We start from the raw sequence: 144,179 nt of genomic DNA, 5'->3' as shown, positions 1-144,179 counted from the left end.
TGAAAACTTTTTTTTACTGCTGGATTTCGCTATATTTCGTTATCGAACATCAAAATTTTGTGCAGGGTCGGTTGTTGGAGCTTCGAAATTTTGTGAAAAGCATGTAAATTAACCCAATTGGATTCTATATGAACCAGTCAATTTTTTGTATTTTTGACAGATTTAGATTAATGTTGCACATCTATGTTGTAATTATGAGTATAAGACATTGCTGTTGGCATTTAACATTGCCAAGATAGACATACCACAACTGTACTTGCCGATATAATTAGGTTGTACATCCCAATCTTGGCGCAAAGTTTTTTACCAACACAAGAGTCATTAGGGGGCATAACATATCATCTGTTCCAAATAAGTGCTATATTTAAAATGATTTCTTGAATAGCCTAGTTTAAATATATAAATATATATATTAGGTTTAGAAAACAAGATTTAATTTGGTTCTTGAATCAAGGAGGTAAATGAGAAAACACTATTGAATGACACGAAATAAACCTATGAATTTTAATAAAAAGGTTTAAAGAAACAAGCATACTTTTAGCTTCTACCACCATACTGGATTGAAGCTAAATGGGTTCATTGATAATATCACATGCCTTTGAGACTATGATCCAAACCAATTCGTTTCTAAATAAATTAGTGATTAGTATGAACAGTTTACATGACACTTATGTAAACTTCATCACAAATGCACCATTTACATTTAAAAAAATCTTAGGATAATTTTCAAAAAATGTTCTGTATAAATAAAAAGTAATCAAAATACAAATATAGAATTCATAATATACAAATTACAGTTATACTTATGTGACAATAAGTTTTTAATTAAAACTTACTGATATTTAGGTATTCAAACCTTTGATATTAGCTGTAATTCAAAGTTATTAAAAAGTGCTTAGCACTACAGTAATTGACAACGTTTCACACAATGTATAAAACTTTGTTATTGCCATTACATGGTTATATTGCAAACATTGATTAATTTAGGACAAAACTTCCAATTAGATTAATTCATAGGCAAAGTAAAAAAAAAAAAAAACACCAGTAGATAAAATTGTCATGATATGAGGTGCTATGAAATTGAAAATGTTTTATAGAAGTATTTCTCAAAAATATCGGAAATTTTAACGTAAAAATTGCTTTCAAGTTTTTTTTTTCCTCAAATTAATACATTGATTTTTAAGGATTTGGCTTACTTTTTATTTGTTATTCATTAAACCATATCAAAACCACTAAATATTGAAATTAATAGCAAACACTTGAATACTCAACGTCCTACCAATATTATATAGGCACCAACTTGCTGGATAACTATTTCAATTTAATGATTTATCAATAACTGTATAACAATCATTAGCTCACATAACAATTATTACAAATAATGAATTACACAATTAAAAGATTGAAATTAAATTTCCGGACATTAGAACAAAAATATATTGGCTTTAAGCAGGAGTCTGCTTAGCTTAATTTGTATGTCAAACAAATATTTAACAAAAATCATAATGCTAAAACAATTTTTTTGTTTTAGCATTATGATTTTTCATAATGCTAAAACAAAATTCAGCTCATAAGAAATCAGCCTAATTTGAAGAATTTTCAAATCTTTACATTACTTCGTCACATTCTCACATATTAAACTTTTTGGATTTCAAATTTATTGTAATGAATATACTTAAGGGGGAGGGGAGAGAACATCTTGAGAAATGAAGTATCCTATAAGTATATATCCAGACTTAGATAAAATGAAAAGCTTTCTGCGAACACAAATCCTAACTGGAAAATTTTCTGCAAATAACTATTTTGCCTTATTCACGCTTTTATACAAAAATATAAAAAAGGGGGGGGGAGGGAACTTTATTTTTATTTATTTATTTATTTATTTTAAAACAGCATATAGTTTATGCTTACTTTTCACTAACTGAAGAAAACTGCTTAAACTATTATTTTTTGCTCAATATCAATCACATGATCATTATTATTAATTTCATTTTAAAGTGAAAAAGTTCATGTAGATCTGATAAAACATGAGCTACCTGCTTTTTACTTGAAAATTTTATGAAGATATTTGATTTTGTACACAAATCAACAAAACTACTTATTTGTTTGAAATTAAGTATTTCTGCAAAAATAAATACTGTATTTTCTGCATGTTATCTGTTAAAAAAGTTTTAAATTAGTGCTCCCCCCAAAAAGTTTTAAATTAGTGCTCCCCCCCCCCTCTTTCTACGCCAACGTATTTGAACTCAATTTACAGCGGGAGTGATCGTTCCGTAGTCTGTAAAGTTGTTTATTTTATGTACTTGAATTTTCCCCTTACGCGATCCAGGCTGTGTAAAATAAAAAACTATACAGTCATAGTAGGAGCGGTCTCGACTTGATTTACAACTGTTGACTCCTTTGTCTTTTAAGTAATTAGCGTACTATAATCGCGATTTCAAGAAGAAATAATTATTTTTTAGATTAATTTTGCATAAGATTTAGAAGAAACAGAAATAAAATGTGGGTTTTTTAAAAAAAAAAATTCATTTTTTTTTTTAAATTAACGTTAGTAGTGAAAAATAAAATTTCTGCAGAGCCAAAAATTTTCTGCGAACGCCGTTCGCGCGTTCGTCTATATTATGCAAGACTGTATATATCCTAAGTATCCTATAGAAAATTAACTAATTGAATTTTTATTAATTGATTTACCAAATTAAAACAATGGTTTTAAATACTTTATTAGTTCCAAAGAACTGTCATATTTTATACCTAAGTGTAGGCTTGCCAGATGTCCCGGTTTTCAGGCAAAATCCTGGTGTCTCGACCAGTATACTTCAGGTCTCGGAACAAGATAAATTTGATTAGATGACCAAAAAAGTCTAAAAACAATTATTTGTGAAGGGTTATTTTGGATGATTACTGCGTCCTTTGAAACGTAGACTTGTAAAATTAATATCGAATCAGCTTGTGAGTATTTTTACAGCATCATTAAAACCAAAAAAGACTTTCTAAAAAAAGTCCTTGCAACTGAAAAATGCATCTAAATATATTGTCACAAATTCTGTAAATAGTAATTATTGTAGTAACGTAACCTGTAAATAGTCTCCCGTAATGAATATACAGCCCCTATACATTCGGCTGAAGTATACGGTCCCCTATTTTTCATTGATAAAATTTGTGAATGAAAAGAAATAAGAAAGTGTAGCACGGTGTAGCATTTTCTGGAATAGCCGAGAGGTCTCTTTTCCGTGTGTATAAAAAGCCGTTACGCATGATAAAAAGGAGAGTTTCGATTGAGAATTTGTACTGAGAGTGTATTAGCTCTGTTTATTGCGAGGCATTTCGCTGTGTTGTTTTTCGTATTTGGAAGTAAATACTTGTGTAACCGTTGAGTTTACGGTGTTGTGTGATATTTGCTTAATTGCTGATGATTAATTTAGCAGTTGTTGACGATCTTTCCTGTACATAGTGTAAATAAATTTCCTGTGTTTTTAATCAAGAACTGTGTTGTCCTTTCAAAAAAGTTCGAAGTCGCGCTGGATCCGTTACAATATTGTTCAAGTTTTTGTTCCTTATTCAAAGTATTTCCTCTTACTAAAGTAACTAATTAATATTTGCATGTAAGAAATAAAATGTTTACTAACCCCCTGGCATTGAGAATGAACTACCCTTTAAAACACGCTAAAAACCAGCCAAGGGTGTTTGTGATCCAACATTAAGCGAACAACACATTCTGAAACTGATGAATTCAATTAAATAAATAGTTTTATTTTTCAGAAAATTTTGGTTTGCATATTTTAAAACTTTTTACTGGGGGGGGGGAGGGTCGAGCCTTCTCCTAGTTTCTGAAAGTTTAACAATCTTCAGAAAATTTTACTTGAGTCCACTACTACCCCAGGTTCTTTTTTGAATACTCATGAAGGGGGGGGGGGGGGGGTCCGAGCATTCCGTGTCTTGGTTGAACATTTCAGAAATCTGGCAAGCCTACCTAAGTGCATACGTATAGATTTTGTTGCGTAATTTTAAATATGAATTAAACTTTTAAGAGTTCAGAAGCATATCATAATATTAAAAAAAAAAATGTGAAGAATATAATAGTTAACAATATTTTGAAATGAACTAATTTTTCATGAAATTTTTTGTGTTTCATGGAAATTTTGCAAAATTATGCATTGCATATATATATGGGGGAATATATGCTATTTGAATTCCAATGGCACATAGAAAATTTCTAGGTAGAACTAATTGCATTATTGTTATTGTATGCTAAATTAATGAAGAATATTGTCTTTTATTTGGCCCACACAGTCAATTCTTGGCAACTGTTTCATTTTAGCATTAATAGCTGAAAATAGTTATACATGTTCTCCAGTCTGGCCATACCTTTTAGAACACTAAAATTATTTATTAACATATAAAAAACCATTTTCATGTGACATAATAATTACGTCATCCTCACCTGGCAAAATTAAAAGTCAAATTCAGCATTAAAATTACTAAAAGATGTCTTTAACTATGAATAACCAGCGTAATACAGACTAAAGTTAAAAGCAAGCTAATGGGAATGAGCAAAACTCAAATAATACTGCATCAATACCCTCTACACTGTTACAAAGCGTACTTGTGCCGTTTCAGTATTTCCATTGGTAAGTACAGTAAAACCTGTAAAGTTGATCATCCTTGTAAGTTGACAATCTGTCTAAGTTGACCACTAAAGTAGTGCACCGCAAGTGATCAACTACACAGGTTTCACTGTATATATTTTTTAATTTCATCGTTATTTAAAAGTATGTTTGTACAATACAAAGTTTGTGTGTAGGCATTGCAGTTTGTTTAAGTTCTAGTAAAAATAACGTGTGATGTTTTCATAGATTATGTGTGAATTTGTTGCTCCTCTGGCCCTTTCAAAGCCAATAGTGCAGCCCCTTGAAGACATATTTTCCCCTGGTGCCTATTAAACTCATCATTTGACCTTCATCTTAGTAAATACAAAAATAACGACAACTAGTGAAATAATGAATGTTAAACTAAACAGAAAATTTTTCTTCGGGAACACAAAAAAATTAATTTACAGTATATTCACCCACATGTGACTTTCACCGTTGCAGTTTATTTTAGACAATTTCAGAAAGTTGAAAAGCATTAGTGAAGTTTTAGAGACAAAAGCTCAAACTGATATTCAAAGAATAATCTAATAGTGTTTCCATTATGATAAGCAATTTTCCAATATCAAAATTATTCTTTCAATACTTTTAAAGTGCCATAAATTCAACACAATTATATAATTACTATTTAACCGCTTTAATGTTATTAGCACATCTACCATCTCATATCTACAAAAATATGAGCATTTTTCCGGTAGAATTCTGCGAATCATTTTGAAAAATTTATATCTTGTTAAATTTCCTTCACTCAATTTTTAAATAGCCTCATTCTTAGTTTCAAAGCCGATTTTAAATTTTTTTAATGTTTGTGAAAAGAAAATTTTCTTAAAATGGATAAATCATGTAGCAACTACATGCAATTACAAATGCTTGTATTTGACATTAATCTCCATACAATGTAAATTTATCTAGTTTTACCAGCAATATGCAAACTTTTTCCATTTATCCCTAATGATTTTCTAAGTCGAATTGAAATCAGGAATCTCATACTCTGTTAAACTATAACATATTAAAAGGCTTAGATTTCTACAACAAAAATATTCTTAAATCACTTTTACCCTTGATTCAACACAGAATTATGTATAGATTAAATATACCTTATGATGCTAATTATAAGGAAACAAATTCAAATATTTTGATAGTTGCTTAGTTATGCAAGATTTATCAACTAACTTAAGCTGTATTTTATAGGGCATCTTAGCCTATTTATAATTTTTACCTATTCAAAGATGAACAAATAATTTCAAGCTTTAAAAAAAAAAAAAGAAAGCCTTAACACCATAGAAAATATATTTACAAAAGCAAGTAATATGCAAATTATAAGGAGAGACAGTATTCATCATCTTAAGTTGACAAGTAATTCGAGAAAATGGCTAATCGAAAGAATGAATCAATACATCAATTTTTGGGAAAAATCGTTCATCTACAGATTTTTATGCAAAGCTTTATAAAATAAGCAAAAATGAAAACTTTCAAGAGATATCCTAAAACTTGATTACTTAAGATTTCTAAGGAAAATAAGAAGACAATACACAAGTCGAATTAAATGCTTATGAAAAATATTAACATTAATGAGACATGCATTCAATTTTGTACTGCTTGAATGTTCATGGGTGCCAAATATGAATATATAAGAAAATATAAATAAATTGCAACTCCTCCAAATATTGGTCATTGGTCTGACCCATAGATTGACGAATGTAAGGTATTAAGGTCTTATCCCTGGCTGGTTTGGTTCTGTTTAATGACATTTAAGCACACAGTTTCGAAATATTTCCGTATCCAAAACCAAAGGCTTCTTTCATGGAGGGGAGGTGGGTAATCATCAGCATGACCCCCCTAAAATGATTATCTGTATCTGCCACCAGGGCAGCCAGAAATATCTTCTGGAGGAGTTTTATGATCAAAAATGCCTTTTGGAAGAGGTTTTTTTTTTGATAAAAAATACCTTCTGGAGAGTTTTTTTTTTCAACTCAAAAATATCTTCTAGAAGGGGGTTTTATGATCAAAAATACTTTCTGAAGGGGATGTTTTGATCAAAACAACCCTTTTATATGCATAAACTACTGTATCAGAATTTGCATTCATGTTAAAACCAATGGCTCTATTGGGTGTGTGTTTTCACCCCAAATCCCTTCCCCCCTCGCCACTGGTATCAGCCTTTGGACCCATAGAGCTACTTCAAGCTTCATCTGTTGAACTAATGTTTTTGCTTAGATCAAAAAAGGGGTATATGATTCCGGATTTAAAAAAAGGGAGGGGGACGGCACTTCAAAAGAATTTTGTACAGTATGAGACATCAAATCCAGAATATTCGGGACCGCAAACTTCATTGGCGGACTGGATAACCACCTATCTCGATTTCGGAATTTTGGATTCCAACTAAAAAATCTCTCGTCTAACTACAAGTTAACAAAAGCAGATAATGCACTGTTTTGTGAACAGAGTTAAAGTTGTAGTCACGCTATTCAATGTTCCTAAATAATTATAGCAAAAATGAATTCGGCTGTAATCGGTGGAGAGGCAGATTAAAAAGCATGAAAACCGTATTATTTATTAAAATTAAACACTTTTATGAACCATTTTGCATTTTACACTTACCTAATTACTTCTTACAGAATATTAAGATATAATTAATTAAAATATGAAGGAATTATGTAGGAAAAATACTGGTTTTGGTCGTTTTTTGTGGAAAATCTGAAACTTCAAAGTGGGCATGGACCACCTAAAATTGTAAGGAAAAAAAACTGATATGGAGAAGTTTTAAAGGTAATGGAAAATTTTTAGACTAGGTACAAAGCAATTTGTTTCTGGAGGGGGTTTGATGCACCGTAGCGGATATTTCTTTTAATTATAAGGGTCATTCTCCAGAAAACGTAACTTTCGAATGGAAATAATTTTCAGTTTTGAAACCTTTTGTTTTTTTTTTCTTTTTCATTCTTTCATGAAAGTGTTATCTATTGGAAGTAACCATAAACAATGGCCCAACTAAGTTCCAATTATTTTACTAATAAATAAAAAAAATGCTTTGTTCATGTAAATAAAAAAAAGAAAAAACTTTTAATATTTAAAAATTAAGGCCAATTTAATATCAAAGTAGTAATTATGTTAATTCTGCAAATAATCAGCTATTTTAATGATTGGTGTGAATATAATATTAAGCTCTCTTTTAAAGTATGATTTAATTAGTGGTTTCAAATGCATGTTAAAAATTAGTATTCAGTAAATTTGAGGACATACTGGCAAATCATAATTTGGGTAGAATACCTATTATTGATGTGTTTCCCCTTCATCAGTTATTTTCACCTCAGAAATAATGACATCGATAAGATCCGTTACGGAGGTGGAATCACAGAGGTGAGGATGTTCCCATTAATATAGGCCCAGGAGATACATTTTCCATGGATTTTTTTTTCATTATTGCTACAATCTGCACATGTTAAGCATATGAAAACATGTTCACTTCCTTTTTAACATCCCTGAAATTCAAGTTCACGGAGGTGAAAAGTCAGAATAACCACACTAAGTTTTTATTGCAAAATCGATCCTTCTTGTTCTTCGACAAAAACCTCGCAACTTCAACTATAGCTGAGCTATCTTGTATCATGGAAAATAAAATTCGATGTCATTACTGCCACGTGTTAGTGAGGAATGGCATTTTGTGTTTAGGTAACGGAGGTTAGAAATTATTGTGTGACACAACTCCTTGTCTTTCTAAAACGAACTAAAAGACAATATTAAAAAATTAAATATACTTAAACAATTAGTATTTGAGACACTTGTGAAAGGAATAATAAATAAGTACAGTTGGTTCTCTGTTTAACGACTTTCAAGGGACCACAAAAAATCGTCCTTAAGTAGAAAGCGTCCTTAAATAGAATGCTTTTAACACTGTAGTGGACCATCTGTGTCAGTAAAAAGCCGTCGTTAAATAGAGATAGTAGTAGTTAAATACAGCGTCGTTAAACAGAGAGCCCACTGCATCTACTTTGAATTAAGCAAGTTATTAAGCAACGAAAAGAATCACACAAGGTGTGTGACATGCCACGGAGGTGAGAATTCAAATGTTGTGAACCAAAAATATACTAAAATAAAAATTGTTGGCACGTTTAAATATAGATATATCTTTGATGAAATTCAAAATAATTGTTAAATGAATTGTTCCTTTAAGTTTTTACTGTAAAAGGCGTGTGATAGAAAAGTTACTTTTTGAAGAAGGACCCATATGCAATCGATAGATCAGATAAATCACATTTTTACTAAAAGTAATTTAGTACTTTTGTTCAATGGGCTTTGTATTGCATACTTAAGGGGGAAAAAGCATAATTATTGTGAACGGAAAATGAATGCTAAACAATTGCTGCAATTACAGCAAAAAGCTTATTCAAGCATTACACGTGACATCAAAAAGAGTTTTTAAAAAAACTAACTGAAAGCCCTGTGTTTTCAATAAGTAACGGCCAAATGTTAACTTTTTTGAACTTTTGAAATTTTATTTTTATTTTAAACCAATGATACCTTCGTACCTGCCATTTCTAGCTTAACCGGTGAAAGGTACCATGGTGGTTGAGGGGGAGGGAAAGAAACTGAAGGGAAAACTTGAAATACATATCGCATATACGCACATACCTATACACACACATACATATATATATATATATATATATATATATATATATATGAACTTTTGAAATGCTGAAGCAAATGAAAAATTATACATGTCCCTCGTTTGGAAGAGTGCCACAATACAAAAATTTTAATTTTTTTTTGCTTAAAGGCCTTCAAGGGACATTATTTTCTTTCAAAAAGAATGACTGAGTTTTTGTTCTAATATTAACCACTGGAGAGCACAGCAAACTTTTTTCCTTAATGCAAATTGCTTGAAGAGTTCAACTTCAAACACTTCGAGTAAAATTTCATTTTTTTCTATTGTGGCATATTCATCCAAATTAGCAATGTACATTTTTTAATTTTGATTTTTTAAGGGAAAAATGACGGGTTTGCCTTAAAATATTCGCACTATTACTAGTGGTAGCCGAGGACATTATCTGTTTTGATCAATAAATAATTCAAACCTTACATTCAAATTATGTAGGCCTGAAATACAATGACGACCTGTAAATGAAACCATTTTCCCATTTTATTATTTTGTGAAAGATTTTAGATAAATATAGAAATTTACTGAAGAAAATATAGAAATGTATAAAACTACATAATTTGTAGCAGGCAAACAAATTTAGGAGCTAAACTACAAACATGTTAACACAAAATTATCAAGTTCTTTTAATTTTTTTCTCTACCACGATTAACTCATAAACTTTACATAATATAGATAAAAAAATTTATCATTAACTAGAATGAACACCAATATTATCATTCTAGGAAAAAAATTCTTTCACAAGCACTAAATACTCTGAGTGTAATACCTAACAAGGAACTTTTCCTTATACAGAGTACTTTGAAAGAAAAATAACAAATTTTATCAACTGGTTTAATTGACTACATTTTCATAGCATGTCAAAGAAATAACTTACATACATGTTTAAAATGCTGTCTGTGACAAATTAAACTCAATAAGGTAGATAAAAGTTAAAGTCGAAAATTATTTAAGAAAAACTTGACATTAAAATATTTTAGATGACTTTAATGCTCATGAAATGACTATGATTGTTTTACAGAAAAATGTCACCCAAGTCCTTTAAAAATGATAATGTGAATGTTGTTGAATTAAAAAAAAAAAAAAATGAATGCAACAATAAAATCTCAACACTAACAAAGCTGCAAAAAATGACATCCTATTGATAGTATTTATAGAGTGTATAAATCTGAACAGATTTTAACAATCTTCTAATATTTTATATTCTATTTATTTAACATGTATAAATTGAAACATTCATGCTAACTACAGCAAATTGCTATGTCAAATAAAAATAAATCCTAATCTGATCACAAGACTGTTTAAAACATTTTGCTTTTCACACTTTTGAGTGCTAAGTTTTAGGAACATGAACCATTTATGCATTTTTTGTCGTTTATGACACGTCTTGCTTAGTAATTTTTATAAAATGAAAATCTGAAATTAACATTGTTAAAACAAAGCGTCAGACTTTCAGAGAAAAAAAAGCAATAAAATATCAACACAAATTGTTATCTGCTGTGCAGTACCAAACATATCAAAACAAGTGGCCTATCTTAATATGTCTGAGGTAGAAGAAAAAGTTATAACATGGCATGATAAAAACTATCACACAACTTAAAAACAATAATAAAAAAAGGAACCAATGAAAAGTAAACATATATAAAACCATCTTCTGCCTTAGAGACTTCTTCTGAGCTAACTCATGCTGCAGAGGTCAACATCCAAACGTCTAGAAAAACTCAAATAAGTTAAAAGACTTGAACTCTATTATTACCAAAATCAACTATAATGATATAACCTTCAGGAGAGATGCAAACACCAGAAGGACGATCCATTTGACCGGGGCCAGTTCCAGGAGTTCCAAACTTGCATAGAAAATGACCATTGGGATGAAAAATCTGGATGCGATGATTTCTGGAGTCGGCAACAATTATATGACCTTCTGGATCAACTGCAACACCTTGAGGTCTTAAAAATTGACCATTATTGGATCCTTCTTGCCCAAGGAATCTAGCCGACTGAAAATTAGGATGCACAACAAGAATTCGATGATTATTAAAATCTGTAACTACCATGTGACCATCAGATGTGAAGGTAACACCTCTGGGAGAGTCGAACTGTTTCCACAATCCACCGTCAAAACCGTATTTGTTGATAAATGTTCCATCAGAAGCAAATAACTGCAACCTATGATTTCTTGTGTCAGAAACTAGAATTTGCCCTTCTGCATTAACAGCAACATCCCAGGGATAATTGAACTGTCCATTTTTGCTTCCTCTTTCTCCAAATTTTAAAAGGAAATTCCCTTCAGAATCAAAAATCTGAATGCGATGATTATCTTTGTCTGCAACAATTATACGACCTAAATGATCTGTTGTTACACCGGCAGGTCTGTCAAATTGTCCGGGCCTCGAACCGGGAGATCCAAACTTGAGCTTGAATGTACCATCCATACTAAAAATTTGTACTCTGTTATTGCTACGATCTGCGACAATGATATTTCCACTTCGGTCGGAACAAACTCCCCAAGGACGGCAAAGCTTGCCATCGCTATCTCCTTCACCACCGAAACTGAACAACATTTTACCAACCTGGCTATAATTACGACCCATTCGAACATTAACATGAAATGGACTCTGTTGGACATGCATTCCACGAAGAAGAACCGATATTGTATGCTGACCAACAACTTCTGGTATGTAACAAACAGCATAAGTTCCATTTTGTCTGTCTATGACATGTGCATTAACACTCGTGCCATCTGGGGCTTGGACTCCGGCACACAATGCATCACCACCGACTACTTGCAATTCACCTAAATAATCTTTGATTTGAACGAGGAACGTTGATTGATGGCCACATAGAGCCTGTTGTAAACCTTCACCAGCGGCAACAGAATTGGGCCCAAAACCAGAAGTGCTAAGAAAACCCAAGGAACTAATTGCACTTAAAAGTGCACTATCAGGTTGAGTAAAAATTATGTTATCGTCTTCGTTAGGCTGCATCTTGTTACGACGTTGTCTCAGCTCATTCATTTCTTGGATACATTTTTCTTCTGCTTTGAGGATATCAATATCATTTCCCGTATCCAAAACACGTTGAATGAATTCAATTATTTGTGATACATCCTTCAGAAGCAATTTCAAATCCTTTATTTGCATTAGCAAAGATCTACCTTTCACCTGCCGTATTTTTTCCAACTGACGCAGAAGGTCCCTTTCTCTTTCCTCAAGAGCAGACATATGTCTTCTCACAGTTGTTCTTATTTCTGCAGCGACATTTTGTATCTTAAGTTCTACATCGTCAGCTAAGCTTTGATTCGTTTGAATACTTTCTTCTATTGTACGCAGATTATTTTTTGCTTCTTCTAAAATACAGATATAATTTTGTCTCGAATCCCCAACAGCATCTTGTAAATAGCTCACCGAATGCCCCGTATGTTTCGACTCGACAGTGCAGTCATTACACATGGGTTCTCTGCACATCTCGCAATACAACCTGAGAACTTTCGAAGGATGAATATCACAAAAGCTTGATGGTTTGCAAGGAAGCTGTAAAGAATTTGTGGGAAGTTGAAAATAATCTACATAATCAACTGGGAGTGTATCGATTAAATGATCTTTTGTCAAGCGTACCCTTTGATGAGCTCTAACGCAATTTTCACAAAGAACTTCATTACAATCTTTACATTTTGCCACAGTTTTATTGCCTTCATCACATGAAGTACACAATGCATTAGACTCATTACTAATTTTGGGAGCATAGGCACTGAAATCGTCAACTAACCCAAGTATAGTACTAAGCAGAACACTTTGTGACATTGTTTCAAGACCACAATCCTTAGGTAAAAATCCATTTTTATGGCAAACTGGACAAACTACGCATTCTGTTAAAAAAGTTCGGTTCCAAACACGATTATTTGATAGCTGAGCTAAACAATGCTTGCAAAAAGCATGAAGGCATGGGACCAAGCTCGAATCGATAGTATTTTCATTACATCGAGGACATAATTCACTATTCTTTTGAGAGTCACTAAAAGGAAATGACATGTCGCTTGCAGAGCACCACATGCTGGATAGAATAACTGTTTTAAAATAAATTTATATATATCTTTGTGCTAAGAACACATTTAACAGCAACTCAAGGAAACAAGTTCTTCGAAAACTCAAAACAGGAAATTTCTTATACTTCAATAATAAAATAAGTGTATCAAAATATTTAGTCAGATACCGATATATTTAAACTTTTGCTTTGGGACAAACCTGTATTTTTCACACATTGAACCGATGTATAGAAATCTTTTGGCACTTTTCAGAAAACAACATAGAAAAAGGTCTTAACAAAGATAGGAACTCGAAGTAATATTTGTCGCATTTTAGAACAACGTTTCAAATAAAAGCCTCGTGGAAAAGTGGACAACACCAAGGAAATATTGCTACTGAATTTTGGAATTCTTTGCATAGACAATACGATTCATTAACTAAAAAGTAATGGTAATTTTCAAGCTGGGTGACGTCATTCTTTGCGATCATAGCGTCATCTACCTACCTTTTGTAGTTTCTTTTTCTTGTGCAATATTTGTTTTTGGAATACAAAACGGAGCTTTTTTTTATGTTGTACTATTACGCGAAATTGATAATTTTATGAAACGAGAGAACAGAAGTACAAAACGACGAATAAAGTAGAAAAAATAATTACAATGATTTCTCTTTTTGTATCTTAAACCGGTTATGTATTACAATTTTAGCTTACGTTCGACGAGCTCGACCGGTAGCGCCCGGTTAGTCAATCACATGACAGCTAATGATCACGTGCTTCAATCCACCAATCAACAGCTTAAAATGGTAACCGGTGTGGTAACCGATAGATGATAGAACGTTGCGGTTTGTAACCGGTTACTTATCGGTCGACCGGTGAGGTTCGTCGAACGCAACCTTAAAAATAGCGGGGAGGACATAGTTTATGAAATTTGTCCCCATTCAAGCACTTTTGTAAGAATCTGGAATTTTTTTCAAAGTGCCGATTTACACGGTTCCCGCTTTCGGACATGTGACGTCATTTTGAGCTCGAAAACCAGTTTTCGCGCCTCCAAAACCTGCCTGACTTCGTCGGGAATGGGTTGTGGATCGTCCACAACTCCAAGTCAGAAAAGCGAAGTCCGACGTGAAGTGATTGGCTATTGATGTCACATGCTTTCGTTTCTATGGTAACAATAAACCTTCCAAAATCAGGGGAAAGGTAGCCATCTTTGTGTCTTGTCTACGGCACTGATTTCGATGAAGTAAATTTCAAAGTGCAACTTCGAAATTGAACAACTACGTAAATCGTTGATAATCGCTAGAAACAAATGAGCCTCTTTTTTTATGAAGGACCATCATGCACTGGAAAAAAAAAGCGATTTTACACATGCTAGGAACTGCAGCGAGCATCTATACGAATTAGCTGGGTAATTCTTATCGGCAGGATCATTTCTGTATATTCTGTCATAAAAATTATCTTGCTGGCAAAAAGAAGATATTATAATTTTATTCTTGCTTATGGAGGCAATGAGAAGATTTACTAGATTTTCAATGTTACACCTAAAACCTTTTCAAGTAAGTATCATTGTGATTGTTTATCATACAAATACTTTGTGATATTACTTACACCTAGTATGTAATAAAAATTAAGACATTATTGTTTTCATTAGTAGCTAAAAGTGTTTAAACAATGTTTTATGCAATATTGTAATAGGTTCATTTCATAACAAATGAAATCTTTAAATAATAATCAACAAAAAATGTTGTAAAGTTTGTTTCTTAGCAACTTCCAAGTATAGTACGTATTCTCAATTATGAGACTGCTTATAGTTCAACGGATTCTTATATATTTACTGTGTTTTATTCTTGGGCATAATTGTGCGTAACTTATTATGGGACATAATATTATGTGCTAGTTATTGTAAAAAAAAATATTCACGACAAATTGTTATGTGCTGAAACAGTTCATGATTTGGCTGGGCTGAAGCTCTGTTCCACTCCTATTTTTAATCATTGCTCAATTGTACTTAATGTTGAAACAACAACAAATTTTGGCAAAATATTCAGTATTCAGCTGAAGATGAGAATAGAATTTTAACTGAATGTTCGGTATTCAGTGCATCCATAGTTTTCGGTTTATGCGGTCTTCTATTAAAAATCAGAGTTTACGGAAAAAAAAGACAGGTATAAATTTTACATTTAATGATAATGATAAAACTAAATACAATGTGTACAAGTTAATTACAACTTTTTTATTTAATTTCCTGATAAATGTTTTTCATGAGCATTCAACAGGAATTGAAAAGAAAGTTATTATTCATTAGTTGGCTACATAATAAGAATATTAAATGCAAAAATTTTGTTCGATATCTTTCTTTTCAAAGTTACATCAACATTGGAAATGGATAGGCATTACTTGCGAGTGCCAAACTAGAGTGAAAGGTGGGTGGAAGAAAGGAAAACAATCTCAATGCAAGTTACGCATGTTCATTTTAAGCTATATTTATCTGATATTTTTCTGTTTATATACGGGAGTATATAAACAGAATTATATACAGTATTATAAACAGTATTATATACTTATATCTTCAAGGGTTTTTTTCCCTTGCCATCATTGAATAAAAACTAACCATAAACATCTTTCATCTGACTAAAATTTCAATGTTTAAAATACTTTTCTCTCACATCCTTCACAATTAAACCTCTGGTTTTGCTAATCAACTTTAGCTGAGGGTAAAATATTTATCTTCATGTTTGTTGTTTCTATATTCAATTCCTTTGGTCTTGCAAGTAGCGAGAGTCGAAAAAAAAAAAAATAATAATTTGAATTTTGACATTTTGAATTCAAATTATGTTTTTCGCAATCACGAGTGTGTATGTAGGGGTGTGTGTTTGTGTCCAGGCATGAGTGTGGGTATGTATGTGTGTGAATGTGTGCAAGTGTGTATATGTCTGTGTGCAGGCATGAGTGTATGGGTGTGTGTATAGTCTGTCTGTGTGTGCGTGGTGTCTGTGTGCAGGCATGAGTGTGTGGGTATTTATGTGTGCGTGTAGTTGTGTATGTATGACATGGATGCAACCTGGAGACGGTTTTCGCTAGGGGAGCAGCATCGTGAAGAGCCGGTCGACTGTGATGCTGCAGAGGGTGCTGGTGGGAAAATAAAATCATAGGACATCAAAACAGTCAAATGAAAGCAATAAGCAATCATGATTGCTCAAAAAAAACCGTAAAGATACACTTCTGAACATTTCTATGGTGCAGACTGCGTCATGACCCCCCAGTAACTTCCTATCCATAGTCACTTCTTTGACCACCAGACAAGGCGGTTGGTAAAACTAGCATTTGTAAAAACCCCAACTGGATTTTTAAAGGAGCACCTGGATTTTTTCAGGTAACTTTTAAATTTTGGTTTCTTTCAAAATTTAAACTGATTATTTTTCAATTAAATCATGGAAAAAGTTAAATAAACAATAAAAGTAAAATCTATATATCTAAACAAAATATGATGTATGTTAGTGATTGTGTGTACTATGTCCTTATACAAATCCACAATTAGGGCCAGATTTTTGCCAAATTTGTCACAAAGGTCCTGAGAATTTACATGAGGGGTTTCACCCCACGGTGGACAACTATGGGAGGGGGGTTCCTTACACAAATACAGTTTATCAAATCTTGTGCAGAGGCAGTGGCATAGCTACATTTTCTGCCGCCCGGGGCAATTCCTCAATTTGCCGCCCTTTGGTTGAGAAACAGTCAAAAGTATTTAAAGGAAAAATAAGAACTTAATTACAAAGAAAAATAAAAATATGCTCTATTCAGAAAAAATTTCTAAATTAGCCCTAAGAATGCATTTTAACCTTTTGGTGACACCAGGCAGGAGCTTAGAGGCCGACGCTCTGCACAGGAAATTTTCCTAATTTAAAGATCTAGGTATGCAATTTTATGGTTTCTTTGGTCTTGTCAAAGGGGATAATGACATCCTTTTGGATCCGTGCTGGGGTGCTGCCTTAATGTTGAAAAACTCGGAAATTGCCGCTTTCCTAAATCCAATACTGCTATATTACAGAATTTGAGTGGTTTTCTTTTTCACTGATACAGGGTGATAAGATTAATGAGCCCTATAAGTTCGATTAACCATACTGATTCATGAGAAGGAAAAGTTGTGCATCGAAAATCATTACTTTCCATTTGAATGTGAAAGGTTTACTTAGAAATCAATTCACTAATTAAAAACCTTCTGCTTTAATGAATGTCTCAGTTTGAAATTCGCTGTTTATAGGAATTTTACTGATATAAAGCAGTAAGATTAGTCGCAGTTATTATTTGAGTTGTGAGTAAGTACTTTTATAAGATAAACATAAAACTAATTCTGGTCTGAATAAAAGTTTTGTAATAAGTGACCAATTAAAGCAATTTCTGAAACAGATAATGCTACCCCAAAGATGAGCAATTAATTGCCCACCATTTCAGTCCTCTCTTTTCTTACTCTTGTTGTAACTTTCCTCAAAAAATAGTTTTTTTTTTTTTTAATAAGGTAGTTTTCGAGTAACTTTTTTAAAATCAAGTACTAGTTTCATATTATAACGATTTTTTTTTTTACCTCCAGTAATTGATCAGAAGCATGATTTCCCTATTGGCAAATGTTGAACTTTTTTCACATCAAGAGCATGCCACCCCCCCCCCCCCCAACAAAATGCTGCCCTGGGCGGACCAACCCCTCCGCCCCACCTTAGTTACGCCGCTGTGCATAGCTCGTGCAATGCTTAGGAATAGTATTCGTCTACCTATGGGGAGAAAGCCTCATAAGGAGTTTTCCTTATACAGCTCCATAATTTACAACAGATCTTTGCAAAATTTGGCGTTTTTTTTGCGATTTTTAATTTGTGGTAATTCCTCTGCTTCATGTTATCATACATAAAAAATAGTTTGCTCATTTGTATATTATTTAGATGTGCGTAACATTTACTGTGAAAGACAAACATCTTTTTTACAGCCAGAAATGGACGAATCTATTATTTTTTTTATCGATGTCGGCTTTTACAGAAGCAGATTCTCATTCAAATGAGTGGAATACGGGCATCAAATTTTTACTTTTCCCCCTTATTCACATAGATTCGTCTTATCTGGAAGTATAAAAATTCCATGCAATCCATGGTTGGACAGTATGTACTTCGGAAAATAATTTAGGTTAACTTTTTAGTTCCGAAAAGTAATGACTTGACCATAATTATTCAATTCCCCTCCCCCTCCCTTTATTTCTTTTACTAGTTGTGTATTAAAAAAAAACTTTGGAAGGACTACATATTTGTTATTTGTTTTAGATATTAAATTCAATGCCTCTTGTAACGGTTCCGTATTCTTGTAACGGCTGCATATTAGCCATTTCCCATTTTTCAAAAAAGTACTTATCAGACTAAAGTAAGCAATAATAATTTCAAACAAATTCCAAGATGTTTTTTTTTTTTTAATTGTTGGGGGGAAATGCTTTGATTAACTGAAAATGGCCATCTTTTTTTTATCAACAGCTCAATGCAAGGTTTCCAAGAGAAAAAGTCATAATTCAAAAGTCAATTCCGATCACCCCTCCCTTACATCACCCTTACTCGAAACAACTTCGAGATGAAGAGATAACTCCTGCTCAAAGGTAAAAACGTACACCGTGTTCCAAAATGAAATATATATACATTGCTTTCCTTTTGATACATCAAATAAATGCCAAACGCATTTTTTCAATACTGCATTTGTCTATAAAACCTCACCCCAGGAGTTAACTAGAATTTTCTCGAACGTTAATGCATAAAGGCGCTCAAAAGACATTTGCATGATGGCGCCGATCAGGCTTGGTGCGGGCCTGCATACACGTAGATTTGCACATGGGTTAAATGTAGCCTCCCCCCCCCCCCCCGAAAAAATATTTCAACACCAGTTAGTATTATTCCACAATAACATGCAAAGCAGTTTCTAAAAAAATATACATTTTGATACATCACTACAAGCATTTTATTATACAATGAAACCTCTCCCAGAAGCCACCCCTTTGTTCAGTGAAAACGTGGACACAGAAGGGGTGGCCATACTTAAGAGTTTTCATTATTGAACTCGAGCTGTACTATGAATTATATAATTCAACATTTTTTAATGATGTTTCAAGAAAATAAAGGGGTCAACATACACAGGTTTCACTGTATCACTAAATGAAAAAATGCTCCTCATCAAATTCTGAAAATGTAATAGCAATAACACAGCAAAAATTATCAACTGTTGTTTTCCGAGCGGCTAACAGAAAGAAAAACTTTTGCACTGAGAACAGTGGTGTTCCCATAGGGTATATTCCATGTATGCCGTATATTCTCAAATATTTTTTAGACATGTAGGATATACCTTCAAGTTTCAAAAATTTCCATATAAAGACATATTATGTATATCGTTGCCTCAGAGCAACACTAAGACATCTAATCCCCGAAATAACACTAAGATATCCTACTGTTGCTCTGAGGCAACGATTTGATCGCATACAAATATTGTGCGTAATGGAATACTGGGAGTATACCCTCAGAAAAATAGATGGGAACATCACTGTATGAGAATAATTTGCACAAGCCAAAAACCTCATTTTTGAAATTGATTAAATAAGCAAATAAATAAATATATGTTTCAGTATTCTAAAAATTATTTTATTTATGAAATCGTTGTGCAATTTTATTTTTTCATGCATACAACAGCAGCATGATGTGATAAGATCCTAGAACATACACCATTCTATTTTTTAATTTAATCTTTGAATTTCGGGGGGGGGGGGAGGGAATGCTTGTTCGATGAACCCAGAATTATCTTCTATTATTTTTTTAGCCTGGCTTAATTGTGCACATGTTATGTATTGAATATGCACACAGATTTGAAAAAAAAAACAGCGGTAAACCATTACCGCGAAACACGGGAAAGCACTGTTTGGTAAATTTAGAATTTTTTACTTCTATTTTTTAGCGTGGCTCAAAAAAAGATTAAAAAATAAATCAGCGCTATCCAAGACATGTTTTCTAAAAAATAAACCTTCAACATTTACGGAAAACACTTCAATTCTTTAACAATTAAAAAAAAATAGTAGGAAATAACAGAAGATTCAACGGAAACGAATATAAACAAACAGGAGCAGACGCCCTGTCAAAACACCGAACCGGTTACGAAATTTGCAATTGCATACGCTTCCCGCTTTCCGCCTTCGTGTAAATGAGCAACGATTTTCCTCTGACTTGTGACGTCACATGTCTGCCGTCCGATGTCCGAAAGCGGGAATCGTGTAAAAGGGGTCAAAGAGCCATAACTGGATGAACAGAAGCAGAAAAATATATAAAAAAAAAAAAACCCTCTCATTATTATTATTTAGCTTCAAATGAACGAATAAATCATTTTTGGGTATATTCAATCATCAACTTAGGGCATACAGTCGACTCTCGCTACAACGCGATTCAACTTACGCGAAATGGCTATAACGACGAGTAACGAATTTTAGAGCGAACACAAATTCTTCGTTCACAACACGAATATTTTTGGAAGGAAGTATCGGCTTCATTATTTGAATACTAATTATTGCTTTCGTGAATGTTATTACATCCCTTCAGCATCACTGACAGCGTGACAGCAAAAGTTCCCACATCAAACTAGTCGACGCATCGCGTTGTTAATGCATCAAATGACCACTTAGCATCTTTCTTTCTTTTTTTTTTCATTCAAAATATTAAAGTTTATGAAATATAATGGCATCTTAGTTTGCTGTTTCATCAAAAGTTTATGGAGATGGGAGGAAAAAAAGTTTCCCACAAAAAAGGGGGGGGGGGGGGGTTAAGATTCTCGATATGCTTAACGAAACGTCGACAGTAGTATGAGTGAAACTTCCATATGTACCATTAAAAGTCAAAACAAAAAGATGTCCGTATAAGTTCAGAACTTAGTTTCAATATTGAAGCTTGCTGAGTAAATATTATGAAAATGGCAGCTGCTCCCCAGACAACCACAAATATCTCAAAGACATCTAAACAGGTCTATAACATGTCCAGACGTCTTTTAGATTTCCTAGACATCTGAACAATGTCCAAAAATGTCTAAATCATTGATATAGATATGTGGACATCCTAAGGATATCAAGGTATCTCCAAATCATGGACATAGATATTTGGACATCCTAAGGATATCCAGGTATCTCCAAATCATGGATATGGATTTGTGCATGTATTCCAGAGATCTAGGCAGTAACATGTTTTAGATATAGATATTAGGATATCTTATAGATAACTACTCAATATCCCGTACGTTGCATTATAAATATCCACGAATGTCTACTTCCAGGATGACTTCAAGATATTTGACTTTTAGATCTGACCGGATTTGTTTGTATTCTGAATTCTGCGGCGAAATTATTTTATTTTGAAATTTTATAGAAGAAAAGTGATTTTTTTCCCCCTTCTTCTATTTCTAAACTTTGTTGATTTTTTTCAAGATCGCTTGTGACGATGCGGAGATTCAAGTCTGCTGACTTTTTTTTCTTTACGCAAGATTAAATTGATAGTGAAGATGATATTCATTTCTTGATTTCCACAGGTGTTAATTTGTTTTTCAACGGAAGTTTGTAATGAAAGGTTAGTGATATGAGGAGTCAAAACTACAAGTTTAACCCTAACAAACTTTGATTCTGTGCGTGTACGGTTGGTCTGCATTTCTTCAATCTTTCATTCGTTGCTATTTGTTAAATGTTAAAAATCTATGTACAACTAGGCTAGGTACTTTGTTTTCTATGCTTGTGTTGCTTTGTTGTGTTACTTTGCTAGTAAATTATATTTAAACTCTTATAACTGTGATGAAAAATGGGATGCTAAATTAAAATTGAGTTTAATTTAATAAGTGTCATCGTATCCGAATGTCCAATTTAATGATTTGTATTATGCTCAAATTTCTCCAAAAAAAAAAAAAAAAGTATATCCTTTTAATTAAATTGTTCAAATGCATACATTGCTCAAAATTAGGTTTGCATTAAAAAGATAAAGCAAACTCAATTTCCACAAATTCGAGTTTTCTCTCAATGTGTATTCAAATATCAAAGAGTCTGAATCTTTTCTTTAAATTGTATCAATTCTTTTGATTTGTAAAAATTGAAAATTTTGTCGTTGTGTTGTGATAAAAACCGAAAAACCCTTCGTCTTGCCATTCATATTATGTCTGATATCCTACGTATCATCATTTACACTAGTCCGATGTGTACTTTTATTGGTTTCTTCCTGTAGTTATGTTATCAAATATGTTAGAATTTTTTGTTTTATATACTTTACCTATAATAACTAATGTATTTATTTCATACTTCTAATTAAACCTCTCTGTATTAATCATGATTTTGTTTGATTTTCTGATTGTTGCACTTTATTGATATTACAGTAGAATCCAGAAAACTCTGCGGGACCAAGAAGTGGTGTAGCTCTAAAATGCTGGGTTATTGATTTAGTCCAGTCAATAGGTAGAAAAAAACGGGCTTACCTTACAAAGAATGGGGTCAAAGATTTTATTTTTTCAATTTGTGCATACTAGTGCCAATATGAAAAAACCAAGTTATCCAACACGAAAGACCTCGGGAGAAGTTTTGGGGGCCGAAAACTCCCCAAAATTTGTGACTTTTTGTGGTATTTTCAAAATATTTAAAAAATGGTTAAAATTACAAAAAAACTTCCAATGCAAAAGTTAAAGGGGATTAAATTTCCTTCAACTTTTGTCATTACAACATTTTTGTAGCATGAAAAGCAAGCGAGTTACAGCTTCTTGAAAGTCACACTTTTTATGAACGCCCCAGCGAAGTGCGTGAAAGCGCATCGGATAACGGAGGAAAAAATTAGAAACGCCGGCAGTCTGACCTTGGAAATCATTTGTCTTTCACAGTTGAGGGTAAATGCCTCCGTTCCCTTTAACTTAAACAAAACACCCCCATTCCATCCCCCCCTTTTTTTTTCTCCAAATGAGATGAATCGACTCAATAGCTACTCATGTTGCTCAGAGTTGAGCGAGAGTATGTTTTATCAATTTGCGTATTCTGTATTATAATTTTTTTCCTAGAAATGATTACGCCTGACCAAGATGGTTTTTTAAAATTATTATTATTATTATTTGCGAAATAAGTTTGCATGAATGCGAAATAAAGATTGTGAAGGAGAAGGGAATAGAAAATCTTCAAAGATGCAGCGCAAAACGGCAAAATGAAGAACATCAGCGTTTTTTGAAATTCTTAAAAGAAGTGACAATTCACACTGCCTGTCACAAATGCTATATCAATGAGCAATCAATCTCTTCCCTTGAAGTAATGGTTGAACCTAACATGTTAACTAAATTCCTCAAGAAAGATTACTGGCAAATTATAACAACAAGAATTGTCTTATTCAACTTCTTGAGACATATTTCGAAGAGTAGCATTGAAGTCAGGCTGACTCAAGATGATGCCGACTTACTTACTGCTCTTTCAAAGGCAAAAGAAATTGAAAAGGTTGTTATAGTTTGCGAGAGGATATAAATCTGTTGGTGCTGATGACAGCTTTAGGACAGCCTTTCAGCAACTTGTTCTTTTTAAAACCTGGAAGAGAGAATGATTGTGATTTGTTTTTTTCCCACTATATCTTTTTAGTTTGACCCCAGCAATATTCTTTTAATCCATGCGTTTAGTGGGTATGATACAATTTCGGCAATCTTTGGCCAAGGCAAAATTAAGTAGTGCAAAATAGTCAAAAAAAAAAAAAAAAAAAAAAAACTCCTGAAATTAAGGAAGCTATGATAAGCATAAGTATTTATGAACCCAATCTGTCATCATGATGCCTTAGCTGCAGCTGGAGAAAACATTTTGCAAATATTATACATAGGTGACGTAAAGTATTTTAACCTATCTTTGGATACTTTGCAATTTAATCTTTTTATGAAACTAGTATACAGGGCTAAGATAAATCTTGCAGGGCTACCTCCAACGTGCGGGGAGGGGGGGGAGGATGCTGGACGTTATCACTCATATCGGTTCTACCACCAAATTCAAGGTTAGTTGGGCAACATAATTGAACCAGAGAAATGGGGTTGGAAACGCAGAAAGCAAGGTCTAGGCATGTTGACACGAAAAGAAATTCAGTTACTCAGAATCTTTTGAAGATTGTGCCTTGTACCTGCAAGAAAAATTGTACTGGAGCCTGTTCTTGTCACAAGGCAGGTTTAAAATGCTCCAGCACGTGCAAACACTGCAGTGGCACAAATTGTGAAAATGTTGCAGAAATTTCATCTTTGGATGAGACTGCTGAAGAAGATGATTTGTTCCAGGAGCTTTTGGAATTACCGCAACAAGGAGATGAACAATTAAAGGACCACAACTTCTTTCTACCCCCTACAGATTCAGAACCGAGAGAACCTGGACCTTCAAAACGGCTTCGAAGAAGATACACAGCGTATTCTGTTGTCCTTTCTCTATTTGCTTTAAGGTCGAATGAATCTCTCTGTAATTTAGATCTGTATTATTCTGTCTGCAATTAATCTGTATTAAGCTTCTACAGTTTGATTTTCATTTTGAAAGGTAATTCTTTTGGGTTTTTCATGCCTCAAAAAGTCAGTTTCTGCAGAATTTTTTCAAAGTGTTCATTACGTATTACTATTGTACCTTTATTTACGCTTTATTATGTCTATTGTTTGCTTATTATCACCATAATATTTATTCATTCACATTTATATTCGAATATTGCATTTTCGCTTGTAATAGAATAGATGATACGAATTACGTGCTTTAAATGAATGAGAAGATTATGTAATTCAATTACAAACTGCAATATAAATCATATGTTTTTGGAGTCTGACTGAAGACTACCTCTGTCAGACTAGAAATATTATTTCGTGAGCGGTGGGAGAGGCTTTATTATTATTGTATCAGAGCATAGGATGCATGACTGTGTAGATTGTTTGCTTATTAGCTGCCTAATATTCATTCCTTAACATTAATATTTAAAAATCGCATCTCTGTTTGCAATAATTAGACTAGAATGTACGAATTATATCCCTCAAATGAATGTATATATTGTGTAATCCAGTTACAAACAACAATATATCATCTATTATTGGAGTCTGATGAAGACAACCTCTGTCAGATCAGAAAAGTTAGTACGTGAGCAGTGGGGAAGGTTTTTTTTTATTATTATTGCATCGTCGTATGTGTTTTAAATGAATGTGTATATATGTATTTCAGTTTCATAATACATCGTTTGTTTTTGGAGTCTAGTGGGAACTAATCTGTCAGCCAGAATTGCTACTCTGTGTCCAGCGGGGGGGGGGGGGGGGGGGGGGGGAGCAAGAAACTCAAACTACTCGAACTGTCAATAAACTCTCTGAAACTAAAGTTTCTATTCAAGTTCTAATAGTTATGACGCCTTGCTTTCGGTGTGAAAACTTTTTTTTTTTCGGAGTGGAGGAAAACTGCCTATTTTCAAAGAGCTATAGCAAGCTTGTTATTAGTGCTACAAAAAAGTTGTAAATACAAAAGGTGTAGGAAATTTTATGTTCTTTAAACTTTATATTTAAAACTTTTTTCTAAGTTGAACCATTTCGGAGATATTTTGGATAAAACAAAAAAAGTCATACATTTTTGTGGTTTTTCGGCCCCCAAAATTTCTCCCGGGGTCTTTCGTGTTGGATAACTTGGTTTTTCCATGTCGGCACCAATATGTACAAATTAAAAAAATAAAATCTTTGACCCCATTTTTTGCAAGGTAAAATGTATCTATTGACTGGACTAATTAGGCATTAAAAGTTTTTCATGCAAGTAGGGGAGCCCTGATGGGAAGTTATGCGTTTTTTCAGCATATGTTTGGTTATTTGGCAAATATAACGACATTATTTCCATTATTGATTGCCTGAATCTGAATAAAGATTTTCATTATTAATGTATGCATGTGTGTATACCATATGTTATAAGTCAGCAAAGTTTGAAATTCCTTTTTGGCAAATTAAGAATTTCACTTATCCAAAAGTTTAACGGGGCGTCCAAGTTTTTTCATCTTGCTGGAATGTGGTCCAGTTTTCCTTTCTTTTTTTTTTTTGTTGGCTTACCAAGTACCACAGTGTTAAAAATAAGCAGTCATCAGTCACATTTTGCGGCTGAAAATTTTTGATTCAATGCCTAGTTTTCAAACTCTTAGGTGGCGAATTTGACTCCATTTTGGATTTCAATAAAGCTTTTCTTTCCTGACTCTGATTAGGACCAGTGATTGAAGGAGTAAATTTGTAGAAGTAACTTTCAAATGCTACGAATTTTGTTTTTAAAAAACCATTTTTTTCTGTGCATGTTAGAAATATGCTAGTGGTTAGTGATGGGCATAATATAGTTCTCATAATCAAATCACTCCATTATTCAAGATCCCTTGAGAACTCAATTATCACAGCTCAAGTTCTCGATTGACACATCTTGACTTCTCGATTCCAAAAGCTCTCGTATCAATCACTCGAGTTATCGATTTTAAAAGGTTTCTTATCAATTGCTCGAGTTCTCGATTTGGAAAGGTCTCAATTATCAATCACATCGATTATCAGAAGTACTCGATTACCGAGATCTCGATTATCAAAAGTTCTTGATTATGCCCATCACTACTATTGGTAGTGTGTAGTATACAGGAGAAGTTATTGACAGTGAGCTTTCTATTTGGGACATATAGTTGATTCATTAAAAATGGCTGAGGTTGTTTGTTTTGATGACTAGAAACATATACTAGGCGCCATTATAATACCTAGATTTCATTTCTTGTTTCTATGGCTGGTGCCAGGTTTTCAGGATGCTATTGTATTGAAATTAGAATTGTTTAAAAACATCTGAATGCTGTAAATTTTATAAAGTTGGAATATGAATTATCATAACAGTGGTGCTTTCAAGTTTTCAAAATTCACGTTTTGCGTAATTGATGTTCCTAATTGATTTCACAAGTGCTGTACCAAATAGCGCTTTAGGTGAGTACTCAACTTAGCAGTGTACTGAAAGTCAGACACGCTTCAAACCATTGCCTCATGAACACCATGCCGAGTATGCGCTAAGTACTCGGTATAGTGATATTTTTGAAGCTATTACTAATGCTATGCAATTGATTCACATAAAAATATTTGTCTGTTTTAGTTTAGGAAAGAAAGGAAGGAAGGCCCCGGCAAAACACACAGGGAAGAACATGTAAGAGGCACTAGTTTAATTGACGTAGTATCTCTTTCATGTTTCATTTCTGTGAAGTCTATATTTTAAGAGCTGTATCCTGCTCAAGCACGTAAGGTAAGTATATCTCATAATTTAATCATTATAAATAGCAAAACACATGCTTTGTACATTATCATCCATCATTATACTATTTAATCTTATTTTCTGAATTGAAAAGTTTACTTGACTGTTCTTAAGAACAATATAATCAGAAAAAAGGGATGTGTTCAGAGAAAATAGGTAAGTTCCAAGCATTATATTTATTTTTAATATGTATTTTTTAAAATTACTTATATTTTTCTTAGTTTTTGCTCAAAATAGGAATAATCAAGTATTAGGCTCCTCGCAACAGATTCTGCTATGGAAGTTGCAGTTGAAAATTAGTTATGGTACATCGAAGCTTGAAATGATGAGAAAAAAAGGAATGGAGATGTTTTGTCCTCATCACTTTTAGAAGAATTGTGATGTTTTTTTTTATACTGTATATTTTAAAAATATTTGTCAATAAAAATATTTTATAGTGTAATTTTGTTGACATTACATCTTTTTTAATTACATAGAATGTTGTTTTGAAATGTAGAAGCTGCTGCGTACTACTTAAAGGAGCATATAAAGGTAGATCTGCATCGGAATGTCAACATTTAATTCAAGTTAAGTTTTCACGTACGAAATTCAACATTGAAGCAATACAGTATAACTTTGATTTAACAATTTCCTAATTCTATTTATACATTTCACTGGTCCGGATCTGATTGCATTGAACGTCTATGCTCTTCGATTTAATGATAACTTTTTCCAGTCCTTGACAATAGTTAATATGAGGTTATACTGTATTTCATTGGAGATAAAAATGAATACATGTTTTCACCATTTGCCTGATATATAATTTCTAGATGATGAGATGCAGAAATGACAGAATATGAGAACAAAAATAGTTCACAGATATTTTAAAGTAACAGGGAATTATGTACTCTGGGGGGATTTTTTTCATTTATACATGTTATATTAGTTTCTTTTAGCATGTGAACTTATAAACATTTATTCAAACATTGTTTTGTTGAGAAGATTGTAGTAACAGATTTGGAAAAACACCAATATGTAAATCAAAAGGAATGTTTCGTAAAAAACCCATAAATTACTTCATTAAAGCAATTTAGTTACATTCATATTAACCAGAACTGATATTTTAAAAAGTTGAAGGAAAGCTAACTATTTCAAACAATGATTACATGGATGAGCTTGAGCTACATAATTTCACCAGAGTTCTTCAATATGCAAAAAATCAAAATTTGTTATTTTACAAAAAGTAAAACTTGGTTTCTTGTGTATGGTATTTGTTTGTAGTAAAGGAATATAGAAAAAAATATCTTACAGGTTTGACAGAGGAACTTTAATATTTAAAACTGCTAATAAACTTAGTTGTACTAAAATGTATTCTTTTAAAAATGTAAACAACTTTATGGGTTTAAAAAATGGTTACTCATGGTGTCACAAATAAATTACTTAAAGTGTTAAAACTTTTGCACTTAACTGCAGTTATTAACATTTATCCTAATTATTATTTGCAAAAATGTTGTTTTTAATAGATTATTTATTCATTGACACCAAAGAGTTACCACTTTTTAAATTGTAATTTTTTTAAAACATAAATCATTAAAAAAAAAATACTACTAAATCCAGCAGTCACAAAACTGAGACTTGAATTTAAAACAAGGAAGAAAAAAGCATCTTGCTTCTTTGTTTTTTAGCAAGGAGGGGGGGGGGGCGGAGTTAATTGGGGGAAAATCTGGAACAGTATGCAAAAAAAAAAAAAAATATTTCATAGGTACACATAGAATGAAAACCCATCTGTTGAAGATTTTTGAAAAAAGAAAAGTATAAATAACTAATGAATGCCGACTTTATAACTTATTAATTTTTGTGGAATATATTTTAAAGCTGTAAACAAATTTACTGGTTTCAAAATCACAACTTTTTTTTCATATATCAATAAATAAGTTATTTACAAATATCAACACTTTTATTCATAATTATCAGTAAAATGGATCTTATAACTGCATTGAGAATGTAAAACTAAGATATTTACAATAACTTATTTATTAATATACAATAAGTTGCTTGTTTTAAACCTGTAAATTTGTTTACAGCTTTAAAATATATTTAAAAACATTAAATCTATGAAACATCGTTTCTTATGTCTCCTATACATCTACAGGATCAAAAATCGATATCAATAACCAGTTATTAAGACATCCAAAAGCTATCTGGACATGACATCCTATGAATATGCAAGAAACATCCTCCGGATGTCTATGAGATATCCAGAATATCCCCTGGATATCTCTGAGATCGCCGCGGAACGTCTAGATATTTTCGACGTCAGATGGAGTCCAAAAAGTGCAACCTTTCGACCACTGGTAGATATTCATTTAGACATTCGGACATCTTATAGTCATCTTCTGGACTTGCCTCATCTCTAGTTCTATATCTAGTGGATCTCTTATAGATGACTTTTAAAGATAGGTGGTTGTCTGGGATCTTGTATTAAAAAATTAAACAGATCAGGAAGAGGGGTTGTCGCCATAAATGGAAACGTTATAAAAGAAAAAGCGGAGCAACTGTATTTAAAACTGTATTAGACAAGAATAGCAATCTGATCATGGAGCATAAATCATCATCATCTTCATTTTTTAAATTGCAAATAGGTATTATTACTGTACCTACTGTACAGTACTATTATAGTGCAGCATTTTTATTATTACTACATACTGTGCGTACCGTATTGTTTTATTTTATATCTTTCCCTCTCATCGATCATTCATTTTGTGCATCGTCAAGTATTTTATGTTAAATAAAACAGCTTTTTATATTTCTTCAATACATTAAAAGTTCAGTTCTTTATGTAAGAAACTAATGTATAGTTGAGGAATGCTTTAGAGCAGTTTGAGGGGGGTTTACAAATTTCTAAGCGAATTTAGTATGTGTCTGAAAAATTTGTATGCATACATTTTTCCACAACGCGAAATTTCGACTTACGCGAGGAATCTTGGAACGTATCCCTCGCGTAAGTCGGGATCCGACTGTACACTGGTGTCCAAAATTTAAGCATAATTGCTATTTATGTGAGTAATGAATGAAATATACATCGGAATAGGAGTAAACGTGATATGCGAGTGCAACACGGTTACAAAACAATGAAACTATTAAAAAAACTGTAATATTTACTTTTATTATTCAAAAGAATAGTTCGAAAGAAAATTAGGCGTATGAGGAATCTACTCTTTACACAAAAAAAAAGAAAAAAAATTATGATACTGAAGTTTAAAAATGTGTATGACCACCTCTGACAGCCATGCACGCTGCACTCCGATCACTCATGCTTTCTATGACATGGTGGATGAGTTGGGGGTCAAATAGTTCCAAGCATGCTGGAGAGCTCTTTTTAGCTCCCGGGACGAATGGGCTGCAAGTTCTCACGCGAGAATATTCCAGACATGTTCAATAGGGTTCAAATCAGGGGAATTCTCTGCCCTTTCTGATTCAAAGAAGTCATCGACCACAGCTGTACGGGGATATGGCGCATTATCACCCATGAACATGAAGTCAGGACCGACAGCACCTCGAAAGAAGCAAACATAAGGTTCAAGAACTTCGTCTCTGTATCTTTTACCAGTGACAGGACCTTTCTCACACGTAAGGAGGTCGTTGCGACCGTTCAACATAATGCCCGCCCACACCATTACTCCCGCTGACGCAAAGTGATGTCTTTATCTTATGTTTCGCGGTTGGAAACGAGTTCCCTTTGCTCTCCATGTTGTTACCTGATGAGAACCACTCTATAGAGTAAAGCAGGACTCATCACTCAGCATCGCATTGGCCCACTGTCCCCACACTCCAATGGTGATGTTGCAAGCTCCAGTTTAAACAAACGCGTTTATGCGCTGACGTGAGAGGAATGCAAACTGCTGGTCTTCTGGCATACAGACCAACATGATTGAGTCTCCTGTAAACAGTTTGCCTCGAAATTGTTATCCCTGTGGCGGCACTGAGCGCCAAACCCAGTTCTCTGGTACAGCTGTCCCTATGACGTCACGCAGAAATTGCCAGAAATCGATCTTGGCGAGGGGTTTTGACTTTTGGTCGACCTGGTACTGACCGTCGGAGAACATCTCTTGTATTTTGAAACCTCTGCCACAGTCTCAAGATTACCCACTGAGGCACATTAAGAATACGAGACACTTCGGATTGTGACCGTCCAAATTCCAGCATTCCAACGATTCTTTCCTTCGCAAACATGTCCAATTGGCACCTTTGTGCCATTATTAATCTTGTTTCACCAAAACCAATGTTTCTTGGTACAGCAATTGCATGAAACGCGCCTGAACTCTCTAAAATGTGAGAGTCGTTTTATCCACATTCCGAGATTCGCACCTATTTCGCGAATGGTGCCATCACTATGATATTTTGCATAAGCATAATGTTTCTTCTTCAACCAATGAATCTCCATAAGTAATTTTATATAATTTTATGAACATTTACAAGAGTTTTCTCACATTTTATGAATTATGCTTAACTTTTGGACACCAGTGTATTCGAATAGAGTAACCGGTTGGTTGATTTGAAGACGTCATGGTGAGTATCCATATCTCATTTGATTTTTTATAAATTAATTAGCTGTAAAATATCATGTGATTAGGAAAATCAGAGATTCATAACACATAAGTTTTATTGAAGAATTCAGAAACTCAGGCCCGGATCTACGCACCTGCAGGCCCAACAGCAAGCACTTAAGGGCCCACGGCCCAAGAAACCAAGATAAAATCAAAAAATAAAAGGAACCTTTACTCAAATTTTAAAAGATTGAAATATTTTTGTAATGCTTTTGTAAAAATGTCAGGAAAATAAGAAACTCAACGAATATTACGCACAGGCATCAAGGACAACAGCGAATCTTAACTAATAGGAGCCGACATTGAAATTACAAGTTTTGTTGAATTTCGGGAGAGGGGAACAATGTCAATTTATGCTTGCGCTCGGCGAGCTCAACCGGTAGCTACCAGTTAACCGATTACGTGACCGGTTACTCACCGGTCGACCGGTAAGGTTCGTCGAAAGCAACCTATGGGAGACTTGTTTCCTTGTTGACGTAATTTATAAATAAAATAAGTTTTTAAAAATCGGGTTTAAAAAGCCCTCATAACTATCTAGATGGTAGAAATATTAAAGCAGTTAAGACTATACAACAATCCCTCTTTTCATTATTGAGGGAGGGGGGAGGAAAAAAGAGTGGAAGGTCAGCAATCCAGTAGGCGATTATAGGCACATTGCTAATTTTTTGCAGGAGGGTCCAAAATTTTCAGATCCGGGAGTGCAAAAACTATTTCTTTGCGAATTTCAAAGCAATTGCGAATTTCAAGCCGGGCTGATGAGTGCTAATAAGCACGAAACTGCAGTCCTCGGCTGGAATTGACTGAGCTGGCGGTGTATTTCATGTATTTCTGCCTTAGTCCTGGCTATAGGGCGGTAACTTACTGAATATACCTGCCTTGCCTGCAATATTCGAGTTGAACCGAACCATTGTTTCGGTCACTCGTCTGGTTAGTGCTAATTCTATGTTAGCTACCAGTTTGTTTGGCACTCTTGGCTTCCTTAAGAGATTTTCCACCTCCAGCTCAGTTAGTCCTATGCCGGGCTGATGAGTGCTAATAAGCACGAAACTGTAGTCCTCGGCTGGAATTGACTGAGCTGGCGGTGTACTTCATGCAGTTACTGATTTGCTTTTAAAAGCCATGATGCAGTTGAAGTGACATTTTGAAACTACCTGCTGTTTTCATTAGTATAATTGTTTTGCAAAGAAACTACCATGCGAGTTGTTTCATTTTGCATTTTTATGAGCTGAAAAAGAAATCTATTATTTCGAAAATAGCTTCCTGGATTGAAATAACTCTTTTACGAACATCTAAACATTTTTTTTTTAAATTATTGACTGCATCAAAGAAGAATTAATGGATGAATCGCGATACTACGTTCCCTTGAATTCGAAACCAGCGAGTAAAAATGCTTTTATTCAAAATATGCTGTGTATTTTTTGTGTTCCATTTAAATAAAAAAAAAATATGTTATGAAGAAGTCAATTAAAATTAATAAATGAAATAGTTAAATTAATTTATCCTTTTTGTGAGGGGGCGGGCCGCCTGGGCACCCCCTAAAATCCGCTACTGATCTGTGAGTATGAGAATCATTTTGATTTGTAGATATTTTATCTTTTCCTTTAGAAAGAAAGATGTTGAACTAACTCTTTGAAGCTTTTGTTAATAAATAGTTTAAACTAAATTTTATTTCATACCCATGTATTAAAAAAAAAGATAATGAATGCTTTTTAATGGATAATTGAATTACTTTTTTTTCCGGTAAAGGTAAGCAGTAACCACTTTGATAGTTTGGACTTTTAATTGGGTGATTTAATCTTAAGGTGGATTTAAATCAAAACTCATCTCTTATATGTGCGTGTGTTTTAAGTAGTTATCAATAGAAAATGAAGCATTTCACGTATGACAAGGAAATCTATGCAAATTTAATTCCCTGAATTCAATGAAGAAAGTAAAACATTTCATAGTTAATGAAGCCGGATGTTTTGTTGGATGAATAATTAAATGTTTTATTGTATATAATAATGTTTGAAAGAAAGAGGGAGAGGGGGGGGGGGGTCATGTCCAGACTGCCATTGAAATTTTTTGAAGAGGAAATTTGCTGAAGGTTTATGAGTTCTTTCTGGGGTGCTCAGTAGCATTTGATGGGTGGTCGCATTGCTCCATGGGAGATAGGATATTTTGTTCATTTCATATGTTAAACCGCTTCCAACGTTATTTTCTGCTGGTCCCTGAAAAAAGCTCTCTATTCTAATAGTGTTAAAATATTCAGAATTTTTCGTTACCTTTTTTCAGAAAGTCTGCTTTATATATGTTTTTCTACCAACAGATCAGAATAATTTTTCTTCTGCAAGACTCACGAACTTTTTTTACTTCCTTTTACAAAAAAGGAAGTATTGTATTTCGCGAAAAAATTTTCACCCAAAAATCAGCCTTATTTCCATTTTGCTCACCCCCGAATGAATGTTGAGTTTTTTTTCAACCCGACCACACGTGGATATGTGCCTAGGAACGTACAGACACCCGAAATATCCATTTTAACGATCCCCGAGATAATTACAACGAGTTTTCTCGTGACGTCTGTATGTACGTATGTATGTGCGTATGTGCGTATGTGTGTATGTATGTCGCATAACTCAAGAACGGAATGTCCTAGAAAGTTGAAATTTGGTACGTAGACTCCTAGTGGGGTCTAGTTGTGTACCTTCTTTTTTGGTTGTATTCGGATGCTCCAAAGGGGGTCTTTTTCCCCTTTTTTGAGGGGAAATCATTGAATCATTGTTAATTACGATGTAAACTCAAATGGTGTTATAATTTGGCGGACACTAGGCGATATATTGCCAGTCTTTTCGTCGCCATGTTTTGTCGCCAACTTGGTAATAAATTTGGCAATTTTTTTTCAAAATTTTTTTAAAAAAATTTTGAATTTTTTTTTTTTTAAATCTGGTTTCAGTTTGGCCACTGTTGGTGATATTTAGAGAGTAAACTATTGAATGATATTAACATTGCCAATAATGAGAAAATGACATTAAATTGGAGTAAAAGGAAGTCATGTGATGCACACATCAGCTGGTTTTTTTTTTGGGGGGGGGGGTGGGGGGTTCTGTTTTTTCAAGAAAGTTTCGTTTATAGCTGTTTGAAAATTGAATGGAAAGTTGTTCAAATCAAAAGACATTATCTATTTCTCATCAAAAGCTCTTTCCTACAAAGTTTCATTGAAGCTAAGTCGCCTCTATAAGTTCAAAATTTATATTTGCCTTGAATTTCCCCGTAAGCACTAATGTTTTTTCGACCTGTTAAAAATTGAACGAAAAATTGTTCAAATCAAAAAAATGAAATGTGGGAATGAGGTGCTCTCGCCGAGATCTTTCGATTACAAAAAAAAAAAAAAAAAAAAAAAAGTTCAAATCGGACCGTTCACTGAAAAGTAATTAGGGGAAAAGTAAATTTAACTCCATCTCAATATCCTACTTTCCAATTTTTAAATTTTCGATATTAATTTAATTATTTTATTTATTTTTAACTTTTTTGTTTTTCGCGATGTATTTTTAAGTTGCAGTAAATCTTTCTTAATATTTTCTTCTTTCTCTGTCTTTTACTGGGAAAATAAGCTAAAAATGAAAATATACATGTGTGCAGATTTAAATTTTATGTTTAATTCAAATTTTTTAAAATTTAATTTAAATTTTCATTTTTTAATGTTTTTCTATGAAAGTTATAAGTTTTTTGAACCTTAAACTGAAGATCATATTGCTTTTAAGAAATGAAATCAAGCCCTTTAAATGGTGCTTTAAGGAATTCTTGATATTCAAAAAAAAATTTAATTTATGTTATTGAAAATATGCTTTTATTGTTTTATTATTAATTATTTTTTATTAGTCTAAAATCATAAACTAATTTTAATAACTAAACTATTAATTTATCTCAAAAATTAATGTAAGAAAATATAATTAAAATAAATGATCAATTACTGGAGGTAAGTGGTCAATTATTGGCGAAATCTTTTTTTTTTTTAACTACTATTGGAAATAATTTGAAAAATAGTAACTAAAAGATTAAAATGACTAATAGCAATCGTTAATCCAGATAGTTTTATTGACAAGTAGAAAATTTTTAAATTTTTTCCTGTGAAATTAATTAGAACTTTTATAAATTTTCACTAAATGGGCAATTACCCTGGAATCACCCTACTTCGTTCACTTTTTTTGGTCGGCCCTTCTATATTCTTTTAAAATCTCTGAACCATAGACATTCATTTGATCCAAGAAGAATGTTTTTATTTCTAACTTGAAACAATGATACAATAAACAACTTTGTTGTTTCTGATATATCACGTAGACGACCCATTTTCAGCAAAAAAAAAAAGACTTAAAAAATTTTCTTGGCGCCAAGCTGTATACTTGCAGCCAGCTATCGGTAAACAGTTGTGCAAAAAAATTTGCTGCTTTTCAAATTATAATTTTTTGATCCATACAAAAAATCGACATAGTTTACAAATGTGTTGAAGACCTTTAAATTATTAAAATGATATCAGAAAGTTGATTGTTTTACCCATTCATTTACGAGTATAACATGTTTTTTTTTTGTTTAATTTGCATGTGTTTATTTTACCCGACTCATTCACGAGTCTCGTTTAAACAGTTCTGACATTCTATAATTTTGAATTTTATCTGTACATGCATTGAAAAAGTAATTCACACTCAATTTACTCCCTGTATGAGCAGCCCTACATGAATAAGTTAGGCAATAAAATTTTGAATTAGACAGGAGTAAGCCCTGAATCGAAAACTTTTAGCACATAACGGGTAAAAATTGTTGCTAGGAAGACTAATACTGAGATAAAACTGCCTGAAAACATTAGACTCTAGTTTCCTGACATAGGTAAGAGCACTTTCATAAGATCATAAGTTGATATCTTCTATGCAGGACCATTGCAAAGCTCTCCTCGCAGCTCGTGGAGGATTTACTAAATCAGGGCTCTCCAACCTACGGCTCGCGAACAGATTTTGTCCGTCCCGCGGGAAGTTTACAAACTTTTTTTTTTTTCAGAACAGAGACAGTCTCGTTGGAAATATAATTGTGACATTATTTTTAATTACAAATGATTATGTAAAATCCTTTTACCGTTAATTTAAATCGTTGCTTTTTAGTCATTTTTTACCGTTAAATGGGAAAGTGGATTCCCACCCCCTTAAAAATCTATCTAGAAGAGAGGACGATTTTCGCTCAGGTTGGCTTTTTCATTTACTAATATCACGAGCGGTTTGGCTCTTCTTTCTAAATTTTTATCTGTCAACCCTGGTGTAGAAATGTAAATTGATGTTTCACACGCCTGACGAAGTGCGTAGCAATCGTAGACAGTATCTTTTATTTCTATGGCGTTATTTAGTATTACAATGACTTCGTTTAAAAAACGGAAAGTTGAGGTCGTACTTTCAATAAACAGTGGACATACCATTATTTTATGATCGACAACAATAATAAAGCATAGTGTTTTATTTGCAAAGAGACTGTCGTTGCTCTGAAAGAATTTAATGTCCGTAGACCTTAGGATACAAAGCACAAGAGCAAATTTTACAATTTAACTGGTAAACTACGAGAGGATAAAATTGCTTCTTTGAAAAATTCATTTTCAACTCGGAAACAAATCTTTACAAAGTAATCTCAACAAAACGAACCTGCTGTAAAAGTCAGTTTCAAAGTCAGTCAAAAAATATATATATTCGCGATGTATGGGTGGAGGGGGGGGGGCGATAAATAGACCATCTGAGCTAAAATATTGTTGGACCGGCCCGACTCGTCACCAAAAATTTACAATGCGGCCCGCGAGTGAAAAAGGCTGGAGACCCCTGTACTAAACAATGAAGTGTTCCTCATCGGTATCACGCTTCGAAATGTATGCAATATGATTGCAAACATGTAGAATTCAGATTAGCTACAGAATTTGTGCATTTATTTTGCTTTATTCTACATTTTCCTAAATGCAGTACTTTTCCTTTTTTCCTTTTTCAAAATTATTTACTGTAAATAATTTATTAATCCATAAAACATGTGATTGAGGTTAATCCTACAACTGAATTTAATTGAAACAATATACCATCATTGCATATAACATTCGCATAAAAAAATTGCACACTTTTCTACATGTGATGAAATTTCGTCCGCCACTGTATATACTGCCGTTGGAAAGTAAAGAGCAGTATCTACAAATTTTCCATTTTTCACCGATTTTGTCGTACATTGTATATTTTAGCTTCATTGTACAAGCTTGCTTGTTTGGTTTTTGCAGAAAATACAGCACGAAAAAAAGTCAAATTTTACCATTTCACTATTGTTAGTGGGGAATCTAAAGTAGTTGATTCAAATATCTCAAAATGCAGTATCTACAGAAATGAGTTAACCTTCCCACATAGGCGGATTTAGGACGGAGTTCCTGGGGGGGGGGGGGGGGACAAGGTTTTTTTTTAACAGCAAACCTTAAGGCTAATTACACTGGTCAATAAGGTTTCTGTTCCTCATTAAGTAAGTGGTGACTTTTATATTTCAGGGGGTGCTGAAAAAGAACATGACAGTAGAAATATTCCATCACTCACAGATTTTTAAAAAATACAAAATCTTTAAAATCTTAATTTAATGACATTTATTCAATACACGTTAAATATGTTTGTCATTTACCATTTTATAAGCAATTACAAAGCTTAAAACTAGCATAGAGCACAAAAAATATATATTGTTTAAAAAGTTATAGAAGGATGGAAGAGAGTTTTGATGAAAAAAATAGATACTTAAAAAAAAAAAAAAAAACGTATTAAATTTTATACTTCATGTAGCTGTAAATACCTTAACTGCGGATGCTTTATTATTAGCACTAACACAAACTTAAATAAGATATAACATTCTAATAAGGTTCTAACAGCAATCCCGAGCATATTAGGAGTAAACCGTCCGTGATATTCTGCTTGAATTGCAGAACTATCCTAGTAGAAGCACTTCCCATTCTCGTCGCTTACAGTTCCCATGCTTTCAGGGGGGAAAAATTCAGTGAGATTGAATATCCTAATTTTTTTGTAACTTTTAAACACGTCTTAAATTAATTTTTCATAACTAGGACTTTTATTATTTCTTAAGAACTGTGTCACAACATTTTTAAAATCAATTCATGCTGTTTTTCCCTGAATTAACTTAAACTAGCTTCAAAATTTTGGTCCTTCATAAGCTTTCTTATCTGTGGTTCAATGAAAATACCCTCCTTAATTTTTGCATAAATGAGTAATAGGGACTGTTCCTACAAATATTGAAATCTACACCCTTTATATCCATTGATTTAACGAAATTCTTCATCAATCCCAACTTTATGTGTAAAGCTGGGGAAATATTTTTTTAAATCGATTAGAGGAACGTTTTGCATATTTTTTTTTCACCTGCAATATATTGTTTGCGCTCTGCTATTTCTTTTTTGATATGATGTTCATGCATTGCCCTGCTGTTCCACTCACACAGAAAAGAGTTAATTCGTATTGTATAATCAAGCTGCAGACCAATTAAAACAGTAATTACTTTAAAAAAATGCCCACCTGCTCCGATTATGATGTGAATACAGTAAACTCCCGATTATCCGCGAGCGGATTATCCGCGGGGTGGATTATCCGCGAGTGAATCAGCAATCAAGAACGCGTATTTTAGCAGCAAAAAGGAAATATCAATGGCTGTTTTTTTTTGTCGAAAAATGTAAATTTTACTTAAAGTGTTTTTGTTTTATTTGGTTAATTTTTTGTGCTTTCTTCACCATACATACGCTTGATATTAAGTTTTGCTGTGCAAAAATACTAAACATTTTTACTGTACTGTATATATTTTTACTGTTTAAAGAAAGTATTATGCAAATACAGCTAGGTTTTTGTGAAATGACAGTTTTTTTCTTATTTGTCCCTATTTTTAACCTTTTTCCGGTTTATCCGCGATTTTTATTATCCGCGCCACTTGTGCCACTCACTTCCGCGGATAATCGGGAGCATACTGTAGTCAGTGTAATGAATCAATATCTTCATATTTTCGTAGGGTTCTTTCATTGTGCAAGAATAAGTTATGGAAACCGATGGCAGAGCATTTCCACGCGCCGAAAGACAACTTCATCTACCGTGATCTTGCGTTCAACCGAAATGATGCGGAGCGCCTAGTCTCATATGCTCAAGGTCGCATATATACAACTTTTCAAAGTGAATTCGGTTTTTACTCTCTTGTTACATGTTCTATCGCTGTAATGAGCAAAAAAATATGTGTCTATGGATCAAATGCATCAAAAAGAAAAATATAGTAAAATTTTAACAGCTTTAAAATAGCATATATAATCCAAAACTTAAAAATTAAATTTCTAAAAATTGGAGAGTGATGGAAAATTTTTCAAACATCTTCTTTTTCGGCACTTTGAAATCTATAGGAAACACCCAGAGTACATTGAGGAACAGAAAATTCGTAAAAGTTTGTTTTTCAGTGTTATTGATCTACCTGCTAACTGTTGTTGTATTTTACTAAATTTTAATGACAATTTGCTAGCTTTTGCGATTTTATACAGGTTTTCTTTTTATTCGATTCTACTCGATTAAGTTTTAGGTTTTTAGAAATATATCAGAAAACTAGCTATTTTTACCAAATTTCAGCTTTTTTTCCGAATTATCCCAAAACTAGATTTTCTTTTTTAAATTCAAGTTTTAACTAGTAATCAAAACTTTTGATAACTGGTTCGCTCAGATTTTATATTGGGGCAATTCCACGAAAATGTCAACCTGATCATCAAAATTTCAGAATTAACGAAATTCTAAGCGTTGTATATCATTTGAAAGCTTGGGGAAAAAAAAAAAAAAAAATGCACGCTATCAAGTTACATTTTAATTCATATATTTTTTATTGAAAATATGCCGTTACAGATACATGTATTTTCCGGATTTTCGAAGTGATAACTTCTTATGGGAGAGTAAATAGATTTGCGACATACAGATTTGCGCGTTAACGGCGCAACTCTCGTTGGGTATTTCTTTCGTTCGCGCATACGACAGAAGCGCGCATGGTCGGGGAAATTTTGTTTCTTTACTCTTTGGGTCAGCTTTAAGCGTTAAGTGATAGTAGAAAAAGTAATGAAACTAACAGAAGACGGATGATCGTCGCAACATAAAGCAATCTCCTAACGAAAGGTGAGTTTAATAATGCAATATAATACCAATAACATTGTAAACAATATATATTCAAAACAGCATTTAATCTTTAAATTTATTTTCAAATCAAAAACCATTTTTCGGATTAGTTATACCAAAAATATCTCTCTTCATTTAGGGTTTTCAGCTGTGATAAGGTGTACATATTTTAAACGAACTTCATACCGCAGACTCCGCAACGCGGGGGTTGGAGACGGCCGAGAAAACAAAAATAAAAAAACATTTAATTTGTTCATCAGAGTAAAATCTAAAATGTTTCGTAAGTTTGAGTGTTTTTTCTGATAAACAAAATATTTAGAAACGACGAATCATTTAATCTATTGTTTTTGCGCCGATATCAAACCTTATGTTTAATAGTAGTCTGAATGGTGATCAAAGAATAAAATTATTTTTCATCGAGAGCAATTTTGAAGTGTTCTATTTTTTTTTTTTTTTCAAAATTTTTTAAAATAAAAATCCAACCAGCAAACACTTTTCTCTCTTACGTATTCAAACGTTTTATTTACAAATCATTATTTTAGGGCTATTCAAATGGCTATTCAAAATATTGGTGAAATGTGTATAGTGGAATGTCTCAACAAAGCAACAAATTATTATTGCCAACATATATATCTCCAAACAAAAGTATTTCAATTATTATTCAATTTATTCATAAACAGCTCTTAAATTATACACAAGAAGGTTCTGCTTTAGTTAATGAAGATTCCTATACAATTCCTTAAATTTTAACCGGAGATTTTAATGTTAATTTTGCTTCTGATCGAGCTAAAAATTTAGTATCTTTTATACAATCCAAATTAAAATTACAAATGATTAATAAGCCAGAAGAAGCCACTACAAGTCACGGAACTGTACTTGGTGCAGTCTTTGCAAGATTTTTAGATAACATAAAATGCAAAAATTTCGTTGCTTGTTATAGCTACCATAAGTCAATTGTTACTTTCATAGGATAAAATAATGATAATTTAATCCTATGAAAGTTATTACTTCTGCCGAGCGTCCCGTGACGCACATTTTTTTGGGGGGGGGGGGGGGAGGGATAATTTTATACAGTAATTAACCTTTTTAAAAAAGATTTCTAGCCGAAAGAAAAAAAAAAGGTTAAGTTATTTCATTAAGCTCATTATACAGTTTTATACTGGAAGCTTATTTCAAAACATTTCTTTATATAGTGTTTCGTTCAGAATCACTTAGATTTAGTTAATGAATATCAGTCAGATTCCATAATTCCAAAATTCATATTCTCTGCTTACTATTCAGCATTCATATACTTCATGAATATTTAAATGCTGAATAAGTAGAATTAGAAGTTAACCTCGGGAACACTGAAAATTCCTCGGTAACTGACTTGATACGGTATCGGACTGACATTCGTTTCACTTTACAGCCTGAGTAAAAGCTTTAAGGCCAGTATGATTTTCTTTGAAAAAAGGAAAATGAAATTAAAGGGATTTTAATATTATTGTATTATTAATTATTAATGTTCATTGGTAAGAAATAACGCAACAGACAGGATTTGTAAAGCGTGCAATAACCAGGAAAGCAGTGGTTTATTCAAAGTTAGCATTTCAGCTTGAGTAAAAACTTTAACGCCACTAGTATTTTTAAAAAACTGCAAGCACTTATCTATACATATAAAAATGAATGTTTGTCTGTATGTCATCCATGAACTCAAAAACTACCCGGCAGATTTGGCTGAAACTTTCACCGTTTGCTATTTTTGGTACTGGGAATGTTTATAGACTAGTTCGAAAAAAATCCGATCGATAGTTCCTTTTTTATTCCAATTTAAGTCACAATCCATTAGACAAAACTGAAAAGCAAAAAATAATAAACCATTTTAATTAAACCTTAATAACTAAGTTCTTAAACTGATGTAAGTATACCTAAGTATATATTTTTGTAATAATTTAGAGTTTTTAATTAACCTTAATAACTCAGTTCTTAAATTAATGTAAGTATACCTAAGTAGTTTTGAGTCGGTGCCAAACAAGCAAATTAATTATTTTTGTAAAGCGTGAGGCGCAGCGGTGGCGTATGGCGACACGCCCCTTCGCCGGAAAATGCCGAGCGTTCACGAAGTTAAACCCGAACGTCGTCGAGTGGTCTCGAAGAAGCACGTGTCGAGTATTTGGCTGCTACTGAGCTTTTACCTCATATACAACAGTCAAAATGTTTATATCATTGTTCATCATACTGAAGAAGGATTTCTCATCTTGTTAAAAGCTCAAATAAATGGTTTTGTGGGTCATAGTATTATTCAGCGTAAGTATGGCATAACAACTGTAGCCGTTAATTGCATACATGATCCTGAAGATTTTTCTCACTGGTTGTTTGCCTCTCTCGTGCGAGGTCCCAAAGGTTTCAAAGCTCCAACGAGAGGTACTTTTTGTTGTATACGATCTACTAGTATTCATGATTTAATGATGGCGTGTGGAGGGAGCATTTTTTGAAACATTTATGTTTATCGCCGGACATTTCACACTACATTGCTAATTTTATTTGGTTATTTCTTTAAATTTAGGTAATTTAGGGATCTTTGTTTATTTATTGTTTGGCACCGACTCAAAACTACTTAGGTATACTTACATTAATTTAAGAACTGAGTTATTAAGGTTAATTAAAAACTCTAAATTATTACAAAAATATATACTTAGGTATACTTACATCAGTTTAAGAACTTAGTTATTAAGGTTTAATTAAAATGGTTTATTATTTTTTGCTTTTCAGTTTTTTCGGCGGTTCAATTTTTTTGTTAAAAAGTTTTTATTTTATAATTTTTTGTGGCTATAAGCTACTAATGTGGCTATAATCTGTATGCTTATATTTTTGATTACTTTTAAAATAGCTACCTACCTTACTTTAGCTATTAACATATATATATATATATATATATATATATATATATATATATATATATATATATATATATATATATATATATATAATCGTATTTTAACAATTATCTGTTGCGTTACATAAATAATTTTAAAAAAAGCAGGCTTTATATACTAACATGGGTAGGCCTACAAAAAATGCTGCTCGGATGAGGAAAAGATGTTTAGAAGAATCTATTAATGAGAAGGAAAAAAGGTTGGAAGCAAACAGAAAGAGAATTACATTAACACGTTCACAGGAGAGTTTAGGTCAGCGCGAGGAAAGACTGTCGAGAATGAGAAGCTACAATAACGATAGTTTATTGCAAGAAGGTGATAAGCAGCGCGCTCGTCGTTTAGATATAAGAGAGCGACTTTCAAATGAGAGTGAAGAGCAACACGCTCATCGTTTAGATCTGATAAGAGAGCGACTTTCAAATGAGAGTGAAGAGCAACGCGCTCATCGTTTAGATCTGATAAGAGAGCGAGTTTCAAATGAAATTGAGGACGTCGTGTCTATACAATCCGTTCCATAGATGAGTCTCGTGAAATTGCTACCTATGGAAAACAACCTCCAGATAATGTTGTCCCGAAAGATGTGAACAATTGTGGTGGACTTTTATCAGAGGTAAAACTTGCTGCCCAATCTCGTGTGATGTTGAGACGTAACATATCAGTATCTGACGGCCTCGTCAATGGTGCAATGGGTATTTAAAAAATAAATAAAATGGCCATCAATACGTAGGGCTCAACTAGAGGAAGGAGAATTACCGGACTGCATATTAGTTAAGTTTGACGATGAAAGCATAGGAAGCAGACTAAAAGATAGTGATGGTTGTGTCGCCATACCTCCAGTGGTTGCACCTTTTCAAGGAACGAAAGGTTATGGTGACATTGAGCACAGGATGTTGCCAATAATTCTATGCTGAGCCGTCACGGTACACAAATTGCAAGGTACGACCCTCGATAAAGCTGTAATAGACCTCGGAAAGAAAGTGTTTGCTAAAGGACAGGCATATGTGGCACTGAGTAGAGTAAAAACACTTGAGGGTATTGCTTTATCTGATCTAGAGCCAAATAAGTTACTACACAAACCTCACGATGAACGAGCTTTAGCAGAAATGCAGAGACTGAGAGCTCTAAATCAAGAGACTGACAAATCTAAAGCTCATTCATCGTGAGTTGTTTTTTTTTTTTGTAATACACAACTCAGTAATAAAAAATCTGTGAGCGAACAATAAATCACTCCTAATATCTCACCTTTAGATAAGGAATTTTTCCAAATTTAAATGGGACCAAATTCTAGGTATACTCTTTCCAATAAAAAAACAACTATCGAAATCAGACTATTCTGTAAAAGTTATGCGTCGTCTTACACGAAAAAAAGTAAAAAACCTTTGAGTGAACAATAACTCACCCCTGTTTTCCATCCTTTAGGATAGGAAATTTTTTTCCAAATTTATATGGGAACAACTTCTGGGAAAATTCTTTCTAATGAAAAAAGAACTATCAAAATCGGACGAACCTGTGAAAAGTAATGCCTGGTCATACATGAAAAAAAAGAACATATATACGGGTCGACTTGAGAACCTCCTCCGTTTTTTCGTCGGTTAAAAAACTAATCCTAATTACAAATACCAGAGATTGAGAGGTCTACACTGCCGTGGGCAGGTCAAAGGCAGTAACTGCATTTTTTTTTTCATTTCTTTTTTTTTTTTTTTTTTTTTTTGCATTTTGTCATCTATTGTACGTTAGCTTTGTTGTACAAACTAACTTATTTGGTTTCCGCTGAAAAAAATATATAACACCAACATTTTCTTATTGTTAATACTACTGAATCCAACACACATTTCTTCAAATATCTCGAAAACTCATTTCTGCAGATACTGCCGCTTACCTGCCCACGGCAGTACACACGAGAGACATACAGGTCTGAAGCTCATTCATTGTGAGCTTTTTTTTTTTTTTTTGTAATACCCAACTCAGAATCGAAAAATCTTGGAGTGAACAACTAATCACCCCCTCTCCCCCCCTTAGGGTAGGAATTTTTCCCTCAAACTTATAGGGGAATTACTTCAGGCTATACCCTTTCTAATAAAAAAAGAATATCCAAAATCGGACTATTCTGTGAAAAGTTATGTGTGGTCATACATTAAAAAAAAATATATATACGTGTCGACTTGAGAACCTCCTCCGTTTTTTCGTCGGTTAAAAATAGTATGTCACCATCACTAAACTTCGCCCTATTTTTTCATACAAATCCTGAATATAAAAAATGTTTGACGACTGGCACTGAAAACTAACCCTAATCACAAGTACCAGAGATTGAGAGGTCTACACTGCCGTGTGCAGGTAAAGGGCTATAACTGCAATTTTATCTTTTTTTTTTTTTTTTTGCATTTTGTCATCATTGTTTGTACGTTAGCTTTGTTGTACAAACTAACTTATTTGGTTTCCGCTAAAAGAAATATAATTCCAACATTTCCCAGTTGATTGTACTGAATCCAGCGCACAATTCTTCAAATATCTCTAAAACTCATTTCTGCAGATACTGTCGTTTACCTGCTCAAGACAGTACACACGAGAGACATACAAGTCTGCATCTCATTCATCGTGAGTTTTTTTTTTTTTTTTTTGTTATACCCAATTCAGCATAAAAAAATCTTAGAGTGAACTACTAATCGCCCCCCCCCTTTCCCCACCCTTAGGGTAGGATTTTTTCCCTCAAATTTATATAGGAACAACTTCAGGCTATACCCTTTCCAATAAAAAAAAGAATATTCTAAATCGGACTATTCTGTAAAAAGTTATGTGTGGTCATATATAAAAAATTTTGTGAGTGAACAACAAATCTCCCCCTTTTCCCACCCTTAGGGTAGGAATTTTTTCTTCAAATTTATATGAGACCAACTTCAGGGTATAACCTTTCCAATAAAAAAAGAATTATCAAAATCGGACTATTTTGTAAAATGTTATGTGTGGTCATACATTAAAAATCTGTGAGTGAACAACAAATCAACCCCCTTTTCCCACCCTTAGGGTAGGATTTTTTTTTCAAAATTTTTATGGGACCACCTTCGGGGTATACCCTTTCCAATAAAAAAAGAATTATCAAAATCAGACTGTTCTGTAAAAAGTTATGCGTGGTCATACATTAAAAAAAAAAAAAAATATACGTGTCGAATTGAGAACCTCCTCCGTTTTTTCGTCGGTTAAAAAACGAATAAAATTATCGGCTGCAGAAATAAATTCGCGTGAAAGATCTCATTGATAAGAAGTTAGCTGTTGCCATTTTTCTTGAGTTTGAACAAATAAATTCTTTCTTTATTGTTTTATGGCTTTTCATGCAAAGGGGGGATTTAAAACTTTTTCTATTTGATATTTTTAGCGATTGATTGATCTTGCAAACTGCGTGAGTACAAAATTTGAGTATAATCACGACTTCACTTGATACCTGGACCGATTATTATGAAAATTGCTATACATATATATTTTTCCACGGAGAAGGTGCATAATATGCTCATTGAAGCCACTCGCCATCAGGTGGCACTGCAGAGGAGCAACTTCTGCCCAGTTCAACCGATTGTCATGAAAATCAGTGTAATGATGTATTTTTTTGTTGGCGTAGCAACGCGCGTCGGGTACAGCTAGTCTATATATATATAAAAATGAATGTTTGTCTGTATGTCATCCATGAACTCGAAAACTACCCGGCAGATTTGGCTGAAACTTTCACCGTTTGTTATTTTTGGTACTGGAAATGTTTATAGACCAGTTCGAAAAAAATCCGATCGATAGTTCCTTTTTTATTCCAATTTAAGTCACAATCCATTGGATAAATACGAATAAAATTATCGGCTGCAGAAATTAATTCGCGTGAAAGATCTCATTGATAAGAAGTTAGCTGTTGCCATTTTTCTTGAGTTTGAACAAATAAATTCTTTCTTTATTGTTTTATGGCTTTTCATGAAGCGGGGGGATTTAAAACTTTTTCTATTTGATATTTTTAGCGATTGATTGATCTTGCAAACTGCGTGAGTACAAAATTTGAGTATAGGCTTCACTTGATATCTGGACCGATTATTATGAAAATTGCTATATATATGTATTTTTCCACGGAGAAGGTGCATAATATGCTCATTGAAGCCACTCGCCACCAGGTGGCATGGCAGAGTAGCAACTTCTGCCCCGTTCAACCGATTGTCATGAAAATCAGTATAATGATGTATTTTTTTGTTGGCGTAGCAACGCGCGTCGGGTACAGCTAGTAGTGTAATATAAATGTCACCTCAGTCAACAAGATTCTGGAAAACCTTCAACTTGCAGTTTTGTGATTAATTTCTTCAAAGTTTTTGTCATACTTGTGACGATATCGTAAGGTAAAAAGTTAACTGTTCAAGAAAGAGGGCAGATTGAAGTTTTTCTTCAAGAATGATAAGTAGGCGTACCATTGCGAAAAAATAGGAAGATCGAAGATTGAAGTCAACATTTTTCTTTGATTTAAACACAATTAGGGTAAAAAGAAAACCCGGGAAAACTGAAAGCTTTGTCCTCGCGTCATGGAAGAAGAGTTTGGAAATTATTACATTACCTGAAAAGTACTCAACCAGGAAACTTATCCAGACAATAGGTTTAAATGTTTGTCAAAAACGATATATAACACAATTAGAAGCTGTGGAAATTTTATTAATGCTGCAAAATTGCTTATACCTCATTTATTGAAAATGCACAATATAGAGCGTTTCAACTTTAGCTAGGAAATCATGTCCTGGGATAACCAATGAATACAAATAATTTTTTTCTAGCGAAAAGAAGTGGAGTCTGGATGAGCCAAACGGACGGAAGTACTATTGGCGTGATTTACGAAAAGAAAAAGAAATATTCTACAAGCGCCAATTAGATGGAGGCTCTGTCACAACTTGAGAGTGCTTTGCTTACAATCGTGTGTGCCCAGTTGCGTTTGTTTCAGGTAAAATAAACTCACAAGCATATCAAAATGTCCTCCCAAGTCATCTTTTACCAAACGCTGAATTTATTGCTGGAGAAAATTTAAAATATCGGCAAAACTGCATCTATCCATCCGAGGAACAGTGCAAAAAATAGGCTCCAAGTAAACAATGTTGAAACTTTGAAATGACCAACTAAGTCTCCAGATCTTAACCCAAAAGAGAACTTATTGGGTGACTTAGCAAGAAGAGTTTATGCTTATGAGAGACATTTTACTTCATCAATAAAGCTGAAATCTACCATCGAAGATGAATGATAAAAAATACATCCCGAATTTTGTCAAAAACTAGTTTCATTCATGAACACAAAAATATTTGAAGTAATTTGAAGGAATGGCTCCTACACAAGCTTATACATATTTGAATTTTTGTCCTCATGTGCTTTTTTCTATGTTGACCTTAAAGATTTTACTCAGGTTTAAATATTGATCTGTAATATTTTCTGATAATGAAACACTTACAATTATTTTTTTTTTGTCTTTTTTACTTGTATTTAAGGTTAATAATTACCACTCATAACTTTTTGATCCTGAGATTAAGTTGTGTCCAGTTTCTCAAAAAAGTGCACTGGACTTAAAGTTTTTACTCAGACTGTATAATGGCTGCAATGTATTTAATTTAATACTCCTGAAAACAGAATTCTTAGTTTTGACATTTAAGTAATATAAAACAACCCAACTCATTTAAGTTTTAAGAATAACCTATTTTACAGATTTTATTTAGCATTGTGTTACGTAATTTAGTGATGCTTGAGCTATTACTAATATTTGAAAAATACGGCGCTTCATAAGAGGGAAGCATTTTACAATCAATAGAGCCGAAGGACAAAATTTCAGTATTACAACTTTTACGGAGAAAAAAATCAATTCAGAAGTTTGGAAAAAGTGACTGCCAGTAAAAGAAAACTTTCATGGAGTCCCATGGAGAGGGATAAATAAGGGAAAGGTTAAGGTGAAATTCTTGGAAAAAAAGATTTTGGCAATCATATGAGATGCGAAGACTATGTAGCGGAAATAGAAAAGTAGTTGACTTTTTATAGCTCAATAATTTCATGTGATCCATTTTATATTCCTGTAGAGAAAAGATTCAACTCCCCTAACAAAAACAAATGTGGGAGGGGGTAGGTAATCAGTAGAAAAACTTATTTTAATTGCTTATCTTTAGCGTCGAGTTTAATTTAGAAATTTAAAGACAGCCGGATATTCTGTCAAACACATTACTATGGACGCTACCTTAAACAATACTATTGAACGAAGTGCTTCAGAGTTGCAAGTGCCTACATGTTGAGTCATTTCATTAGCTATTGCTAAGGTACACCCGAGGACAAAAACAACTAACGAAGTACTAGGTAGCAAAAAGTTATTTTGATGTTAAAAATCCATCTTTACACACGTTTTGTATCGCCCTTGATTTTAAACACCGTAATTAGCATATTAAAACTATTTTTCATAGTAATTTTCTATGTGGTCTATTATTTTTTGGGGTCCTCGTAAGCTGATGGGACCCTGGTCAATCCCTAATGGAAAAGAAAGCTCTGCTTTTGTGTACACTGATTTGTACGTTTTACTGCTTAATTCTGAATTTATGTTAGGACGTGTAGGAAATTTAGAAATGTCAGTCAGCTCACGAAGCTATTCTAATTACGGTAATTTTCATTTTAATATTTTTGAAATCAAATGCCATATGCTGGAAGGTTATTCATTATTCCTTGACCACCATTTCAGTTTATGAATGATTCCCTCTGCTTTCAGAGGAGATACTTTTATTGAATCAGAATTTATTTAGCAGAAATTTAGCAGTGTTCTGGCATACAAAATGTTTAACCTGGTACTTTTGGAATGCATTCATTTAAAACAAGCCACTTTCATTTGAACAAATGAAACCGGAGGATACTTTAAAATCCTTCGCTTAATACTATCGAAAATATCTTGTTTTGTAAAAACTCGCTTATGAAATTACGCGAATAGGAAATAAACATTCAGAAAATAGAAATATCCGATATTTCTGATGTTTTCTATTTGCATCCTTTAATTTGTTAAAATCTTTTATTGCAGTTGAATGAATAACTCTACCTTTTATATTTTCATTGAATACTCGCCCTGGTTGCTTTCACTTCAAAACAGTTATTTTAGGCATTTTCATAGCGTGATTTCAGTTTTTTCGAAACAAAGATAATAGACAATTCGGAAAATTGAGAAGGATTTCTCTAATATACAATTTTTATTGTATACATTACCAAATGCTTTGGAAAATAGTGAATTTCTGAAAACTAAAGCGAGATTCAAATTTAATAACGAATTCAAGTAACGTCATCATTTGATTCTGCGTAGCTATTACTTGCATAAGATGAACTTCAGGGTTTATGTAAGTGATGTTACGACTTACATAAATAAACAAGAGACTAAAATTAAAAAGAATTTATTCGTTCTAAACACATTAACATTAAAATAAACGTGTAAAAACGTTGTTCATAATAATTCAAACATTTACATAACAGTAACATGAACGCTTTAAGAATTTCATCAAGACGATTTCCTACAATTGGCACGGTTTTTAAAGCTCTAGAAAACCATCAAGCTATCGAAGTCAAAAATTCACTATCTGTAAAATCACAATGTATCTTCACTTCTCACAGTATATTTTCACAACTTTCACTTTGAGCTTCAAGAATCTGCCTTTTTCACGAAAATCACTTGAAAATGAAACTCTTCAAGAGTCTTAACAGCATAGCTACTGCACTTTAGTAGAGTGAACAAATTTTCGTCAATTCAGGTAAAGGCACGAAAGGTTCCAATCAATTTGTAGCATTTTCAACGCTACATGGTTGAGATTCAGAATTCCATCATGATCTTTTCGAGATCATTCCCATTCGCCAACATACAGCACACCGGGAGAAGCGGGACTAGGTAAAGTTCTCATTCTGCCAAAAACTTTTGTGTACTCTTCAGGATTGAACTGGTCATTTTCTGAAATTAAAAATAAGGATTTTACTTCAAATCGAAAATTTACAGCTTAAATATATATGTATATACAGGGTAAGATCACCAGTAATCGAAAAAGGGTCCAGTAACAGTCATTTGTTTGGATTTAAATAAGCCTTTTAGGCGGACCATGAATACTGAGCAGACATCTAGTATTATCAGAATGAATTTTATGAGCCAGTTTGTATTTACAAGGCAGTGGAACAGCCACCACGGGGTCAGTTTGTTTCATATTTATTTGAATTTAATAAGACTTTAGTACTAAAAATAAAAGAACTTTTGCACATTTTAAAGAGAAAAGGGTAATTTTGTCTATTATTCATCCTTTCCTCATCCTGTCTGTTGCTATGTGTCAGATTTTTCGATATCTGTTACTTGGGGTCGGACTTTTTTTTCCAATTTGAGCAAATAAAAGTAGAATTAACGAATTTAGAGGATCCAGAAGCAGCCAAGAAAAATAGTTTTTACTCCAATTATATTAAAAGGCTCAGAAAATTCAGTTAACTTGAGAGCAATGTCTTCAGCATGTCTGACTGGTGCCGTTACCCTACAGATTTAGCGTAGAAGGTCTGGAAAATTTTGAAACTAAATCTTAAAACAAAATTTGGAGTACGAATTTTTTCAAGAAAGGTGCATAATATTGAAGAACGCACGCAACCTTCAATGCCATTTTGTACGTATTTTTTTACAAAAGTAATTAGTTTCTCAACCTTCTCATGATTTCTTCCAAATAATTGCTTCATAGGGAGTTATGGTATGTGTGTGGTACTGATTATTAGAAATCAAACAAATGATTTTCAGTAAACTTGACCATTTTGACATGGGTGGATAGGTTCCTTCGCTACATGTTAGTCTATGGTTTCGTGAGAACGGTACAGATTAACTGATGAAGTAGATGAGAAAAACATTGGTACCAAATAGCAAACAAACTCGTCGATTTGTTTTATAATCTTCGCATGACATTTTAAATTGTATTTAAAAGGGTGTTTGGGAAATGACTAAGCATAATTTGATTGCGCATATAGGTATGCGTCCCGTAGTGTTCTTGTTTTTTGGCGACTACTCATGGCTTGCAAAACAACGTCATTGGCACCGCTGGTCTGTCTAAAAGCACTTTCTGTGCACTCAAACTAGAATTGTTTTGGGGGTGGTTCAGTTAAAATTCTTCGCAGTAGTCATTATCATTGATGCTATTATTTTTCCTTCTGATTCGAGTTTCATTTCAGCTAATAGTGTAATTTAGGAGTAGAGATACGGGTACATAAAATTCAAATAATTCATAAATCTACAAAGTAAAAGAAAGGCCGCCATTACTTTTATTTTATGATAATGCAGCCGTTACTATGGACTTATGACTCGCCGCTAACTTTCAGTTGACTTCGGAATGTTAAAGTAATCTTTTCCAGAAAAAAATAGCTGTGCTAGAATAGTGGAAATGAGTGGAAATTTTATAAATCAAAATATTGCGCGGTATATAAGAAGACTGCTCGTTAAAAGAGTTATTCCCCCATAGACATAACACTGTACCAACCAAGTATTTCTGATTTCTTCATTAAGTTAGGGCTCGTTTTGAGCGAGTTCAACTATACTAACCCTTCTAGATTATGGTTGATTCAATTGATAATTGTACTTGTACAGTGCACATATTTCTAGCAGCAAAAAGGTTCCATTTGTAAAACTTATGAGAGGATCAGTAGCATAAGATTCTACCCAAAGGTAAAACATTTATACAAGTCTAAATTACACAAAAGTGAATCTGCATAAGCATATTCAGTACACAATACAAATACTTTAGACTGAAGATTTGTTTTTATGTAAGAGCAAGTCTTAATATTACTTGAGAATTTGTTCAACTTCAGATATAAATTTTAGAAAAAATAAATACTTGCCTCGCCTTGTGTCAAAAGGCCTCCTGTCATTTTGTCGAAGAAGGCTCAAATAACCTGAACTGTGACTTTTACGTACAGGAGGAATTTGTTGGTTCATCAAATGTTGAGCACCTTTTTTAACGAAATTAGGAACCCTTGCCTTCATGCCACAGTAATAAGGGTCATCTATAAAAGAAAAAAATACTAACATTGAAGTGAAATAAGTTTTCTATGTAAAGCATTTCCATCTAAACAATTGTTAAAAGGCACAGCTGAAAATCAAAGTTTCACCTTAGATACTAGATTGTTTATTCGAATTCTGTCGAGTTAAAATTTTTAATAATTAGTTTTTCAATGCGGAACCTAAGAGCTAGGAAGTAAAAAGCTGCCTTAAATCACTTCTTAGTGAAGCCTTCATTGTTACCGATCAGCCATCTATAATGGCGCAACTTTAATCAGATTCAATGTCGTTGTTGTGTAATAGAATTACGCTCTACAAAACAAATTCAAAATAGCATATTTTTAACTGAAAGATGTCTTGTGTGCCTATGTCTGTCAGAACAGTTCATCTCTGAAGACTCAAGTTTCAATAATTGAAACTTGAAAGTGACAACCCCATGATTGGACCACGTTTGCTTGGGCAACCCTATGCCATCGGTTTTGTAATATTTTCTACATTTCTTTGTAATATATCTACGTTTTTGAAAAACTTGTAGAAACTCGATGAGGGTAAATTACTCATTTGGGCACCTTTTAGCCCCTGGCAACCGTGATTAGTTCACACTGATTTAGGCAACCTTAATCGTTTAGGGCAATCTTAATCGCAGTAGGTACGCAACCTTAAGCGTTTCGTTTACAACTTTTACTCTTAATTTATGAAAAAAGTTTCTGAAAACTCAATGAGGGTAAATTACTCATTTTTAGGCACTTTAGTCTCTGGCAATTCTGTTAAGCGACCGGAAAAAGGTAGACAACCTTACTTACCGTTTTATTTACAGCTTTAACTCTTCATTTACGACATCAATTTCCAGAAACTCGATGAGGGTAAATATTTTTAGGCACCCTTCAACCCCTGGCAATTCCGATAAGTCCACGAGAATAAAGGAGGTAGAAATGCTTACTTTCGCGTTTTTATAACTTTTCATGTATGGTAAATGTTTGGAAACTATGAGGGTACGTCAAGCCTAGTTGGATCCAAAGCTGGATAATGTAGACGCACGTGCGGACGCCGATACATTCGCCGCTAAGTTGCACGTCGTCCGATAAATCGTAGAAGTTCTTAAATAAAAGAAAGTAGATAAATTGAAAATCAATTTGAAACGAAAAAGTAAAAATAATATCTTTACTTCTAATTAGTTTTAAATTGATATTGATATTATTTAGATTGTAAAAATTATTTCAAGACTGTATATACACCCACGAGCTCGGTGGATGTATTCGATGCTCTGTGGATACATTCGCTGAGGGCACTATCATCTCGCGATAATCGTTCAAATTCTTACTGATTACTTCTAATTAGTTTTAAACTGATATTAATTTGTAAAAGTTATTAATAGATAGTATATACGCAAGCGTGTAAGACGAATATATTTGCTGCTGTGCGGATACATTCGTTGCGAGCACGCGCATCTCGCGACAATCGTTCAAGTTCTCCTTTACTTCTAATTTGTTTAAAAATAATATTGCTTATGTAAAATGTAGTAATCATAACTAGATAATATAGACGGACGCAGATACATTCGCTGCTGTAAGAAAATATTTGCTGCTTTGAGGATATATTCATCGTGGACACGCGCATCTCGTTATAAACGCGAGTAATTTTCTAGTTTTCCACCTTTTTTTCCCTTCTGTTAAAAAACTACTAAAGTGTTAATCCTCCCTTTTCTCCTATGCATCAAGTGTTGACAACTGAGCAATTCTTTTCATGTGGCTTTGTATTTCCTTCTTTCCTCTTTTTTTGGTGCTCATATCAAATCACAAAAGCACCTCTGTGGCTTTAAAGCTTATCCTATGAAGCCAGCAAGTTCGCACTAGCCGTATTTTTGGAAGTTTACACCGCACCCGGCGCAAGCGCTGCGCTTTCAGTTTAACAATGTGAAAGAAAAGTTGTTTCTGTTGATTTTTTCCTTTTTTGAAGATATTTGGAACGCAATTTAAACAGATTAAATATTTCAAAAAAAAAAAAAAAAAAAAACTTAACTACTTACCGATAATTATCTTAAATCTGACAACCACAGATTTCGCCGAAATTCGAATATTTAAAAAGTTATAAACTTACTTTGAAATAATTACAGGAAAACGCTTAAATTTCAGCACCTTAGTCCAAAAAACTATGCTTAAAGCAGGATATTTGGACTTTACCACGAAATAAGAATTCCGCAAATTTTCCCGATCTTTACTCAAAAATGTGGACATTTTCCCGATTTTAGCTGAATCCTCTTAATTAAAAACTAAAGACATAAAACACATTCTGGCATACTTTTATATTATCTTCCCGTTAAATATCATTTGCAGTAGAAACTGAAACTTATGAATTCATCAATTTTTTGCATAGTTGATAGCTAGGGGAAGAAAAAAGCGTGTTTAATAATGCTACCAGAAATTCAAAAAGAAAATTGTTATTTTTCATTCAAAGCACATTTTGAACACCTTTTCGAAGAAAGTTCGAAACATTTCATTTTCCTTCTTTTCAAAAAAGTTTCTTCTATGTAAATGCTGTAAAAAAACACCACACCATATGCGCCGGCCGCATTGACAATTTTAAACTTTTTTCTCGTTAGTGCCGCGGCGCTTATGTCCGAAAAAACGGTATAGTTTTAGAATCCTTGTGTGCATTGGGCTATTAAGGGACCAAAGGCAGATGGGGGACTTGATCTTAGTGGTATCGCTCATCTTCATAAATGACACTTTTGCTACTAGATTTATTGCACTTGTTTTTGTCCCCCTCTCTTAACAGAGCATTTCCAAGAAGCAGCGAATTGCTAGTATCCTTCATTTTCAGAAATGTTGGTATCCTATTGATTTCTCGACTTCACAGCTTTAGAAAAGAAAGCTGTCCCACCTATGTATGCTCTGCAGTGGAGATAATTCCCAAAAATATGTGAGCTTACGAATGCAAATGTATCTGCAGAAAGAAGCTAAGTTTTAAAATTTTGAAATTTAGCTTAGCTCTTTGCATCAATAGGCTCAATTTGGCATGAAAACTAGTTTCTTGTAACTTATGATAAAAATTTTTTTTTAGAATATGGAAATCCCCGCCCCCGCTGTTTTTTTACGTGATAGACAATGATTAACTTGTAGATACTTTTGAGTTGCGTGCGCCGATACTTTATATTTCTGACTCTGGTGGGATCTAAGACTAAGTATTGTCATCTGTGCATTTTTTCGCAAATCGAGTTTTTTTTCCAGATACCCAATTTTCCAGCTACACTCTTCGATTGTCAAAACTATGCTCATTTCATTAATCTTTTTTTCTGAAACCAATTTCTGAATGCTTAGCTCCAAATTCGCAACATTCGCTAGCCTGTATATAAAAAATAAAAGCGAAAGAAAGCTGACAGCAACATTTCCTGAGCTACGACTATGAATTTTGCTACCATTTAAAACTGCTTCGTTGTTTAGGAAGGTTCCAAAACATGGCTTGTTACCTTTAACATAACGAGCCACAACTGTTGGAGAACCGTAAATTGGACACCATTGTTGAATAGCAAACGTTCCGTAAAGTTATTTTGTACCATTCTACACTAGAATTGAGTATATGAATTTACTCTCATTGATGCTTATTTTTCGCTTCATTCTTTGATTTCAAAATAGCTACTTTGGTTTTTCTAATTGTAATCCGATTATATCAGTTGCATCGTACTTTCAGAGACAACGCAATGCGGGCACTGTTAGATCTTCTATATATAAACTCATTACTCACCCTTAAACCCAGACTGCTGGTGCATTTTAGGCAAAGGTTTCTCTCTTTTCCAGTCATCGTAGTCGGGCTGAAATAGGAAGACGCATGTTAGTTACAACATCTTTCAAGTAACAAAAGTGAAGTTTCAATGGTAAGATCTTGGGAACCTGCAACTCAAAGATAAACCATTTTCTTAAAGCACATTAAGTTTTGAAGTTCACATTCTCACTTATAATATAAGACTGCGAACGACATTAGTATTTTCAGCCAGTAAATTAAATAGCTTTAAGAAGCAAACACTTCTAAGCACTAAGGGTTATATCATATTTGGAGCTGTGAAAGAATCTTAAATCTGTTCAGACGTTCCAATCGAATTTGAACTTCCAGAAAGAATGTCCCAAAACTGAATTTTTCTCACTAATGTAGCACAAGACGGTGAATAAACTTGCTTTGATGTTAAAATGAAAGCTTTTGAAGTAATAGCAGTAAAAAAAAAATTGAAAAGGTTAAAAAACAGCTAGTGTCGAATTGCCTCACAATTAAAGCTTCACTTCTACTTAAAACCTTTAAAGTAGAAGAAAATTTCATTCTTGACAAAACAGTTTGTAATGCACCGTTTTCTGTAGTTTTTAAACTAGTTTCAGTTACTTCTTAAATGGGTTAGAACACTAATTTGACTAATTTTTATTAGCATGATCTATAGGTCATGCTAATAAAAAATACAAAAAGCGTCGTTTATGTCTAAATATAATACTTATTTTGGAATCTTATGTTCATTTAAGGGAAAAAATTATACGATGCCAGTAAACCATACGATGGTGTAAGGAGAAAAGAAAATAAATAGCAAGACAGGTAGAGTAAGACGATGTTTTTAGACGCATAAATTATTGCCCTCATGTCCCAGTTAATTAAATATGAGCGAGCTGAAATTTCGAGAAAAGTCGCCAAACTTAGCGAGTACCGGAAAACATCTTTCAAAGGTTTTGCAGATGGATGTTCGGCCACATGCAGACTGAAATCGTATGGTACCTTAAATTTCAAGCCAAGTCTTTAAAAATTTGGTGTTGTTAAAATTACATCAGAATTGAAAGATCTCATATCTCGATAACAGGGGCACGAGGTCAAATAATTTTTGCATCAAAATAAAACTAGCAACACGATCTTTCGATTGTCAACTATTAATTTCTTTCGATACTATTCGTGTGGTTCTCTGGTAGCTATACATTTTAGATTTAAAATCCTTTATTGCTTCCCTTGTGCCCCCCAACCCCAGTCAAGCACGTAATGTCAAAATTTTCCAGGGAATCGTAGCTAGTTAAAGATGTGTATTCACTGTATTTTAAATGTATTAAAATATACAAAGAACAGTTGCAAACAACCAGTCCCATTTCCACTTTTTCTTACCATATGCAATTTTTTAGTGTCCTTTTTATTCAGGCAAGATGGTAGCTCACAGCTTTCAGTACCAACACCCTTTCTTTTTGATATCCGGTACTTACATTGAAAAATTAACAGTTGGCTGCTCGCTCATCCATCATTTCGCCAGATTACCAGATGACTAGTTTTTAACCATCGATCCATAGTAAAGTTACGGTATTAAAAAAATCTTGAAAGTTGTCTAAACCAGAAGAACTTATCTGAACAAAGTTATCGTCACATAGTATGACTAACAAAGAAAGTGAAGGTTTACTAGCGCGTTTTCGTTGTTAATGTGACTTTATGCTACTTTTTTCTTAACAGCCGCTTTATTCTATACGGGTTTAACTTACAATATTGAACTTATTGTAAGTTGAACCCGTATTATTCAGTAACTTAATTCTACAAGCTACTGAACCGAGCCGACTTTATTTCATCTCCTTCGTTTTATATTCTGCGTTTTACACAGCCTCGATGTTAGTGAAGAGGAGAAATATAGGGATTCTTAATGTATCAAAGATTATTTAAGTTTTTAACAGTGCAGTAAATAACTGCACGTAAATGTGTAGATTAAGCTGGCATTGGCTTTTTAAAAATCCCATGAAAATATTTTCGCGTACCCTTAATGTACATCTGGAACTCAAATAGGTTTGCTAACCACCAGTTGGGAACCAATATAAACCAACTATTCTAGTTCGGGCAGATCCTAATGCTAAACATTTAGTAGCATTCAAGATAAATACAAATATTGTACCGTTGGAACAGAGACCCTGTTCAAATCTCGTGGAGGCAATTTGGGTGGTTTCGACTCCCGCATAGTATCCATCATCCTATGAGAAGATCCTTCAGAAGAATTGAGCACACTGTATGGATCTTCGTCAAGTGGTAAAGGCATTTGACGACGTTCACCAATTTTTGCATTTTCAATGCTTGGACGCTTTGATACTGCAAAGAAAAGTTATTTCAGGTATTTTTATGAAATTAAAACTCGCATTTTTAAAATTAATTACATATAAATGATGTCCGTGACCGCATAGTATTTGGTATTTAATTGGTAAATATCGGAGATATGCATCATTGACAGTTAGATAAGAAAGTTAAAATACTTTACAAAATAAAAAACTCAAATGTTCAATCGAGCGTAACGATTTGGGAAGCTTTTCAGTTGAAACATTGGCTGATAAGTTTCAAAACAAACTGTAAATATTTTGATATTTTTGTAATTGATTCCTTGATCACTTAATTTCTTAGACATGCTTCATTGACTGAACTATGAAATTCAAAACATTCAACAAATGGAAAGGAAAAAAAAGGTAGAGAATAATTTCAGTGTGACGATTGGGAAAATTATTCCCATAAAAAAATATTTGTTTGGTTTAAGTTTTTAAACTATCTTAATGTTTTGATTCTTAGTTTCCTTTTTAACATTTTAAATAATATGCCCTTTAAAATTACTGCGTATAAAATTAGTTTGCCAACTCACAACATTGAAAGCGAGAGGTTTAAATAAACATTTGATCTTTAAATATCTTTCAAACTTCGTGATTTCGTAAGATTTTCATGATACTGCTTATAGAAATATTTTTACACCTCATTAGCTTTTAATAAGAAACAGATTTTAAGATTCAAATAACGATAACCATTGCGTGTCACATTGCATACTTTCGCTTATCTCGTTACATTAACCGCAACACTACGTTATGCTATTTTAATATACAGTTAACGAGCCACAAGAAATTTGAATGAACTGAAGATTGGGGAGGGAAGTAATTTATTAAAGCAGGATAGATTAAAATTTAAAAAATGGGTACTTTATTTTTTTTAACAATTACTTTTAAAAGATTTGCTTCTTAGTGCAGCGACTGATTCTAAATAAAGTTATCAGTCATTGTTTCAATATGATTCAATTAAGTTGTCTAAGGACCTTTAACCTTCAAAATTTTCGACTTTAAGAAAAAAAATAAATGCTATGCATAATTTAATTCTTAACAGTGATACCTTAATTTATTACCATACGCAAAAAACTTTTCAAGTTATCGTAAAAATGCGTAAATTTTCCCCATAGAGATTTATGTTAACAGCAGCTGTTTAAGCCTCTTTCTCAGATGCTGGTTTCTTGTTTTGCGTGCGTGATATTTCACAAAGTTTTATATATTTCCTTAAAACTTTCATGCATATTTGTCGGATTTTTATGATCTGAACCTGAATTTCAACTAAAAATAAAAGTTAATATTTAAAAAATTTTTGCCCAAAATTTTGGAAAAATCATATTCAATTATAAAATTTCAAAAAAATAAATTGAGGTTCAGATCATAAAACTAAACCAGACAAACACGCATTAAAAGTTTTACTTCAATATATGAGAAACATATGCGTGCAAAACGATAAATCGGCGAAACCGGCACCTGAGAGGCTTTAAGAGCTGCTGTTAACATAAATCTCTATGGGGAAACGTTACGCATTTTTACGATAACTTGAAAAAGTTTGCATATAGTAAAAAACCATAGTAAAAAAATAAGGTATCAAATTTTTCAAAATTAAATCATGCATAATATTTTTTCCAGAAAGTCGAAAATTTCGAAGGTTTAAGGTCCTTAGACACCTTAAAAAATTTAGCAGAGCTTCGTGTCCAAGCACGTTCACAATATATCGTGCAACAGATATGACAACTCAAAATAAGCAGCAGGGTGATTTAACGCAACACTACTTTTTCAGTTATTGTAATATCTGAGAAGAAACCAGATCTGATATGTTAACTTTGAAAACTATAAATTTAGGTTTCAAAAACAAAGTACGGACTTTTCTTTTAAAATATGAAATTAAAATATGTCACTATTGTTTGCCAAGTTTGGAAAAGTCCTATAACCTGTAAACTATGCGGGTTTTGCGACAAAAATCATTTAATGAAATTAAGATTTTAAATCAATTAGTCGGTACCGTAAACGCGAGCCACTTTGGCCCTAGGGTTCTTTGGCCCAAATAGAGAAAAAGGTACGTTCTTTGTCAACCTTCAGGATGCAATTTTTAAACATATTGACCGAAGCCGCTAAAAAGCATCCCCAAGCACTCAGTAATGTGTACCAAGCAGTTCCATTGCTCTGTTCAAGAAGCGAAACAAGTGGTTCTGCGTTCCTTGTGCTAACATATGCCTTCATAACCTCTCAAACTTTTCCATGTAAAATCAGTTCATCAGCTAAGAGTTTAAGTACCTATTTATGAGCACTATTTAATACATACCTCTTAACCTCAAAATAACGACCCAGCATAAAAACTTGAAAAGATCCGCAGGAAAGATTTGGAAAAGTAAAGAATAGCTTAAAGACTCGAAACAGGAAAAATCAAAAACCTAGAGTTCTCGGCAACGGACAAAGATTTCAGACTCATCAGGGCTCGGTTACATGGCTATCATTATGGAAGATAAAAAGATATTAAAAAAATGCAGGAGGTTTAGAGAAAGGTTTACACTGTTACATCTACTTCTTACAAATTGCTCAATTTCTTAGGAAGTTTACGGAAATTTATTATTGGTAGAATGGAGTTAGCTCCAGTTTCCAAAGATAGCTGTTCATGCGAGCAAAGGAGATAATGGAACGCACCAAAAAGTTTTGGAAGTGCCCGAAAATTTAGGATTCTTCGTTTTAAGAATGGCGTTATCTTAATAAAGTAATTCAACCTCCAGAACTGATGAAAAGATGACTGTTCTTCATTGGTAAGTTCTGAAGCAATAACTAGGTATACGCATACATTTTTTAAACAATTTGAAAAAATTATGCGGGACTCAAACTTCTTGAAAAGTGTGTATTTCTTTCAATAAATATTTTCCTATGAACACGCGTGTTTCATCGGCTATAGTTAGTTCAATGATTTTAAATAGGGAAAACCACTTTGGGGCAAAGTAATCCAAAAGCAAGGGTATCATTGGCCCAAATAGAAAATAATAAAGGGTAAAAATACTTGGAAATAAACAGGTCACTAATCAAAAGTTAAAATAAGATCTCTAGATGTGTAAACTAGTTTCCACAGTTTGGAAATATTAATAGTTGTAAAATAAATGAGAAGTTCTTAAATCTGGGCCAAAGTACGTTAAAAAGCGTTTACGGGACGTTTTTTCATTTTTTTTTTGTAGCGTCACTTCTGTTTGCTGGGATCATTGCTTTTATTACATCACTTCCAATATTTGCCAGTTGTGTCATATGTGGTCAACTGGTTACGACCGTTGTCGAAATCCTACAAGCAGTATTTTCAATAAAAACAAATTGAAAACAAATGGATAAGGAGAGTTAAATGTTTACCTGGAGGCATCTTTGATCTCAACATATCCAGTGCTACAATATTTATGATCATTATCCAACATGAGCAATCAAGAAGTTCCGGGCAGTCTTTGACAAAAGATATGGCCGATATACATTGGCTTTCTAATTTCTTTCTGTCAGGATACGCTTTATTTATTTCTTTATTGACATTTGAAGCAAACTTCTTCATATCAAAAATCTGAAAGAAATGTAGACTGGAATTATTTGAAATACTAAAATAGAGTATATACTTCAAAATAACTTTTAGCCTTAACATTTGAAATCCTGTGTTCTAGTGTCTAACACTGGGTTTTTGTGTCGAAATTATGAGAACAATTCCATCCCCAAGTTTCACAGTGGATGTAACTTATTCTGAGCGAGTTTCGTTTTGCTCACCGGAGGATGCACTGTTATAACCAGATGTGCCAGAATTGTGCCTTTCTCCGCCTTAGGGTGCAAAGGGGCTAGAAAATATTGTACCGATATCTTTTGGCACTTCAATGGATGAAAGAAGGTAATGAAGGACTATCAGCCCACACATTAGCCAATAGCAGAACCTTTTCCTCTGTAAAAGTGCCTCGCTCGCGCATGCGCTCTGGCGTAAGTTCAGCCACTTTAATGGCGGACGACGAAGCTGGCAACATTGTTGGTACTAAATTTTGGTATTAGACTACGAAACTGGATAAAACTCAATATTTCGTGGACAAATCTTCAAAACCTTGCGTATGTACAGGCATTTAATCGTGATTTAACATTTAGGGCTTTCCAACAGGCTTAGCGTTTTCAGAGTTGTGTTTCAAAGTAAACCGAGTATTACTTGTTTAGTTAACCGATTTAAACAGTGATGTATGGCTTTTCTATAATGTACGTAATAATGTATGGTGTTATTTGCTTAGCGTCAGTGGATTTCCTCAAAAAATTTTTTTTAGCAATACGAAATAATCAATAAGCAAACTATACTTTGAGGAAATTAGCTCATCACACAAGAATTTCTCCCATCAACTATACTGCCATGAGAAGGTAAAGCGTAGTATCTGCAAAATTTTGCATTTTTATCATTTATTGCACTTCTTTGAATTCTGCAAAAAAGCAAGAAAAAAAACCGTCAATAGTATTTAATCCAAAACTAGTTTCTTCAAATATCTTAAAAATTCCTTTCTGCAGATACTGCGTTTTGCCTTTCCACGCCAGTTTAGCATCCCTGTATTCTTTGGGCGAACCCTAGAAATTACTAAAACAATATTCATTTGTATTGGAAAACTCGTTGCATCACACTTCAATGAAATATATTGAGGTAAACGCTATATTCGTTCTAAAACGATAACAGACTGCACTCATAATGAGGTTATAAGCAAAACAAACTCACTTTCATGGGTTTTTCTATTTCAAGCAGCCCACCGGCCATTATAACATCGCTGGATATGCTATTTTCTTCAGTTTTTATTTCTTTTACATATACATTTGATTTACTGACTCTCTTAACCATGATGTTTCCAGCTTCGTCCATCTTGATTTTGACTCCCTGAAAAAAAAATATCGTCAAAAAAAGAGATTTAATAAACAAAGTCATGCATTAATAACAACTCGAAATTTACTTACATGCCCAATGTGTTTCTTGATCTCTTCAGTTTTCGCGTCTCGCAAGGGATTGTCAAAACCACAAAGACCAATTCTAAAACAAAATAGTAGGTGTTGGTTCTAAAACGTTCAAGATTTGGGGAAGATTGGGAAAGTAGGGCAATCCCGCTCACTCAGATCTCGAAAGTAAAAATCGCCATATACAGTGGCTCCCAAAAGTGTTCGTACACCTACGACTTTCAATGAAATAAGACTATCCATTAGTTAGAATTAATATTTCGGAATAGGTATTTAATTATAAGATCTATGATCATTTTTCAACAAAACTACATGAAATTTTTTAAAAAAATATTAAAACCTAATTTTTTAAAAATCAAAAACCAAAAAGTGTCGAAATTTTTATCTCACAAAAGTCTTCGTACACTTTAAAAAATGTCTACATATTATTGAATAATCTAACTTTTTATTTAGTTATTTAGTAGAATATCATATAGTATCAACAACACCTTTTAAACGTCTGGGAATAGATTTTATTCTTTTTTCTTTCTTTTTTTGCGTAATTTCCGAGTAAGTGCTCAACTACACTTCGAGTCTTACTGTTTCTAGCTCTATTTTCGTTTCAAAGCCGTATTTTCGTAATCTAGCCTCTAGATATCTCTAAATATGTTACATTAAGTTTAAATCTGGAGATTGAAGGGATATTTTTTAAACTTTAGGACAATTTTTGAGGCACTAGACGCAAACGTTGAAAACCGTGTGCATATTATCGTTATTTTAATAAAAAACAAAGTTGTTTCCGATAACCAAATTTTTGGCAAAGAGTTTAAAATTGGTTTTTAAAAGATTTAAATAAACAGCATTATTCATTTTTTTTATCAAAAAATTCCAAACTATCAAGTCCTGATGCTGATATGCACCCTCACACTACAACATCTTTACAGTCCTGATTAACTGGTCAAACTCAGTTCTTAAGATTAAATTCCTAATATTTTCTTCTATTCACAATTATACAACAATTTAACCAAAAATGTTGAATTTTTCTTCATCTGTAAGTAAGACGTAATGCCAAAACATTGAGCTTATTTATCATTGATTTTGCGACGAAAAACGTTAATCTTTCTGTTTTTTGCACGACCAAGAAAATTTCTGCGGGAAGAGGTCCCATTTAATCTAGCTAATCAGAGAACTTGGCGAACAATTTTAGGTGAAAATTAAGTGTAAAAAGTTTCATTTAACTCTGCAGAAACCTTTACAGCACTCAAATATGTATTACATAATTTTTTTAACTGAAAATCTCCTGTCACGCTTTGTCAACTTTACCGGTTGACCTTTTCTTGCCTTGTTTTCGGACCAGTTCCTATATTTGAAGCATTTTATCAAGCACTTTACTATAGAATGGAATAAATTAACTAATTTAGAGACATTTAAAACCAATTTACCACAACTGCGAGGGAAAAATTCAAATTGTGTTTGTGGTTTTTTACGAATACCAGCCATTTTAAAGTAATAAGCACAATATTAGGGAATAAATTAACAAAAAATCAAAGCCAAATGACTTAAGGTTCACACAATGCAAAAATAATAAAAAAACGACATATGATAAGTTTAATTATGAATTGATTCGAAAATATTTGAGTGTACGATGACTTTTGTGGCGTGTTATTTCTCTCTTCGTTATTTGACCCATTTCAAAAAGAAAATCCGTCAATATTTCGAAAAAACTACAGGGTTTTATTTAGAATGACGTAGGAATGATGTGAAAAAATATTGGACTTCATATTCGAATTCAGTTTTGCGTTATTTTGGTTTTACTAAAAAATTTCAAAGTGTACGAAGACTTTTGGGAGCCACTGTAGCTACTATTTTAAGTGTAAAGATGGTCATTTGTCCGAAAGATGTTTATGTGACCTAACGCAATTCGTTAGCAGTTTTGTAATAAAATTCTACAGCATCTTAATTACAGACACTTTTATTTTTAAACTTTATTACGGCTATTAAATATATAAGTTCAGATGTTCGTCAATGCTTTAATTTTGATAGCGCTTTGTTACGCCAATTATAATGCGTTCAAGTCCAACATGACGATGAAGGGCAATGGCGGACACATAAGCTGATAAGTTTATGACACCAGCTCACGAGTATCAGCTATGTTATGATAGATTTGCTTCCAATCCAAAGTAATATGTAGATAGAAATATACCATTTGATTCCGCTGTACTCAATGTGGCTACAATACGTAGATAGCGGTCGCATGAAACCTCATTATAGTAGTCAAACATATGTAGGGATATCTATGAAAGGTCCACACAACTATACATCTGTTACTTTGTCATACTTAAATGCTGTACCTTAACTTTAAACTCAATTACTGAACCATGCCTGGCATTACCGCTCAATCAACTGATAAATAAACTATAAAAAATTCTGAATCTTTTATGCAAACTCCTTAAGCTTTCTGGTTCTATTTCGAAAAAACTTGTGTTGACTGGGCTGTTCATGTTTTCCCTTAAGTGAGTGGCATTTCCCTTCTTTCCCCTGAAATGCACCAAAAACTGATTTGAAAAATTGGATTCCATAGGAGATATTTAATGCACTTTAATGAGAGAAATATCGAAAAACTTAAAATACTCGAAAATATTGGTTTAATTTTCATTTATCTAATGCTAATTGAATCGGAAAAATTTGAAGTTTTTAAAAACATTTTTCCATTTTTGCAAAGCATTTAACCATTTATTCATGCCAAATTTTTTTCGAATAAATGTATGAAATAGTTTGCCTATTTTCCATTAACAAAACTGGAGATAAATATCTTTGCTTTAAAAAACACGTTTGTCTAGACTGTAGCTGTTTCACGGTCAGTTATAGAATCTACTCAGAAAGCAAGGTATTAAAAAAACTCAAAGCTGATAAACTACTTGTGCTCTCGAAAGCTGAGAATAAACTTCCAACTCGTAACTATGAAGGATGAAGAAATATATTCCTCATCCTGTCCTCAATCAGTTCCACATTTGAAGGAATATTCAAACACTCTTTCCAGAAGTTAGGACATTTTCTAACAGCTCTTCACTAATCGGTATAAGCATTTCATTACAGCAATAAAAACATAACGCAGTCAAAATTACACTACAATTTTGAAGTTTTATTTTCACTTAGTAATACTTATGTTAACTGAGTAAGGTATCATTAAAATTTACCTGTAGCCATCAAATCCATCATCGGAACCATTTATAGTAAGAACAGGTGCACGAGCATAGGCTTTGGCAACGCGCCTATTTCTTTCCATTACTATCATTTTTGCCCATATCTCGTCATCTATTTGCTTCCACTTGTTCAAAACCTCTTGTATGTGATCCTAAAAAACGAAAAAAGTTACATTTTAGAATCTTTTGATTTAAAAATACTTGTTGCAAATCAACTATTCAGTTATTGCTTTTACAATGCTAGTCTAAGAGCGAAAGAAACTGCTACACTACTACAGGAAAACCACTCGCGGGAAGGTAAAGGGCTTTATCTACAGAAATGAGTTTTAGATATTTGAAGAAACTGATACCATTCTAGTAGGATAATGCTGTAATTAGGTGTTTCTTTTGTGGTTATTTTCAGCGGAAACAAAATAAGCAAGCTGGCACAATATAGCTAAAGTGCAGTAGATGAAAAAATGAGATACCAAAAACGGCAGTAGATATCAATTTTAGATACTTAGCATGTGAAATAAAATAGGCATTCAATTTTAGGTGTCGTGGATTATTTAAAATTCTTTTTGATATCTGTTAGAAGAAATTTATATTTTTATGCCAAAATTTAATTTTACAGCGAATATTAGAGTTTCATTTAAGCTGTAAAATGTCTGCCACATTTTAAACAATCAAATGCATTAAAGCCGAGAACTAAATTAAAAATGCAGCAATAGGAATAGCCTCAATAGAAACCAAACATATGTAAAACGATTTGAAATAATTCTGCCACGATGACAGATACTCTACGGAAGTAATTTCATTCTCCATAAAAAGCGGCATAGAATCATAATGTGCAAAATGCTGCATCATAAGACGCAACTATATAATTTACTTTTAACTGCTCAATAAACCAGATGCGTATCTATGCTGACACCCCCCCAAACAAATTTCACAAAATCAACCCGTTTTTGAAATCGCAATTTTCAATTAAGTATATGCAGGCACCAATTGGGATCTCGAATTAATGAAATTTGCCAGATGTGCGTGATGCAATGAGAAGGCTTGCTCAGGTGGCTATCTGCTTAGTTTTATTATTTTTGTGACACTTGATCACTCAAGCAAACATCAAAAGAATTTTCTTTTGAATCCAGGTTTAACATTTGATGTATTTATGAATTACATTGGATGCTTATTTTCCGAGAATAAGCAATTGAATCCAGATTAAAATAATGAAGCAAACGAGTAACCATAACATCCCTGCGAGCAAAATACTTACAACACTTGCAAAATGAAACATTCGCAAAACTAAATCAAAGCTCAATTTTTGACAGAGAGCGTACGCTAGTTATTATCTTATTTAAAGTTCCTTAAAATTATATTCGCCTCGTAGTAGAAATTTGAATTTACGAAGATTTTAAAATCTTAATACCAAACGTTGAGAATTTAATTTTGATAAGAGTATCTATTTGTCAAAGTAAAACAAAATAATAGATTTATGTTTGATAACTTGATGCCACACTTTGTAAAATATGCAACAGTGATCGTACTAAGCTTTATGTTATTATTTGATACACAAAACTTGTTTGAAAGATTATAATCCAAGGATTTAAAGATATTTTAGAATGAGTTAATTACTAGTTTGAATGCTTAAGTATAAAGTTATTTGCAATTATTTTACGAAAGAAAATAAGTCCATTAATATAATTTAGTTCGATTGACACATACCAGTACCTCCCCTTCTAGAGAAAGTTGATTATGGAGTGTTGATAAAGTAAAAACATGCACTGCTCTACAATTGATGTCTGAATCTAGCTCGGGACACGTGAATTTCATTGTGAACTGTTGTCAAAATTGAAACTACAGGCGTGATTGATGATCTTGCTGTTCGAATTGACTATTCAAATGTGTCTAAAAAGTCAACGTCATAGTTATATATTATGCAAAAAAAAAAAAAAAAAAAACATGCTTTCATTGAAATGTAGCAGCAACGGATTCTGCAGCTGCAAATTGCATATTTAACAATCAACATGCCCATCTGAGTCAGGGATTGAAAGTTTAACTCTTAAATTAGGAATATCTGAAAAATCACAATTGAATCGATTTCAGAAAAGGCGTAAGTTCAATGGATTTCCGTAGGACTTATTAAATCAATTATTTCAGAAAAGGCATAAGTCCTACGGAAATCCATTGGACTTACGCCCTTTCTGAAATAATCGATTCAATTGAAAACAGCAAGCTGTCTCACCTGTAATAATAATTATTGACACCGGCCGCGAAAGCCTGCATTCTTACATTGTCTTTCCTGTATTTACTTTCATAAAAGTGGCACCAAAGCAACATGTTAATATTCATCCACTTTTGTAACACTTAGCCCAGTTCGTAAAAAAATCTACCAGTCATTGAGCAGTTTTGGGAAAAAAAAATACGTAGGAAAACTAGGGAGGTTTGACCTATAGGGACTCTTGACCCATGAGGATTTTTTCCATGAAAAGGATATTTAGGGAAAATTTGTCATATTGGTTGACCAGTCACCCAACAGTATTTTGCAAGGACAAGCCATTTCAGAATTTTCAGTGGTTTTCAAGAAATTCAGTGTTTGATGATACTGCACCTTAAAAATAAAGTTAAGATTTTGAAATTTTTCAGATCTTAACCTCCAGTTTTAAGGGGAAAATAATTTTAAAATTATACATGTATCAGTCACTTTTCTAGCTAACTATTGATATACAGTAGTTTTATGTAAATTTAATCAAAGTTGTTAAAAATGTAAGGTAAACAAAAAAAGCTAAAACTAGGGAGACTTTATCTAAAGACTAATTTGATTTTTTTTTTCAATGAATTTTTATTCTTGAATAGATAAAATATTGATTTAGGCCTTATGATTTAATTTTATTCAAGCAATAACTAATATTGTGAATATGAAAGGCTGATTTTTTATGAGTAACTTATATAATTTGTTCTTAACATTTGAGAAATAACTAAAATATAAGTTATAAATTCGACTTCCACTCTCCTGCTGATATTAAGATTATTTATATTAAATACAATTTAACACTTCACTTAAAGAGAGAACATTTTGTATATTCAAACTAGCGTTTTTGATATGAGTCTTTATGAGGGGGTTAAGTCTCCCTTAAGTGTTGGGTCAAATCTCCCTAGCTCTAGGGACCCTTGACCCATTTGCAGTTTTGATGAGCCATTCTTTTGTACCATTTCTACTTAGAGTTATTGGCATATTACCATAACAGGGGCGAGCCAATTAACATCGTTAATTAGCGACAAATTCATCATCCATTATTGGTAAATATACAGGCGAACCAAATTACCTTTTTATTTTCTACTACGGGCAAAGCCGTGCGGGTACCACTAGTTTGCAATAAGAGAGTTTAACCAATTTTAGTTTGTTAAAACTAAAAACGAAACATTGAATTTACAGATATGGTTTCATTAAATTTGTCAAACCCTTATACGGTCATTTTTATCCATTAAGCTTTACAGTGTATTTGTTGACTTAAGATTGTCGCTGCGCCCAGTAGCAGAAACAGGGGTAGTAAAACTCCACTTTTACAGAAAAAATACTATACACTTTAGCTAATGAAGATTTGTACCGTGTTTTCTGGAATAAAATCCACAGGTAGCATGCACTTGTCTTAGCATCTTATTTTAAAGCACTAAAAATAACCAGTCATGGTATTACGGGATTGAACTTTTTATCCGAGACATTGGCCTTCAAATTTGACGTGTTTTAGTAAATATCCGTACCTAAGAAACCTAACGAACATTAGTTACATTCACACTACTTTCCAGCACAGCTCAAAAACGTTTATTTACTGTACACGAAGGTTGGCACTCGCGCTCTTAATGAAATTCATCAAGTTTTTTTTTTCAAAATTTCTATATTACGGCTTAATGCGTTATAGGAATCTAATCATTGTCTAACCACCAATGAGATGGAAAGGCTAACGTCCGGTTTATAGGCGGAAATGGACGCATCTATTAGTTTTCAGGGATACTAAATTTTTATATGAAACTACCGCATTTTAAGTGCAACAATCGAATAACACCCTCACGCCAATCATTAACCTATGATTTCGTAATAATTTAAAAGTTGACTAACATAAGTACATCCATTATACGCCAATTTCATTGTTGATGTCAGAAAGTTACTTGGTCATTTTGGCTATTCTACATATGAGGATTGCTCTGCGCCGATTGATTTTCCGTTTAATCAAATGTCGCCCCCCCCTTATCTTTCTGACTATTTTTATTTGTGTTGCAGACTGCGGAAAAATTTTGTTACTAGAAGCTGCATTTCAAATACAGTGAAACTTGTGTAAGTTGACCACTTGCGGTGCACCACTTTAGTGATCTACTAAAACAGGTGGTCAACTTAAAGGTTGAATTATGATATGGACCTTATTCTTTGCATGAAAATAGCGGTCAACTTCAGGTGGTCAACTTACAAGGGTGATCAACTTCACAGGTTTTACTGTAGTTGAATTAAAATGTTACCTGAATGCTCAAAACCCACTAAGAATTTCAGTATAAGATGATAACTTTCAGTTCTGCAACTGATAACTGGCTGTTTCCGACACCGAAAATGCCACATGTTTGATCTTTGATTTTTAGTTTGGCCTTGTGGCAAAACATTCTATGGAAGGGTGGAGTATGACAACGCAACGACGGAGGTATTTCAAATCCACTCGATTTGCTCTATTAGTCACGATTTATAATGACACGTTCACTTTCAAAAAAATGCATTTCCTTAATTTTTTTTTCGACTCAAAATACTAAAGGTTGAACAATAGCGAGATTTCGACCCCAGCCATACTGAAAGAATCTGAAAATGGGTCACGGGGAGTGATCAAGAACCTGTGGAACTAGTAGAAGCATTCGGAAATGTAATGCATGGAATGAAAAGGGGAAAAAAATCTTCGAGGTGGTTAAAAGGTTCGCAAAAAGAAAGGCGGTTAAAGAAAGGAAAAGTCGCGTGAGCAATGGCTTAATCGTTGGTGAAAGTTTCAGAAGTTGTTTTCTGCAAATTACAAATTGATGCTTTCTTTTCGAAATTTGATTCATTAGTAACTTTTATAAGTTCTATGAATTGGGGTGGTAGAGGAATAATGCATTTCCTGTTTTTTTAATGTCAAACAACTCATTAAGTTCGTACTCTAGTTTTAAGAGCAAATACTAAGTCACTATTTAATTTAAATCAGTTAATTTTTACTCTGCCGGAAGAATTTCTACGAAAGGAAATAAAATATTTCTGTTGAATGTACTAAAACACCAGGGAAAGTAAGCAATGCTAATCACTCAAAGGGTAATATTATACTTTGAGACATGTCACAAATCATTCATACAGTACATCGATCGAGTTTAACATCAACCATGTAGATCTAGGTTCTTCCCTTCAAGATATTTGAGCTATTCCGAGCTGAAAAGCTATTTACAAGCCTTAAAATGACTGAAGCCGTAATACTGATGCCTAGCGAAGATAATATAAAAGTTTAAAAAAAAGATCTGACAAATTTACTGTAAGAAGTACATACAAGTAACAGAAAAACATGCACCGACAAAAGCTCGATATTAATCTGTTATTCAGGGATGGACTTGTCCCAAATGTGACTTCACTGTTTTCGTACTTCTGTTCAAGTATGTGGCTACAAGCTTAGAAGATTTCTGGTCTTTCAATGAACATACCATATGTAATGCATTCTCATAATTTATGTGGAGCTGGAATTTTAACCCAGCAGATGAGTCACCTGCATTATTTCGAAAAGCAAGGTTTACGCCCAATCGGAATCTACGTATTTCAAAAATAAAAAGTTACCTTTAAACCATAACATTATACATTACGTAGTCATTTAGTAGCACTTTATATTTTGTATCAAAAGCAACCTATCATAGGTCAAAAACACAGCAAAGATAAGCTTTATATTCACTTTTAAGCAACGATAGATAAAACTACAATAAACTATATTGCTCTAGGGTCTATTTTAAGTGCAACACAGACAAACTACTGTGGCGGGTTAGTTATTGAATAAAGAGAGCCATTACTGCATATTTTATCTAGCAATGCAATTGTTTCTTGTACAACAGTTGTTTTTACATAGTGTAGCCATTTGGCATAACTTAAATTTTGATTTAAGTTTCTTTATGACTCCACCCTTTAAGTTTCTTAATATGGAAAAAACTTAATATTTTTCCTATTATCTAGTCCATTTTCAGAATCCAATTCTCTGAGAAAATAAAGTCAGGCGTTGTAGGGTTAAGGAAACAGCTTCGGGCTCAGAAATCCGTTACTAAGCTTAAAGGTACATACGACCTTCATCCAGTCACGATCCGGTTTATTCATAATCATTGGCATTCCGAGGCATCTAACGCATTAATTATCCGAAAGGAAACACCTTTCTGAACGAAATTTCAATTTTCCCATCGACAATGTTGGAGCATCGTGATTTAATAGGTAAATTATTGCCTATCAGGATATCAAGGCATACTTCGGATTATGGTAGCATTGTCCAACTAAATTGGGCCCAAAAACAAAGATTAGTTTGAACAATAGATATCCTTTACAAACAACCACTTCAATGATGCCAAATCGCTACTGACACCACTTAAGGTTATTAATGAACGTTGATTCAGATAACGTTAGGTAGTGCCAGAAAAAATCTCGCCAATTAAGTACTTATCGCTTTCATCAGAGTACCTGAAATGAATAGCATTCATATTTTTATGTTTAGAACATTTTCAAATAGTTTTACGTGACTTAAGGATAGTTTGATGATTATTCAGCCCTTAGAATTTAAACGGCTGGTCAAAACCCTAATTTTCGGTAAAAGTCTATTGAGACAAATTTAAATCCAACATTCTTCTTTCCAAGTCAGCAAAATTGTTTTAATCAATGGATTGAGAAAATAAGAAATTTAACTCAAATGCACTGCCTTTATTTGAAATTTTTCTTGATTTTCTCAGAACCACTTTTATAGTATTTTTATATACACCAACAGCTCTTGCAAAAAAGTATCAACTAGATACAATTGAAACTGCGAAAGTAATTATTGCTGAATTTACTACTGCGACGTAAACCTCTAAAATCTAATGTATATGCGACATGTGGATTTCAAATAAAGATCATTTAAAGTTACATGGCGAAAACCGCGGTTTTTCGGGGGAGGGGGGGGGGGGAATTATACAAATTTTCTATAAAACATGCTTTAGTTAACTACTCCGAATTTGACAGTCATTCTCTTTTATCTAATGGAGAGAAACAGACAACAAGGCCTTAAAAGTAACTTAAAAATGAATTCATAGGAAGTGTTAAGAAAACTGGTTTCTTTAAATAAAAAATGGCTCTTGGCGAAAAACCTTGCTTATATTTTCCTCAACAGATTAACAGTTAATGTTAGTCACATTATATAATCATTTTAAGTTTTAGAAAGGTGCAATGAATATTAAAGAAAAAATATTTAGGATGATAGTCTACCTTAAAGGTTACTTTGCACATTTAGAAGAATTTTCATTGTAGAATTTTTACTGCCAATATGTATTTTAAGAGTTAACGAAATTTGAAAAACATAAGTTAATTTAGTATAAAATTTTAGTGTTAGAATTTAAAAGTAGGACTGAAGGATATTAAATCCCTTCGCTCATAATCATTCTATTAATTTTTTTTTTGACATATTTATGCCTTTTTTCAATTTGAGAGAGGCGTTTTCTATTAGTTTGAGGGAAAGTTTACATTCGTGGGAAAAAAAGAATTTTATTACAACGCACAACAAAACACATCTATAATTCTATGAAAACTCTGCTGCCCAAATTGTTTCCCGCAGAAAAAAATATTTACATGCACAGAATGTTAAAGAATGATTTATTTAACACAATAAAGTTGATTTGTTTTTGAAATTTTTTGCATTTTCAAAATTGGTTTGTGACTGAACTAAGTGTGAAATATTTACTTGAGTCAGTACCACTAACCAAAATGTAAGACAGCCGTTTTGCACCACTCAAGCCACTAGGCAAAGGAATAACGCTCCTATTGGGGAAATTAGGATGAAAATTTATGTTACCTCAGAGTCACTGCGGGTAGTAGTGGGTTAAGAATCATATTTAACTTCAAAGCATCTTAATGAATGTATCTGTAAGTAAGTTAATACTAGTTTACTTGACATTTTATATATATAAAAATCAAACGGAAAATTCCGCATAACGACAAATCTGAAAAACAATGCAGTTGAGATATTTAAAATTCTTCATTAAATTTATATTAATGTTTTAAAATTAGGCTAGTGGCGTCAAACTAAGTTTTACATAAAAGATAATTTTTAAAATTTTATTAGAGTTGTCTATCTGGGAAAACATTAAGTCGCATCAGAAGCAGACAATGCAAAAGAAAGGTAAATCTCATTTCAGTGCTACTCATGTCATTTTAAAACTCATTCAGCTTTGCAACGCTAAGTACGTAATGAAAAATTTAATGAAATTTTCTAGTTAGTTTTCGTTCGATAGTTTAAAAAAATAAAATTCCTTTAAAATTAAGAAAATACAAAGCCAAATCTAATGTAAGAAATACCATACGATTAGTATAAAACCCCTTTATTTTTAAATTTGGCGTTTATCCGAGTTCTTGGTGTTTATTTTTTTTTTAGAGTATGGTTTGGGTGAATGGAAGGGTCTGTATTCTTGTTACTTCTTCAGATTTTAAAGAAGGTTCAAGTTATGATTTCATGTCGATATATTATAGTATAAAGTTCATATCCGTTCATAAGAGGTTTTTCAAATATTGAAATATGAAAGATTGATAATTTCGAGAGCAGTTCTCCTTAAGAACTGCTTTCTTTTTGAATCTGACGTAAAGGAAATTTGCAAATTTATTCTATTCTATTGTGACTAAGGAAAAGTTGAAATGATTTTACACAAATAGACATTAAAAACAGCACATTCACTCTTATACATAGATCAGATTGATTATTATAAATATAGGTTTGTACTTCCCCAGAAATCTTGCAACAACCTCTTTTAAAATTCACGTTCGGTTCAATATGGCAGAAGTTGGTCTGGTTTTACTAATAAAAGAAAATAAAACTTGCATTTACAAACTACTATTCAGTCAGGCAACGAATGATATTTACTAACTCGGGACTAGGAACTAATAAATTCCCGCAAGCTTGCGCATGTAATTGGAAAAACTTGCGAGTCGAGCACTTCAAATTTTTAAGTCTGAAAGAACCTACACGTTTTAGAAAGATTTTAGTTTTGCCAAAAACGTCAACAATTAAAGCAACTCTCAATTTGTCATTCAACAATATATTAAAGCATTTTACGCTGAAAGGGCCTTGATCAGTATTTCCGGGAACTCAAAAATAAACTAAGACTCGCTGCTTTAAAGCTGTAGATGAGTTACGCAGACAAGGTCGCGAACTATTGCGTTAAAACCGGACTAAGCGGCAGCACCTTAGATCGACCTACTTTTGGAAGTGCACGTTTGGCAAGTTTAATCCTTCGACCATGTCTATCTTCATGACAAAGGCGTAATTTAACCATTAGCATGACGGCAGCGGGATGAGATTGTAGTTATTGCTTAGCAAAGGAACACAATGCATCAATCATTAACTCGTTTTCTTTAGATAATGCATTTAAATATCTAGATGAAACGACTTCATTTTAAGCACTTCAATCCCTGTTTAGTAGGTGGGAAATTTATGATAGTAATTGGCTACCACTTGAGAAGAAATGTGGGGAAAGTTTGAAAATGAATACCGCATGACATTCCATTCCAGTTTTGTAAATTAAGCTACTAATTCAAATATCTAACTTTAGCTGAAGTGTCCCTTTAGACCGACATTTTGGTCAGATATTGAAACAGAATTTCATTTTGTTATTGTGGGAACAGCTATGTATTTCTTTATATGATGTATGGCCTGGGCCCAATTTCCCAATAGGCAGATTGCCTAGTAGGCAGTTGCCTAGGGCGGCAATTTTACTTTACCACACATTTTAATTGAATGTTATTCTTGAAAATAAATTAGCATTATTTCATTTTTCACAGAAACAATTTTTCTTGTAATTTAATGATTACTTTCAAACATCTTACGAAAATTATGTTTTTCAAACATGATTTGATCCGCATAAAATAGTAAGTGAAGACGAAAAACAGGTGTCAATTTCAGAAAGTGTCGTTGCGTTTATCCAGAAGTCGCAACAAGTTTGTAGTTTAAAATTTTTAGTGCTATACTAAAGTTTATTCAATATTGGTTTCTTGAGTGATTGACGTTTAGTTTCTTTTTTACATCAATATTTAAAAATTTATTTGTTACTAAGTCTCGGAGGTAAATGAAAATGAGTGATGTTTGAAATTGAGTTTTGATTGCGATTACATGCATAGCATGAAGTTAATAAAAAATATGACATTCATGCCCTTTGAAATGTGCTTTTTCAGTATATAAAAATGTAACAAGTTTTGTTACGAACACCCCTGTCACAAATACCGTGAAATACCCCAGAAAGAGAACATGTTTTATGAAACTAGAGGGGCATGAAAACAATCATACTCTATTAATTGATAATTGTAAATAAATATACATATTGTAAATATTATTTAAATCAGTATTATGTGAATCGCTTGATAACTTTCACAAGAGCAGTATCTGAGCAACCCCCCTCCCCATGTACAAAATTAAATATAAACAGAGGCGCAACGAACTAAAATTTTTGGGAGGAGGAAAACTAAGTTCACCGAATGATAAAACACAAGCTTACATGCTTATTATACATACGTGAGGTTAACATTTAAGGAGAAGGTACGTTAGGTATCATTAACAAACAATTTTAAAAAGTTAAAAAGAATATGTTGCAATATTATCGCCAAATTTTCCGCATCGTCTGCAAAATTTGACGAATAAGGAATTTTTTGAGAGCTTGACAGTTTAAATTTCGGGAAAACTTTTGTGCGTGTTTGAGTTTTGCTTCTTTTAGAGGGGAGGGGGCGGCAGATTTCAAATCTGCCTAAGGGCGGCATGGAGCTAAATTCTGCCCTGTGTATGGCATCCAATTACTGTTGAAAAGTAAATTTTAAGTTCGACTCTCCAACTACATAAATGCCATACATAATTACAGTATATGTAGTAACTATAAGTTTCTTTTAACTGGTCTAAGGACCTTTAACCTTCAAAGTTTGACTTTCTGGAATATATGCTACGCATAATTTAATTCTGAACAATATGATACCTTATTCAGTAAGTTACCGCCCTATAGCCAGGGCTAAGGCAGAAATACACCGCCAGCTCAGTCATTTCCAGCCGAGGACTGCAGTTTCGTGCGAAAAAGCACTCATCAGCCCGGCATAGGAGTGATTGAGCTGGAGGTGGAAAACCTCTTAAGGAAGCCTAGAGTGCCAAACAAAACCGGTAACTAATACAGAATCAACACTGACCAGACGAGTGACCGAAACAATGGTTCGGTTCAACTCGAATATTGAAGGCAAGGCAGGTATATTCAGTAAGTTACCGCCCTATAGCCAGGGCTAAGGCAGAAATAAACCGCCAGCTCAGCTCGGTCAATTCCAGCCGAGGACGCAGCACGAAACTGCAGTCCTCGGCTGGAATTGAAAGAACTGGCGGTGTGTTTCGTGTAATTTAATACCTTATTTATTTCCATACGCAAAAAACTAAGCTATCGCAAAAATGCGTGAACTTTCCCCATAGATTTATGTTAACAGCAGCTGTTAAAGCCTTTTTTCTCAGGTGCCGAAAGTTTTATATTTCCGTAAAATTTTTCATGCATGCTTGTCTGGTTTATTTTTATGATCTGAACCTAAATTTTAACTAAAAATGAAAGTTAATATCAAAAATATATTTTTGCCCAAAATTTTCGTATAACTTATGAAATTAAAAAAAAAATTACAAAAATAAGTAAATTTAGGTTCATATCATAAAAATAAGTCAGACAAACATACCTTAAAAGTTTTACGGAAATATATAAGAAACTAAGATATCACGTACGCAAAACGAGAAACGGCACCTGAGAAAAAGAAGCTTAAACAGCTGCTGTTAACAAATCTCAATGGGGGAAAGGTTACTCATTTTTACGATAACTTGGGAAAGTTTTTTCCCGTATGGTAATAAATAAGGTGACAAACTGTTCAGAACTAAATTGTGTATAAATTTTTTCCAGAAAGTCGAACATTTTGAAGGTTAAAGGTCATTAGACCCCTTAAAGAAATTTAACCTCTATCTAGAGTAAAATGTAATAACTTACCATTTTATAACTAATTAGCATTATTTTCAGTGAAATGTTTGTCCTGGTGAAAGTGCTTCTAGAAAAAGGGAACCAATAGCCGCTCCCTCCCCCCCCATTGGGGAGTTTTGTAGATGCCTCGTGACTATTAGAAACACGATCTGTCTATTGAAATTCAGATTCCTATTCAATACCTTTACATTTGTCTGCAGTAAGTTAACGAAGGAAAAAACCATTTTATGCAGTTATTTAACAACTGAAGGAACAGAGAACTGGGTTCCAAAGTTCCGCTGGGTCTTTTGGTGGGACTTCAGCCCAGTCAGAATAACAAAAGTCTTGGGATAAGGACAGGTTGCCGAAAGTTAGTGAATCAATATATAAAGTGCTGTGCTGCAAAATAAGTTCAATGCGTCAAGACGTAACTCAGGGACAAGAATCGCACTTAACGTTAAAATCTGGAACTATTCTGTATCGAAGTTAATGGTTACCACTTTCAACCCCTATGTGTGATGGAATTTAGCTATCATTACATCTATACGTCCTTTTTCGCTCTTATTTTTCAGACCTTTCACTCTAGGGTTACCCCGTACCTGCCACTGTTTGTGGTTTAATCAGTTGGATGGAACCCTGAAGAGAGCCGATTTTTTGATCCAGACCAGGAGCCGAGCAATCTCTCGTCCCACTCTTATCTTCATTCCTCTCAGCATGAAGCTATAAAATTGCCACATTCCACGAAAGATGGGCCGATTTCCATGCAGATGCGGAGAATCGAACCTATGTCGTCTTTTACACGAGGAACGACCTTTCATGGACCATATTATTTATTAAAATATTTCGTTAACTATATTTCCTATTCACCATTTGTAGTGTAGCTCAGGTTTTTTTTTGCTATTCAGACAAATTACTTTAAAATGGAGACTTAACATTCTATGCTATCGTTGACTAGAAAACTTATCTGTAGTTAATACCTGTGAAGTTAACACTAAGGTTAAACTAGTTTAAAATTTATGTTAACGCGGAGGAAATTGTATGAAAATTTATGACAGTATTTGTCAAGATTATTTTGTGTAATAAAAAATTTAAATAAAATCAAAAAACCCGACTGCGTAAAAACCAAAAAGAAAAATGTATAAGCCAGTAGTTTAGAATGTATAAAGTACTACTGAATAACGACACCACTGAAATAGTTTTATATCCGTACACAGATAAGACAAATCAAATTCAAAAGCAGAATAGAAGGATCAACAGCCGAGGCCCATTCTTTTCTGATTCAAGGAACCCCGTAAAATTTGAATGGCCCCCGACTGTTGATCCTTCTATTCTTTTTGAATTTATGATTTGTCTTATTATTGGTTATAAAACTATTTCAACGGTGTAATTATTCAGTAGTACTTAATACATTCTAAACTACTGGCTTATACATTTTTCTTTTTAGGTTTTTACGCAGTTGGGTTTTTTGTTTTTATTTAATAATTTTTTACTTTACACTTTAGTTAATTTTCATTGACTTAGTTATGATAAGACGGTATATTTCGCAACCTTGTCATTTCATCGAGAGCGTTTGTATCGTGAGGTTTATTAAGTAACTTGCGGTGGTCTAAACTACAGATAATTAGTCCCTCTAGGGACCTAACTCGGCTTAAAGCTATTTGTGCTTGACCTTCGACAAAATTGCGCGAACTTAAGTGAACCACAACACAGCTATATGAACAGCCTGTATAACTCATGATAACGCGAAATCGGAAACGTCGTCAGTCAAATCTTTCTCGTAAAAGTAAAAAAGCATCTCAAGAAAGAACACGTCGCGAAACTCAGTCCCTTGAATCAAGGCAAAAACAAATACAACATGTTAGAGATGAAAATAGAGCTAGTCGACTTTCTTCTGGTGCTTTTTGAACAGGTTTATTTTGATGAGGACTACAATCTGAGTGTCTTGCCTTCGCTACGCATGATGTATTTTTTTATCACAGTACAGAATACATATAAAGAACACATGAAAGAATTTACAGCAGAAAGAGGGGAAGTACATCCGGAGCGAGGGTGTCTTGATCCACCGTCTCTAGTGGGAGAAGCAATCGCTTAGACCACTCGGCCACTGAGACCCTAATTAGTAGACTTAGTAAACAAAAAATTCAGGCAGTGAAAACTACTTGCATTTGTCGCACGCAGGTAGCGTGCGACACAGTGTGCGGCACCCAGCGTGCGCCTATCCCAAACTGACAAAATGGCAACTGGTTTTTGAAATGGTACTTTTTATTACTGTCATGTGTTTAGTGACACTCCCAAGGCTAAGACAAATCGATTGACGTAAGAATTACCAAAATTGGCCAAGACGTTTAGCCTGTAGAACGCCACATAGGAATAGGCATACATAGACGAATAAACACATTACCCTCCTTTGCGTCGCGCACGTGCAGTCGGGAATAAGTACTGGAAGATATTTCAGGTACTTTAAGCTTGATTACACTACAACCTAGACTATGAATGAAATGCATTGAAAACAAAGGTAAGTTTGAATACAAATGAAGGATATTATATTACAGTAAAATTCGACTCAGTGCATGTCTAAAGGTCATTGGACCTCAAGTTACAAAAATACAGAAGCACCATGTTTTTACCTTTATCTTGTCCCTGCAAAAAAAAAAGTTGCTGGTACAGTGGCACCAAAGTATTTTAAGCGATAAAGAAGCGGATTACAGCCAAGTTGAATTACAAACCTGACAATCCGAGTACACTAATTTGTGGATCTGAATTATTTGTAACTGCTAAATAAAAGAATTATCAAAGGAAGAACTGTATTGTGTATTCAGATGCTTAAGACACTGTTAAATAGCACTTTTGTTCATAAGCAAAGAACAGTCAAAGAATACAAAAGCAACGCTGCTTTGGTTTAAATATTGATCAAGTAATCAATTTTCAGCAGCAACTAAACTTGGAAATTTGCAATCCGGACATTTTATACTGTAAGTTTTTGATACGTTCTTGGCAAAAGATGGCACCCATTAAGTTCAAATCGAATTATAAGTAACTTATCTGAAACTATTTGCCAGTGCAAAACTATCGATATTCAGACGCTCAGACACCCCCTGAACAAAAACTTTTGGGAGGTTGAAAATTTTCAATTTGCCTAATGAATTTTGAAATTTACTGAATGTATGCACATACCAACAAATGAGAAAAGGCATTGGGAATAAGTGTAAAAAAAAGTAGTACAATATAGTCTCCAAATTTACTGAATCGTCGGGCAATATGTCAATTAAGGAAAATGTTTGGTAGATCACAGTTACCTCCCATCGGGGCGTCCCTACGCCGAAACTAAGCTCTTCCCAGCCTTGTCGACCAATAAAACTTAATGGCACGTGAGCAGAGCGCTCGACATTAAACACTTATTTTATTATTCCCGGTTCCTGGACACTCGTTTTTACCTCCTGATAGGGTCTTCGGAAATAGAGAAAAGAAATAAAACTGAAATTAAATATTACTGGAAACTTATTTGGACGTTATTTGAGCTTTTGAAACTGCCAAAAAAATTTACTAGACCTGTAAAGTGACCATCGGTGTCCTGCAAATCACCAATTTGTGAGTCACATTATGGTGATCTTATGTATACCAATCCAGTGTTGACTTCATAAAAAATTTTAAGCTTCTAGTTTAAGAGGGAAACTTAACCATAATTTTACTAGTTTTAATTTCAAATTAATGTTCTTTCATGATATTTTTCAATTGCTCAACATTTTGTGCTTATTAAAATTAGCAGTAATAAAACCTAATACTTAACCAATGGGTCTGTTTAATGTTATTCTTTTTAGTCTAAACAAAACTGATCTCACCCAAGGTGCGAAACAAAACTTATTTTCAAACTTTGTCTTTCCTAAAAAAATGTTGGAAATTTAAATTAAACTTTTATTCAATTAAAGATTGCAACAATTTTATAAAATTTGACGAAAAATAGAAATCTGCTTTTTAATTACTATAAAATCTGTTCTAATGAATACGACTAATTTTTAAACTTCACTACTCAAACTCAACATCTATTCAAAAGTATGGATTGACAGCAGCAGTATGAGTAGCAGAACATGCTTTGCTCAAACCTTTTAGAATTTTATTCCTTCTTTATTCAATTAATTTACTCAAATGATTAGGCCACGACAGGCAATTTCACCGCAGAGACTGAACCGAAGCAGGTTTCAGATATAGGTTGATCGCCGGAAGTCATCTCATGACCCGTGCGACAATCAGGCCATTGCTTATACTTTTACTTTCAACATTTACATTAAAGAAAATCTTATTAATTATTGGACGGGAAGACTTATACGTAAATAAACTTTTACTGCAGTAATATAGTATTTATTTTCGTACATGCTAAATAAAGTTTTCACATTTTGAAGATTTTCTTTGTGTTTGTAAAAAGGAATCTTAATAGAAATAGCTAGAATTAAAACTAAGTACATTCCATTTTTTTAGAAAGCAAATATCTTCAGAAAAACACTGCAAAACAGCCTTTTAATGTACGCATTTGTTTAGCTTTGTTTTAGGAATTATTATATTCGCATGCTTTAAAAATATTGAAAACATTAGAAATAAAATTACAACATTTTATATCAGTTCAAAGTTTATAACTAATGATATTAACATTGATAAACATTTATGAAAAATGCTATTTTACAATCTTTAGCATTGAAATAAAAAAATTTCGTATTTTTCCATAAAATCAACTTTATTCTAATGGGAAGAAGCATAAGGTTGCCTTAAAATTGAGTCATTATTTTGTTGTAATGTCCAGAAACATTTAAAAGTAATATTAAATAAAAGTAATTTAATTCGAAAAATTCCGTGTGAAGCATTTGCGCTTAACAAAAGGAATTCCAAAAACCAGGTTTTTCAGGGATTTTTTTTTAATGGCAAAATGAGACTCCTTATTTTTCGAAATCGAAAAGATGTCTTTACTTTTGAAGTTTGATGAAAGTAAGTTCTAGCGTACATTCCCCCAATGAAAAAATCTTTGAGAAATATAATACAGCGATTTACCATGTTAAAATAAACTTTTCATTTTCATTATTTCAATGCAACATAACTGCGGTTTAGAATCATGCTCCATGGAGTTAAAATTATATATTCATGAAAATTTGGATCAAAATTCAGCTGAGAGAACATAGTCATTCAAAAACTACATTTTCAGGCCCATGGGAGGATAGATAAAATTACCTTCACCTTATTAAGACTTCCACTGAGCTAATGAGCCTTCATCTCGAGATGCTATATACGTATTAAAGCAATGCGGAGTAAAGCTACATAATACTTGATTTGGAAATAGATACCTTACTTTTTTAAAAATATGTTTAAAACTATGTTGCGATTTACCATGTTAAAATTAATGTCGTGTGTACTGATATTAAGGGAACTACAGCTTTGAATCCGGCAAGGCGTATAAATTATCTATTCATTGATATTTTTATCAGAATTCTGCTAAAAAAAGACATCAGAATGATATGTTTCGGGCCTTGAGGATTCTAACTGACTACCTCTGTATAGTTAGCAAAACTCATTAACCAATTGAACCAATGAATGCATTTCGCAATGCAGTACATTGAAGCATTGGGTAACTAAAAACAGTGTCTTTTCGATGAAATCTTAATATGAAGTATCTTTAAAATGATGCTTTACCTTTGAAGTTTTAAGTATTCAGAAACACTTTTTAGAAATACACATGATTGATATTAATTTAATGCATCGATTATAAGTACTTTAGAACATACAGTATCAAAAATATAAGTTTTACGAAAAGTGGAAGTCTAGTTTAATTATATTCTTTCTTTAAGTTTACATCCGAGCCCAGCACCACTTTTGAACACTTAAAGAGATTGTCGCATACAGTATTAGGAATGTACATATATTTTAATTGTTTATTTTTCATATGTTTCGAGAAACCATTATGTAATTTAGTTGTTTCTGCATTCAGTTAATCTAAAATCAAGAAAATTGGTAAATATGATTACTATAACTCAATACTAGAATGCTGCGTCGCAGTGGCTGCTGTAGCATCGAAAAGTAAACTACTTCGTGGACAGATTTCTGTCAAATTTGTTTCCGAGATTCGTTTTTCCTAAGTTCAGATATATGTATTATAAACTTTAATAAATAAAATTAATATTGATGAATTTTCACGAATAAGTAAATAGTGATTCTTGTTCTGACGAGAGGCAAAAAATTTATCTTGAAAGAATAATTAGTCGGCCATTCTAAAATCGTGCCATATGACAAATTTTTCTAGTTTATTGTTACTCTTTTTTTCAATGAAAGTCATTTGACTTATAATTTTGTACTTATTTAGTACACAAAGCTCAAAACTGGTCTTTCAAGATATATCGAGTAACTAAATTTCATAAAACAAACAACAAAAGGTATAAATGTTAAATAATTTAAATATTTTGTTCATTTCTGTAATGCAACTAGAAAGATTAAACATCTAGCTGCAAATTTCCTTTAAGATTTAAATAATCATATACATTTTTATCATGTGACGACAGTTTTAAAGCACAAAGTTTACCAAGATGGGTAGCTCGTCAAATTTCTTGCAAATTAAGGAAATAAAAGCTCTTAGCTGAAATGGTATCTTCTCACGGCTAGCATATAAAGTATTTTATATGCTAAATTCTCAAAATTCAAAAGGTAAATGTTGGATGCAGTTTTTTTTAAAAATACCTCCCTGGAAGGTAAAGGACACTATGGCACAAGAACAAAACTTTCCATGCTTTGTTTAAAGTTCTTTTTCTCTATTATTACTTTAGTGGATCATTTTTTGAGGTTTATTACAGTAGTTTTTTCAATGAGTTAAAATTTTAAAATGTTTTCAATTATTTTATGTAGTGCATTTTACCTCCTTGGTTGAAGATATGTTTAATATTTTGAAGCATGACTAACCACTCATTTCATTCGTAAAACACCAACTTACTTTTAAAAATGAAAATCCAATGAAGTTGCAAAATATTGTTATCCATTGTCACATTCAGTGAAAATTTTTAAAACCCTCCTAAGAATTGGGTAGATTCTGGTTTACCACAGCTAATAGAACCCATCGTCGTTCGAAAATTCAAGCTCATTTTCGGGAACGATGTCGGGAAAAATTCAGTTTGAAAAATTTGAAGGTAAAAAATAAAACCTAATTTCCGTAATAGGTTCAAGTAGCGAGACTTCTTTAAAAGTGGCAAACTTATTTTTTGCTGCACTAATGAGATAAGTATTTGTAAATAATATGCACCTCAAAGTGTTATTGTAAAATGTTTGAGCTATCTCCAAAGCATGGAGAATAAATTTTCCTCCCCGTCTCCACGAAATTAAATGATTTGGATTTTACAAGCCATTAAAAACTTGCCTGAGTATCCAACTGTGGTAAATTCAGCCTCCGATGCTGAAACTTTGTCTGGATTAAAATTTTAGTATCAAATATTTACTTTTGTAAACAGTTCCAAGCATATTTGCTTTCTAAAATAAAATGTGGGTCAAAGGAATGTTAATACCATTGACGCCGCGGCAAGACTTGAAAATAAAAAAATTGGGCCCAACATCCTTTGTAAAGAATTAATATTTACTGCTGCATTAGTCAACCTTCTTTTACCACTATAATTTTGTAAACACTGCTTTCTAAAAGGAATCTTTAAACCAACGCTTTTTCTAAAAGAAACTAGTTTTAAAATTTATGAATTTATTTCATCTCGATTATATTAAAACTTCAGGTCTTCATAACCATTTTTTTTAAACCGAAATAGCTTAAGTATCAAAAACTGGATTTTTTAATGCCCAGTAAACTAGTTCATCAAAAGAAAGCAATAACGTAGAAAGACCAAATGTCCCAGCAGTAGACTATCCTTGATTATATATACAAATCTATGCACAAAGTCAACAAGTAAGGGCACTACATGCAAAGAAATCTCAAGTATTAGTTTTTTTAACTCCAACACTAAATAGATAAAAAAAACAACCCAGATTTATAACAGTTGTTAGACCATTTTCCAGACAATGCACGATGAATTCTGTTAAATATATTCATAAAATACTGATCTAGTAAATAAATTATCTAAAAAGCAGCCAAACGCCAAGTTTTAAAAATAATGAAGAAACATTTTTAGCAGTATTATTTTTTTCCGATAGGGATCGCTTTAATTTATTAAAAGTCATACACAATCTATAAAATTTTTCGGTTGAAAACATTGCGATTCCTACTGCACATTTTAAATGATTAAGAGCATGATTAAGTCAATGTATTTTTTTTACATTACATTGTTTCACATTTCCAGAACTAATTTGTTTATTACATGGGTACTATTTACAAATTTTTTTCGAGTCTAAAAGCAGATTGCTATACCACTTACTCTAGCGGCCCAGAGCTACATCGTTGGAAAACTACAATGCGCACAGAGAAGAGTGCATAGAAGAACAATTTTTCCTATAACTAGATACCTGGACACTTTTTCAAAAAACAATGAGCTTCATAAACGGTGACAAGTCAACCCATAGGTGGGCCTCATAACTACAGACACTTCATAAATTTTACAAATTGTCTTACTATTTCAATGAAAAAAAGTCCTATTAGTTTTAAATTACAAAGTAACAAATTCACACAGTTCCTAGTAGATGCAGATAGTATCTCTTACAGTAAGATTTGGAAAAAAGACTTAGCTCTAATAGGAAACTCAATTAAGAATAACTGAAAAATATTACAAATGTAGCCCAGTTAGTTTAGGGGAAAATTTTATTAGATGTTCAAAATGTTAAGTATAGGGAAGAAAGCTCTATACTTCTTCAAAAGGAAACTAAATGACTAAAGCTTAACTTCATAAAGAAGATTTATATTCAATACTACATTGAAGTTTGAATATGTAAGTTTCCCCTAACGCAGAAGTCTTTTGCAGAATATCGATAATCATAGTATACAGTACTAAATAATCAACTTAGGTTTACTTTTTGCAAAATATTTTTGCACGCATTTTAATATCTAAGCATAAAGAACGTTCATTTTTAACAAAGCGATTGATTGTACATGACAAACCGTGTGTTAACTCCCGTGTTCTTTAAATTAAGCAACTTGAAGATTAAAAAAGTTTCTTGCACGATGTTTTGAGCAGTAACATCAAATGTTTGATTACAAAACGTTTTCAATAACTTTCTCTAAAAGCTTTCAACCGCAAACGGCGAATTGCTATTTTTTCTTATTCAGTTACCCGATTGGAAAGAAATCCGTATAAAATGTCACATTCGAATATTATTGAACTACAATCATTTATGTTAACATCGAACCTTGTGAATGAAATTTGCACTACTTCATATTCTTTAGTGTATTTGGCTTCAAAAGAAACTAGCGGAGATTTAATGCTGCACCATTCTATCAATGTTATCAATTTTCTACTTTTTGTACAAAAATGCACCTAATAACTAAGTGTATAATACAATGATTCTGAAATTACCTTTAAAAAGCTACTCTTGAATGCCAAATAAGTTGTTGAGAGGTCATCTAACCGTAATATTCGATTTAATATGGTGTGGGTGGCTGCATGTTGGATGCTGTTTTTGTCCAAAAGGATTCTGCAAGGTCGAGAGGGTCGGGTATTAAGTAGATTCCGAGGGACCTGGATGCGAATCCGGAGGAGTACACCTCCGCTCAAGAAAAGCACCCACGCGCACGGAGCCGGCGAACTTCAAAAAGAATAGAATGCCAACCACGGTCAAATGAAAGCTTGAAGCACGTGTAATTGTCCCGTAATTTTGAATCGGATTTTTATTAATTTAAAATTTATAATTATTACTTAAGTTTGGTAACTGGACATTAGTTTCTTTTCTTTTGTGCAAAAATATGTGAAACCAGCGTTAAAGTACGAGCGAGGATAGTGAAAAGAAAATCTGGATTAAAGTTTCTCTACATAACTACACTAAATTTTTTTAAAAAAAAGAACTTTTTTCAAATTTATGTATTCAAATTTATTGTTAAATCGACACCAAATTACCGAAAATATATTTTGAGGCATCATTTATTCGACTCGTTAAATCAATTTTCCAAGAACATATCCATGGATGCGAACCAACAAGGAAAATTGCGCAACCGAAAGTGTGTCAGTCGTAGCCAAAGGCATTAGTTGATATCCAAGTTGCTACCTTAGTCAGAGTCCAAACAAACCTGTCGTAAGAAACCAGCTTCTTAAGTGAAAGCTATTTACTGGCACAAAACTATTTGTTTTGAAATCAAAATAGATTTCGATTGAAATTTTTGAGATTCATTTGCATGAGGAAAGTATTTTGCTAAAGATTGAGAAGGATAGAAACAAGAAAAAAAGTAACTGCAGGTTTATAAACATATCCGTTACTATACAGAGTGTTTCAGAGAGGAATTTTTCCTCAGATAGAGAAAATGTTTTAAATTCGGCAACTATTTATAACTTAATTCTATTTAACTTCCATCAATATTTACACTATTTTATGCCTAGTGTGGATCGCTAAAATGTTCATGCTCACTGCAACAGAAAAAATAAATAACTGTATTGAATTAATCCTCTCAATAAACTTTGAATAACAGCAAATTAAACGAATATTTGTTGAAATCTTTTAAATCCGAAAACTGCTGTAGATCTTTACTTTTTGCAAAATATGTGAGCACCTTATAGGGATTTAGCGAAGTAATTTTTGTTTAACAACGATGCTAATTTGCCTATGCGAATTAAGATCTCCAGATGTATGGGCAAACGATGTAGAGTGAAACGCTAGAAATCTAATTTGAATCTAATATCTTCTCAGCTAATTGGTGTCATTTGAATTTTATACGCATTACGAATAATCCCAGTTTCGAAAGACCAAAGAACCTCCACCCCTGCTATTAAGTAGCTAAATAGCTAAAGTCATTAAGTTTGCAATTCAGTTTTTTTTTTAAATATCTGTTAATTGAATCAGGTATGCTGCTCTCCACTAGGTAAAATTTGTATCCATAAACTCCGAACCTACCACAAAAAGTTGTAGATTCATTATGGAAATATCACAGCTGAATGATTTTCAACAATGCATACGACACTTATGACAAATTGTTACTGGATACAAATGGTAAATTTTATCTTATACCAATGCCAAAAAACCGAGAACACAGTTACCCATAGAAAAAAACTCATTCATACGGTATCTCATGTAAAGCGGATGCAAGCTCTTTAAGCTAGCAAAAATGCAAATGAATACGAAGCGATTCTGAAAACAATGCTAAACTTCAAGGTCAGTATTAAAAGACTAAAGATCTGTTCCGATGCTGTTCAAAAATCTAAGCGAAACTGATGATAATCGGTTAGGTACAGTTACAAAGACAATGAGGGTACTAACACCTATGCAATATTAATCAGCGAGCTCAACCGTGAAGCTACTTGTCACGAAAAGTCCATTAATTACAATGTTAATAAAAAAGCAAGTATCCTAAGACCTAAATCCAATGATGCTAATGAATGATGCGGCATCATTAGATGCTATTGAATATAAAATATGCTTATTAATAGTATCTTCCGTACTTTAATATCTATATTCCGTCTGATAGTATAGCAGTTAAAAGGGAGAAGCAAAACTAGAGCTTAGGAAAAGAAAATACGGCAGCAAAAACACTAGAATAAATTGAGATAAGAGTATTAACTTGATCATTAGTTATCAATCGCTGTCCGGTGGGGAACATTGACGCAACTGCAAAAAGTAATTTTACAGGAGAAGCAAATATACAAAATTTTAATTGTTACCTTATACAAAGAAACAATTCAGTTACTGCCCATTCCTCCGAATGGGGTAAAGACGTTTGGACCCAGTGACGACTAACTCATTTTAATTTAATTTTGCAGTTACGTCAATGTTCCACCGGAACAGCGATATGTACGTATGGGTTATTCCAACTAAAGTGGTAGAAATAATGTTCGTAACTGTGGATTTGAATTCAAACACTTTCTACCGACCATTTAAAACAATCTATACTTAAATTAGTAGTGTATAGTTATGTACATCAGTATTTTATGAAGGGTTTTCAAAGATTTTTACCACTTCGTGTGAACATAAGAGTCCACAAATAAGCCTTTAAAAATAGTTCGAATCATAAAATACGATTACTGAGCAAGCATAAATGAAAAAAAAAAAAATTGTGGGCAATTTCAAGAAACAGGATTATTTAAATTCATTAATACAAATGGAATTATCAATATCAATTCATTGGGGGGGGGGAGGTTGGAGCTACCTTTAGTCTTTAAATTTAACATGTTAAAATTCAAAACAAAGTTCACGGGCATTTTTGGTTCACCCAAAAAATTTCTGGTCCGAGATACAGCCCACTAAAGATTGCAATCGGAGCACCAATTCACTTTCGAATTCCCGAGGAAATTTAATTACTTCATCTCCAAAACTGTGCAACTGTTTACTGCGATTTGTTATTTAAAAGATAATTCAAAACTGTATGCATCATTTGGAAAGATGAGTCCAATGATTTAATTTTTTTTTAAAATTTTGGTGGCAATTTAAAAAAATCATTTTTTCTTGCTAAGTTAAAAAAAAAATTGCCGGTGATCATTATCATAAAGTATTACATCCTATGAAAGGGAGAGCTCCACTTTCACGCTTAACAGATTTTAAAAACATTTGATAAAATGAGGGTTTCTGTAAATGAATATAGGCTTGGAAGTTTGAAAACTTTATTTTGTAGCAAGTGACCAGAAGACACGCTTAAGTTATTATATAACCATTTTTAGTTGCCATGATATTTGATTTTGTGAAAACAAAAAGACTACCTTTTGGCACTGCGCTAATTGATTGTGACCAGAGAACAGTACCGGCAGTAAGGTGTCGGCCGGCTTAAGACTACGTTCTTGTTTTCATAAAAAAAATTCTGGGATAAGGTGGCAATTAAAAAGGAAAATTTGACTATAGATAAAATTAAACAGTTGACTGATCTTTCGCTGCTAAATAAATTTTGAATTTAAGTCTGCATTTTCATGTAGTAAATGAAAAATCTAAAACCTGTTAAACACATAAGTGTAAGCTCTCCTTTTCAGGGAATGCAGTATTCAATAGTACTGACTAACAGTAGCGGCGGGGGGGGGGGGGGGATCAAAAATTAGGATACTGGCAATTTTGTAAAAATTAAAGTTCTATTTTAAATTTACTTTTTAATAAGACTAGTAGGAAATTGAGCTCGTAATTCCAAATGGTGCGTATAATTTAAGAGAAAATCATTATCTTTGAAACAAAAAACTGCAACAAAACATCGTCAACTGTTTCGGAGACAGTTTAAAATTTTGTTAGAAATAAAGCCTAGATCGATCTTATGCGGGCTGTTTGAGATCCCACTGTATCAAGGCCTAATATCTTTTTGGGCAGAACAAAAATACTTCTCTCCTAATTTGACAAATCGCACCCCAGGAAGGAAAAACAGCAATGGAGGAAATTAAGGTTTTACGTAATAGTTTTAAGCAGTTTAGTGTCAAATATTGCAATACGCTCTAACAGTTTATAATGTGATGCTCATTGGTTAGTTTTTCTTTAGATTAATAAAGCACACGCGACCATTCATTATATCGTTTTCACGCCACCACGCTCCAGTTATGTAAGCTTATTTTGTGGGAGTTTTGTGGAAAGAAAGAGCATTAAGTTTAGATTTTAAATCAATAGCAATTTTTTTTTCAAACTTCGAATTCTCACTTTCTTTGCCGGGTACAATAAATTTTAATGCAAAAACTTCAGACTTTGAAGGTAAGATTTTTTTTTATTTTCTGCCCGATTTGACATGGACGTTGCTTAACGTAATAGAAGGGACATTCAACAGTTCAATTCACAAATAAGGAGTCCCTCTTCTCTAGTTGACTGTAGAACTCTAAATCTAACTAAGAGCTGATGTTACACCTTTTGAACAAAATGCCGGATTTAATGCGAGTGCTTATTTTAGAAATGGCTGTTACGGTGAAGAATACGAAACAAACTTTAGGAACATTTTTTTTCGTTTCTTTTTTACACAGAATTTTTGTTGGGTTGTAATTTGATTTTTATGTTGAGGTATAACACAACTGATAATTAACACTGTTTTATTTCTGCAGTCTTAAGCCACATCTTAACTTTTGTTTTGAAGCTGGGACACTTATCCTTCCTCCAAAGAAAAATATTTTTGAATCCTTTATAAATTACTTATGTACAAACAACTGATACATAATTACACACAAATGGAAAAATCGGTAAAAGTGTCATTAATGATTATTAAAACTGATAATTCCAGAGTCACGGATATAGTTTGCATCCTTTAACTTGGAACCAAGGATGCCCATATGAGGGGGGGGGGGTGCAAATGGGGCTCAAGCCCTCTCCCCCTTAGAAATTAGAACTTCCCTCTTTTAATACTTTTTTCTTTGTAAAAACATTTCTTTTCCAGCCATTATTGAATAAGTTATTAGTGACTAAAATTTGACATTTTTAATTTGTACTGAAATCTGTTTGGAACCCCCCCCCCTAAAATTTTGCGTATGGGAACGACCCGCGTACTAGCCTGTAGTGTTCCATCAAGAGTAAAATACAACTTATTAGAAGCATATGTATATTTAATAGTTTCAAAATGTTTGATTTGTTCTTTTAGGTTAAATTACGTAAAGCCTTTACTTAAAGTTTATCGCAGATAAAATTTATAAAACTTTGAACTGCAAAAAATTAAGTTTTAAATTTTGGGAAGATATTAAATTAAAACAATAAAGCATTCAGTAGTACATTTCATTGTTGTCCGACATTCATTTATTCCACCGACATACGAGTAGTTCTGCGAACTCATTAAGCATGTGAAATATTCGAAAACATTCCAGCTTAAGTATTGTCATAAATGATTTTATTGCATAATCCCGGATCTAAGAAGCATATTCCAAGAAATTCGGCTTAATAAACAGCTAGGTTTCCTTTGCAATTTTGTAAACGTCTCAGATGGATAACATGCAAATCACGTGTATCTGCAGCATGGGTGTTTTCGGCTGCAGTGACCTATAGCAGTGCAGTGAAAGTACACACCCGAAACTTGGGTGCGCCGCATTGAAAAATTTAAGACTTTCGTATTTAGTTCAGTGAACTGTTACATACGATCTCTGATCCCTTATTTGAGTTATGACGCTATAATGTAGCTCAAATAAATTTGAATCGCTCAATCTTTTTGTGCAATTATGAAAATTTAGTGCTTTACAGGTTTAAGTCAATCTATGAAACGTGTAATTATGTTTCTGATACATCTTTCATGCCAGGGCGAGAAGTTAAAAGAAAACGGTTCTTGAAAAGTTTGTATTTTACGTTTTAGTTGCGAGAAATTATAGGCAAAGTTAATAAGTGTAATTTAAATTTATTCTACGCTGTTTATTTGGCCAAACTAAACTTGGTCAATTATCTTAATTTTTGGAGATTTTGTAAAAAGAAGTTTCATTTAAAGGCTCATTACTTGTATTTTAATGTGCGCGTTGTTCTTGCTGAGCTCAAAATTTCTGTTGTTGTATAAGAATATGCCACTATTACGAAAGAATTACCTTGAAATATTTCAACTCCGTTGAAAATTACTATTTGGAATAATTACTTGGCAATAATTAGAACAAAAAAAAATGAATGTTTCATCTTAAAGTTCATGATGGCTCGGTAAGCTCTAATTCTGTGAGGTGAAAAAATTTATAGCAGTTTATAAAAAGTTTAAAATTCCAACGAACTCTTTCTATTCACTTTTAGGAGCCACTAATTTGCAAGGAAATAAACAAGTTTCGTTTATTTCTATACTTATTTCTATTTTTTCACTATTTACTTGGAGGACAATTTTAACATTAAATCTTTCTTATGCAATACATTCAAGATTATATAGCTTTCGAAACAGAAGGTTTTAATGCGACGTTTATGCTACGATACTCCTTTTGTATAGGAATGGCACAATCTTGTAAAAATAGTTCAAACGTTGTAATACTAATTTTGTAATATCGCTGCAAAAAAAAAAAAACACAACTAATGAAAAGACACCCATTTATCTTGTTTTGCGGAATTCGACAAGAGCCTTATATCTGTTACGATAAAGGACTTTTCACATTTAACTCTGGATAGTCTTTGCCTGGACAAAGAAAAGTGCTGCCGTTCAAAAAAGAAAGCTTTCAGATAGTCTTTTGTATTGCTCTATAGCCAATTCAAAAACCAAACAAAGCGAAACAAATAACTAGGTATAAGAACTCTTTTTAGGAATTGAAACTTCTTGTTCGGCTTCATAAAAGCTTGCCAAAGATTAAGTTTACTTAAAGCGTGCAGGAAGTTTGAAATAGAATGGCAATACAAGGAACAATCGATTTCCATTTCTTATGGAATAGAAATCCTCTTCATGGTTACACTGCTTTTGTAATTATTCAAAGAGTTGAGTTTAGTATTATATTAACACAATGAATGAAGCTGTGATTAAGTGAATTGTTTTTATTACATCAGCAGGCAAATTAGTGGTTTGATTGCAGAGCTTTGTTAATATTGTTCTGCAGAAAAAGTATCTAATGGCAAGATACAGTTTGTTCCTGAAAATTGATAGGAACGGTACAATAGGGATTGTCACCTACTAAGAGAATAAATTATACTCCTTGACCTAAATTTAAGAGAAAATAGAAGATGAAAGAGAGCGATTCGTACAAACTTAAAGTCTTGTATAAAGGAGACAACCGCAGGGGTACCCACAGAGGGGGTGAGATTATGGGACAAGTTGCGCCATTAAAATTTTGGGGAATTTTTTGTAATTTAATTTCATTAAAATCGATTTATTTTTAATTTAAATTTTTTCTCTTTATTGAATTTTATTCTGTTTGCATTTTATTTCCTTTAGCTTGCGTATGTCATTAGCGTAGCACAGAAGTTTAAAAAAAATTAAAACTAAACAAGTAAAAAAATCCAAATAAAAAATAGCTAAACAATAAAGGAAAAGAGGGTTGAAAAAATTAATTTGTGGCATTGAATTTGGGGAGGGGGTCAATCCCGAACAACTGATTATAAAGACAAAATCCGCATTATAGTTTGTTTTTATGAAATTTATGTGAGGACATTGGTTCGAAGAGATAAAAATGTTAAAACTATTCCGAATGAAGGCTGAAAAATGTTTTGGATGGCATATTAAATAGTTGATTAAAGATAGTCTGTGCGGCCAATTTAAAATTGGTTAAATTCACCCTAAATTTTCTCTGAGAATACTCGCCAGAACTGTTCTCTACTATTCCTGTGAAATTGAGATTTTCACACAACTGAAATTCGCAGTAACCTACGCTATAAATTCTCTAGAAAAATCCCTTGCTGCAAGGGCCAACAATTAAGTTTCAAATTCTCGCTTCTGAGTCTAAACTTCTAACACAAATGTTGTAATATCCCGCTCTAAAAATGTTCAGTTTTTCAAATTCATAATTGATAAAGTTTTTTCCTGACGAAGGAAAATTTAGTGCTACTTTTCATTAATCTGAAAGTACCGCAAATAAAATATTCTGCCCAAAAGCTGCTTCAAAATACTAATGGATACTTATTTTATTTCAACACATTCGTTGAGAGTATGTCACCTTTAAAGAGAAGTACTTCTACAAAAACAATTAGATCGGGAAAAGGGCAATGATTAATCAGCTTGAGCATTCACGTTCCTTTTAGTTTTCTGAATAATTACAGCCTCCGCTGAAACTTAATCTATCAAGGTGTTTATGTAGTTGTATAGTTAAAAAAGTATGTGATATCACAGTTTTATGTACTTTTTCTGTATATCTACTTAGAAAAAGCAAAATTTTGGCACTCAATAGAATAAAGTCAGGATTCCTAATTCTGATCTAATCAAGAAAGGTGCAACTTAAGTTTTGAGCATCTAATAAGCTCAAATATCTTACCAAACAGCAGTTTGAAATCGTTTGAATGCACTATTTGGTCCTTAGATAGTTACGTCCCATTATTTTTTTATTGAAATCTGACAATTTTCTAACTACATATAAAGAATCCAACTTATGATTCTTAAATGAATGGGAGATATTACAAGGAAAAAGTGAAATTATGATCTTGTTTAGGTGAGCAGGATTGTCCTGTTGGCAAGACTTCCGACCGTAAAGTTCCATTTCACTGTAAAATTTTGAACACCCTATTTTACAATATGAACCTTAAAGTTTACTTAAATTTTTAATACTGTTCTGAAGTCCTGAACAGTTTTTAAGCACTGTAACAGACACTTGAGCAGCATGACAAAATATACTACACTACTAATCAATAAAACCTCTCAAATTACAGTCATTACTCTGAAACGTGTTCCAGTAGCTAGTTACTGTCTCCCTACGAATCTAGATATTCAAGTTTCTGCACTGCGATCTCTAAGTTTTATTGAATAAATTAATTCTACACATACCTTAAAAAGTCTGTCTTTTTGGAACCACACATCTTCCTCCTCTTCCTGAAAGTCTGTATTTAGTTCATCACGGGATCTCGAAAGAATTTTCCGTCTGCTAACCATGGTATTGGACCCCGATGGACCGCAACTGGAAGAAAATTATAAATTTACAGTACGAGCGAAAGTACATATTCGATTGCTTTGTGCAAGAACGCGACACCTCATAACGTTTAAGACTGAATTAAGGTATTTCGTGCATACCAACAGGTAGCATAAGTACAGCAGCTACATTGAACGTACTCTTTAAAAACCTTAGATTTATTCATTCTTCTACAGGAAATTGTATTTCATCTGTTAGCATTTCTGTTATCCATGTTTAGAATGGTATATATTCAATGTATGGACACTCAGTACGTTTATGCTCACAGTTGCAAATTTTAAGAAGTTATTAAAATCTGATTTTGCAGTTTTCATTTAAATTCTTCAAAACAATTGCAGATTGATTTTTTTCACATTAATTTTGCTTTGCTGCAGAAATATTGAAAAGAATAACTGGATATTAAGTTTTACTTTAAATTTTACGTGTTCAATATTTCTGTGGAATCATTAAAAATTACAGTAAAACAGCATCAGAGTTGATATTTACTATCAATGTTTTAATTATCATTTGAAATTTTAACGTGATCAAATGTGCCGGATTTTCAGGAACGTTTCTCATCTTTTTCGAGAAATTTTGCAACCACTTCTAATACTTTAACCTACTTTCCGGTAAAAAGTAAGAGTTTAAAATATCTCAAATGTTTCAAAAAGCGATCAAAAATTAAAATTGGAACATAAAGTATTTAAAAGTAAGGTTTCGAGTTGGAGAAATGTCCGTAGGTAGTCCTTCCTCTCCCTAATAGTCTTTGATGGAATATCCTGACGAACAAGTCTTTAGTTCTTGTCCTAAAAAGGACAAGAACCGGGAACTCGTCCTATATAAGACAAGTTTAATCAAAGAAATACAAACTTGAGTTGATAATACTCAACCTCAACATTGGGTAACGTTTCCTTGCGCGATTAAAGAACAGTATCATTGCTTTTTTTCCAACCTTCTAGTAAAAATATGGAGCTTATTTGGAAAAATTTAATAGTGTGCGGATAAATTTAGAAGCTAAGCATTCCAGAATATTACTCATTTATGTTACAAGTACTATTCACTCAAAATAAATCTAATTTCCACGCGACATATTTCGAGCAGAGGAGGGAGAAACCAAACAGATTTCCATCAGTCTGGGATGCGGTTCTTGCTCAAATGGAACAAAGGCATTTCAAAGACTAAAGGGAAAGGGGTGTTAAAGAACCGTTATCAAGGTTAAATCTCGATGATCGAGAGGTCAGTTCCATTCAAAGACCAAAGGAATGGTTTGGCTTTAGTGCGATTAACAAAGATTAGACTAGTCTATATATGTCCCAAGATCGTGAGGATAGGATTTTTTAATGAAGTAAGGCCATTCCCATTTGGGCAATCTTAATGTGATGAGGAAAAACCATCAGCATAGAATTGCTTTTCCAGAATTGATTTGCAAATGGACAATGGATCTTTGATGTAATTGAAGACCTTCAATTTCGACTGTGTAATACATTAAGCGAGGAGCTGCCGAAAACAATGAGACTATTTTGCTTATGCCTGGAATTTGTGGACACCAATAATTTTTAGCATATTTCCGTTTCGTTATAAAGGGCCTAACTTTATTAACCCTAGATAACTAAATTTTAATCCGTGTTTTCTTAATCTGGCTACAAAAATAGTCTCGTGCTTATTTCATACGAATAAGCATAACTAGAGAATCTAAAAACATTCAAATTTAAAATTATTAAAATTAGCAAGAAAAACTTGCTATTGGAACAGATGTTGCGCATGATCTGCAAATAGCCTAACAAGAGCCTGTAGCATTTTAGGTAAATAAGATAAGCGAGAGATTATTTCCTGTTTTTCCGAATAGAGGTCCGGAAATTTGATGGCAATATACTGAGTTTATTTTCAACTCCTTCAAGAAAAGTGGTTTGCACTAAAAATGTTATTGAGCAATCACGATTGCTTATTGTTCTCACTTGACTGTTTTGATGTCCTATCATTTTATTTTCCCACCGCCACCCTACGCACTATCACCGTTGACCGGCTCCTCACAATGCTGCTCCTATAGCGAAAGTCGTCTCCAGGTTGCGTCCATGTCCTACACACACGCACACAAACACATACACACATACACCTAACTACCCACGCATTCATGCCTGCACACAGACACAAACACATGCCAACACACTGATACACATACCCCCTACACACATACCCTCCCCCCCCCCACAAACACACACGCCTACATACACTCGTGATTGCGAAAAACAATTTGAATTCAAGATGTCAAAATTCTTTTTTTTATATTGTCTTTACCCCAAGAATTGAATTTTATTAATACAGAAAAGTCGATATTTAAATTCAAGTTAAAAAACAGACTTAATTCTTGAACACATATTCATATTTATTTTTTTAAATGAACTAATCGCGCATGCTTAAAGGAATACATATGTTACTTTATTTTACTGGCATTATTTTCACTATTTATGAGACTAATACTATATCTTTCAGACTTTTGGGGGAACATTTCAACAAAGTTCATTTTGCACAAAATACTACTTTGATGATTTAGTTTGAATATTCAATGAGGTAAAACGAGACAAAATTTACATTTAGCAATTTAAAATAAGCATCTAGTATAATGCTTGTGCATTGTGAAACAAATTTTTAAATTTACATCTCTGCCATTAATTAGCAATATACGAGCTACAAGTAAAAAAAGATGAATAGAGTAGCATTAGATTTCTTTAAAAATCCAAAATTTATGAGTGACCATCGTACAATGTACAGCAAAACAATGCTCAATGAAAATCATTTAAGTTTTTCGCATTTCAGTGTGACAACAGACGCAAGTCAAATAGAAACCAGACATCAACTCGCAAAAAAAGTGCCATAAGTTTATATTTATTACGGCACAATAATGAAACTTATTGTTGGTTTGCAACAATATCAAACAAAATGAGATGTATTCTCCTTTTAACATTTAATTTTGTACCATATCACCTTCATTATTCCATTGAAAAATATAGACTAGCATTTTTTTGGAGAAATAATTCTTGTTAAAAGACGGCTGTAAGATTAAGAGCACGGTTAACGTTGTCTCGTAACTAAACTTTTCAAATTACACTAGCATTGATTTGAGAGTTTAGTTATCCTGTGTCATAGTAGAATTTACCCTGGTAAAGAGCGATTTACTATTTATTTTGAGCTTTAAAACTGAAAAATTTCACCCAAAGTTTAAAACTAGCTATTAAAAAATTACTAGAAATTTGTTTCCATGTTCCAAACAGTATTCTATGCTCTTCAAGTGTTCAACTAATTTTGAAGTTCTTTTTAAATTATTTCTAATAAGTTTGACGGATCTTGTAAGGACGTTAAGAAAATCGAAGAAATAAAAACCGAATGAACATTAGGTACTAACATCGTAAGCAGTAACTTATTGAAATACTGGAAATTTGCAATAGTGCCACTTGGACTACGTTTTTTCATTAAAAAAACAATTGAATTCTCTTAATACTCGCACCATCGAAACATCAGAAAGTCGTAAATTTAAGAAGTACTTGTTCCTAACTATTAAGTTTTGCAATAAAAAAAATGAATGTCTTGTTTTACTGTTAAGAAAATCGATAATTAGATAACTTCAGCTATGACTGGGCATAATATTTACCTAAGGCGTGCGGAGTTCGTGCACTATCTGAAATACATAGTCGAGTATAACAATCATTCAACAATGCTAATGTTTGAAAATACTGGAATCAAGCAAGACCACTGGTACTTGAAATGAAAAGTGTTATGGTTTAAGTATTTCCGAAAATAAGCACTTTGAAAACATGGTAAGGGTAGACTATGCAGTCAATTATTCTACTAGCTTATCGGCAATTTAAATGAAGTGAACGGGGGATTTTATAGCGTAATTTGAAAGCCACAATATCGCAAATGGCTCATTAATGTGGCTCTCATTTTCTCGTAATTCATTAGTGATAGTTGGAATCAATGGGAAGTTGTCTCGTTTCTTTCGCTGAAATTTCAAACGGCTACCATCTTTGATGAAGCAACACAAACCTAGAATATATCGATGTTTGTTGCGTGAGCTGCAAGGTTTCAGGCCGATGAACCCATTTAAAAAGCTTTCCATTTCTTTAAAATCAAGACTTATGTTTTCGCAATACCTCTTGAATGCGCAGCTATTAATCTTCCATTTCAGACAAGAAACCTACTGAATCTCTTCACTCGACCGGTTAAGAAGTTCTAGAAACCTTAGATTGGCATCCTTCTTACAACATCGAAATGAAAGCACAGGGCCTGGTCTAAAATATTAATGAAGGGTACGCGAGAATTACTCTTGCTCTAGGCTACGTAAGCACTACCAAAAAGAGATAACAGCAGTTCGGAATTTATGAACTTGGACACTTAAGCTGCGTTATCGACAGCATCGATCTTAGTCCCATGAAAGAGACACGAGACTGGAATCTACTATATTAAACTGAATCTTATCTTCCAAGAGGAATTTTACGAAGTGACCTTGGCTTGAGCGTCATAGTCGTCTTACCGGGATTATCTTTTACATCCAATGACTGCCACTTCTAATACTAATTAGTTGTGGAAAGTTGTGAAAATAAAGGGATAGTTGACTTAGTGTTATTTTCTCGGTAAATGGCTTTTAAACGTTTCTCAAAAGAAATCCAAGTGCTGTACTTTTTATCTATGACTGGATCAGGACCGCCGAGAGCCAAGGCGGCTCCCTCCCCCACCCCCACAAAACTAGTCAAATTTATTCCACTCCAATTCCGAGCCGGGCCGGGCCCCCTCAAGGAACGGACCCTTAAGTTTCTGAGGCTGACATGGCCTTTCGTCATCCCTGGACTGGATATAGGTAATAAAAATTAGTTTCTTGTTCTTTAGTCCGTAATACTAAGCTGGAAATATTCCTAATGGGAGAGGCCCATACCAGCTGGCAGAAAATTTGTTGATACAGTAAAACCTGTAAAGTTGACCACCTTTGTAAGTTGACCACCTGTCTATGTTGACCGCTTTTGTCAGGAACGGAATTAGTCCTATCTCATATAATAAAGGAAAACCTCTGTAACTTGACCACCTCTCTATCTTGACCACCTGTCTATCTTGACCACTAATGTACGCCAAATTTGGTTTGAAGTATTGTAAAAAACCCTTTCTAAGTTGACCACTTGGTTTATTTTTTTAAACTTTCTTTACAAAATTATTTTATTATATTATTTATTTATTTATTTATTATTATTATTATTATTTTGATAGCTTTCCAAAAATGTTTTTAATGCTTTGATGAGAGACTAGCATTTTACTAACTAACCAGCAGCATAAAGCTTATGCTGCTCTTTATTCTCCTAACTTGTTTTTCGTTTGTTGTTCTATTTGAGATAGTTTTTTGTACTCTGTTCAATGAAAATTAGGTGTCAGTAAAAAAGTTCAAAGTCTTTTCTTTTAGTTCCAATATGTTGTGGCAATACAGTAATTGTGCTAAAAAGAGCAGGCCAGGATCTATACATTTTGGGCCCCGCTGCAACAAAATATGTAGGGGCCCTCCTTAGTGGCCAGCAGTGTCTATTTGTAAAGTGAATAAGTTTTAGCGCTATTTTTTTTTTCCTTCAATTTCTAGGACCGTTAGCCCCTTTACGGACGCGATCCCCTTGCTTTGCGGGTACGCAGATCTGGGCCTGCTAATGAGTAAAGTGACATGTTTCTGGTGCAAGGGATTAAGAGATAGGATATTTTAATTTTGCCTTTATGAACTGGGAGAGTCGCGCTTACTGCTCTTTGTGCTATAATTTGTACAAAAAAGGCTTGAAAAAGAAAGTTAGTTGAACTTGAGATTAATAAAAAGTATGAAATATTATATTAAAATTAATTGAAAATGGAAAAAGCCAGAGAAAATTAGTCGGCACACATGGAATTTCTAAAACTACAGTGTCTAATATAGTTAAAAACAAGGAAAAAAATAACAAAATTATTTGAATAATATTTTTAATTATTGTTTTACTTTCAATAATGTTAAACAATGAAAGTGAGTTGAACAGAAAGAATAAGGGTGAATTACTCAAAAAATGAAAACATGGTGCTAGAAATGACAAAAAAAAAAAAAAAAAACATTACCGCCCTTTATAAGTTGACCACCTGTCTAAGTTGACCACCAAAGTACTGCACCGCGAGTGGTCAACTTACACAGGTTTCACTGTACCGAGAAAATATGCAATCGGGAAGGAATATTGCTGGTCATCTTTTTACGACAGACTAACACGTTGACTGCCAACTACGAGATAACTCGCAGATTGAGTTCTTTTCTACGACGGCAACTACGAGTTATCTCGTACTTGAAATGGCGATTAAATCAAGTTGTCATTTTAGGCCAGATTTCTGAAATTTGCCGTGGCAGTCAATGTGTTATGCTAAAAAGCATACATTTCATTAAAAGTTAGTTGTAAAGTTTCATTGTTCATTCTAGAATTGTGCAGCTTTTATCGAGGGTAACATAGCAAATTTACGATTTACACATATAACTAAACTTGTTAAAATCAAATTTGAGAGACTTCTTTATTGCTCAAAAACACATTAGAGTCACGTACTCATCTTTTCAGAATTCAGATAGATACTATTTAACGAAAATGCGTTTACAATAAATAATGCTAGAAATCGCGCAAACACATTCTTGACAATAACTTTATTTTTTTTAAGTCCAAAAACTCATTATCTTTCATCACCTATCATTTCTCTCAATTAAGAAATACAGTAAACCTTTGTTTAAGCAACACATGAGGGTAAGGTATGGTATTTGAGATCGGAATAGATATTAACATTTTAATATACTTCAGAAAAAGTAGCTGTATTGCATAAAATTTAGACCAGAAGTTCTAGTGACAACATTAAGTAGCAGTTACGTACTTCGCTTTTCATTTGGGAGATTAGCTTTATATACTACTAGCGGTACCCGCATGGCTTTGCCCGTAATAAAATATTACGAGGTCATTTGATTCGCGTGTATATTTAGTTAACGTCTACAATGCGTTATTTTTATTTTTTTCAAAATCTCTTTATACATTTGGCATTTTTGAAAACTTGACATGCAGCTTAACAGAAACCAGGAGAAGCCTTAGAAATATTGTAAAAGAGGAAAGAAGTTTCCCTTCCTTACTTAAAACGCAAAAAAACCTTTTTTCCCAAAATTAAACGCTATCGAAAGAACGTTGAAATAGCAATGTTTTAATAATTTACTGAACATAATTCCATAAAAATTAAGAAAATAAAAGTATAGTACCTTTTCTTAACAGTTGAAATAATTTAACTTAAATCTTTTTCAATAAAAGGATAGATCGCCAAAATAAGCACGTTTGTAAAAATATTTGACAAAAAAGAGTAACGAAACAATCAAAGGGAGTGAAAGACGTAACCTTGGTAACGTACAAATTTAATTTCAGCTTCGAAAATAATTTTCATTTATCTTTCATTTTATTTTTGAGTTTGATCATTTAGAATCGTTCGGCTTGCTGAAGATAAGCCTTGGATGTTGGTTTTCGCTAAGCGATTAATACTGCCGTCCTAAGGCTCGACAAACTTCATACACAGACAGTTCCAAGCTTTTGAATGACCTAAAGCTTAAAAATGAACGAAATATTTCTCCCCCATATGATCATATTTATGTGAAAAATGGAGTAGGAAACTAAAAATCTAATTTTCAAAAATCGTTTTGAGGTGCACACCCCCATTCTGCAAACTAATTTTGTGCCAAATTTCATGAAAACCGGCCGAACGGTATCGGTGCTACGCGCGCCACAAAAACCTAGAGATCCAGATAGATCCAGACATCCGGACCTTTAGCTTTATTTTATAGTACAGATTCTTTAAGTGATAAAAAGGTAAAATTTTATTAATACTTACAATTCCCAGAGTAATATAGTTTCCTCTTTTTACCAGATTTTAAAATAGCGTTTCAGAGGCTTTTGTTCACCTCTCGTCTTTGAAGTGTTTTTCATTTCCTTCACTGAATAACTTTTTTTTAGACGCGTTAAGAAATGTATCAAGGAACTCTGAAGTGATCAGAGCAAAAACAAGGGGTTTCACTATCTTTTCCATTTCTTGCCCTACATGATCCAACTAATAGATAATTTAAAATTAATGTCACAGATAAGTTTTTCCATAAGCTAAAGCTGTCATAGCAATGGTGATTTCAATCTACAGAGATAAAATTGCTTCCTCATGAGCTGCTAGAGTTTGCCCTCAAATATGACCCAAGCAAGTTTTCTGCCATTTCAATCGCATAAGATAAAAATTTGCATGCCGGCATGTAACTTTTATTATCGTTGCGCAAAGAGTTAAGTGTTACTTTGGCACAGTAGCGCACAGTAGCTTTTGAAGTAACCATTAACATTCTACGCGGTAAAGTTACAAAACAGATATCGCCGAAAACCGCCGAATATGTTTGCTCCATATTTTCACTGGATGAAAAAGTGATATGTTTTCAAGTAAAGCGATGCCGATGAACTTCCTACGCATTCAGCCGTAACTTTCGATTAAATCTGATCCATGCTGGGGTAATCTAACCCTTGTTTACCATCTTTTCCACTACCGCGTTCGAGATTCATAGGAAGACTTTCTCCCGGGCGCTTTTGCATAAATTTATGATTTCGGCCTAGTGAATAACTGTCGATCAGTTCAACGGCACATGCAGTAAACATGTTGATTTTGGTTTTTGGCAGAAAAGTCCGATTGAGCACACATTTCTTCGAAAGTGTGATTGCACTGTGGGAAAGATTTTTGATCTCAGTATTGCTTTTGCTGAAGAATAGCTATCTAGTTTGTGATTGCTTTTTGCCCAACACATTTTGTTTTGGAAAACGACTAAGTGAAATGCATTTTATGCTGCAAGTAACATTTTCTTTTCGAAAAGAAATCACCTTGTGAGAAACACATTTCGAGAGAAATACTGAAGTTAATACAATACCCTCGTTACACGAGTCCTCGCTACATCGCTTATTCGGAAATTCCTCGCTTTTCGTCTCCCGAAAGTTTAAAAGTCATTTTAACCGATGAACAACTTATATTTTCTATAATTTATTTCAGTTTCAAGCACATTTGAAGCAGTGAGAAGCAAAGGGATGTAAATGGACATTAAAGTTTTGAGTGAAACGAGTTTAAAGTTGTGGGTCTAGGTAGGCTTTCATTGAAACATTTTTCAAAATCATGCTGTATAGCAGCACCTACCAGGGCTACTAGTACTAGCTCTTGTCCCAAGGCAGGAGAGGTTTACTTACTACTTGTACTGGTTATCGCTAAATTTAATTTTGCCACTTACATCCCTTTGCTTCTCACTGCCTCATTTGGTTCCTTCAAATATTTAATTATTTTATTTAAAACTGGTATGCTATATTTTTTTATTGTATAAATTATCCTAATATAAATTTTGATAGTTGCAGATGGGATTTATCTGTGCGCTAAATAAATCCTTGCTTCTTATAACGTCTGCTATGTCGCGATTTTTGATCTCAAACAAGTGCGATAAAACGAGAAGTAACAGCATTTCTTTTTAGAAGAATTGATACTTGATTAAAGGAAGTTGGGGAAACATTTGAGCACTGTACATGCTGTTTTGGCGATGGCCACATTGCATCCCTGTTTTGCTATTATGTCAGCTGCCTAGTTATTTAATTCAAAATTTGCTGAAGTTGATCTACTCATTTCTTTTAGAATTCATTTTACTCAAACAATTGTGTAGTGCTTACATGCTGAAGGTCTCAGAATTTGAAACGAACTGAACTAACACTACTTGCTCCAGTGAGCTACTTCATTTAATTGCACTATGCCAACAATCGGCGCAATTGATCACATAGCGTAATTTAGCAATGAATTAGCTTAATTTAGCAATGAATTAGCGTAAAGCGACTTTTTCATATGAACCTTTTCCACACTCACAACTCGAGTTATGAACATATGCGCACACGTTTAACTAATTAAGAGATACTGAAATGATTCGTTAAATAAAATAAATTTAAAGTCGGTTGAGTCATCCGATGGTTGATGAGTCTGTAAAAGGATCTTAATTTCCAAAAGTATTATTGGTCTACTATTCTGCCTACCTACGCAAGAGGCGTACCTCTAAGTTAACTTCTCGCACCTAGCATCTGAAGTATTATTGCTTCACACTGTTTCATTCGTCACTGTTTTTATTCTAGCTACCTTTTCTTATGCCTATTTAGTTGATTCTTACTTTTGTAACTGTAGTGTAAATCGAGCAAATGTTTGAATGAAAAAGAGTCAAGATTAGGGTAGTATTGCTCTTCAGCAAATTGTTGGCTATTGACAAATACAGTAAACTCTAGATTATCCACGGGACCGAGTGTCGAGAACATTTATTTTCGCACGAAAAAAAGTACCAATAGCTTTTTTTGTGGAAAATTTGCAAATTTAAACTTTCTTTAAATTTATTGTTCCTTCTTCATCGTACATACTTTTACTTTACTGATGTGTTCTGTTGTGCAATACAAAACATTTTTACTGTACTTTAAGTATTTACTGTTTGTAGAAAGTATTACGCACCAATGCAGTTAAGTTTGAGGAAGGACAATTTTTACCTTCTGTCACATTTTAGCCTGTTTGAGGTTTATCGCGATTTTTTTTATCTGTGGCACTTTTGCCATCGGATTCCACGGATTATCGGAAGTTTACTGTAAATTTAGTTTGAGGATTTCTACTATATAAAGAAATCCTTCCAGTAATTGCAGGGTCAGTTGAGGTTAAAGGAAACAAGAGGAAGAGAAAAATCACCAGTGGTACTTTAAACTTGACTGTTGGTGAGTGAAGACTAGGTAACATAGGACATTCTGAGAGTTCCACATGTTTTCAAACAATTGTGAAGGTCTCTTGTTTCAAGAATGGCATTGAAAAATGTTTAAAATTTAGTGATCCAGCATGTCTACTTGACGAGCAATTTAGGTAATTCCAATTACTTCACATATCCTGTACTCTTGGGTAAATGGAAACAACTTCGTTTTTCATTCTTCCATTTTCATTATTTCTTTTGAGGTTTAAATTTTTTAAAAATTACAGCTTTGATTATTATTTTTTTCATATATTCGGCGAATAATTCAAAGAGAAAGAAGGATATAAAGTTGAGACATTGAAATTTTTTCTCTACCCTAACCTTCTTTATAAAATACAATCGTTTGTGAATCAAATTCAAAAATGAAATTATGCAACAAATAAATAATTAGTAAAAATTAAAGTGTGGTCTGAAGATTGAAACCCACACTTGTGTAAATTTGAAAAGATAGCATTCAAATATTTTAGTTCATTAGAGAACTGATCATTGAAAATACAGCAATTAGTAATTTAAAATAATCCACAAAAGGGAATGTGAGGCAAAGTGAGTAAGGCAGAGTGAAATGGTAAAATATTTTATATAGTGCCACTTATGTTTCGGCAAGTTTATTCTTGTCAAAACATGAGTAAGCGTCGTGCTACCATTTTCAGAATTTTATTCTTTAATATTTTGTGGTATATCAAAAATTACTTTGTTATAATTAAACGATCAAGTAATAAAATGTAATGATAAAAAATACAAATGTATTAACAGCAAGTATTTACTGATAGACATTTTTTTACTTTCAATGTTGAGTACAATGTCAAGGGCATGCTCGGCAAAAGTGAAAAACATTTAGTTCATATTACTCATACATTAGATCATTTATACGTTCATTCATATGCATTTATTCACTTTTTACAGATTCTCTCTTTTTCATTCACTAGTTTATTCACTCATTTAACAATTTATTCAGTTCACTTTTTAATTTTTTTAGTACAAATCTTTTCCTTTATCAAATAGAAAAAAAATATTTCATTAGAAAAACAGTATCTCTTTGTCCCATATACTGGGAGAAGTGATAATTTTCCACTTTTATTTGAAGGTACAAACTTACTGCGGAAGTTAATACTTCGATGCAAACTTAATTACAAGTTACATTGTTCTCTTGATATACTGTTATTTAAAAATACAATTTTTCATTTGGGAAATTAAATTTGTTTAACTACTAATGCCGCCACACATTAAAGTGACATGCAATAACTTCATTCATATACATTGTGAAGAGTGAAAGAAGCTATTTAAAAACATGTTTTCAGCTATCCAATACATTTTAAAATCTCAACTTATTTATACGAAGCACAAGCAAAATGAGACAAAAAACTAATTTGCAAGGAATCTTACTGAACCAGAGATAGCAATCAGCGTTACATCTGAAAATTTTCTAGAGTAAAAGTAGTTATGCATCTGCACATACGCATTTTTTTAAATGTAATTATTATAATCACCCTATTTATCATAATAAACATTTGCTTTCTACACAAATAATGTATGAAGTTTCTAATAACGAATCTTCCCTCGGAGAAGGAATCATTAATCCCAAATAGTACGAATTCAAAGCTGTTAAAGAAAAATTTAGATATGTAATTTAAAACTATAAAACTTTCAAAAGTGCCAACTGAGAGTGATAACTGAAAATATAAAAATTCTCTTTCGTTAACTACAAATTGAATCGAGCTCACATTTATAAATCAAACCCAAGAATGAGATATCTAGAAAAACTATCCAATATATACTTAGATTAAAACATTTTCTTATAGTTTAAAACTAAATCTCGAGGCTTCGAAATCATTTGTAACAGCTCACAACTTAAGTTTTACATACGCTGCTGAGCGTAGTAAGTACTTACTAATTTGAGGAAAGTGATTGTTTCGACAAACTAAAAAGTTTAATAGTACTTACAAGAATGGAAGCTCAATATAAATACAATCTGTTGCTCAAAAGCAAAAATTTCCCATACATTAGCAAAATGAGAGGTCAGTTTAAAACATTTAAGGACATTTCACACTAGTCATGTGTTCCGTGTGTAATATTTCACGGCAAAATTAGGTATTTTTTTACTGTAAAAATTAAAACCCAACCGTTTTTAATTACCTCCTTTATCCATTGATTAAGAATTCTAATAAATAGTATTATTTACTTTCTTTTAATTTTTGTTTTGTAACTTATTGACAAATATTTTTCCAGTACCCGAATACTTTTGATGAAAATACTACGAAAATAAAAACTATATATTCATAATTTCAATAGACATATTTAAAAATTTATTTTTTACATGTTGAAATATAGGAATCAAATAATAAGCCTTCAAACTATTTTACAGCATTTAACTCTCATGGAGAGTTTCAGATGCAAAGTCAAACACTGCAGAATGAGCATTAAGAATATTTTACTTGTCATTTGAATTGCATTACTTTTTTCACTTTGAAAATATGCCAGGTCGAGTTTGTTTCTAAATTCATAAGAACAATTGAGATAAAAATCTTAAGCATTAATTTTCCAAGAAAGCGCATTTATGATCAGAAATAATTTTTCGCAAGTTTGTTAGAAATGTTTTTATTTTGTTTGGGGAAGGAATAAAAATTCTTTTGAAACTGTAATACACTTAAAATTAAATATCGTTCATAGAGAAAAATGTATCATTTTTACCACTTGATTATACACAAGTACAGATGAATTAAAAAAAATTAAGTTATCGCTTATATCTAGATATAAAAAATTAAAGATTTCTTGAATAAGAAAAAAATGCAGTGTTTTCTTGACAATTTGCTTTAAAGTTTATTTTTCATTTTAATCATATTAACAGGAAGTATTACCGATAATTTTTCATTGAGCTAAAAAAAATCTTAAATATTTGCGTTGACTTACTAATTATGCAATAAGGATCACAACTCTATAGAAAAAAAATTGTGCATTAAAAGTAGAAAAGATTTATAGTATTTACATATGAGTGACTAAAAGAAGCGAAAGTAAAATTTATTGAGAACTATGAAAAAAAGACCGACCAGTATGAAATATGCAAGGGAAAGAGAAAGGATTTTATATTTCCCATTAGATAACGGCTTTCATGTCCAAAAATTTGAACTGGTTGTTCAAAACTGCTAATAAGCAACAAAACGAGCTGCGGAATTGTGTCTCAGGTAGCTCAAAAATCTTAAAATGAAAACAAGAAAAGACAAAACTCTTACCTTCGTTTAATTCAAAGCGTAAACCAAAATGGATGAAGATTAACGGTGTCCAAAACGATAAGTATCCACTAAAACTCTTGTGACAAAACACTTTCAGTTTCCGAAGTAACGGTAAATTGACGATCCACTACCTACAGGTGGTGAAACTAGAATCGCAATGAAAAGACTTTCAACCATCGCTGCGACGGAACGCTATTCACTGACGTCACAAAACAGGTCACGTGTCCAGGCGTTTTCGCTCTCGTTGAAAACTTCATCCAAAACTCGTGGCAAGACAATAGACAAGTATGAGTTCAGGATTAAAAAAACACGATAACTTAACGCCAAAACAATTCAGTTGATCCCAGAAGGGAAATGGGCGAAGAAGCCAAATGATAGCGGATGTGCAAACAGAAGCACAATTTAAACTTTATCAACTACTTAACTAATTCAGGAAGGTACAATGAAACTATTTCCTGAATGAATACTGAAGCGTTAAAAACAATTAGAAACCTGATTTAGGCTTTAAGATAAATATTTTAGGTTAAATAATCTTAAAATTTTACTTCTGTTTTTTCATAGTCAAGACAACTTCAGCACAAATGTTCGACGGAACATCCAAGCAGCATAAGACTCAATTTACTTTTTATCATGGCTATCAGAAGTTGATTTCGCTTAAAGTGATATTTATTTACCGAATACGCTAGACTAGTGCGCATAGCCATCAGAAAATAATTTTTTATTGTTTATTACTTACGATGAAGACTAAATACGAAGAAAGAAATCTTCATTTAATGTTTCGAATTTAGTTCGAGTACTTGAGTAACATTTATAGAAATGTACACAGATTCATCTTCAAAGATATTCATTTATCAAAGCCTATTTTTCGTCGATCTTATTGATCTTTCCTAGTTAGCTTGTAACCTTTGCATAAGAATAAGCCCCGATCAATGGAAGTTCTGCGGTTTCAAAAAGCATAACAAATTGTATTATAAATACAATGAAACAAAAGTCTTGCATATCCGAAGTATATTTTTTTAATTGTCAACTATGAGCCTTAAGTGTACTATTGGCTAAGAATCTCATTAATAGACTATTTAGTCCTAAGACAAAATTAGAGCCTCTTCAATTGACTGGTTTTTGATAATCAACCGAGTTTCAACTATCTCAAGAGACTAGTTTCTGAAATATTTGAAATATTTCGGTACCATTTAATTGAAAGAACGGTATTAAAAACTACCGATACCAAACAGAAAGATGTCGCAAACGCACCCAGATCTTGCATAGCTTAGATGAAATTTTCTTTCCTGCATCCAGACATTGATATTCAATCCGCTTTATTTACTGCTTCATCAAGTAGAATCAAGTTATTAAGTTCATCGCGCTCCACTCCTCCCTGAATCTTCAATGTGAAACTTTCTTTCGATTAAAGACTACTTAGATGAATTTGCATGTATGTCATGTAGATAAATCGCTAGAATTTCCTCTCAAAAGAAGCCTAAACTAATCGTAAATTTAAAGGTTTGTTTTCGTGGAAGTTAGAAAAAAATAATCTGCAGTTTATGCAAGACAGAATCAAAGTGTGTGGGCGCGTTGAAAATTTTGTTCGATATCTTTATTCTGATAGAGGTAGTGGTTTCCGAGCTTGAGTGGTGCCCCGGTAAGTTAATGAAAGTCTTGTAGAGAATAGGAGAGGAACCATCAATTACATAATTTACAGAATAAAAAATAACTTATCTGCTACCAAAAATGAACAATCAAGGGAGTTTTAAAATTTTTAAGCTTCCTTCTAAAGGAGAAAAAGCCAGTACATCATAAATATAATTCATATAGTAGAAAGTGAAGTAAATAGTTTCCGCATACTAAACTATTGAAACATGTCTGCTTTTTTGAACCACTTAGTCAAGTCTAGCTTAAGTTATTCACGCAAAATCGCCGCTCAAACCAAATACTAAGGCTCTGTCAAATCAGCTTTTTGCTGTTTTGGCGTTCTATTGCAGTTTTCGAAATTGGACATTCAGAAAGATATTTCGTGGAGAATCCGATATTAAGTTACGGATACCCCGGCGAGGAAAGTGATACAAGTCAATTTGGGAAAACAGACAAGTTATCGATTTAAAATCTAAACTTACTGCTCTTTCTTGCTACGAAACAAAGTTAGCTTACATAACAAGAGCGTGGTGGCGTAAACGCGATATAATGAATAGTGACATAAAATTTTATAATTTATATGAAATTCGAAATTAAAAAGGATGCATTATCAATTTAAACAAAAAAAATGATCGCAAAATTTGTGAAACTTTACAGTGGTCTTACATTGATTGGACATTACAAAACTTCGCAACTGATTAAGTTTCCTTACAGCCATAGGTTTAAATTTTGGAGGCTGAGAAAATGGGGCTAATTGTTACCCCAAAACATGTGTCGGCAGTACTTTGAAAATTTGTACTTATAACAATGTTATACTTTAAAGATTTATTTATTTATAATTAACAGATCCGGATCTATTAGTTTTGTATTCTGTTACATAAGATTAGTAAACAGATAAAATATAACTACAAATTTCTATCTTACTTCACCAATTACATTTTGTACTCAAAGTGGATTATTACTTTTCAGTTTACTATTAAAAATTGCTGCACTTGTATGTAACTCTTTACTTGAACAAATGCTTTCTGTTTAACTACAAAAGTGCATTTCTGCACAAAATAAGTTTTGGCAGATCCCACTTTAATTTTTTAACGGAAATTTGTATGAATTGATTGAATATCAATTTAACACTATTAAGAAAAGCATTTGTTAATCAGGCACCACGGCAGCAAACAAATGGTCGTTTTCGCTTCACTCAAATTTCAAGTGCACTGCTCTGAAATATATTTCCTTACTCTCTCTTTTGAACCCTTTTTGGTTGTGGTGCCCCCGCACGACTGGGTCAGCAAGTTTTCAAAGCTGTAAAAAACTTCCAGTTGTTTAAGTGCCTCAAAAATAATGAAAAACCTTTGTGGCATTTAGTTCATACTGTAAAAGTATCGCAATCAAAAGGAATTTAGCATTCCGTATTGGATAAAACATAATTGACAGACGATTTTGGAAATAGAAATCATGCCTTTGGTATGCGCCTTAGGGACATAAGCTAGCACCTGCTAAACCTCAGCGTTTAACCTACTTTTCAAATAGGAATGGAACCGGTTTAACAAAGAGACTCCATTTGTATCTGATTTCAAATATACACAAGTGAAAGCCTTTCCTTTCTTCAACACAAACTGAGATATTTAATGTAGGAAGTGTTTAAGAAGATCTTTTCAATTTAGAAAGTATGCAGATCTCGCATAGGTTTGATGATTCCTCGCAATTAAACAATTTATTCAAGTAGGCCAAGATGAAAAACTAAGTGGCAATTATGCTCAACTCTGTTAAGTAGATAAACGTGTTTCAGTAAAGTAGGAATTTCAAGAGTAAGTTTATATGAATTTCGTAAAATTTAAAGCTGAAATGCGTTGAAAGAAACCACGCAAACAAATCCACTTTTATTTTGAAACAAACAATGCGCATTTTAAAACGTGGTGTAAAGGATTCCATTCTAGTTTTCGTGAAGAGGAAATTTGTAAGGAGAAAGAATTTTCTGAAATTACTGTGGCTTTGTTCAAAGCTTGAAGTCATGACATTTTAATAAATATGAAAATCTTTTAAGAACAAAACGAATGTATTATGAAAAACTGGTTTCACTGTGTGAAACCTAAAGAGTTCTTTTCGAGTTTGAACTTTCGTTTTATTGAATTAAAATCTCAAAAAACTAGACTTCATATTTTTGAGGCTTAGTAATTAGAATCGCAATCTCAATGTTTTACATTGAAGTTAACCGATTCAAAAGCGTTGAAATAGAAACTGTTTTAGAGCATAAAACTACAGCCTGATCCTATTCATTTGCAAATCTTATGCAATGAATCATAAGAGCGATAAGAGATGTAAAGTCATTTTTACATAACTTTCATTTAAAAAAAGCCATTTTTTATCAGTTTTACCAGAAGACTTTACGTTTAGCATAGTTTCTTGCAGTGGCGTAAAGGGTGCAAAGGGACATGCAACCCCCCCCCCCCCAGATTTGTCTTAAAATTAAAAAATTTCTGTTCATTTTTTAAATTATGCTTAGAGCGTAGATTACATAGCCAAAAATCAAAATGTGCATGCAAATATGTACTAAAAAGGGCAAAAAGCCACTAAAAGTTAAGGATATGTTATATACTAAAGATGAGAAAAATTGTTACTCCTCAATATAAAATAATTATCTTTTTATTATTTTTTCCACTTTGTTATAAAGGCAAAAAATATAAATTATAAAAATTATTCAGTGGTATGCACATTAGTACTTTTATTACAATAAATCTCATGTTTTTATCAAAACCTTTAAATATTAAAATATCCCTTGAACTTCTGCAGATCTTGCTGGGAAGTACTTAAGGTTATGTAGTGTACAGACTTTTTATTTTGTTTCGCAATTCACTTATATTTCCATTTGTGGTCAACTCTCTTCGGAAACCAATTATTTTCATAGGTGTTCTTTTATTGCTTTGAACACATTTATATGGGAAATACCGATTAACTATTCTAAATATTATAATTTTGAAATTCAATATAAGTCGCTCAAAAATTACTACAGGGCGTAAACATTCGTAATGCACATTTTTTTAAAACGAAGCCATTTCTACGGATTTATATACAACTAACGTCCCCAAAAGAAGCAAAAATATGCAATTGCACTAGCACCTATAGGTAGTTGGTTAAAATTTGAGCCAGAGTTACCTTTTTTCCAGTAAATAATTTGTTATTTATATATATTTTTCAAAGAATGATTTCATTTCTCTTGTTAAAAGCTTTAGTTTAAATGAATAACTTTAATATAATACTCTGGTCTAAAAATTGTTTTTATTTGACAAATAACCAAGATACTAATAATCTTTGAGCCCAATGAATTGTTACTTAGTAAAATAACTGAAATATTGCTTAGATCTGATAGTTTTGAATTCGACTTCGGTTCTCCTGATATGGATCAAGATTAAAAATAAAAAATATATCTATATAAAGAGTGACCATTTTGTATAATCGGCTCAAGTATCACGTATTCAAACAAAACACCATCAAACCTGCGTTTTTGATTTCAATATCTATTTTTGCATTCATGAGGGGGTCATGTCTCCCTAAAGTGTTGTGTCAAGTCTCTAGCTCTAGGGACACTACACCCATTTTCAGACTTCATGAATATAATGTTTTGTACCTTGGAGTTTGCTATTTTGCACATTATGGCTAAAAATAATAGCATAACTTTTTATGTATATTTTTTTATTTCTAACTATTCTATGAAAAATATGGGAAATGAAAAATCAAAAGTCTGTTCTTCTCCGAAGTTTCCCCAATGCTTTAGTCCTCCCCATGTGGTAATTCAAAACTGAAAAATTGTCTGGTTGCAATGACAATATGCACCCCCCTAAATAAAATTTCTGGTACGCCACTGGTTTCTTTTAAATTAATGCAACTCCAATAAAGGAACTTTAAACTTCTTTAAGTTTGTTTCAGCAAATAGTTTGGATCTCACTTTACAATGCAACTAGTCAATACCATTTGATCAACAGGTTTAGTTACTTTAGTTGCTAAATTCAGTCATTTATAGATATTCAGTCAATAACTTGAGCTTCGAGATTTGAACAGATTTTGAATAAACGCAATTTAATAATGAATTTTTAAATAAAATTAATATGTAGTGTTCGAATTCAACCCCATGAATTTTTCTTTCAAATTTTAGATTCTTAACTATTATTGACTCATTCATGACTACACTTAACCGGGGCTTTTGGTGCGAGAATGATTCGGGAAAACTTCGTTTTGAAAAATGTTCATTCGCCACAGATTGATAAGATTTGCGTTATTTGCATACTGGTTCACCGGTTTGTAAATCGATTTGTTAGAGTTCATTAAAATAAAATGCAACTGAGAAAACATTTTATTTTTTAACAATTTGCTTTAAATGATTGGGTGAACTAAACTTGACAATGCAGCACCACCAATAGCGACTAAACCTGAACGAGATCTAACATATTCCGTACGAAGGATAAGTTTTTCCATGTAATTTCATACATAGATTTACTTTTTTCAGAAAATCAAACAAGTTTGAGTTATATTGCATTTCTAGGGCTCAAATTTTACTCGAGTGAAAATAAACTGTTTAAACTCCAGATATTCCTTATTAAAATTATGTATATAAATTATATGCGTATAATGTTGCAATTTATCCCACTTTCAGCTCTTAAAACCTTTAGACTAAAATATTTGACACGATAAATGTAGTACTCTTCTTTAACTGGAGACTTGGCGCGTCTTTACCCCAGAAAAATTGAACTTATGCATTCAAACGCTGTCACATTTTACATAAAACCACAAAACGTTTGAATTACGTTCCATTTCACTTGCAGTAAGGTTTTAGTTGTATTTATATAAATTAGAACTCAATAACTTAAGTATACTTAAAAAGGCAAAAAGAAAATTATCCAAAACTAGAAGACTGGTGCTTTTTAAAATCTGTTTCACTACCATATGAACTATGATCCATAAACAATCTCGGTTAAAACCTTGCTTACAGGAAGTCCCCCCCCCCCCCCCCGTCTGTGATAAGTTTCAATATGGAAAGTTTCTGAATTCAGATATGGTATCACATTACGAAGTCATATTCAAAAATTAAGACTCATGACTTACTGAAAACCATATTAGCCAAAAATCTCATTAACTGAGCTGGCTGTGTATTTCATGCATTTCTGCCTTAGCCCTGACTATAGGGCGGTAACTTACTGAAAAAAACAGTGTTCATTTTAGATTTTAAATTAAATAGCGGTTAAAATGTTTTAGCCTATCTTCCTTAGATTGTTAAGCTGTTAGTTATTACTTTAATTTTTACTTAATACTGCGCTAAATACAGTGAAATAAAGTTTACGAAAAAAGAACTCTCCTTAAACGTTCTAAAAAATGTAGAAAAATATTAAAGTTATACTCTTAAGTTTTATTAAAATGCTTGGTATAACTAAGTTTAGTAGCTAAAGGTATAATTAAATAAACGTGCATTCAATGTATTACTTGAAGTATAGTTTAGTCAATTAGACTAAATGACTAAGCAAATTTTAATAACTAGGACTATTTGCTAACGCAAAGCAAAATCTAGAAATCATACAAGTTTGTTACGTTGATGTAATGAAATACAGGGTTCGCATGAAAGAATATCCCGGTTTAAAAAAGTTTTTATAAACTATTACACTTAACACTATAAATGATGCATAAAAAGAAACATTCCAAGTTTCTTTTTACTCACATGTTCGACCTGTGACGAGCCTTTCTTAACACGACTGTATTCTAGTTAGTCCCCTACATTTGAGGGTCACTGTCAGTTTTTCGTAATGCTACAAACATGCGAATTTTCAGTTCTTTTAATGCTGTAGGCAGTGGTTGTGTATTTAATAGTCCCCCCCCCCTTTGATTAAACACCATAAAACAAAATCACATAGGGTTCGGTCTGGGGATCTGGCTGGCCAACGCATAAATAAATCACCTGCACGGTCAATGGCGTTGCGGAACGCGCACGTTTAAGTAATCACTTACGTTCAAAAAACTTGGAATGTTTATGTTTATCTTTGTGTCATTTATAGTAGTAAGTGTAATATAGTTTATGAAATATAACTTTTAAAACCAGGATATATTTTCATACTAACCCTGTAGTATCAGCGTTACTTAAACTAATATTGAAATCTAAATTGTGATTGAACATGAACGCTGCTTTGAATTGCACCAGAACGTGAAACTAGAAATGTTTAAAAATCAGTATTTTTCTATAGCAAAAATAAACTTTCTACTTGAATTCCACTTGACCCGAAATTAAATAAATCAAACTAAATGCAAAAGCCGCATTTTTTAGTCATAATATATCACTTAATTCCGAATTTTTCCTCCAATACAGGTGCAGAAGATATTCTATCAAGCGAACTGAAGACTGCATCTATAGAAAAAAGTCAGATACTTTTATCCTTACAATTCATCTACTGCCAGAGCTTGTAGGCAATGAATAAAACATGTTTTGAATCGTCAGAACAATCGAAGCAATTTGAATAAAATCCAAAACTTCTAATGGGACAAAGTTACGAGAGGAAACAAGGACAACCAAAAGCCGGAGTGTCCAAAGGAATTTCGAAACTTCGGCAGCGGCTTAGAAGGCGACAAACGTCCTTGAGTGGATACGCCAAGGCTGTTCTAAATTATTAGAAAGTATGCGGTCCATTTAACTTATAGCCACAGCAGTTATACTATTACGTTTACGGACGCAACTCGAAAGGAGTGGAAAGCCATCTCGCCTGGAGAATTTAATGACAGGCTATTGTTTAATTTGAAGCTTTGAGTTCGCTGCTAATGTTCACACACGAATTTTAATTTAATCTATATTGTTTATCATTAAAGGAGGTAAAAGTTAAGATATTAAACAATTCCTTGAGAATAATGAAATAAAACCGGTTTGTATAGCTGCTTTTGTTTAAAATTTAAACGCATGTTACGCTTTTGCAATTCCAATTAAAAAACTACTGCTATTTGGGAACAATCGTTTAATTTTTCATGTATTTTAATTTTGTGACATTTACCGTTCACACCCTAATTTATGTACGTCGTCATATCTTTAGACTTTCAAAATAGCGGTAATGTATTTCAACTTATGGGTGGCTACTGAACCTCTTATAGGCTCTGGCAGCATAGGCGTTGGCCGTCATTTTAGTAAGATTTAAACTAGTAATATTTGTGAAAGTAAAATTAGATTTTAATGAAAGAATTTCTGTAAACGTTTATCCTGAAAGATGGGAGACAATGCTTTTAAATAGGTTTCAATAAAGACAATTGATACATAGAAATGCATGGCAAAATATTCTGAAGGGAAATTTAATGAAAAATAGGAATAACATTTGAATTGATATATAGTTGAGCATTAGTGCTTATCCAGTGTTTAGATAATATTTAATAATAAAACTTAAGCATATAAAGACATCTTTCATTGCTATTTTTCACGGAAAAGTGAATGAAATGTTTTGATTTCAGACTTACATTGAATGAAAGCAAGTAATTAGCAATAATTAGAACAATTAGAGCTTCAACTCAGATTTGTCTAAGATTTTACCATGATTATCTGAACGTATCCCAAATAAAAAGGCGTGCATTGTTAACTTCATTATTTACCTCTTATATTGCAGTATTAGGCAGAATAGTTTGTTACTTTATCCAGAAATGTAAGTTATGCTTCGTAATGTTGATTCAACTAGACGATGCGAGCCAAACACTAATTTTAAGTAGGTTAGTAAATTTAAATAAAGCCTAAGAACTGTCTAGTTCGCAAATCTTAGACCGAAATAGTTTTTTGATAGTGCTCTTTAAGCATTAAAGTTCTGTAATCATTTTACTTGAAATAAATCTAATCAAGGTAAAAGCAGAACTCTGCATTTACTGCTAATTATACATTAGTTTTAATGTTAGAGCGTTCATGTTATTTTATGTCAGTTAAAAGAATCTTATTATCTACGATTTTAACTTTCTTCTCACTGAGAATTCACTAACATTAATATTAGAGGTTAACGGCAGTAATTATTTTCAAAATGAACCTACAAGAATTTTGAATGAGATTTTCAGTGATAATTTGATTTACGTATATCAAAGCGCATTTTCCGAAGTGCCCACTGACGACTAATGGCATAGAATAAAAGTTATGGTTGAGGCGAAATTAATTTCTCCATGAAATTCTTATTTAACAAAGTAAGAACTTTCATTCAACGTGGGAATTTACGAAGTTGGGTATTTTTTAATGTCATGAGCTAGACATTTTGAAACTAGAGAATTAGTTCGCGATGAATTACCGAGTTTCTCACACGGTTTACCAAACATTTCGTAACTTATGTAGATTCAGGCGTATTTCCCAGGCACTCATATCAACTTATGTTAATGACACCAGAGAATTATGACAAAACTTGTTTACAATGTAGAAAATGCTCCATATTTAATACTTATCAGTTCAAAAAAGCAAAACGGAAATACGCCTACTATTGCTATGTATTCACTTATAAGCGTCAAAAATGAATAATTAAAACAATAATAACCACTCAAAACCAATCGCGCATGAAAATGATCTCAATTAGCAATGAAAGATTGAAAACCTGATGACAGACTCACTTGGTATTTTCCGCTCTAGCATCATCGTGAGAGCAATCTAAAAAATGATTATTATCCGAACTTATGTATGCAAAACCAAGAATTTATCGGTCAAAAGCATTTTACAGTTCGCTGAAATGCTACACCATTTAAGATTTAGGTATTTTAAAGTAATCTTTAATGGGAATACAAGGATCACCCCCCCCCCCCCCCGGTTGAGAGTTTATTCTGCAATGAGAGTTAAGGAAATATATTTCTTGCATTCAAAATTTAAATTAAACAATTTCCTATTATTTTTGTATTTGTGTGAATTGCTGAAACTAACGTTAATGCCACACCTACACAAAGCAAATGTATTACAAAACGTTTAAATGTAAAAGTCCAGAGAGGACGCCTCATCTCACCAGTCACGGGTTAATGTAGACTACAAGGACACTTCTAGGATCAACACAAACAATCATGTAAACAAATTAAGTGGTACAAATAAATTAATAACAAATGCTAACTAACTAATAACGATTAAATTTCACTTTATGTAGTGCTGTCACGTGTCAAAAAAGCGTGTGTTGCAAATTAGCAATTTTTTTCATACCTAAAAAGTCGAATTTTTTTAGATTGCGTGCGGTGTAGGTAATCTGATAATTTAGATACCTCTGGTACTATAGGTCTCCAAGTGAGGTGTGCAACATTCGGTTTTAGTATTAGAAAAACTATAGCCCACGAACTGCAGTATTTTTGTTAAAGATACATCTCTTAGTCTCAAAATTTAGCACCACGAGAACAGAAGAGACAACTGAAAAAAAATCGAGAAAAGAGGTTTTACGCAATGCTACTTTTAACTTTCTTTTATCTAATAATACGTAACACGCGTAAAGCATTGATGAAGTTGACTAGTTCGTTTTCGTTCTCAACATTAATGTGTCATTTCATGTCGAATGAAATAACGTTTCACAACTTAACCATGAGATTTTCATGAAATTTTTGGATAGCTTACTCGGGCATCTTAAATTGATACACAAATTCAGTCTTTATAAATATATTTTTTAATTTGGTAAAAAGTTATTTTACTGACCGGTATTGCTCTAAAATGTACCCCAAGGTACATGTGAACTACAGGGTTGTATAATAGCTCATTAAAGGGAATTTCATTAACTTCAACATGATATTTAACTTTAACACATTGAATTTTGAAACCAAAATTTTAAAATTCAAACCTTTGAGAATTTTTTTGAAATTTTAAAAATTTTCTCATTTTTAATGAATACTGAAAAGAGTTCAAAGTGTAAGCAGTTACAAAAAATGTTCAAAAATTGCAAGAAAACTTTCAACATATGTTGTGACTGCTAATCCCTCCAGTCCTACTAAAATTTTGAATATGTAACTTAAACACATTTAAAATCGGATTTTATTATTTTAAAGAGACTCAAAAATTATAATTTTTAAATCTCGCGGGAACGTTTTCCCCCTTAAAGTATTTGACAAACAATTTAAAGTACATGCTATTATTTTTAAAACTAACTTCTATACAACTATCCCATCACGGTAACATTTTTAAGCAAATTGTAGCAAAATTGTCCTACATTACCTGCTGTAACAAATGATCCTTTATGATCGTAAATTTTTTGAACGTATTCATTAAAATAAATTTAAATGCTTTTTCGAAAATTTAAATGACAATAAAAAATTTGGCAAATTTTTAAATTTTATTTCATAAAGTTCTACAAAAAGGATTTGAGATGCATTGGAAATTTAAGTGCATGCACTTTTCTTTCAAGTGAGCTATAATGAAACCCTGTAGTTACTATAGAACTGGAGTTATAACATTCAAAAGCACTGTCAGCAAGTTATGAAACTTTCATTTCAATTATTTTCAAAAAATACTCAAATTTTATTTGAAATAAAGCGGAAGGCTTCTGAAACTTTTGAAATTCTGAGATATCAAAGTGGACGTCTTGTTGGTTTGACATAAAATAATTTTCTCTAAACTTCGAAAATTTTTTCGAAATACTAAACTATGAAATTTTCAAACGATGTGTCACTATTGATTATATTCGTTTATTCACCACCACGTACCGGTAACTAATTTGGTGCGAGTGCTGCGTCAAAAAGAACATTTAATTCAAATTTTTAATCTATTAAAACGTTTTCCGAATAACCCTCCCCCCCCAAATTCAGAAACCAGGCAATATATTTTAATTAAATTTGACTAACTGAAGTTTCTTTAAAATACAAGGGATGGAGGAATAAGTAGGTGCTGCTTTGCTTTTAACGTATAAAGTGAAGTGCCTATACTTCGAACAGTTTCGAACTTATACCTTAAGCAGAATGGTAATCATGTTTTAAATTTGAACAAATTCTATTTTTTGGAAGAGCGTTAGTACACTATTCCAGGACAAGCTCTATGTTAGGATATGTGCTTTAAAAAATAAATATTCATTGTCTCAAGTTAGAGATCAGACTCCCTAACTCTGGAGAATCTTTATTTCTTTTATGTATGAAGCAATAGACAAGAGCTTGAAACATCAGCTATCATTTTAAGGAATTTTACTTTAAAATTAAAGGAAAAATATAGATTCGTCTCTTAAACTTTCGCAGATTTCAGAATACAAACTTTCCTTTGAAAACATTCTCTTTCCGCCCTTCTTAATTCTCCTGAATTTAATATTTTTGCGTTCTCTACATTTGGAAGCATAAAGTAATTGTTAGGCCGAAATAATTCATCATGCAGCAGATTCTTTGGATCTCTTTCTCAAACCCCACATTCATTTTCATTCCTTCCTAATAGGTTAAACCCAAAGCAAATGGTCTCATCTTTCCTTTGATATTTATTTTCAATCGTTGAACTAGCATTTGTCACTTAGGCGAAACTTATTTCGTAAATAGACAGATTCCATTTTTTTTTTAACAACGACAAATTTTCTGTCCTGTAATGGCATGACATTTATTGTCATCAGAAAAGTTATTTTCAGAAAAGAAAAATTGACTACATTTTCCCTTCATACTATTTGTTTACTCAGTATTCCTCGTCTTTGTACACAAACTTGAAACAGCGTCCCAAGTTTGGAACGCATTTGAGGCCTCAAATTTATGAATAAATAAGTTAAACTGAAATAGTTAAGTGGAAATGAATGCGGACAAATCAAGTACATAACCGGGAAATATGAAGAAAATGCAAACTAAGACTGCTCAATTAACATAGGCAAATGAAATTATATACATACATTGAAATTTAATACTTGGTACAAATTTAAAATAATGAAACTGATCCATAAAGCGGAAACAGTAAAGTTTCACTAGCATTATCTCAATCGATAACAATTAATCTTTTAGCACCATTTACTTTTTACTGCTTTATTACTGATGGGTGTACAAGCCCTAAAAATAAATTCGTCAAAATGTCCCAAGCTAGGATACTCTCAAGTATGGACACTTGACTATTCCATTTAAAACAAACTTTTTAATTCGAAAGTTTTAGTAGCACAAAAACTTGAAGTCGTAAAATTGCTTTTAAGTGCAATAAAATAAAGGATTCGTATCAATATAGAAACTTAAATTCGAGGTAATAACTTTAAAGTTTTTGAAGTAAAAAGTTCAAATACATGAATTTCTGTCTAAGTATTTTTTAACACGTGATCACGTATCTAAGATTGAATATTGAAAATTTGACCTAGGCTTGGTTAATAGAGCTCTATTTCACACAATCATTCGAATAAGGTAATCTTCCCCTTATGAATAACGTTCTCAGACTAAAGCCAGCAACTTTTTTCCTCGTTTTGGTAAAATTTGTCGTAACATAATCAGACCAAATAATACTTTACGTCTTTCCAGATGAGTTAACGAGTAAAGAACAAAGCTTCTCACGATGTTCAATGAACTATGAAACGAAAACGTTCTGCAAACAAAAAATATCAACACTCCACTTGGAGTCGCAAACAATTATTTCTGAATGGAAAGATTCATATTTTAATAGGTTAAAAATTGCTATCAGTAAGAATTGAATTTCGGACAAAATCTACATGATCCATCAGCAACTCATTCGAGAGTCGAATTGCATCATTGAACCCGCACCGCTTCGAATGCTGGATCGAATTTAAGACTGTTTTCGCTACTTTGCAAAACCAGCCATCAATACCTATTAATAAGATTATCATTTTATTATTCAAAGGTGCACAAAAATCATGGCATCAGAGTCTTTAACATTCTCCAGCATGCTTTTATAATAGAAAATACCTTCTTAGTAAAATGCTCAAAATAAATCGGCTCTATTTCCTTAGCTAGTTTTACTATTGACTTATTTAACTTTATGAACACAGCTTTAAATCAGTAAACAAGTGAGTTGAATGCACTTATTAAGCACTAATCAAACAATATAACGACACAATGACCATAGATATGATTGATGCCTAGTACGACTGGCAGTACAGAAGTATTAAAGCTTCCCTGCATTCTTTGACAAAGGAATCCTATTTTGAATCTAGGAAATCAGAATGACCTGTATGGTACTTTAAGCTACGATTTTAACGATATGAAAAAATCTAGTAAGAAAATTTATTTTAGTGGATATAAAAGCATTACGCTTGCTATAATACAAAATACTATTGCAATGTCGTCTAGAATCTTCACTGCAATGGACGACGATCAAGGATGGATGCAAGTGAGGGGCGATCGCTGGGATCCTGCGAAGGCAATTTTTCCGAACTGCAAGCCCTAAAACGGAATATAGGGTCTTTTTGTTGAAGTTAAGGAAAAGAAAATGGTACAACTCCCTCCCAGAAACTTTTCGGAATTTAATTTCCATAAACGCAATTTTAGACGATCTTTGATGTTAGGTCTTCATCGGACAGTTCGCAAAATTTAAGCCTTAAAGACGCGACTGCAGACATCAAAGTTAGTGTATGGGGAAAAAATGGGTTCAGTAACTTTTTTCTGGTAATTTCTCAAAACTAGTCTCAAAAAGCGCAATTTAGGGGAGGGTTATTCGGAATTACGAAATATAAGTTCTAAAGCGCAATTTTCGAATACCTCTTTCAACGGAAGAGGTTTGAGGACTTCCTTGGCAAAATCTATTTCAGTTGTTTTAAATAAAAATGCTGTTGCACCCCCCCCCTCCTTAAGCATTTGTAAATTGATATGCAGTAAAAGGTAAGTTAAAAAATCAAACGCCTCTTTGAAGCATTTCTGGATCTGCCCTTAGCGACGAGGGTACACTAAATGAAGAAATTAAGGTTATTTTATGTAAAACCGCCTAATGCCGTCATGTCTCAGATTTTGTCTACGAATAGATATCAGATAGCTCAAATTTGATTTTTGAATAAAAATAAAAAGTTTAGGATTTTCAGAAATTCTATTTTTGGCCACTTTTCGAAGTTTTAATATGAATTTAGAATATTCTTTAATTTATTTTGCTATCAAAACAATTAAGCTGAAATTTAACAATTTCAAGCCAATACTTTTTTCTTTCAGTATAAACAAAAAGTTCCGAATAGTAGAGTGATGCCACTTTTCATCTAAAGTCAATCTTGATGCTGTTTCAATTGGAATATTTAAGTCATATCTCCGGAGTATCAACTAATGCCTGAATCAATTTTTTTGTAGCATAAATCATGCTCTTGCTATGACGAAAAAAAAATAGGTCTTTTGAAGTTTTAAAGAAAAAGTTTAGAAAATTTACTTAAATACAAGTTTTATATAGCTTTAAAGCCCTTTTGAGCTTAAAAAAGCCGAAAAAACTTTTCAGAACAATTAATACTGGAATATCAAAGGATAAAATTTGATTTGTATCCATAGTTAATTAAATAGCTTTTCACATTGGAAAAGAGTTGTGCTAAAACCTCCGTTTCAGACTTCACAAAAGAAAATCTTTTGACTGAAAATGTACTAAACATTAATAATTTAAAAAGCATTTTTTTAGTCTTATTTTGCATTTTTTTCGATATTAAAATACAAAAAAACTGAAAAGTTTATAACGCTAACTTGTTTGGATTGCGTAACACTTGAAAATGATCATCTAACCTTACATTACTAATACATAATCCAACTTTAAATTTCTCCGAAGACTAATATTTTTGTGGATTGAAACATATTTTAAAATCTGAAACATTTTAAAATTGACAGAAGTCCCGATTTTTTCCTCTTTTGATACAAAGAAAATATGTTCCATCTGCCTGCCATCTTTTTCAAGACATACCTACATCAGCCTAAACAAAAGGAATTGAAGGAAACTTAAGCTGTTTTGCAATTAATAAAACATTTAAGATAACTTTAAATTTAATTAAGATTTAGAGTAAATTTTTAAAATCACAGTTAGCATAAGTCTGCTTTCCATTTAGTGTTTTATAATCGACGAAAGCTATGTGTCGATCCAAAGGCTATGCGTACCATCCCTCAAAACTGAATTCGGCAAAATGTCCCTAGTTAGGGCACTGTCCCAAGTATTGCACTGAAATGTAATACAAAACATTTAAAAATGTATCTTTCAGAGTTGGTCTGATCAAAGGAGAGTATGGAATTTTGATTTAAGCTATAGAGAGTAAAATGTAAAAGTTGAATTTAATTTTAAATTTGAAGCGACCTTGACACACTTCCAACAGCCCAAGTTACGTGATAAACAGCTACTCGTTGACTAACGGAATTCAAGTGGGCGAGCAAAAAGGACATTAAACTTGCTGAAAAGCTGGCAAAACATTAAATGATGCGTTACGAAAGTTTTCATTGAGGCCGCCACGAAAGGAAAATTTGGCACTCTCCTACCCGTTGCTTCCTGAAGAATTTCCGTATACAAACGTTAAGGTGAACTTAAATGCACACCTGAACCGTTAAATTTGTACGTTAAAGTCACTGAGTAACGGATCTGATCTTTGCGTTTAACGTTTGATGACTAATATTTCTCTTCCGCGTAATTTTCGAAACAGTCTTGCATAGAAAAGAACCAATGTAAAATAAGACATTGGTATAAAATTGGCTTTAGGCACATACCCGACAAAATTTCAAACAGGATTGAACAGTTCATAGCTAATTTCGTAAAAACTTTGGAAAAATCTGCTTTTAAATTTAGACTATTAAACTAACACTTTTGATAGACCATCTTAAAAATTAGAACAGTCAGATGAGCTAAGGCATCTGTTCCCAACCGGTGGTTCGCGAGCCCCCGGGGGTTCCAAACTTTCCGGTCTCGTTGTTCCACAAATATCATATCTAAAATAAATTTTCAAAGTTGGCGGAAGCTAAACAAAGAATAACTGGGTTCATTTTTCGGCGAATTTGTTTTGCATTCATTTTTTGGCTATCATTGTAGTTCGTAGCAATGTTTAATTCTATACTTTACAATTATGTTTTTGTTATAAACTATATAGCAGCATCAAACTGAAAATAAAATTTTATTGTTATGTGCAGTGTTTTTTACTTGTTACTTATTACTCAGTACCCAAAAGGGGTTCGCCAACTTTTTTTCGGATTTTGGAAAGGGTTTGCAAGGGGGGGGGGAAGGTTGGGTAACGCTGAGCTAAGGGATACCCTACTCCACGCAGAGAGCGCTTGACTCGCAACACACACTTCAACTATTTCATGTATTACTAAATATTAAATAACAGATTAATTTTATGTACCTTTCTACTTTGTTTAAAAGTTATGAGCAAAGCCACTCAGAATTGTTGCTTGACCTTGGCAAAGATCAAAAAATTCTGCGGGAGGTTTTAAAGTATTTGTCAAAAATGAATTTCTGAAGACAAAGCTCGCACATTTGTCATTCAAAAGCAAGTTAATTTTTGAAGCATTTTAACAATATTATCACTCTTGGAAACTTTTTGCCAAACAGCGACTCGTGAAAAACCTTCAAATATTAAATTCCCCGTTTTTAAAATTTATCTGCGATTTGCCGACAAATATCAATGTTTGCAAACCTAATTTTATATTTAAAACTGAGCCAAGAAATGACACTGTACTTTTAATTTAAAAAATGCAGTTTGAAATGAGCATTGAGTAATTCAGTCTTGCAAAAAATAAGTTATTTGTACAGAACGGAAAGATGAAGTACTTGCTTTTGAAAATGAAATTTTCATTAATTTCGGGTGGAAAGTTAAAGCAGAGATGTCACAATAGACTGATTATTTCGCAAAAATCAATGTTTTATTTGGCGTTCAAAAATTTTAAACTAGTCTCTTCTTACTTTCCTTTTCACTTCAATTATTAGTATCTATTACATACACAATCAAATGTTTGAGGTTGAAACATTTGAGTTCTTATGACTCATTCAGAAATGATTTGGAAATTCTTTTAAGAAACGGAAAGCTTTTATTGTTCAACATTATATTTTTTAGTTATAAAACAGTTTCAGTTTATGTTAATGATTTAAAGCTCATGTGATCTGTTTTTAGTTTTCGAAATGAAAAATAAATTAGTTTGATTTTACTTTGTCAAGGTTTTGTTTTTCTATTAAATGAACCTTTATACAGCATTTTTGTACTAATCTACTTCCTTTCAAATCATTTTCTGCTTAACTGTTTTTAATCAAAGTTAGATGTTTTATGAATTACTAATCTTATTTTCTAATATTTTCAATCAGTAAGGTGTAATTTCTCCGAGTTCAGCTTTAACAAATTGTTGCATAAGTTTTAACTTTCATTTGAACTCCATATCCTTTATTACTGGGTTACCCTTAACTTCGGTTAATGAAACTAGTTTCATTTTCTTTTTAAGCCAGCGCACTCATCCGTAACTTCACATGGCATTTGAAAAGAAATATCACAAGTAATTTAGATGAAGCGAAACATCCGTTACTTTCAACAGAAAAACACTTATCTATTTCAACATCAAACCGGGCAACTACAGTTATTGTCCACTGCGAAAGCAGAGCTGTCTTTAAAGCAAAGCTAGTCCCTCCCAAATCATTTGGGGGCAAGATTACATTTTTATTCCAGTTGTTAATCGCGTGTATGAACTGAGATACATAAGAACCAAGGTCAAGGCTGTTCAAGATCTTGGGACGTACGTGGAAGGTCGCATGCAATCTAAACCCTAAATTACTTTGTGTGCAGCTGCCACTTTCAACAAAATATTTAATAAAGCTGCATAGTATACCCAAGGGAATCTTTGCGCTAGTTGAAAGGGATAGCTGCAGTTGTATTGAAATACAGTACTCCAGATTATCCGCGGAATAGAGTGGCACGGTAACCGCGAATAAGCGAAAACCGCGGATAATCCGAATAGATAAGAAATGATACTAGTGTATAATTTAGCTAACACTCACACATACATTTAAATTATAGCTAAAAACGGTATCATTGAACGTAGATATAAGTAAAAGCTAAAAACAATAACGTAATAATATAAGTTTGAAAAGATTTAATGACTAATACAGTGAAACCTGTGTAAGTTGATCACTTGCAGTGCACTACTTGAGTGGTCAACTTAAACAGGTGGTCAACTTGCAAAGGTTGATTTATATGATAAGGGCTAATTCCGTTGCCTGAAAAAGCGGTGAACTTACAGGTTTTACTGTATTGGTACATATGAGCAAAGGGATGTAAGTGGACATTTTCAAGTTTTGAGTAAAACGCGTTTAAAGATAATATTGTAGGTAGGCTTTAATTGAAATTTTTTTCTAAATCATGCTGTATAGCAGCACCTACCAGGTGCTACTAGTACCATCTCTTGCCCCAAGACAGAGGAGAGTTTCACCAACCATATGTAATGATTAACTCCAAACTTAATTTTGCCAATTAAATCCCTTTGCTTCTCACTGACTCATAACTTAAATAAAAAAATATGTTAGTTTTAAGTCATCACCGTTAAAAAAAATTTGAAAAGACACTGATAATCAGACCGCCGACAATCGGGAGTTGAATGTAGTTAGAGCCGAAATCCATAATTTTGAAGCGTAAATGAATTAGAATAGAAAACAGATTATTACTCATGAAACTTCTGCTGAAATGTTATTTTCCGCTTTAGTTGTAATTAGTTCTTGACCAGTATCAATGTAAAAAAGCTTCAGTGTACTATAAGCTACAAGTTTGTAATCTATGTCTTAAAGCAAAAATGACCGACTGTCTAAGAAAAGACTAATTTGTACTGTCTTCACTCTAAAGATAGTGCTGAAAACTAATATTTTCCGCTTCCTGTGTTCTAGATTTCAGTTCAGACTTTTCTAAAACATCACTCAATCACTATGCATAATTTTAGCTAGCACTAGTGCACATTGAGAAATAAAAACTCCATGTTTACATTCCTTTTAAAATCAAGGAAATAAAAAGCAAATTAAAACAATTACCGAAATCATTCATTTCCTGCTAAGATTCGCACCGAAACAAATATAAATATTCAGTTTCCTTATAATTGAAAATTCAGAAGTTTTTCCACTTTCCTGAAAGCTCTGAACGTTACGATCTGTCAAGTTTTGATAGCAAAAGGTATTGAAGTGAGCAACACAGATTTAAAGTAGATTAGCACGGGAAAGCAACATTCTACTACGATTATTGGTTTCTATCTTTAAGGATAAGCTTCACTGAAAGTGAGCTAAACAAATATTTCCTTGAGCGACAAAATATCCATATTTATGGGCTCAGAAAATTATTTTTACAATACGCAGGGATAAAAAAAGAATACTCTACTCTCACTGAATGTTCATGATTAATGTATTTGAAATCTGCAATTTTCGAGCTAGAAAAAGATCACGAGAAAGTTTGTAGTTGGATTTGAGGCAAACTTATATCGTTAATACAGGGATAAAATTTCAAATAGTCTTAAAATACAATCCTTTCATCAACCTGTTTCAAATTAATGTTTCTCCAAAAGCTTCACATGGGATTTTTTTCTGTGGACATTTCTAGAAAAAGGATACGTTTTTGAAAATATTTGAAAATTTAATTTCGGCAAGCTTTTTTGCTTATGAATTATCAAAGAGATTGGCTAACTTTTATTTCTGTTTCAGGAAGGGGAAGTTTTTCGCGCGGGGTAGGATGGCTCATTCGTACTCTTGAAAAATAAGGTGTTTCTAAAATACTTCGACACTGAATAAGTTTCCACACTACCAATGGATAGCGTGTTTTTAAATATCGCACACGTACAATTTAAAAAGTACACACTAGATAATATGCTACAGTTTTCGCTAGACACCGAATGTTCGACAAAATGGGAAAAGTTTTATTTTAGGGATAAAATCATTAGATGCCTGAATCTAGTCTATTGAGTTGCGCGTGGCTACAATGGATAACTTCCCACTGTCAGAAATTGAACTTACTAGTATGACTGATAAGATAACCCCTGACCTTGAGTATTTTCTAGCAGAGCTCCTTGAAAGGTGCAAAGTTAGAGTGAAAGTTTCGTTCAGGCCCGGATGTACAAATTTTGGGCACCCCTGCAAGAAAAATCTGTATTTGCAACGTTAAGTCTTAGCGCTAATTTCTTTCATTTATTCCATTTCTTGGGCCCTTTACGGACGTGGGCCCCCCTCACTGCGGGTACGCAGATCCGGGCTTGGTTTCATCGCGGAGAAGTTTATGAAAAAAATTTTAGTTTTAATGGGACTGTTTCCCTGGGCTCTCTTAACATCTGCCACTGATCTAAGTAACATCACTGCCCTTTGTCTAAAAGTGAAGTCATTTTACATTTTCTAAGCTTTCATATTTATCAAATCAGAAAATTCAAGAGATCAAACCTTGCAACAATTCCACATATTTTATTGTTTTGAACTTTCCCTAATGATGACACGACACACTACAGATAAAAATTCGGATAACCGTTTGAAGTTTCGAAATAGATTTTAATTGCATTAATACTTAAAATTCCAAAGATTAATCAAAAGCTATGTCCCTTATACCAAGTAAGGTAAGGTAACCTAGTGATTATTCCACTCTGTTTTCGTAGACGATTGGGTTGCTTTGCAAATCAAAATGCGCTGCACAATTTACCTTTTGTCTAATCAAAAAATCCATGCAGTCACTGTAATCTAGACTTTAATGACTGAGCATTAACCATCTCATCAGTTGTACGCTAAGAAAATCTAATAAAAACAGAGTCCAAAAAGAGGTTTCTCTTGAGATTTTCAAAACTAGTTTCTTTTATTTGAAGCCAAATTTATAAATTCCATATTCTAGGTCCATTTTCTTTATTTGCCTTAGAGAAAAAAAAACTGCCACATCCGCAGTGATTGGTATTTCTAAATTTCAAGGGCAATTGTTGCATTAAGGTTGTTTTTGTGATCAAATTACCTTCCTCTAATAAGAGGAATTTTGAATTTATTGCATTCTTTACTGACATTACAGACTTACAAACTAAGCGAGTTGTACCTAAAGAATAAGTTGCAGTTTCAATGTAAAGTTATATCTTTTAAAACTTAACACGTTTTAAAGAACGGCTCCCGTCACCAGGTATACGAACAGAAATATATAGGTTTATATTTTAATATTAAACAAGTATTAAAATTTGAGCTGTGAGAAGTGAAAATAGTCTACTTTCAAATTATATTTAAGATTTTTTCAGCTATTTTAAACCAGCTTTTCCATTAAAAATTCCAAAAACTATTTTCACAATATTGTATTAAAAAGTACTTGATTCGTGAGAAACGTGCGCGACAGAAGATCGGACTGGGGTAGTTGCCTCAGCGGAATTTTGTTGAGGTAATGATATAGTAAAAGCAATTTACTTATTTATCATTTTCCACTTTCATTTACTCCAAAGACTAATTTTAATTCAATCTACATTGCAATAAACACTCAACTTATTTGGCATGATCGTAGACTGCCTTACACTATTAACAAAAACTTTAAACTTACCTAATCAAATTTGACAAACAGCTATTGTAAAGATATTCAAAACTGACAAGAGAAAACGTTTGTGCGACAATTGAGGTGAAACCATTCACAACAATTTCTTGTACCAAAGTCAGTGGCGTCGCTACGGGAGGAGGGGGTGGTCCGCCACGGGTGTCATCCGTCGGGGGGGGGGGGGGGGGGGGTTGACACTCATAGTAGAATTTCAAGTTTTTGAAAAAACAAAAGGATTAAATTCAATAAGATTACAAGTTTAAACTTTTCCGGACCCCCCCCCCCTCTTCCACCACACATCATGGAGTGAATACTATACTCAGAATTATGTTCATATTGAGGAGATCTAGTACTGGCTTCCTCTTATACCAAACCCCATTATCTTTCCCTGTGTTTGAAATAATTAAAGGGCCATCAATTTCATACACCCCTTACCCTTTTGACCTCTCGACTGCCTGCACACATGCGTCTAGGGTAAGTTATATAAAAAGCGTTCAGAGTTTGGCTTTTGTACATTAGCTCACTTAAAATTGTTGTAATAAATTTAGTTGTTTCTGGAAATTATGAATTTCATATTTTTATGCTTAGATGGAATTAAAACTTTTTTGCATTTGTTGGAGGGGGGGGGGGGGGGGTAGCACCATAAATAACCGCCCGGAGTCACCAATGCTAGGTACGCCACGGCCAAAAGTCCATGATGTTTTCAATCAATAAACGAAGATTCAAAGCGAAAACATTCATGGAGCTTTAGCAACTGCCAATATTAATATATTCGAAACGTCAATGTGCGCTTAATGCTGAACTGCACCAGAAAGCTACTGTATATAGGGAAGCAGTGAAATGAGACATTTGCGCTTGTGTAGTAGAAAAACAATTCGTCGGGTTAATAAATGGGCGAACGTAAAGAAAGAGGAAAGTTGTCATGCGACATACTTGTAAAAAAGTGGGAGTGAAAAATGACACAGTGCCGTTAATAGGCGCCGCTATAATCCAGCCCGAGGCTCTCACAGCGACGAATTCGCATGATGCTATCCAACTAGTTTTTTTCCCTTTCAAAAGATGACTTAAGGTCAAGCAAGTTTTGAAAAATCAATCATCTTTCACAATACAAGGTCTTCTGTTCATCCAAAATATTTGTCCGTCTTTAAAGTTTGCCGTTCTGGGTAGGAAGCCATGCCTTTAAGATATTTAACGGTCCTTTACGTGCTTAAAAATTAAAGGTTTTAGATATTTTGATATCTGTAAAGAACCTCAGATTGAGGATTGAAATAAAGCTTCATGAAACTGCACAACAGTGGTAAAGTTATTTGTGTATCCTTACGTATTTTATTTTTTTGAAATATTGATAACATCCCGAGCGATATGACGATGCTTATAGTAGGTTATAAAAAGGTTTTTTAAACAATCAACTTTGACAGTCAAAATGGCAATGTCAAATACTTTCTGACTATACTTTTTTCAAACTTTCTACCTCGTCTATTAATGTGAAATAAAGTAGCGTATTATCACTTATACCAAAATCGCATTTGCAATACCTCTCTTGCTTAGCTTAAGAAAAAAACTTAATACCTTAAAACTCTTAATACCGAAGCTAACAGTAAAAACTACCGTAAAAGAGTCGAATTGTGGCAAAATATATTGAATTTTAGAAATAGAAGCCCATCTACTTAGTTGGAAAACATAACATATAAAGAGGCCATAACGTAAAAGAACGAGGCCGGTAATTTCATTTGCTTGAAGTAAAAATCTGATCGAAACAAACTAATAATTATAGAGAAGTAGTTTGAATCCGCGCAGATGGGATTTCGTGATTAGAGCAGTGGCATCGGTTTATATACAACTAGGGGACTATGCCCTCTGCTCGCATCGCTGGCCAACTCCGAACAGCTTTACTATTTAACTATCAAAATATTAATTTAAAAATAGTTTTAAATTGTCGCTTGAATAGTTTTCAAATTCACAGTTGTAAAGTAAAACAGGAATTTATGCTCTGATAAGCATCAAAAATGCTAGAGAAATTTAATTTCATATCCAATAAATCCGATTGAAAAGATATTTTACCCAATAAAAGATAACTAAAAATCAATCTATTACTTTTCGTCACGAAAAAAAATTGAGCATTTTAGTGTCCATCAATCGAATAGTGTTTTGCTTATTTTATCCCTTCCGTCCAATTTATTTACATAAGCAGTCAAGTAATTATGTTTTATCCAGTCATCACTCACTTAAAGAGTGTTTCTGGGTTAACTGTTGCCGGAATAAGTAAAAAAAATAACACAAAGAGTCATGATTAAATAGAAAAAATATAGACTTCGATTACATAATCTACTTCAAAAAAGGGGGCAGTTCGCAAATAGAGGTAGTTAAAACTTCATTTTCTTTCGCTTACTTTTTAGACTTACTATTTCTTTGAAAAGATTGTCTTAGTTTCAGTCTACTCGTTCAGAAGCACAGATCTTTTGGTCTTTAACCTTAAGAGCGATCCATAAATGGACCTTTTCCCTCACTTTTGACCACCTTCCCCGTTTATCACTAAGTGTCACTTCACCTCCCTCTTTGTCGCCCTCTCTCACGCTATTTCTATTAATATATTCTTATAAAAAAATGCGTGATGTCACACTCGTTACCCTCTTTGTCTTATCTCAATTTCACGAGCCCCTCTCAAAGCACGATATCATTTGTAGACAGTCCCTCAACTGGCAAGGTATTTTCTCGCAACTTAGATGGTGAGGTGGATATGTGTAGCTCTTGCATTGTAGCTTTTTCATTTCACAAAGTTTAGAAAATTTTGTGAAATTTGAAAGGATTTTGTATTATTTATATAAAGCAATGTATAGTAGACATGTTTGAATGCAAAATTCAAGTTTTTCTGGGGTGTAAGATACTCCACTTCCCCAGTTAAAACTAGAAGAAAATAAAGTTCAAGAACCTGTCGAATTATGTGTTAAGCCCTCCTTTTAAATACTCCACTAGTTGAAATTTCGGGCGACTGCTTAAGTCTTGAAAATAAAATGGTGTTCGTTGTTCTATTTCTCATCTTGTTCTGAATCTTTGCTTAAAGCTCAATCCAATAACGAATTCTTTTTGAAGCTACCTGATGTGTCAGTTAACAAATGCAACATTAAGTCAATTCAGACTTGCAAATATATTAATTTATTCCTTAGGCAAAATGATTAATTTCCAAATTTTGCTCACAGCGTATCGCAACTCGACAAAGAAAATAACAAAATTTGTTAAAACTTCCTAGCTATCGATTGAAAATCTAAATTTAATGCTTTAAATTGCCACAAAGCAAGCTTACATAGTTGATTCGTGGTGGTTTAAAAACTATTTAATCAACAGTAACACACCAAAATCTCATAACTTAGAAGAAAAGTCGTCGCACTGTATGCATTATTAAGACAGGCAAACATTGCATTTTTTTGCACATATTTTAACATTTGAAATTAAATCACTTAAAGTAACTATTGAGTAAAACCTTGATGTACTCCAATGGTTTTTTAAGTTTTGACTTTCCTTCCTAGGGTGCAATATTTTTAAGGTTCAACTTATGAGATGCTATTGTCCAACTATTAAAATTACCCAATCCAACACTTTTAGGCCATTCCACCGTCACGTGTGGGACAATCAGACGCTTAAATTTCACCAACATTTTGTCATCTCTTGAAATTAAACAGGGGTAAACACATTTTTTAATCTTCGCATCTAATACAAACGCTCCTGATTTTTATTTAATAATTTTGTTACCTGAAATTTATTTGCGTGCGTCACGTGCGGGACATCCAAAGTCAACCTCTTGTAACTTGATGTATGAATTAGTTAATATTTTTGCTCTAATAATATATCATTGGCAAAATAAATTTTAGATTGCGAAAGTAAAGATTCCAATGTAAACAAAACTTCTCATTTGTTGAGAAATGCTAGTTTAAATAGTTGAAAAAAATATGTATTGAGCCATTCCATGAAAAGGTCGCTTTGTTCCGCTTGTACCGATTCAAATATTTCATTAAAAAGTAATAATTTTAAAAAGAAATTACAAAATATTTTGCTTAAGGAATCGCGAAATATACGAGACGTCAAGTGCGGGACACAATTAAAGTTTTCAGTAAAATAGCCTTTTTGTATACGAAGTATGATTTCTTAGAAGCTTTGCACTTTAATATTTGGCAAACTTATATAACTCATCGGATTTTATGCATCAAACTGCGTAACCAAGTGTTATAGATATTGTTCAATATTACATTTTAAATTTGAAAATATATATTCAAGCATTAAGTCGAAATAGTGTTTTAATGTAAGTTGTCAGTTCGGAAATAACGCATCACAAGATTAACCTTAGAAGCATTAGTTTCGGTTTTATGCCGATATGAATGATCTTGAACCGAGTTTTTCTCACACTTCTTTTTGATTATGTAATTATTTTCTGTTCTGATTGGCTTGTTTGAGTCTTTTTTGCACATAGTTATTACGCATGTGTAAGAGCATGAGTTTAATCGAGAAATTTTATTAGAAGTCAAAGTTAATGTTTCCAAAACTTTTCAGTTAACTCAAAGTATTCTTATCAACAAGGGATCACATCTTACTCAATTACAACTCCATTCCTTGCTCCTACCCTAAACTCAATTTACCAGACAGGAAAAGATACATTCATTACTTTTAATACTACTACAGTGAAACCTGTATATAACGATAACCTGTCTAACCATATTTTTTTTTTGGTCCCAGCAAAATGTCAGCATGCATAATCAAACTGTCTACAACGATAACCTGTATTACGATATTTTTTCTCGGTCCCAACAGTATCGTTGTAGACAGGTTTTACTGTATCACCAAAGAGAACTTTTCTAAAGAGACCATGTATTCCTAAATGTAGTTACCACACACACCACCAATAATGAATACTTTTTATACAAAAAATCTTTAATTTCCTTTTTAAAGTTACTCTAGAGTTTGGTTTAAGATTGAATGCTTTCATTTTCAGACTTTTGGTGATTTACACGTTTCAGCTCTATCTTATAACAAATTTTATTGCAAATCCCTCTCAAGTTTTTGTTTATGAAGTTACCAGGTAGCATTTTGCATTAAAATTGTGTTTAATTATGAAAAACAAAGAAATATATTCTTAACTTTGTTGCTTTTGGAGTAGTGAAACTCCAAACAATTTGCAGGTAGTATAACTGATTTAGAGAAATTTACACATTGAGAAAATAGATGTTTGAATCAGCAATTTCTCATGCTCAGTTAAAGTTTGTAGTCTAAATATTATATACAACCAGGTCAAAGGGGAGAATAATACAGCTCAATTGTTCCATCTTGCAAATGATTTGTTGCCTGGGGCGAAATTAATTTTTTTTTGAACGTATCGTTGCGATAATGTTAGGATAATATTGCAAATAATTCGTAAGAGGAAGTAGATGAAGACAAACCAGGTTTGTCGGAATATTTCTCACGAGAAAAGGTTGAGCAAAGACCCCAAGTAGATTTTAAAGCAAAGCGTTGAAATCTGGTTTCTTTCGCTAGTTTCACGCAAAACGTGTCAACCATTCGGCCTTGTTGAGTATATGGAGACTTGTAGTCTTATGATATGGAGTAGCCCAATGATTAGACTTGCTTCCTCCATTTAATAATTCTTGCTCTAAGATTAATAACCAACTGCTCCAGAAGCAACTAAGTCTTTGAGGCACTGAAAGTTTTATTGTGTTTTAACACAAATGTTCTTGACACTTGTGATCAACCGATTTGCTAAGACAAACTTGCTAATAGAATGCATCAGCATTCTTATGCTATCTGTTCAGGATTGAAACTTCTGAAAAGACTGCTATAGTGGAAGCACTATCGACGTAAAATTTATTCAATTTTAAGTATTTATGAGTATAGTGAAAGTTTAATGGGTTCTTGTACTGATGAATTCAAGCAATGTCACCATCAAACACTGAAGAAGTTACGAATAAAATCGAAAAAACTATTCTACATTATTTTGAAAGTCTATAGAGGCAGACTGGTTACTATAAATGAATGCACCGTAATAATGTTTAGTTTTGCAATTACAGATGATTTTTCCTTTGTCTTCAGACTTGGAGCTTCTTATACCTGAATTTGCTCCCGTTTATTTTTGAATTGTGAGAAAAGTAAATGCTTAAATTCTTGTGCTTTCTGGTAATTTAACTAAGAATCTGTTAATATTTTTTTCATCAATTAATATTACTTGTTTATTTAATAATTTCTTTTTTACTCTTTTGTTCTCGATATTCGATAAAATCAAGTGAATATGTTTGACATATTAGTGTATATGAAAATGGGACTTAACTCTAGACCCTCCCCTTGCAAAATTCCTGTGTGCGACACTGCAATCAGCATAAGATTTGGATCAGGCAAAATAGTTATAACTAATCGAAGTGAATATTGATTTCTGAAGAATTTCAAAGCAATTACGTCGATTCTCTGATAACCGTATATACCTTAAGCAATTTTAAACAAATTTCAAAAAAGGAGGTAAAATTTCGTCTTGCGGCTTTTTATGTATGTTTTCGTATTACTTTAAGAATACTGGACCAATTTGAAAAATTTTGTGTGGAAGGGTATACTTTCCAGATGGTCCCATGTCAATTTTGTCTGAACCTGATGAGGGGTCTCGGAGAAACCTGAGACGCTTAAAATTTCATACGTTGTGGCTACGTAGACCAGCTTTCGTCAGCTGCGTGATACGTCACAGGTCACGTGGTTTTGGAGTGAACGGTGCATTTTTTCGACGGAGGAATCTTGTCTTGAACGATGTTTAATTCTCACGCATTAGGATGTTTGATTTTCATGGCGCCGCCTGTTAATTTTATAGTCTTACTAATGTATTTGTTACTCATGTAGCAAATCAGTAAAATTAAATGTATTTTACTACGAAAATAGTTAAATTAATTTAATACAAAATTTTTGCTAATAAATAACATCATTTAATCAATTTTTTTAATATTTCAGTTTGAAATATATTCAGTGTTCAACTCAAGGGGCATTGAAGACGAAAATATCCCCTCTCTCCGACGATTAAATCTGTTCCGTAATAAATATATCGTAACCGGTGTCCGATTTCTGAAGTTTGACAAGTATTCTAGATTTAATGTTTCATGATGCCGTCAAATTTACAGTTATGGTAATACTCATTTTCAGACTTCGTTAGAATTTATGTACTATGATCCCCGATTACTAGACGCCCGAACAGATTAAGAAAATTCTGTTTGAAACTATACTTCTCCCGGTCGTCTAATGGTCTTCAAGTCCGGGTGTGAGGGATCCTGGAGAAATCGAGGGAACTCGTCAATATCATACTCGCGCTTTTTTGTTTGTAAATTCATAGCGTCTCACTTAGTGAAACAATTTTTATGGTTTTTTTGTTTAATGGATAAGAGTGATCTAACTTAGGTCCCAAACCTTTGCTTCACCACCTTTCTTTAGAAAAAATTATGGGCAAAAACAATAAACTTAATTCATTTAATCTCAATATTAAACGATAAAATATAAAATCCATTCTTAAAGAAAGTGCCCATAAAACAAAGGTACTTTCTTTATTCAGTGTTAACGAAAGTACCATAAAACATTAATATTAATATTAATAAGGGGTGCCCCCTTAAGGGCGGTGTGGAGGTGTTTTGAAAGGTATTTTTCCTTTCTAGGGGGCTCTTTCTTTGGGGGAAAACCCCCTAAATATTCCCCCTGTATAAATCATTAGTAGTCATAGCGCAAATTTTGAATAAAGACTCCTCTGAAGCAAACAGGAAATTCATTTAGTATCATTGCTGTAGTAGTATTTCGAACCTCATATGTACAACATCACAGTAGATAGTTTCTAGTGTTGATCTATAACGGGGCAAGTAAAGAGAAATGTGACTTTTCACGACTTACGTGACACTTATTATTGTAAAATATAAAATAGGAAAACCATCGACATTTAAATGGTTCTAAT

General features: G+C 32.9%; 2 protein-coding genes across 2 annotated transcripts; both read right to left on the bottom strand.

Moving 5' to 3' along the window:
• Positions 1-11,033: 11,033 nt before the first annotated feature.
• LOC129231730 (E3 ubiquitin-protein ligase TRIM71-like) lies at positions 11,034-13,355 on the bottom strand. The gene has a single exon (XM_054866092.1). It carries the CDS (start codon positions 13,353-13,355, stop codon positions 11,034-11,036), a length of 2,322 nt encoding a protein of 773 aa, XP_054722067.1.
• Positions 13,356-51,527: 38,172 nt separating this feature from the next.
• On the bottom strand, positions 51,528-113,415 carry LOC129231433 (uncharacterized). The gene is made up of 10 exons (XM_054865747.1): positions 113,277-113,415; positions 99,104-99,233; positions 68,503-68,660; positions 65,330-65,402; positions 65,097-65,252; positions 63,731-63,929; positions 60,193-60,383; positions 58,044-58,110; positions 54,143-54,307; positions 51,528-52,238 (listed from the first exon to the last, which is right to left on the bottom strand). Exons 2-10 carry the CDS (start codon positions 99,206-99,208, stop codon positions 52,132-52,134), a joined length of 1,221 nt encoding a protein of 406 aa, XP_054721722.1. The 5' UTR covers positions 99,209-99,233; positions 113,277-113,415; the 3' UTR covers positions 51,528-52,131.
• Between the last annotated feature and the right edge of the window lie 30,764 nt (positions 113,416-144,179).

The sequence above is a fragment of the Uloborus diversus genome, chromosome 10 (assembly GCF_026930045.1).
Source record: "Uloborus diversus isolate 005 chromosome 10, Udiv.v.3.1, whole genome shotgun sequence".
In the NCBI taxonomy this organism is placed as follows: Eukaryota; Metazoa; Arthropoda; class Arachnida; order Araneae; family Uloboridae; genus Uloborus; species Uloborus diversus.
Note: the sequence above shows the minus strand (reverse complement) of the source record. Positions and strands in the feature narration are given on the sequence as shown.

Excerpts from the sequence above, each read along its gene's own strand:
- LOC129231433 (XM_054865747.1), bottom strand. The coding sequence starts at position 99,208 with ATGGTTAGCAGACGGAAAATTCTTTCGAGATCCCGTGATGAACTAAAT. Across the intron at positions 68,661-99,103 it reads AAAAAGACAGACTTTTTAAG|GATCACATACAAGAGGTTTT; the intron begins GTATGTGTAGAA and ends TTCGTTTTTTAG. Across the intron at positions 52,239-54,142 it reads GCCTTTTGACACAAGGCGAG|AAAATGACCAGTTCAATCCT; the intron begins GCAAGTATTTAT and ends TTTTAATTTCAG.
- LOC129231730 (XM_054866092.1), bottom strand. The coding sequence starts at position 13,355 with ATGTGGTGCTCTGCAAGCGACATGTCATTTCCTTTTAGTGACTCTCAA.